Below are 144,179 nucleotides of genomic sequence, written 5' to 3'. Positions count from 1 at the left end.
TGAAATCAACTTATGTTCATATAATTCTCCAAAATGACTTGGTAGAGCATAATTGGGAAATAGAAGCCCATGAATAGTTATAGAGGTCAAATTATTATCTCTTTAAATGTGTGCACGACTTGGTAATTTGAAAGCATGAACCACAATTTGAATAAAATAAATTATTGAATTTAAAAGCAATACATAATTCAATTAAAAAACATATTACATATTTGGATGAAAAAGCAAAGTACATAATTGAATAAAAAAACAATAAACATAGCTAAATATAATCATAATAATCATCATCAACGTGAGAAACGTAAGCACCATCACTAGTAGTCTCATTCACTTGTTTCATGATCTCACCTTTCTTTCTTTTAAACCACTTCTTTGTATTAGGAGTCATTTGGCTAGTATCCATTGTCATGATCTTCGTTTGCTCCCTTAATTCTTCAATAGCAATTCCTTTTACCAATCTTACTTCTTTTCGTTTTTCTAGAGCATCAAGTCTTGCATGTCTTGCTTCCTTTCATTTTTCAAGTTCTAATATCTCCCTCGACATTTGCAGGATTTTCTCGTCTTTTTTGATATTGACCTCCAAAAGTTATTTTTGGTTACATTGCATATTATTGAAAATAGCTATAAACATCTCATCTTTTTTGTCATACCTTATTTTCCTTTCTTTTTGGCTTACTTTGATTCCTTCACACCCATGGGTCTAATTGGACTAGAAGGACCTTATGTTTCTCGATTAGACTCTGGAGTCGTGAAACCTTCTTCATTAATGAAATCATCATTATTCAAATTAATTGGTGATTTCATTTATGTTGGAAAGTTTCGCTGAAATTGCGAAGATATGGTGAGAACATTTATAAATTGAGTATATGTTAAAACTGTTTTATTACATTCTCATTTGTCAAATGTCTTATTCATGTCCTTCAAATATAATCTTTGAGTTTGCGTTATCGAATTTTTTACAAATTATGCATATTAATTTAAATATCAAAATAATACATAATATATTAAAAAAATTATAAGAAAAATCACCCCATCTATCAAATTGGTACCGCCTGTACTATGCATTTTAGCTTGATTCTTTGCACAATGTCATTTCTTTAGCGATCTTTTCAGTGGTGTCCAATGTGAGTCGAGAGCAGATTTGGAACGAGGTTCGTCATGAGAATTTTCGGGAGTGCCACACCAATTTTGGGCATAATCTTCATGAATTCGCCCCACACATTATTTTTGTTTGAGTATCGATCCATAATTGAATCAATAGATTGTCGAGTCCAAGAAACATATAGTTGTAGCTCTTTATATGAAAGCCAATTAGTACCAATTTCTTGAAATATATATAATCACAAAAAATACGAAAAATATGAAAGCAAATATGAGTACAAAAAAATTGTGTTACAAATAAAAATTGATGGCTGCTATTTATAAGCCAAAAAATATGACTGTTATTACCTAAAATTATAGTTGTCGGAGAAAAAATATAGCTTAATAATAAGTAAAGAAAAAAAGTAAAGAAAAGTGTTTGCTTTTTATGGGGTCCATTAATTGATGAACATGGGTAAGTCCATTGAAAATCCATGGACTAATTGATAAATTAAGGGAGGAGGATAATTGATGAATTAAGAGAGGAGGAGGAATTGATGGAGTTTAGGGCAGTAATTCGGGCCGAGCGAGCCGAGTTTCGAGTCGGGCGTAATTCGAGCCGAGATTAATCGAGTCGAGTCAAGCCGACTCGTTTAGTTAAACGAGTCTAAACCTATGCCCGAATTCGACTCGTTTAATTTTACGAGCCGGCTTTAACGAGTTGGGCGAGCCGGGAAAATACATTTCACTATTTTCCTATTATGAAAAATTTGAAAACAGAGAAAATTTTCATTTAGAAAAAATCAACTCTAAAAAGATAAAATCATTCCAACAAAAATTATCACTTTAAAAATTCTTTCATTTTTACATGAAACAAACGGAGTCTTCGTCTTGCTAAAATTTTAGGGAATTATTATTTTCAGAATAATTTTTTTACAGAGCAAAAAATAGTAAAAATATCAAATTACATTAATTTTTTCAGAAGTTATTTATGTAAATTTGGGGGGCAGTTATGTCATTTCACCCGTCCGTCACTTGCTCGGTAAATAAAAAATGATGAACATTTTTAAAGTTGTTTCATCACGGGCTAAAAGATCTGGTGGTTGTATTATCAGAGAGCGCCATTTTTCTCTTTATCCTCATCTCAAAGAGATGATTTACCTTTTCGCGAAGATCCCCTGATAACAATAAAATTAATTATTCCACGTCACAGATTCAAGAATCTTCATCAATAATATCAATTAATATCCCCTGACATATATTGGTGTACATATTTTCCAATGGCAACACTTGGTTTTGGCCAAGAATCTACTGAACTCTTTGATTTTTAAATTTCAAAAAAATAATCTATGTTTTATTTCAGATTAAATAAAATATTGTAAGAAACTTAAATTTCTTCGTCTATGCTCTTGTTTCCTTCTATATAATCACGCTAATTTTACTATATAAGTTGTCAACTTCACCTAGTTGTACAATTACAAGCATTCATCATTTTTCTCTCTTAAAATATTTCTCGCCTTCAGAATCTCTCATCTGCCATGGCTCTCCTCAATGATATTCTTAACCTTGATCTTACAGGAATCACTGACAAGATCACTGCAGAATATATCTGGTACGTAAATATATTTAAGACCCTGTTTCTTGTAGTGACATCAGTCTTCGAGTTTTTTATTCGATCACAATAATTTTTAGCGAGCGGTATAAAATTTTGTTTTGAATGATAGGATTGGTGGATCTGGCATGGACTTGAGAAGCAAAGCTAGGGTATGATACTATATATATTTTTTCAACTTTTGTATCTGATCAGGCTCCAGGATCATTAAGAAACATGCATAAATTGATAAAATGATTGATTTTATTTTGTTCAGACGCTGAATGGACCAGTGACTTCTCCAGAAGAACTACCAAAATGGAATTATGATGGATCCAGCACTGACCAGGCTCCAGGAACAGATAGTGAAGTTATTCTCTAGTATGTTCTCTCTGTAATTAAACACTCTTATTTAATTATTTATGAGTTGGTTTTTCCTTTAAACATGCAAATATTTACATACTAAACACTGAATAGTTCTTGCTGATTCTTATTCATTTCGATTCGAGACCCTTTCCTCTGTTTCTATAAGTTCCACATTTACTAATTAAGATTCTTTTTTGATTATTCTCAGAATCTTTTTAAAAAGAATATGTAAATTACTACTACTACACTATTATGGCAAGATATAGTATTATCGCAAGATATTTTAACATATATTTCCGAATTTGTAACACATGCATAATTATGCGCATAAGAAATTCATATAAGTTCTTACAATTGATTTAAAAAAAATTGAATTGAAATCTTCGAGGAATATATATGCTTATAATTAATTTCCAAATTATCTTTATGGTCTTTTGTGTGTAGAATCTTTTTTGAAAATAATATGTGTGGAATTTTGTATATTTAATTTAGTTTCTTTTTAATTATTGTTCTTTATGATCAGTCCTCAGGCAATATTTAAGGATCCATTCAGGAGGGGAAACAATATCCTGGTAATTGTTTAATTTTGCAGCTGTCAAATTAAAATTGAGAAAGAATATTTTATTTAGCATAATGAGGCAGTCATTTAATCCAAAAGATTCTATTAATATATTTAAGGAGATTCATGTTATCTGAAATAAGGACAGGTTTAATAGCTGTTGACAGCTAGATTAATGATGCTGATTGCCTAATGATTTATATACTACAGGATTATTTTGTTTTGTATATTCTGTTAGTTTTAAAAAAATAGTGATATTATTAGTATTGATCAGGTCAATATTGGCTAAAAACTGTTAATTTCTTGCCTAATTAACTTATAGCTAGACAATTTAAATACCTTATTTGTTTATGATGAAATGTAACAAAATCAATGTACATGTAACAGGTGATGTGTGATGCCTACACACCTGCTGGAGAGCCAATACCAACTAACCATCGTTTCAAAGCTGCTGAAATCTTCAGTCATCCTGCAGTTGTGGCTGAGGTCCCCTGGTATGGCATTGAGCAGGAGTACACACTTCTTCAGAAGTCTGTGAAATGGCCTTATGGCTGGCCTGTTGGCGGTTTCCCAGGACCACAGGTATTTTCTTTTGTACATTTTTGTGATACTGTTAAAAACAATGTCTTACTCGAAAGTAGGGTATAACGGGAGGCTGGAATTCTTGCGGACACATTAATACCCTTAGGCCTTAAGTTAGCAGAAAGTAGAGATGATTCAGTGAAGATTCCGGCTTAAAGAAAAATCTTACCCTACTACCATCTTTTATGTATTCTCGAATTTTCATACAGTTGTTCTGTGAATTGCAAGTTAAAGATGTCATATTGCTTATTTCATCTGTTGGAAACGCTGTTACATTGCCAATGCATCTAATCAATAAGCTTAAAATCTGTTTTAAAGAGAAATGTTAATCTCTGTGTAGGACTTTTCAGCAAATTAGTTTGCATTGACGTGCTTTTCATTTCTGCAGGGGCCATACTATTGTGGAATTGGAGCTGACAAGGCTTATGGTCGCAACATCGTTGATGCACATTACAAAGCATGCTTATATTCTGGAATTAATATAAGTGGTATCAACGGTGAAGTGATGCCTGCTCAGGTATAGTATCTTTGATAAGACCCCTAATAACAAACATTGTTAGGAAATGAGCATTCATCATATATGCAACATTGCAACCTGAGACAAGTATACAATTTCATACATTTGGCACAATCTTGTTACCAGTTTCATGTGCATATTGTACTTGTTATGATTAATTGGCTTTCTGCATAGAGTATTTTCCAGTTCTCTTGCTCACAAAATTTATACACAAAACCAGTGGGAATTTCAAGTTGGACCAGCTGTTGGCATTTCTGCTGCTGACCAAGTGTGGGTTGCCCGCTACATTCTTGAGGTATTTTTCATTTAATTTTCAACTTTCTTGCATACTAGTCCTTAAAAACTGTCGCTGTTGTTGAGAACTTTAGCTAAACCTGATATGATTGATGTAACAGAGGATTACTGAGATTGAGGGCGTAGTAGTTTCTTTTGACCCCAAGCCAATTGCGGTAATTTATCTTTTTAGCATACATTTCTCTAAGTCCTCCTTTTAAATACTTCAGTGTTATATACATACTAAATGGAAATTACAAAGTATCACTTGTCTCTGTCAGGGCGACTGGAATGGAGCCGGTGCTCATACTAATTACAGGTGATCCATAATTTTCAAGTTCATATGTAATAAGCTCCAAGAAACTACGTAAATCTGAGATTAGTTTCTTGTCACAATCTGATCAGATACTTTACTTGACATGAATTGCAATGTATATTTTAGCACCCAATCCATGAGGGAAGATGGGGGATTTGAGGTGATAAAGAAGGCGATTGAGAAATTAGGTCTGCGCCACAAGGAGCACATTTCTGCCTATGGGCAGGGAAATGAGAGAAGATTGACTGGTCGCCATGAAACTGCAGACATTCATACATTTTCTTGGGTAAGTGTGTTCCTAGAGATATTAATACTCAACTGCTTGAATGTATGTCTGTGCACCTTGCTGATCTTAATTTGTTTTAACATTAATGTTTCTATCTCACATATACAGGGTGTTGCAAACAGAGGAGCTTCTGTTCGAGTCGGTCGTGATACTCAGAAAGATGGCAAAGGTGATTAGATCTTCATCAGATATTTGACAGTTAACTTGTTCAGTCTAGCTTTTTAAATCTCAATCGATCGATCTATGTCACAAATGTTAATGTTGTTTCTGAAAATTGGTGCACTTAAAATTATATGGTTTTTATACATTTCATTGTTGCAGGCTATTTTGAGGACAGGAGACCAGCATCTAACATGGATCCTTACATTGTCACTTCAATGATTGCTGAGACAACCATTCTTTGGAAGCCTTGAAGAAGGAATAAAATTTAATTACTAATGCCTCCCAGTGTTTTGGCATAAAGAGTCAAAACATTCTTTAGTTTGAATGTTTTCAATGTCATTTGCTAGTCAGTTGATTGAAATTGAAGGTTTTGGATTAATTATTTACTTTGGGTTTGAACTAAAGAATGCATAATGGTGGTGTTCAAATTACCTTTTTTCAACTTCTTAGCTTTTACTAGTTTTGTACGAGATGATTATAGTTTTTTTTGTATATATTTTTTTTGAATATCTATTATTTATTTAACTATTTTTTAATAAAATAATTTTATTTCCTAGATAAATTTTATGTTCTTCATTAATAATATATTTTTCTAAAAAATTGTATTTTTTGTACTTATATATTTAATTATCATTGTAGCCTTATATGTGACATTGATAACCTAACTATAACATACATGTTATAATTTATTTTATTTATTTTACTATTTGAATTTTTTCATATTATAAATTTGTAAATATAATATTTTAATCATATCATATAATATGTTTACGTAATTATTATTTTATTTATATATATATTTTTCTTAATCTTGTGGAGTTTGACCAAAAATTAGAAAGTTGTTTGGATTTGCCTCTTGCGATGTTTATAATAATATTTATAATTTTTTGGGTATAATAATGATTTTTTAAAAAAAAATACTTTACAACTAATTGTTACAGTACTTTTAAATATATTTTATTAGATTCGTATTTCAATTTTGAATTTTAATAAAAAAATTATTATTATTATATTTCTTCCTAATTTTTATGTTTTATATGATTCATGTGTTCTAAATTTTTTAAAAGACATATCATAATTTCCCTTGAATTTTGTAAGATACATCTGCTCTAAATGTTTTAAAAGACAAACTGTATTTTTCCTTGTTACACAACAAAACAAATCACATGTAATGGTTATACCCAAATATAATTTAAATTTGTTTCTTATTTTATAAAATAAAATAAAAATTATATGTTCATAAATATTTTAAATCAAATTATTTTCTGTATTATATATATAATATAATATTTTTAATATTATTTTATATCACTTAAGAAAATATAATTGTAGATCACATAATATGTTTATGTAGTTATTTTTATTTTATTTATATATTTTCTTTTCTTAATATTGTGGAGTTTGTTCAAAAATTTTGTATCTTACCAATATTTCATCATTTTTCGGTTCTAGTACTCATTTTGAAAAAAAAACTTTACCTTTTTTTGTGATAGTACTTTTGAATTTATTTTATTAGTGTGGTTTTCAATTTTAAATTATAATAATGTTTTATGATTATTATTATTATATTTCTTCCTGGTTCTTATGTGTTATAAATGTGTAATTATAGTTTAATTTCTTAATTAATTATCTATTTATAAAGATTATTAAATATTTTAATGGAATATTACAATAGTTGAAATACATATAGTAATAATATATTTTATTGGATTATTATTATTATTATCATTATCATTATTATTAATATTATTATTATTATTATTATTATTATTATTATTATTATTATTATTATTATTATTATTATATCTACACTTTCACCCGTGCAACCCCACCTTATTTTTTTCTATTTTATTAATGATTTTGAAAAAAAATACTTTACATTTAATTTTCATGATCCTTTAAATGTATTTCATTATATTTGTATTTCAATTTTAAATTGTAATAATGTATCATTATTATTATTATTATATTTCAAACTTACTCATTCCAATTTTTTTTTAAGAAAATGATACTAATTTAACCCGATTATAAATGATTTGTTAATTGTTACTTATATTTATTTTTATTAAAATAATTATTGTTTGTATTATATATAATATAATACAAACAATATTTTTTATATCAATTAAGAATATATTATTATAGTTCAATTTCTTAATTATAAATGTTTATAATATAAATTATTAGATATTATAGTAGAATAATAGAATATCTTTACTACCTATACCTTAACACGTGCAATCCGTAAACCGTACCACCAAAACTCCCTAAGATATAATTTTCATAAAACTACAAACTGCAGTTTTTCCTTTCTAATTTCAACTTTAAAGCCTTAATTGGCAAATTTAAATTCTGATCCTGCTACGTTGATTTGAATTGATCTCACTCGGAAAATAATTTGTTTTTGTCGAGATGACATGATATGGGTGGGTGGTTTTAGAAGAGTAGATTTTTGTATCAAATATCGAATGAAGACACATAATAATTGTATGCAATATGGACCGAAACGAGGTCTCGTAATATTTGTACCTCACACTTAGACTTTGCATGCATACCGAAATTCGAAAAACATAACATAGCTTGGTAGTAAAACCTGGAGTCTGAGCCGGCTTAGGGGTCCTTCTGTAACCATGCATGGCAAGATTCTGTAATTTTCTTCATTGCCACATTGTGTGTTCTCCATGTGCATGTTTACATAATGATCAGTCTCAGAAAGATACTTGTAGTAAACTGCATGACAGTCCTCCAGTGCTGTAGAAAAGGTCAGCTCCTTTTAAATTATGATAAATTACAGACAATTTCAATGCCAATGCATCATTTCCACAGAACGAACCCACTGAATCTGTGAATCATGTACTAGTATAGATACCTCATCAAGGTCAACTATCTTCCGTAGTCACGATAAATTACAAAAATTTAAATACGAAAGCACGCATATCGAATTTGCTACTTTCTCAGAGTATCCACTGGATTAGAGATAGTCAAGGTCAACTTCATAACCCATAAAGTCGTAAATCTACCCGGATGTCACTGTCCATGTAAGTTGCTGTACCTTGGAGCAAAGACCCAAATCATGCATTGGTCCGCGTGAAGCCGTTTAGAAATGGAAAAAAATGACTCTTTATGATCGGAGCAAAGTGGAATAAAGTGGGTAGTCCCACTTCGAGGGTCATATCCCATTTTAATATTTTAATTGTTTTCAACATAAAAATATGATAAATTATGTATATTCCGTAGCCTGGTTTATTTTAAAATATTATTTTAGAAAGAGTGAAATGACTCTTAAATTGAAAGCAATTGGCCATTTGTTTCCCAGTCTAATTTCTCTAGTCTAATTTCTCTGAGGTGGCTGAGATGTGGGGTCAAGAAATTGAGAAAAGAGGGTTAAGTGCTGCTGCGGATGCTCTTATGAATCGAATCTGCATGGATCTTTAGACTTTAGTAACATACCACTAGGCACTACTAGGGGATCAGGGATGTGAATGCCCCTGTCACCCTGTGTGTATGCATGACTTAGAGTACTGGTTTATTTTTTGGAATCAGGTTTGAGTACTGGTTAGTATTTGAAGATCGTACACAACTGTCAAGATCCGCAAAACATTTTAATATTGGAGGAATCAAACCATGTTGGTGCCGCACAGTCATTTTCTACTCCTATATTTCAAAGATTCAAAGTCAACTTTAATATTGTCATTTTTTCTTAAATTTTGCACTCCTACTTGTATAGTTAAAAAAATCAAAACAAAAATCATACTGTATCTTTCATTAGGGAAGAGCAGGAAAAATCGAAACCGAAAAAATAACAGAAAAAATACTATAAATCAAACCGCTAAAAAAACCGAAGAAAACCGAACCGACAAAAATCGAATTAGCGGTGCGGTTTCGGTTCCGGTTTTCAATCAAAACCGAACCGAAATTAACCGCACCTCTATATTATATATATATATATATATATATTATGTATATATACATGTATATATTATCATAACCCGGTTCTAATTTTTTGTTAATTAAATATTTACCTAACATTAGTATGATAAATTGTATAATATAATATCATAAATTAATTAAGATTAGTATGTAAATACTCTTAAATCATAATTTTTTAATATTAATATAATCAATTTTATCATATGTTTTCATATATACTCTTTTTTTTCATTGTTGTGAACATATATTTTTATCATAATTCGTATCTATTATTTAAGATAATATGAATTATACATTCAAAAATAACTTTATGAAATATATCAATTTTATTTAACGAATTCTAAAGTGACAAATCTTTGGTGATTAATGTAATATTATCATTTAACTTGATGTTATTTTTTTATCCAACACATTGCCAACAAAAAATTGTACAAATAAAAAATGTATAAAAAACCGAATAAAAACCGAAATCGATGAATGGTTAACCGAAATCGAAAAATCATTTTAAGCGGTTTGGTGACGGTTAATAGCAATTAACCGAACCGAACCGAATCACTTGTATTGGTTTGGTTACGGTTAATACTAAAAACTGCACCATGCACACCCCTATTTTTATACTAGCATAATAACCCGTGCGAGGCACGGGTCATTTTCTAGAGTTTTTTTATGAATCATGCAATTATAATATTTTTATAGCAATTCCAACAATATCCTTATATAGGCTCTTGAGTCAAATTTTGAAGAAATGGAGATAAAATTTCTCTCCAACAAGTTTCATATCCCCTATATAACATTAGGAGTTTTGAATGCTTCCTCACTTTTAGGAGTGAATATCCCCTCAACTATTATTATATTATATTTTTCGTACCCGTTATTCTATATTTAATGAATGAAAATAGGATAGTAAGTGTACGTTTAAAATGAAACGATTAAACTTAATCAGTAGAATGTCGTTAGTATGTTTACAAATAAAAAGCTAAAAATTAACATAAATGTTGAATATAGAGTTGACCAAAATCTTGAATTTTATTTAAATAAACTATATGTATTGCTCTATATTATTACTGAGTTTACTACTAACTTATAATTAACTTACTCAATTTTAAAAGATAAAAAATGCATAACTGAATTCAGAATGACTTGCAATCATAATATAACATAATGTAAAATTTACATTATTGTTAATATTAAAGTTGATTTTAAGGAAAAATATTAGTTTTTGAAATTCAACGTATGTATGTATGGGAAAATGTTAGTTTTTTATTTACACCGCTGTTAAAAAAGTATGATTAAGTTATATGTATATGTGTGTGTTAACATGTAAATTATTGTATGTTATATCTCTATGTATATGTGTGTGTTAACATGTAAATTATTGTATGTTATATCTCTTAGTAAATTATGATGTTTCAATTATTTATATACTAAATATCTGATTTGTGTACATGTATAATCATTATTAACATCTACTGAGACAATTGATTACTTAAATAACATGCACTTATAATTATTCAAAAATTAAAATTATGTAATAAATAAATTGCTATAATTTATATATGTATTCACATTATCACTGACAAACAATCCATATATTTTTACGCAACCGGGTATCAATCATGATTGTAGCATAAAAATGAAGTACATATTTTTAAGACTTATTATTGATATTCATGATTTTTTTCAAGAATTCGAAAGAAAAATTGTAATTATATAGTTATTTAAACCGTTTTTAAGTTTCTTTAATTACGACTCTAATATTTCTTCATATAATAATTTAATAACATTTTATACTATTCCCCTAAAATTAAAAATTTTCAGCTCGATAAAGTTTTATAAATATCAATTGAATCGGTTAATTCCTTCAAATTATTGAACAATATATGTTTTTCTCTTAAATAATATAAAATGCACTGAATCAAATGCTACAATATAGTATAGATATAACTTTTATTTGAATAATTCAAAATATTAAAATAATTCAAAATATTTGTATAATATTATCTTGATCAATGATTATTGCCGATATAAAAGAATTCTTTTTTAAAAGCTAGTTTTTTTAAAGTAAAAAATGAAAAATAAATTGATTTAATATATCATCGTAGTTTTAACAAATTTCGTGAGATCTCATTTCAAATTTCAAATATTCTTAAAATCGGGACAAATCCCAAAAATAATAGTACGTTAATAGTGAAGTTAGTAATTTTAATATAAATAACCAATTGACTTGATCCTATAAAGATCTCAAACACATAAATTTATATTAACATAAGATATTAAAAAATTTCACATTATTGGTAAGATATTCTCACCGAGCTTGTAATTTAAATTTATGTTTTTCGGCCGGGTCATGTAGTCAAATTTCGATTATTTTTTTAACAATGGGTCAAGTTCTAAAATGCATTGACTCATTATAATTCGAACTTTTTATAATAAAAAATATGTTAAAATATATGAGATATATTTTCAAACTAAAAATGATTAATAAATAAGATAATAATCAATTTATGTAATATGCCCAATTTTATATCTGGAATTCAATTCTTTAAAATTAACTATACAAATATTCAACTAACTATCTTTTTTTTGCGGAATTCAAGTAAGTATCTTTAAAGTTAAATAAAATATTCATTTAGTACACTTACATATTATGTGTATGATAAAAATTACATGTGACAATATGGTGTAGTGGTAAGAGGTTGTATTGTTGAATGAAATAACTCGAGTTCGATTCCACGAAACACTTCTCCTATTATATATAGAAAAGATGTACGGAACACTTATTCTAGTCCGACTCGCAAGTGAAGAGAGCCGGCAATTTATGTCGTTTCTTATATTTTTGAATAGTGTAACTTTATGTTTCTTATACTGAAAAGTAAATTTGTATGCAACTTATTTGAGTGCGTGTACTAAAAGCTAAACACATTTTTTTTTCGTGTTGTTTCGTGTATAAAAATAAATAAATATATAAAAGTATTATATTTTTGATATAATTTTACATATGTATATTAAAAATATGAATACTTACATGATGGTATATTTTTTATATATTTTTATAAATATATATGAATTCTATGTATATATACATATAATATAACAAAAATATGAATATTTATATAACTATATTTATATATATTTAAATATTTATTAATAAATTTATTTATTTTGTATATTTTCCTGTCGTGTTGTGTATTTAAGGGTAAATACGTATCCGTACCCATTTAGATTTCGTGTTTCATCGTATTATGTACTTTTATATTCGTGTACGAAAAATTTAACGCATATCCATTTATATCGTGTTGTTCTCGTATCATATACCAAATTCCCAGCTTTATAAGTAAGTATCGGCTAAACTTTTAATTAACTGTAATTTCTTTTGTTAAGAAAAGTTTCCAAATTGGTTTTAATATGTCACCTATTAAACGCAAATGGACCATCTAGCCAGAGGCAGCGGCAGATTCTTCAAGGAGAGGGTTATATGATCCCCTTAAATTTTAAATTTAATTAAATATATATATTTAAATTATAAAAAAATTAAAAATGACCCCCTTAATTTTTGCAAGAAAAAATTGCCCCAATTAAAGTTTTTTACGTCAAAAGTTTTTTCATTGGGGCAAATTTATAAGTAAAAATTATATTTCTCCGATTTAGAAATTATGAGTTACAAATGAAATAGAAGTTTCGAATAGATGACAAAAAAATATAGGAATAGATATTGAACGAGCATTTCTAGAACATTTCTAGAAAGATAGGATATAGTTAACATGGAGTTGATTTCATGCCTGAATTCACGTAATTCTTATTAGATTTTGATATGGTAAAATTAGTTTGAACTTGTAAAATTTTATCATACAGGATTTATCAAGTCCATCTTCTAATCATTTGAAGTCAACTTTCAAATTATATAGTTGATATGAGAATCATAACTGATTTTCAAAATTGAAGGGTATTCCTGACCTTACTCAAAAGATGTTTGAAAAATATAACGATATTGAATATCCTTGTGTTTATATGTTGGTAAAATTGTCGGTGATTCTAAAGGTTGCAACTGCAACAATTTAGAGATGATTTTTAGTCAAAAATATTCGCAATAATTCAATATATAAAATCATATTTTTTAATTTTTTCGAGCCGAGTTCGAGCCTATTTCGAGCCGAACTCGATTCTATTTCGAGCCGTACATGCCAAATGTTCTGCTCAAACTCGTTTTCTTAACGAACACGAGTTCTTAATGAAGCGAGTCGAACCGAACCGAGTTCAAATTCGTTCACGAAAAGCTCTGTAGGCTATTGATCTCGTTAATAATACACGATTCTAATCTATACTATATTATAATAGATGAAACATTAAAAGTTTGGTAGTCGGTCGGTCGGTACTTGTTGAAATTATTTAATTACCCTTAATTAATTGTTCTAATTTTATTTATTGGGTTGATCAATTCTAATTCTAATTCATATTGAAGTCAACTTCCTCTGTTATTTTACCAATTTCAATTCTATTTTATATTGATCTCTATATCACTATAATTTATATTAAATTCAACTTCTTTTACCAATTTAAATTTAATTCATATCGAGTTCTATATCATTCTAATTTGTTACTTCAGGCTAAATTAAATTTAAACAAACTATTTATAATTCTTAAGATTTGGTTGATATATAATGTGACTCGAGCTAAGATAAAATAATAATACTATCAATCCTCCTAAAAAAATTATACAAATGAACTTGGATAAACAAAATAATATATTTTATTTATCCAGGATAAATAAAATACATTATACAATTGATTCAGACTAACAAAAAACTAAAATAAAAATATAATTCGACCAACAAAAATAAAATAATACTCTCTCAGTCCCTTCTATTTTTTTAGATTTCCAAGGAAGTGTCCGGCACGCATTTTAAGGTGCATAAAAAACATAGTTATGTAACTTATTTTTATAATTTTCTTTTTCTGAATAAAAGTTGAATGTTTTAATTTTTATTCAGAAAAAACAAAATTGTAAAAAAAATTACAAAACTATACTTTATATGCACCTTAAAATGCGTGTCGGACACTCTCTAAAAAATGTAAACAATTGAAAGTGACGGAAGGAGTATATACTAATTATTCAGTCTAAAACAAAATTATCTTATTGATCCACACTTAAAAAAATTAATTAAACTAAAAATAATTAGTTTGATTTGGCCGGTGTATTGGACATCGGGCCAAAATAAAATAATATAAATCACTGATACGAGATAAATCAAATTAATATTAGACTAAGTATAATTTGTATCAATATTGATGTGAACTAAAAATCAAATTTTAATTAAAACATAAATATTATTTTAAAAAAAATACACATAAAATTATCAATAAAACTATATCGTTCAATCAGTAATATTGTATTTTTCAAATATCTTTTATAGAATTACTGTTAATCGATTATGTAATCAACATGCTAAAATAATATTTTTTAAGGTCTCAACATAATGAAAACATTATATTTTTACCCTCAATAAAATAATAATTTCGTTATAATAACATTTTCCTCCTTACCAATGCTATCACTTTATATAAGCTTAAATATTTTAAAAGTTATGAACATATATGTCTACTAATATAATTATTATGAAGTCATATCATTTAAAGTTTTAAATGAACAAAATTCAATTTTTTAATAAAATTATATAATATTAAAAAAAATCTGTGCGATCCGTGTATCGCACGGGTTTTAAGTTAGTATATGATTATTTGTTATTTTACTTATATGTGTTGATTTAGTAAAAAAAATCGACATTCTTATATTTAAAGCTGAATTTGCACTGCACCTAGCATTAACACTAACGATATCGATCAAATTAATTTATACTTGTACTAATTATCTTGGAACAATTTTTTGCCCATTTTCACTCATATAACCCACTCTTTTGATGATTGATTAATGACTCGATTATGCATTGTAAATTAATCAAAATGCGTCCATATTAAGCTAATCAACAAAGACACAAGTCCAACAGTTTCTTAATAGATTTTTTATAAATATTATAAAATACTAACTCTTAGTAATTTAAGACGTGATTTTGAATTTGGACTCCAACAATGATCCTTATCTTCATGGGAACAGATCTATAGCAACTGTTTGTTGTTAAAAGGTTGTTAACAAACAATTTATCAGCCGTTGGATGGGGGATTAACGGGTGAGATGGCATCCGGATCGCGGAAAGTTTCCGCGGTTGGTCTGAACGGACCGTGAAAAATTTCCGCGGTTGGGTACTGTCCCCTTATCCCCAACATCCCAACAGCTACCCATTTCATCACAAAAACACCAAAATTTCCAAGAAAAATTATACTCTCTCCAAGTGACCAAATTAGGCGATTTTGGGGCATTTTCATCAAGAAAATCAAGTAGTTTTGTCAATTCAAGGTATATTTCTTCTCTTAGATTTCACATTTTCATGGCGGATAAATTATTTGCTCGTATGTTTCGTCATAAACGTCAAAATGAAAAAAAGAGGCTATTGATTATAGTTTACATCTTGATGATTTAAATACTAGTGAAGAACCTAAAACCCCTGTATATGTTGAAGATGATAATTTTGTAGATAGAAATGAAGAATTTATTAATTTAGATAACGATTTGGTTGATGTTGAAGATGAAAATGAGGTTGAAAATGATAGTGATAATGTTGAGGGTGAGGATGAAGATGATAATGTAGAGGATGCAAATTTGTATGAAAATGTTGATGGGGGGAGTTCCATATTCGAATCAAATTTTTTAAAGTGTAGACGAGGCCGGTCATTTTTTTAGGGCTTATGCTTTACGAAATGGGTTTGCTATTAAAATTCAAGCTAGCCATCGTAATAAAAACAACGAGATATATGGTCGTTTATATGTTTGTAGGCTTTATGGAAAAAGTGTCGTCGCCGAGAGTAGTCAAAATAAACGGCATAGAGAGGTTCTTCCTAAAAGCGAGTGCAAGGTGAGGATGTATGTCAATTATCAAAAGAAAAAACGTCACTGGGAGGTAACTAGCCTTGAATTGGTACACAACCACGGTCTTGTTTCCCCTAGTAAGATGAATTTGGTACAACGAGAAAGACATGTCAACACCGTGACCCGTAGTTTGATTAAAACGCTTTATGCTTCGGGGGTTCGTAATTGTCAGGTGATGAATGTGATTGGTAACATTCATGGAGGTAATGACAAAGTTGGTTTCAATGTTCAACATGTTAGGAATGTGTTAAGAGACGAGAGGAAGAAAAGGTTTGAGATTAGTGACACCCAAGAGGGGTTGGACTTGTTGCATAGGTTGAATGAAGAAAGTGGTTCTAAATATTTTATTAGGACCGAAGTCGATGAAGAGAATCGCTTGAAGTGTCTAGTATGGATTGATCTGAGATGTATAATGGCTTACCAAAATTTTGGCGATGTTATGGCTTTTGATACCACTTATCGGACAAATAGGTATGCAATGCCATTTGTCCCATTTACCGGAGTCAATCATCATTATTAATCGGTAATTTTCGGGTTTGCATTGATGCGGAATGAACACGCGTCGACTTTTGAGTGGATTCTTCGTACTTGGCTTGAAGGTGTGGGGAATAATCCTCCATTGACTATAATCACGGATCAAGATCAAGCCATGACAAGCGCTATTGCGGTTGTACTCCCGAATACTACCCATTTATTGTGTTCTTGGCACATTAGTCAAAAATTCCCCGAGAAATTAGCTCATTATTATTCGGCTTTTCCGGAATTCAAGACGGACTTCAACAATTACATTTATAAATCTCTCACCGAATGTGTTTTTGAAGCTAGATGGGCGTCGTTTGTGGAATAGTATCACTTGCAAGATCATAAATGGTTAAATGGGTTATATGAGTTGAAGCACAAATGGATTTCTGCATATAGTAGAAACAAATATTCGGAGTTTCAAATTAGTACATCGAGGAGTGAGAGGATGAATTCTTTCTTTGATAAGTATGTGAGTTCGGCAACGGGTTTGAAGGAATTCATTGAAAATGCCCAAAAAGCATTAACAAGACAATTCATGAGGGAGAAGGAAGAAGATTATGTCACCATTATTCTTAAACGTCCCATGAAATTGCATACCACATTGGAGTATCATGCTTCTTGTATCTACACTAAGGAAATGTTTAGAAGATTTCAAGATGAATTGGTTGAGTCTTCAAAATACTTTGTTGAAAAAGACTGACGAGCTAGTGAAGAAGGGGAAGGGGAGGGAATGGGGGATGTTTATACGTACTATAGTTGTTCTAGGCCCATGTCCGAGCCTACGAGAAGAAATGTTTATTTTGTGGCATTCGAGAAAGCAAGCTCTTTGGGAATGTGTACGTGTAGAATGCTTGAACATTCGGGGCTACCTTGTAGACACATATTGGCGTTCTTCACTAAGAAACGGGTTTCAGAAATTCCCCCGTATTACATAAACCGGAGGTGGACAATGCATGCCAATAGAGTTGATGGTGTGTTGCCTTACAATTTGGATGTTGGACAAAGTCATGAGATGACCTCAATTGATCGATTTAATAGCATGACAATGTTAACCATGAGTTTTTGTCAAAGTAGCATTGCATCCAAGGAACGGTATGATTATGCCGTTGGAGTGATGAATCGAGAAATACCAATTCTCGAAAGAATGAGCGTTGATGGAATTAAATCTTACGAAAGCAATTCGCATGCTCCAAATGCAAGTGCTCATGAAGAACCAATTCTTGACCCTATTATGTCCCAAACTAAAGGGAGGAAGAAGGACGTTCGTTTCAAAAGTCCCATAGAATCGATTGGTAAAAAGGAGAAGCCGCCAAAAAGGTGCACTTATTGTCAAATGGAAGACCATGATAAAAGAAAGTGTGCTAGTAGACTAGAAGATCTTAAAAATATTCAAGAATCGCAATATAATTAGTAGTGTAGCATTTTGTAACCGAATATTGTAATCTTTTAATGGATTTGAATTTTAAGTGTTTAACATTGCTTTCTTTTTTGTTATGTTTTATTGTCATATAATTGCCAATTATTTTCATATAATTGTGTTTTATTGTGATAGGTAACATGACTAGCGAGTATAGTGGTGATAACAACTCCGATCATAGTTGTGATTCGATTTCCCACGTTAGCAACACATTCTTGGACTCCCTACCAAGCGACTCGTGGTATGAGGACAATGACGAGGAAGATGTGGTCTCACCAACCTTTAGTGAGATGGAAGATGCATGTGCCGAGTTGATGCCCCTTTTGGATAATGACGAGCCGCCCTATGTGGAGGAAGAGGAAACGGACTTGTACCCACCCGATGAGGAGGCTTATAGGGCCAAAAATTGGATCGAGGCATGCAATTGGATGGAGGGTACTGAACCGTGGAGATTGGTGAACTCTCATCCGGATCCGTACTTCCTTCCGATCTTGAATTCGGGCAACAACACGCCCGATGGAAAATGTAAAAAATCCGGATGGAATGGTGGTAAGCTTGTTAAATGTGATCGGATTGCCGATATTGTAAACTTGAGGCCTCGCGAGGGTTGTAATATGGACCAAATACCCATCGAATATGTGAAGGGTTGGGTTTCACACCTAACGGCAGGGACGGAGAGGGAACGCGGGACATGTTTTGCAAGATTTTGTCTCTACGATGGCTCGAATACGATTCCCGTTACCATTTGGAACGACTCCAACCCTTACCCGTGGAAACTTACGGAAGGCCATATCCGTGATGGTTGTGTACTTGTTCTCTACCATATTGCATGCTTCGTGGATACTACGCAAGGAGTTGCTCAACACCAGTTATCCGGTGGTCTTTCTAATATACTAGGTATTTTTGGTTAGGACCAATATATTTCATAAAATTTAGTGGATTGTATTGATCGTGCAATTTTCATTCGAACCTATGTATTTTCATTGAATTTTATATGAATTTATATGAATTTTATATAAATCCAAGTATGAAATTTGAGATTGAAAGTGTACCTATAAATTTGAGATTGAAAATTAAAATTTACAAGTCGAACTATACATTAGAAATTGTTATGAAATGTATTGAAAAGTTTTTTCTAACATTTGGACAAGATGTTGACTTTCGTTAACTTTTTAAGGAATTTTAAATTTTATTTAAAAATTGAATTTTTTTTTTTTTAAAATCACTCATTACCATATTTTAAGACTTTTGAGAGTGGTTTGGATTATTGGAAGTTAGTTTAGGAATAACTTCCAAAAATTAAGCAATTTCAATAGAAGGTTTGCATGCATGGCTCTGTTTCTGCTCTGTTTTTTGGAAAAAAACCAAAGGGACGGACCGCGGAAATTTTCCGCGGTTGGGCTAAAGAGGGACCTTGGAAAATTTCCGCGGTTGGGCGGGGATTTTTTTTAATGCAGACTGTATACAGATAGCCAACCTGCACAAATTCACAAAAATTGCCAACAAAATCCAGCATAATTCACCACCTATAATCCTCCAAATTCACCAAAATTGGCAACAAAAATTCCACACACCTATAATCCTCCAAAATCCAGTATAATTCACCAAAATAATCCTCCAAAATCCAAAATAATCCAAAATCCACAAAATCCACCAAAATAAAATCAAATAAAACCGACAATATAAAATCAAATGAAATCCAAGTACGTAAACCGACAATATAAAATCAAATGAAATCCAAGTACGTAATCCGACAACCTAAAATCAAATAAAATACAACTAAATACGAAATGAAATCCAAGTACGTAAGTACTACGAAGCTTCGTGATGCCTACCCATACGAATCCCGGGAATCCCCCTTGCTTTCCCTAGCTGAAGCTCCCTGGCTATCCGATACCTAAAGGTATCCACCTCCTCCTGCGACCAATTCGGTACCTCGGCTAAGTCATATCCTTGTGTGAAGTAGTCCATGTACTTCATCACATAAACACCGCAATCATTAGAGTTTCGTTACTTTGGCCTGGACGGTAGAGCTAGGACCTCGGCTGAAGTAGGGTCACGCCCCTCGACTGGGTGTATCATATGTAATAACCTCGGCAACAACCATGACTGCAATGAAATTATGATCCGAGAATGAATATAATATACAATTGGTAAGGACTATATAGAAGACAGTAATAGTAGAGGAACATACCACCACTCGTATATCCTCACGATAATCCGGCTCGTCATTCATTGAATCTATGATAAGACCTTCAAATCGTCTAGTACCGAACATGAACAAAACCCAATGCACATCTCCGACACAACATGGGATGAATATGTAGTCCGCCTCGAGAACAGAAGGACCAACAGTAGCACTGGAAAAACCAGTAAAACTACGTAATGCTTTATTCCATGCCCTCTGCAATGTATCTCCACCGACCCTCGATGCTTTTCTGATTTTCTTCACATGTCCTTTCCCAAGAACCATGAAGTAGGGATCCATGAAATAATAGACGGGTTTCCTCTCCCATAGACCTCCAGTGTGAATCTCCTCCTCCCGACTCCTTAGCAATCCCTGAAAATATATATAAATGCAACAAATAAAATAAATGCAACAAGTTAAATGAATGCAACAAGTAAAATGAATGCAATAACTAAAAAGAATGCAACAACTAAAATGAATGCAAAAACTAAAATATATTAGACAACTAAAATATATTAGACAACTAAAATGTATTAGCAACGAGTAACGAACAATATCATATAAGTGTATATGATCCTGTCATCAACCCATGTTCCTGGAGTCAGACTCCGCATAGCTGATGCATGGACGTGATAGTCATGAACACTAAGACCACCGGGATTTCTCGGCGCCATCCCAAAGTCCCATCCCCAATCTGAATATATAGCATTCTTCTTTGTCATGCTGAGACTCTTAGTGATACTCCACTTCTCCTCTTTCATCCTGCGGGAGGCAAGCTTCGCGGGCCTACTAGATGAGGCAATAGCCTGGGGTGACTGAGACACATGCTGGGATGGCTGTGTCATGTCAACGACATCCTGGGCAGGAATGGATGGAATGTCAAAGTCGTCAGCCAAAGGTGCAATGAAATCTGATTTTATGTTCTGAAATGTGGGAGGTCTGTAGGCGGGTACTTTGATCTTCTTTATCAACCGAGAGAATGGTGTGAGGAAGGTACCATAAATTCTCCCAAACTCCTCCACAAACTCAGGAGGAACCCTAGCATCCAGCTGCTTCAACATATTAAGTCCGGCAACCATCTACAAACAAAAACAAGCAAACATTTTTTCATTAATTCCACAAGGATATCATATCATCAAGATGAAATACGCGTGAATGCAGATTTTATAGTGTGTGGGGGTGTAATGTGAAATATACATATTTATAAAACACTTACAACTTCATATCCCTCGAGGCTATCATACAACTCCCTCGTCTTGTACTGCTGCTGAGGCTGTGGATCGGGCTTCCCTATGCGCATACGAGATATATCAGCATACCACGCCATGTAATCAGCCTCCGAAGCTATGTCTACCGAGTCATCAACAAGTCCATCCAAATCTGAACAGAACCTGGCCCATTTGCCAATATCAATAAACCACCGTACCAGCCAATCATCCCCTGCAAACGTGGCATCCTTAGCCCCCCTGTAACCAACCATGTTCACCGGTGCCCGTGGAATCTGGGTACTAGAACCAAACTGTCTCGACACCCTGTCTGGATGCTGCCACTCGACCACATCATAACATACAAGGGGAACTCAACCGCACCCAGCTAACTGTGCCTGTATCATCTCACTGTCCATAACATCCTCGAACCTAGCATACGGCCTCCAGACCACCTCATCACCAGCAACACCATCAAACTCACCCCTATAGAATGGTAAGCTGTGGTGAGGACCTGACATCCTGCGCTTCTTCGAAACCCCGACATGAGTATCACTAGAATAGGCCCATTCCTCAGCAACCGGATAATCCTCCTGACCGGGAGATCGTAAAGGCACGCTAATACGAGGAAATCTCTCGTAAGACCAAACCTGTAACACCCATACACAACAAGCAATGCTCTTGCTGCCCTTCCTTGCAGCAATCTCCAAACCCCGGTATATATGAGCTAACACAGCTGCACCCCAAGCATAATAAGGAATCTCCCGCATATTAATCAATGGGTGCATATACCGAACATGAACAAAAGACCGGTTGATGCTGGGGAAGAGGATACAACCCATAAGGAATAGCAGATACGCCTTAGTATGTACAACCGTGGCCCTCATATTGTTCTTCTCAGGCTTCTGTGCACCATATCTCTCAAACAACCACCCTAACTTGATGTTATTCCGATACAAAGCCTCCTTCACCTCCTCCTCAGTCAAAGGCTCAAACCAGTTATTAGCAAAATACGCAGCCTTGTTCTCTATCACCCCACAAGTCAGTGCATCCCCCTGAACTGGAAACCCTAGAATAAACCCTACATCCTCCAGTGTAACAGTCATCTCCCCCTGCCTCGTGAAGAAAGTGTTGGTCTCAGGTCTCAAACGCTCTACCAAAGCAGATATCAACCGGGTGTCAGTAGCCAAGACAACAGCAGGGTCTGCAAAAATCCCAAACCCAAGCATGTGTAGCAATTCCCGTTGTGGCCTCCTTAACTTCCACAAGTGCAATGACTTGTTCCCCGAATAACTCTGCAACTCATCTCTCCCTGCACCATCCCAAACATCCTCACTAACATGATACTGATTATCCCAAATAATATTACGCGCATTCGGACCTGGCAACATATTCCCGAAATCACCAAAATTATCCATACCTGAAAATATTGTCAACATAATTCATCAATCACCACAATAAAAATACCACAACGTACACAATAAAAACAATCACCGCATATATAAACACCATGTTCACAATACATTCGAAATAACTACCCATAATTTGCAACAAAATCATATGTTAATTACATCCATACTTTTACACTAACATAACTCCAATTTACACTAACATTACAAATTCGAACTTTGATAAAATTATGATGAATTATCCTAAAATTTTAAAACTAAAATTTGAATTATAAATAAATTTCCTAAAAATTCGAATTTACTATTTAGCACTAAAATTATCACGAATAATCATAAAATTAATCCTAAATATTCGAATTATCCTAAAATTGTAAAACTAAAATTCGAATTATAAATAAATTAAGGGTTAATAATTCGAATTATCCTAAAAATTCGAATTTACTATTTAGCACTAAAATTATCATGAATAATCCTAAATTTAATCCTAAATATTCGAATTATCACTAAATCATCACTAAATTTAACACTAAATTTAGCACTAATATTCGAATTTACAGATTTTTCATTACATTCAAATTCTAATTATAATAAAAAAATCTAATTTAATATGCAATTATTAAAAATTCGAATTAAAATTATAAATTCGATTTTATATACACTAAATTATTTCTAAATTAACACTAATTTATCCTAAAAATCGAATTAAATTAAGTCCAAATTATGAACCATAAAAATTCAAAAAAATCGAATTTAATCATACTACAATTCATATGTTAATTCATTAAAAGGATTCATACATTAATTAACCCTAAAAATTTGAATTACATACACAAAATAAGATCTACAACAAGAGAAAAACATAAATTTATATCAATAAAACTGTAAATAATATAAAGGAATCGATTATATACCTTAATAACAAGAAAAGGAGAATGATTTAAGGTTTCGTTGTTGTGTTTTTTGCTTGTGCTCTTCTGCTGCGGCTGCTGTGTTTTTTTCTTCTGCTGTGGCTGCTGTTTTCGTGTATGTATAGAGTTTGTGTGTCTGTTTAGAGTTTCTGTTTGCTAGGTATTGTGCAAACAAACGACACCAATCGCGAAAATTTTTTGCGGTCCGTGGGCTAGGGTATTTTCGTAATTTCCCCGTACCGCTGAAAGTTTCTGCGGTCCGTTGCAATTTGTTTTTAATACCAGCCGTTGGATCAACCATCTAACGGTTCAAAAGCTGTTTGTTGTCTAAGTGTCTCTAGCAACTGCTTGCTAGAGACCGGCCCCCTATCTTCATCCCTTATTATTATTATAATAATAATAAATTTGAAAGAGATATGAAAGGAAGAGAGAGAAAAAAACAAAAAAGAAGAGAGATATATCAATTTTTTATTGATAAAAATGAAATAAGGGATAACTTGTGGTTCCTTAAAGATAAGGTATGAGAGAGGTGTCTTAAAGCAAGTCCAAGAGATGCCTTATATGATGTCCTAAATTGGAATTTAAGGCATATGACATAAAAATTTGATCCAACAATATTCTAGTGATGCCTTATATCACTAAAACAACCTTTTTGAGTCTTATTTTTAAGTCACTTTTCTCCTTGCCATATTTCATATTTTATTATATATTATGGTACACTCTCTCTTTCTCTCTCTAATATATATTGTATTTTAATGATGAAAGTAAACTTTTAATAATAAAATATTAAATATATAATGAGAATAAGACATTTTTTTGGAGTTCAAGTAAGATAAATATTTCCTAAATTACTAGGACATAATATTTTATATTATATTTAATACTTCAACTAAGACATTGTTGGACTTGGATATAAGGAAACCCTAAGATATTTTTGGAGTGCAATTTTTTATCATATTTCTTATATTAGTGTTGGACTTACTATAATAATATGTGTATCAATAATTCTACTCAGGTCTAACATGACAAGTAGTACAAACTTTTCTTGCAAATTACACCAACACAGTTTGATAACTCCGGTGAGCGGGCGGCTCCGTCCGACGCCGTTCCTGGATCTTCTGAGTGTGGATGAGGTGTAGCTGCTGGTTGGGCGCCTGCAAAACAACACCGGAAGGGGGGTTTGGCTCCCACGACGCCTCCGGTGTAAGAATAAGGATAGGGTTTTGGAGAATATGAAGATGTGTATATGTAATGTATAGGCTGCTGTGTGTGTTTATGAATATATGAGAGAGTGTGAGTGTGCGAGAGTGAATATTTTCCAACCCCTAAACCCTTCAGCCTTGGGGGTATATATAGCCCCAAGGTAGGGTTTAGGGGTAGTTACCTCTAAATCTGGGCCGTTAGATCTTGGGAGCGGAGGACGCCTGGCTTGGGTGGATTGCTTACACGTGTCCAGGGGAGGTCCACCTCCAGAGTGTCCTAACGGCCTTCTGACATGCGTCGTGCTTGTCTGGTGTGTGGGTTGTTGTTAGCTGTCATAGTCACGTGCCCACGTGCCCACGTGCCCTTCCTTGACGTGTTGTGGGATGTGCATGCGTTTGCTGGGACCCCCCTCATGGTGGTCTGAGCCCTGATCCGGATCCGGGTATTGATTAGATTCGGGTTCTGGGTTAGATCCAGATCCTGGTAATGGGATGGGCCCGGGCTTGGTCTCTCCATTTGATTGTTCTGGGAGAGGGGGGTCTCGGTCCATCGATCGAGCCTGGTATCCTTTAGATCCAGGTTGAATCCTAGCCGGGTCTCGTATACCCTATCATTTGCCCCCCACTCCCTTATGCAGATTTTCTGGATGAGGGAGTAGAGTAGAATTACATAGTTGCCTTGGGAGAAAAATTTCTGCCCCTGGTTGCCCCCCAATCCGGTTCTGGTGTGGTAGATGCCAGTCCGGATTAAGGTAGAATAGTTGCTTCAGAAAAATTTCTGCCCCTGGTTGCCCCCCCAATCCAGAGCTGGTGTTGTAGGTGCCAATCCGGATTAAGGTAGAATAGTTGCTTCAGAAAAATTTATGCCCCTGGTTGCCCCCCAATCCGGATCTGATGTGGTAGATGCCAATCCAGATTAAGGTAGAATAGTTGCTTCAGAAAGATTTATGCCCCTGGTTGCCCCCCAATCCGGATCTGATGTGGAAGATGCCGATCCGGATTAAGGTAGAATAGTTGCTTCAGTAAAATTTCTGCCCCTGGTTGCCCCCCAATCCGGATCTGATGTGGTAGATGCCAATCCGGATTAAGGTAGAATAGTTGCTTCAGAAAAATTTCTGCCCCTGGCTGCCCCCCAATCCGGATCTGGGGTGTTAGTTGCCAATCCGGATTAAGGTATAGTAGTTGCTTAAGAAAATTTTCTGCCTCTGGTTGCTCCCCAATCCGGATCTGGGGTGTTAGATGCCAATCCGGATTAAGGTATAGTAGATGCTTCAGAAAATTTTCTGCTCCTGGTTTCCCCCCAATCCGGATCTGGTGTAGCTGATGCCAATCTGGATTAAGGTTGATGGTTGCTTTAGAAAATGTATCTGGTTGACAATGATCCGGATCAGGGCTAATGATCCGGGTCTTGGGCTGTGGAATTCGAAAGGTTTGGGAATTCAAACGGTTTTGCTCTTTTTCCCCCCTTCGAATTTGAATTTTGGGCAGTTACTTTGCTTGATAATCGGACCATAATGATGATTTGATTTAAATGTGCTTTATGTATATATATTAATATACATATATATATATATATATATATATATATATTTTGTAACTGCTGGGATAACCAACCCCTGGCTGCCACGTGGAAGGGGTAGTTTCTCTCCCCCTTCTCCTATAAAAGCCGTAACCCCCTTTCTTTTTTCCTTCTTATTTTCATTCTCCCAAAAACTGAATAGTCACTTTTTATCTTTTCTTCTCGAAACTCTTTGGAAGGATGCGTTCTCTGTTGGATTTCTCCGTCGTAGTGCCGCCGCTCTTCTCCGTTTCTCTGTGATTTATGAGTTCTGTTCTTCCCTTCTTCAGTTTCCTTTCTTGATTCCTTGCATTTTTTCTTTAAATTAATGCATGCTTCGTGTTTTATCTTCCATCCGCGAATTGACCATGTAAATCGGTATTTGTGGTTTTATTTTGTGGTTTGTTGCTTGGTTTTGTGGTTTATCTTGCTTGGATCTGTAGCTTTTGGGGCTTTTTGCCATGTTTTTGTGCGAAAATAGTGTTTTTGTGTTTGATTTTTCTGGGTTTTTTGATGGTGTTCTTCGTGTTCTTGGCTAATATATATGTGTGTATAGGTAAAAAGGGTGGATTTTGATGTTTGATTCTTGTGTTAACTGTTTGTGGGTAAGGGTTTTGATTTTGATCCGGGTCGAGGGTATAGGATCCGGATCTGGGGGAGGTTTTTGGGTAGAATTATATGACTTGGGTTTTTTAAGCTGTTTTTGGTTGCTTTTGATCCGGGTACGGGTGTTTGCCGTGAGGATCCGAGTGCATGGGTGATTTTAAGTTTTTGGTTGCTATGGATCCGGATCCGGGTATTTGCCGCCAAGATCCGGGTCCCTGGTTGTTTTTTAATTTATTTGTAGTTAACATGATCCGGATCATTGATGTTTTTCCGGGTTGGACTTGCATTGGTGGTCCGGATCATTAGGTTATGGTAAAACTAACATAACGTACCTGATCCGGACCGCTTAGCAAAACAAATAAAATCTGTAGGGCCCAGAATAACTGACCTTCATTTTAATAGGTATATGGTCCGGACCAAGGAACGAGCTAGGAAAGTCTATAACTGCTACCCCAACTTTTCTGAGGAGGAGAGTGATCCGGATTCATCTGGTAGAGAATAGATTCGGGGCGAGATGGTGAGGAAGGGGTCCAGGTCTGTGGGAACAATCACGAGCTTCCGGTTCAAGAGGCTTCCGGAAAACTCGGTTATCTTTATGCCAGATGGCCGCTGGTCCGATATTAAGTATCATTTCGTGAGGAAGCCACCCGGATTTAAAGATAGCATTTATTATACCCAGGTCAGATACGAGAGGCACGAGGATGGCCACACGGGTGTTTATGACCAAGGGGCTCTGGAAGCAGCTTTTGTTTCGTTTGGGATCAGTCGGGATCATTACCAGCTGAAGGATTTTTACGCTGAGGCTGACCCGGGTGATATGGACAAGGGGATCCGGGCTGCATTTCAATTGACTCCTGATATCGCTTGGAGGTGGCCCGAGGCTCATGAGAGGATTTTCCATCGCCCTGCGGATGGCTTTGTTCCGGTCTGGCTGGAGCACCTAAGATCCGGGTGGAGCCCTCGTTGCCACATTTTTATTAAGCACCCGTGCAAGTATGTCTACAGGATATCCCCAATGCAGATAACTCCAAACGGAATTAAGTCTATGACATGGTTCATAGCTTGCTGTAACAAGGCTGGGCTCCTGCCCACCTCCAAGTTGTTCCATCAGATTTGTTATCTCTCTAGATCGAGCCAGAAACCGTTTTATGAGCTCAGGTTCCGGGCAGCAGAGTGCGGTTTTGGTCTGGGTAGGTCCAAACCGGTTATGCACCAGACCTCGCTGAAATACTGGAACGGGGAGATTTTGATGTTGAAGGGCTTCGACTTGGAGTTCCTCTCCTATTTTACAACTGGGGAAGTTAAGACAAAGTTCAACCCGGAGATCTTGGATGGCGAAGCTGTAGATCAGATTAGGAAATTTTGCGGTAGTCTCGGGTTCCAGCCGACCCGGGATACCTTTATGAACCATAAACTCCTGTTCCAACTTGGCTGTAAGTTCTTCTTTAACCTGTTATGTTCGTGATCCGGGTCCCCATCCCTGCTTGGCGATCCGGATTACGTTCCCTTTTCTTTTAACTTGTAATTATTGTTGTGAAACTCTGTTTGGTCTTTGATCTGGGTCTCTCTGCTTTTCCTGATGGTCCGGATCAACGTCTATTTTGCTTTTTTATTTGTAGCTAATTTGCATAAAACATCTTCCCATGATCCGGATTATGGTATATTTAGCTTTGTTTTTCTGATCCGGGCTCACTGTAGTATTTTGTTTCCGGATTTGGTAGTCTTTGTATGTATATTAATCATGTGCTGATAGTTTTCTTTTCCAATCTTTCAGGTTTGCCGCATTACGACCCTGCATCCTGAGCGATAATGTCTTCTTCGGCTTATGCAGCAGCTTTCAACTCCTTGGGATTGGCATAAAAGACAACCAAAGGGGCCCCTGGTACTGGATCCGGATCTGCGGATGCCGAGGGTGGTGCTGAGTCTTCTGCCCCCCGGAACGTGCCCAGTCCGGGTGACGCTGCTTTGAACGAGGACCCGGATGTCCAGGAGATCTCTGAGGACCCTCCTTCGAAGAAAAGGAAGTCCGCCCCGGGAAAGCCTCCCCGCGGAAAAGCTGTCGTTGCTGACCGGGTCGTTTGTGATTCGGAAGGGAAGGGCCCGGACGGGGGTCTCATCAGGATAGGGACAAATAGCCTGGTTGACCTAGCCGGGTTCATGTCTAGTATTCCTTCCCAAGATGACTATGAGGAGGTGGAGGGATACAGCATGGCCGCCGCTCTGAAAAGGGTCACCGGGCAATGGGGACAGGTATCCAAAATTTCCATGCCTTTGGTTCCGGATTGCGTCCCCCATTCTTTTTTTTGTACTTAGTCGATTTGTCTCTTTTTTCAGCTCGGGAGTGCCATATCCATCTGTTCTGATGTTGCTTAAACGGAGGTCCGGGAGGCCAACAACCGGACCAATACCGAGAAGATAAGGGCTGATACCCTGCAGGGGGGGCTGGAGGAAGCCCAGGAGGGATTCTGCGTGGTGGAGTCCGGGTTAACCCAGAAGTTGAAGGAATCTGAGGACCGGGCTGAGGGGCTTGCAAAAGAAGTGGAGAAGCTCAAGGCCGAACTTGCTGCTAATGAACACTTGAACAAGGAGGCTATAATTGCCGAATTCAAGGCCAGCGATGTTTATGACTTTGAGGTTGCTCACGGCGGGGTTCTTGAAGTCTGCAGATCCTGGGTCGTTGTTGAGCGCCACATCAAGACCGACCCCTTGGCGTCCTGGGAGAGCTTCATCCAGGAGTTCCTTGCTGCAAAGGCCGCAGTTGAGCAAGGTCAGGGGGAACCGGAGCCCTATGATGGTCCGAGCCCCAGCTTCCTCTAGATCCGGACCAGTTTTGCTAAGCTTCTCGGGCCCAACCCTTGTAATTTCTTTTTCTAGGATTTCCAATTCTCGTACTTTGATTTAAACTATTTGTAATATTTAGATTTGTTCCGGATTGAAGGCAATCCGGATCCTGCTTTAAACTCTACTTTCGTTGCCTTGTACTTTCCTTCAATTGTGGAAAATATTTGCTTGTCTTCAATCTGTACTTTTTATTTTTATGAGCAATCCGGATCCTGGCTTTATTGCGCAAATGATCCTGATCCGGGCTGTGGCTATGGCCCCTAACCCGGATTGGGTTTATATCAGGGCTGTTCCAGGTATGGAGCATTATCCGGGTTGATATTTGCTTTTATTCTTAATGTACTTGGAAAATATAAGTACATAATGGTTGTTTTAACCCGGATTCGAATGCTTATCCGGGTTGCTTTTTGATATTGAATTTGATTTCAATCCGGGTATGATACCCACCCGGGTTGATTTATTGTTTTTTGCTTTATGTACTTGTAAAATATTGGTACATAATGTTTGCTTGCAACCCGAATCTGAATGCTTATCCGGGTTGTTGTTTGCTCTTTTGCTGTATATAATTTTTGTGTTCAACCCGGATTCGGATGGTTATCCGGGTTGGTGTTTGCTTTTTTGCTTTATGTACTTAGAGAGTTACCCAAGTACATAATGGTTGTTTGCAACCTGGATTTGAATGCTTATCCGGGTTAATTTTTGCTTTTAAATTTGTTTTCAATCCGGATTGCAAATAGTGGCTGCCTTTGTTTTTTGCTTCCAATCCGGGTATGAGAATGTACTCGGGTTGTTTTTTGCTTCCATAACTGGTAATTTAAAAGTAATAACTTTCTAAGAAAGGAAAATTCTTTTCATTGATTTGAAAATTTCTTCATACAGAATATAGGATCATAGATTGGTTGCTTGTCATAGGCTACAAGTTCTGGTTGTTTTTGGTTGCTTTTTCTACTGGTAAAACTTTCTGAGTCTGAGTCAATGCCAGGTATTTGGGATTTCAGATTCGTTCATGTTCATGAGCTTGTAAGTTCCTGGCCTTAGAACCTCCTTTACTTTATATGGGCCTTCCCACCTTGGCATTAGCTTCCCAGTGTTGGTGGGATCTGAAGCTTCTGTGTTTCGAAGGACCAGGTCTCCAACTTGAAAGTGTTTGACCCGGGACTTCTTGCTGAAGTGCTCTTTGGTTTTTTCTTTATACTTTTCCATTCTTGTCACCGCCTGATCTCGGACTTCATCAATTAGCTCAACATTTGTCCTGAGCCCCTCCTCATTTGCTATCTCATCAAAGTTGATTGCTCGATGGAAGGGGGATCCTACTTCGATTGGTAGCATAGCTTTGGTTCCATAAGCCAGTTTGAAGGGTGTTTCTCCTGTGCTTGTACGGGGGCTTGTTCTGTATGCCCAGAATACATTAGGCAATTCTTCTGGCCATTTGGTTTTGCTTTCCCTGAGCCTTTTCTCGATCCCCCGGAGAAGTATTCGATTGGTTACTTCAACTTGGCCATTCCCTTGAGGGTAGGCTACATATGACTTCTTGTGCCGGATACCCCGTTCTTGGAGGTAGGATTCGAATTCTGAACCAACGAATTGCGGACCATTATCTGAGACCAGTACTCTCGGGATCCCGAACCTCATTAGAATGTTGTCCATGAATTTGATGCAATCTTGTTGGTTTATTGTTCTCATAGCCTTTGCCTCTACCCATTTTGTCATATAATCAATTGAGACTAGTAAGTACATGAGGTCTCCTCTGATCTTGGGAATGGTCCCATTATATCAATACCCCACACAGTAAATGGGATTGGTGACAAGACTTTTCCACATTAAAATATATTATATTAAAATATATTAAAATATCCGGATTAAGGTAGAATAGTTAGTGTTCTTTTATAAATGATAAACAGCCAAAATATATTATATCGGAAGAATCTGCAGGTAATTTTTTAAAACACTATATTTAATTAATTACTGATATGACATGATATCAGAAAAATACCCGCAACAAAAAGACACTTCCGGTATGATTATGCTGCACTTAGTTATATCTGACAAGTCCTCTCACCTTTACTGGATCATTTCGAAGGAACTAATCGAAGGAAATAGAACGTAAGAACCGAGAATTCAAAATAATAGTACTGGTAGTGGTTAGTTTGGTTCAGTGTTTATCAAGTGTTTTGTTCATTTTAAATTCATGTTTGATTTTAAAATTTCTTCCTCCAAATTAATACCTCAAATTTAATCGGGAATTGATTTTTGATATCAAGAAAGGTGAGTATGATATAAAATATAAGTATGAGGAATTGAACATATTTTAATTTTTATACAATTACATGTAAATATTTAATATAAAATCAATTTAATAATTTTAAAAAATAAAAGAAATATTAATTAATTCAACATTTTAGATTAATTTAAATTAATATTTTAAATTAATCATATGTATTTCAGCAATCAACACGTGATATCAATAATCATACCACAATCCCATACAAAATTTATCCGATTTTCGATTACAACATAATCACTCCGCAAACCAAATAACAAATCTAAAGTTTTAAAAAATTTTACAATCCAATCGATTATCAAAATTTTGTTGTTTGGTTCAAGATGTGGTATCGGGTTGGAATCAGATATCGGGTTAGAGTGGTATGGGTATCATATATCATATCTGATATCATGTGTTTGGTTGTGTGTACTGAAATGAATATTTTTAGTTTTAATTATGTTAAGTCAATAATTTTATATTAATTAAATATATTAATTTTGTTATTATTTTAATATATTTTAGGTTCATAGATTTCTTTTAGTATTAAACATATATATTTAATTGTTTAAATAGAAATTAAAATAGTAAAATTAAAATTGATACTCATACTCCTCCCTTATGCCCACCTCCCCCTACTTGAGTATGAAAAATTTATATCTTTGGGGTTTGATGAATTTGTATGAAATTTTACTTTTTTTTAATCAAACACAGGGTACGGGATTGAAATGACTGAAAATCATATCTGATTACAGAAGTTGGCGAATCAAATGACTCCTTAATATTTTTAAGTTGAATAATAGAGAATGTACAACATCCTACCTACTAAACGTACAAGAGAAATTAAAATAGAATACGAGTGTACGAAAATATAAAATTTCATGAATGAAAAATCCTCTTACAATAAGCATTAATTCGTTCATATTATACATATGCACAAGTAGTTCAAGATTCAGGAAGCCCGTGTGTAAACACCGCACGGCAAATAGTTGCTCTCGAATTATTAAATTTTGTATAAATGTTGACTCACTCTTCCAACTGATTTTGACCCCTCCCAGATTCATATTCCTGTAGGATCTACTCAGCCATAAGTTAGTACACCTACGAAGCGTATGGATTCAACATGGGAAAATGAGAATCGGAAATGAAAATGGAGGATATATGAATGAGAATGAAATGCAAATCTAAGAGATATGGTAGGTTTGATTTACCTATCAAGAGGAAATGAAGTTCTTATTATCCACCACTAAATTGGTAATCCAAGCATTATCACTCGAGTTTAAGGTTCCGATTCCCGTTAACCGGGTACATTAACCATCAACCAAACACCCCTTGATGAATACTATACACAAGTAAGCAACTCGAATTCGAACATTATTTTATAATTAAATTTATACGTTTTATAAATGAACAACTACTTTAATAAATTTCGGGATACGAGTTCGGATTAGATTTAACAAAATAGATAAATTCATATGCACTGCTTTTAATTTATTTGTTAAAAAAATAATGAAAGAGAAAAGACGGGAAAAAAGAGAAGAAAAAAAAATTCTTTAGCAGAATTTTTTTTACAAGGTAACATATGAAGAAAAATATTTTAAATACGTACGTAAGAGTTGATGTCTCAATCATTCCATATTTAGAAAGAAATTTTTGAAGGAAAGTTTCTAATTTTTATTTTAAAATTTTATTTTATCTTCTCAAAAAATTCACGAGCATAATTATAAAAAAAAACAATTTTTTCAATTTTTTTCTCTTTACTCCAATTTTAACTTGAGAAGAAGGTGTTAATACTTTGATATTTCACACTTCTAAACTCTGTTATAGAAATCGGCCGATTTTTCAAAATCGCCGATAAATCGCTAAAAAATCAGTCAAAAATATTTGTCTAATTTGACCGATTTCTGATAAAATACCGAAAAATCATCCGATAAATCGTAAACCGGCACCTTAACTAAAAAGTTCCGATTTCCGAAATCTGTAATAATACTTCTAAATATCTCATGTCGTATAAGTGGAGGTGCTGGTCAAATAAACAATAATATGTAACACGGCACGTTATGAGTTTACACTCATCCAAAACACAAGTGGGTTCAAATAAAAAATTGAAAAACAAAACTATAATATTTAATTTTTTTTAATCATTTGATGATCCAGACTACTGTGCGAATCAAAATTGTCAAAATAGCTGTTGTACATGTATAAAACTATGAATATAATATGTGTTCGAATGTGAATTTTAGCTGGCCAAGAAACAATTATTTTTGGCTCTCTTCGAAGCTTCATCCAGCTCCAACTCAGCTATTTAAATCGTTTAATCTTGTCTTCAGTATCTGCCTATATATTCTCGTATCAGACTAGTGGTAATTAAATACATAATTATTTACTAATCTTATTTCACCCGCTATACCCCAAAAGGCCAAAACACTAGAATTTCACTTTTTTGTTCATTTTACATCTAAGATTCTGACTGTTAGTGAACTGGCCTCTACAATGTGTATAATCCAAATATATTGGATTTAGGCTCATAGTTTTGTCCAAAATTCGGGAACCCGCCCAGCGATGAAAAACATAGACTTCGGCTGAACTGAAAATTTTAGTAGATTTTTTTTATTATTCCGTTTTTTAGTCAAAGTTTTTTCATTAAATCAAATAATATTTTATTTTAAGTATTAAAATTCTGATTCCGTCATTATTGACATGCATGCTTGCTATATATAGGTATGTGTGTACATTTGTGTACACATGCTGGCAAGAAACAAGCGATGCAGCCTATGTTTCTCAACGTTAAAACCATTAAAACCCTTTGTTTTATGGAGTTATCAGTTTTAAGTATAGTAATCATTAGCTTAAGTGTAGTGTAAGTACAAACACATACAAACAACTATAGAGTATTCTTTCATTAAAGTCACTAGTACTATATAAGTAGATAGATTTAGAAGTAAACTTCTTCAAGTTGTGTCTTTAGTTTCACCACCATTTCAGGATCACGAATGGAGACTACACGAGACGATAACACGACAGAGAATGACAACATAGAGAATGGCCACAAGGATGGAGCTGTCGCGGGCCATGAGGCAGAGGAGCAGACATTGCACCGGAGGAAAGTGAAGGGAGATTCAAAAGATCATGAAGTTGAAGAAGAAGTTAAGGAAGTGCAGTCTATTGAGATGATTTTTAAGGATACTAAAGTGCCTTCATGGCAAAGCCAGTTGACTGTGAGAGCTTTTGTTGTGAGCTTTGTGTTGGGAATTTTGTTCACTTTTATAGTGATGAAGTTGAATCTCACTAGTGGAATCATTCCTTCTCTTAATGTCTCAGCTGGTTTGTTGGGGTTTTTCTTTGTCAAGACATGGACTAAGTTCTTGGATAAATCAGGGCTTTTGAAGCAGCCTTTTACTAGGCAAGAAAATACTGTCATTCAGACATGTGTTGTGGCCACTTCTGGTATTGCCTTCAGTGGTAAGTACTATTTATCTCATCTTGTTTTATTGATATTTCTTCATATATACCGCGACTTTTTCTAGTTCATGAAGTAGGGGTAAGGTTTGCGTACATATCACTATCTCTGATCCTACGTAAGAGTGGGATATTGTTTGTTTTCGGTTTGATTAACTAAGCTGAACGAATTTTTGTAGGGGGGTTTGGGAGCTATCTATTTGGAATGAGTAAAGTTATCGCAGATCAGTCGACAACAGCCAATGATTCTCAGGATATCAAGGACCCAAGTTTGTCATGGATTATTGGTTTTCTTTTCATTGTCAGTTTCCTTGGCCTTTTCTCAGTGCTGCCTCTGCGAAAGGTAAATTAAATTCTAGCAGAGATAGAAACAGAGATTTACACAGTGTTTGGAAACTCGACTCGATTCTATATTTCAAATGTAGGACTAAGGACATTCACAGTATAACTGGAAAAAAATTGAGATGCCAAAGAAGATAATACTAGTGTTTTACATTACTTGTATAGATTTTGAAGTATGACTTGGTGACTGCAGATCATGGTTATAGACTACAAACTTATATACCCAAGTGGGACTGCAACTGCTCATCTTATCAACAGTTTCCACACTCCTCAAGGTGCCAAACTAGCCAAGTAATACTCAACTTCCCCTCATTTTCATTGATCATTCATTACTATCTCGAGATCTCCTAAAGAATGTACTAACAAATATGAAAACACTCTAGGAAACAAGTCAAGGCACTGGGAAAATTCTTCTCCTTTAGCTTCTTGTGGGGTTTCTTCCAATGGTTTTTTACTTCCGGGGATGGTTGTGGATTTGCAAGCTTCCCCACATTTGGCCTCAAAGCATACGAAAACAGGTTAGTGTAGTTCTTGTCTGCAAATCTATAGTTAAGGATATCATTCACCACGGGCATCAGTGTTCTCAATTGTTTTATTTTTACAGGTTTTATTTTGACTTTTCGGCTACATATGTTGGGGTAGGAATGATATGTCCATACATTATAAACATATCTCTACTAGTTGGATCAATTCTTTCATGGGGTATAATGTGGCCTCTCATAGAAAACAGAAAAGGTGACTGGTATGATAAAGATCTCAGCCCTAGCAGTCTCCATGGAATTCAAGGTTATCGGGTAATCTACACACGAAAAGAAACTATGCATTTCAGAAACATTTTATCATCCTATTACTAACTGACATACTTACATTGCATTGCAGGTCTTCATTTCAATCTCGTTGATTCTTGGAGATGGAATATGTTATAGCCAAAATTTGGTATTGGATCATCTCGGGTCAAATACGGGTCAATTGGAATTGAATTGGGGCAAGAAGATGAATAATTAGGTTTTGGTCTACATTGTATGAAGCGAAGACGCGCCCTGTATATGTAGGATGCGTCCATGATTGTGTAGGCTGTATTTTGGGTTGTCATGTAAAGAGATGAGGAGGAAGATATTGAAAGGAGGAGGACGCGCCCAAGGCGCAGGACGCGCCCTGATAAGTATAAATAACGGGATGAGCTGTACAGGTAATAAGGTTGTCATGCAAGGAGAATATGTGTATTTTACAAGGGGAGGACGCGTCCTGCCTCCTGGAGATGCACACTTTGGGATGGTTGAGCTTGTTCTCATTCAAGATAAAGCAAATAGAGATACTTGGAAGATATAACAATATGTGGAGTTCGTAGCGTCAGGACGCGCCCAATCGTTCAGGACGCGTCCTATGTGTGAAGAATGCATGATCAAGAGTAAGTTTAAAGCAAGACAAGCGTGGAAGGAGCAATGGAGGATTATTTTCACTAACATATTTGTTGCAGGTACTCTTTGAAGAATTCCCTCCTTGAGACGGTCAAGGAGGGGGATGTCCGTGAAAAGCTTGAAGGCCTCCAGGGGTATGCCTGATGATTGAAGGCCTCCTCCTGTATTCAACGGGTGTCCTCGTTGGGGATGCGGGGTTAACTTTGGTGTGTGCTTTGGGAACTCTGTTCTTGTATTCAACGGGTGTCCTCGTTGGAGAACTTTGGAGTCATCCTGCACTTTGCACCCAAGAGCTTGGGATCACCTGTCCTGCTATCTGGTGGGTTATCCTCATTCGGGGGACAGGGACGCGTCTGGCATTTGGGGTGAACCGTGGCTATACCTGCGTTCGTAATTCAAGGGAGATAGCTGTAGCGGAATGTTATCCTTGCGCAGGGAGATGCATTATCCGTGAAGTCCTGCGATTACAAACGAGCCTTGGGCCTTCGCGGTTGGGCCTCATAGTTGGACATTCCTAAAGCTAGCGGAAGATGGATTCTGGACCGGGCCTGAGAATAAGAAGTCTAAGCCCATTAGATTTCTTGTTCCCCAAGAACTACGTGGGCTTGATTCCCTATAAATAGGGATACGTAGGCAAATTGTAAGGGGTCGGAAGCGAGAGCCATAAGGAGCCACCACCAACCCTAAGCAATCTCAGCCCCCAATTTATCACAACCACCACACTCTGCTCACTTTTCAGGCGAAGAACCACCATCGTAGATCTTGATTCCGGCGACGAACCTCAAACTTTGTTGATACCAAATTCCTCCGTCAACAAATTGGCGCTAGAAGGAGGGGTGCTGATCAAGATCATAATCTCAGGAGGAAGAGATGTCTCGTCACGATGAAGGTTCTTTGACGCAAGAATTGAAGGATAGCCACGGAGGAGTTGCATACAACGACCACGAAGGAGATCCGTAAAAATAAATATTTTTGGTCGGGGGGTCAAAGGAGATTTGAATGTAGTATCCACGGCCACGAGGGAGATCCATGGATGATGATTTCCAGCCATGAGGGTTGAAGTTTACAACCATGTCCACAAAGGAGCAAAGTTGGATGAAAAATTCGGATTTGGTGGGTTATGCGATTTTCTTACACTGTTTGGGCCGTATCTCGAGTTCCGTAAGTCAGATTTGAATGATCTTACAGCCTACGCGAAGCTTATTGAATTCTCTTTAATTCAGAGATGATATGGATAGGACAATCCAAGTTGAGCAGCCCGGAAACAGAGGAAAACAGCAGCTACGAATTTTTACCAAAAAATCCTATTTGGCTTAGAAGATTGCAAGAAACCCATTCCATTAAGAAGATTGGGAGAAACCTATTTGGTATAGAAGATTGAAGAATCCTATTCTAATTAGAAGATTGAAGAATTCTATTCTATCTAGAAGATGGGAGAATCATGTTCTAATTAGAAGATTGGAGAATCCTATTCCATTTAGAAGATTGGAGAATCCTATTCCAACGAGAAGACTGAACAATTCTATTTGATTTAGAAGATTTGAGAACACTATTCAATTCAGAAGACTTAATCAGGCGCAAATCTGAGGACGATCGGGAGGAGAACACTCCAAGAAGAAGGCATTACTATCATGAGCTAGTCATCGCCTTTAACAAGATCCCTCAAGGTAACACTCAACTAGTTTCGTTGTATTTTCCATTACTTGTTTTTGGGACTTGTGCAGGAAGAGGACTGGGAAAGAGATTTGGCATGGAGAAAATCCCCACAAACTCTTAGGACGCGCCTTGATTTTTGGGGCCCAGATGACTTTCAGCAAATTCCAGGAAAATTCACCGACTGGACACGTCCGTCCCTCTAGGACGCGTCCTCCAGGTAACATTCCAAGCTCCATATTAATTGTGTTTATTGTAGGTAGGAAATCTTATCAGGGAAAAATCTCATGAGTTACCAAGTGTCGCGTCACAATATATTAAGGCGCACCCTCTGCATGTGAAACATTCAGTGGAGAATTGCCCTCCCAGGGCGCGCCCTCAGAAGAAAAAGTCTATGGAAGTTTTCAATGAAGATGTCATGATAATCAGATGAGTTATAGTCACTACTTGAAGAATGACTCGACTGGAACTAATTCCTCATCTTTCAAGACGCGCCCTTACTTTAAGGCGCGCCCTCGAAAAAAAAAAAAATATTGATGGTGAGGTGAACTTTATTGACCACAAGGAGAATCTTAATATTGGAACTTCAAGAGAAAAGAATCTATCAGATTAGAGGTACCATGAATCCTAGGACGCGCCCCTTGATTGTCAAGGTGAGGCCCCAGGACATGAATGAGCTCCTCCATCTAAGGATATAATGTTATATCCTCCACAGTTATAAGTAAACTCTCCAAGGCTATCTCTCTCAAGGCGCGCCTTCATTGAAATACCCATGTGATCTTCCTCGACATTACATACATAATTTATAAAGAAGCGAATGAAGTACAATGATCTTCCTAGTATGTCGAGAGTTTAGTTTCAGCGAACGCGCCCTCACATCCTCAATAATCTGAGTGAGTTTTCAGGACGCGCCCTGAGCATATCTGGCTCATATGTTAAGGCTTCTTCTTTCGATATGATTACCAAGGTCATCTAGTTGTCTTTAGCAAAAAGGGAATGTGGGAGTTGTATTAGTTTAGATGAGGAAGATGAGGCTACAAAGTACTTTTGACAAGGTGCACGCTCGGGGGGTAGGTTACCTCTCATTAGTTCTGTGGTGTTACATATTGCCACATGAGTAAGGTACATGGTTTTTCCTAAAAATAAGAGAGATGCGTAAGGTCGAAAAAATACTCATGTTTAAGGAAACGCTCAACTTCAAGAAAATGTCTCTGAGAGTGAGATGCCCTTTATCAGATGCCACTTCGTGAGATGCCTCATTGGGAGATGTTTCAACAAGAGATAGTTTTTGCATCGCTTGAGCTTTGTTGAAGACAAAAGCCTTCTAAAAATATTGATCTTTGATTTAGTTTTGTTACATGAAGATTTTGTAGAAGACCCTTGTCGAGGTAGATGCTCCTCTTATAGAGGACGCGCCCTCCAAGGATGTTAGCTTGTCGAGGTAGACGCGTCACTTACAGAGGTAGCTCCCTCAAAGAATGATTTCCCTTGACGAGGTGGATGCGTCTCTGACAGAGGACGCGCCCTACAAGGATGAATACCCTTGTCGAGATAAGACGCTCCTCTTAGAGAGGACGCGCCCTCCAAGGATGAAGACCTTGTCGAGATAAGACGTTCCTCTAAGAGAGGACGCGCCCTCCAAGGATGAAGACCTTGTCGAGATAAGCCGCTCCTCTTAGAGAGGACGCGCCCTCCAAGGATGTTAGCTTGTCGAGGTAGACGCGCCTCTTACAGAGGTAGCTCCCTTAAAGAACGATTTCCCTTGTCGAGGTGGATGCGTCTCTGACAGAGGACGCGCCCTCCAAGGATGATTTCCCTTGTCGAGGTGGATGCGTCTCTGACAGAGGACGCGCCCTCCAAGGATGAATACCCTTGTCGAGGAGGATGCGTCTCTGACATAGGACGCGCCCTCCAAGGATGAAGACCTTGTCGAGATAAGCCGCTCCTCTTAGAGAGGACGCGCCCTCCAAAGATGAAGACCTTGTCGAGATAAGCCGCTCCTCTTAGAGAGGACGCGCCCTCCAAGGATGTTAGCTTGTCGAAGTAGACGCTCCTCTTAGAGAAGACGCGCCTTCCAAGGGTGATTCCCCTTGTGGAGGTGGACGCTCCTCTCATAGAGGACGCGCCCTCCAAGAATGATACCCTTGTCGACGTGGATGCTCCTCTCATCGAGCAAGACGCTCCTCGTAAAGAGGACGCGCCCTCTAATGATGTTAATTATTTGAGGAAGACGTCGCCTCTTTAAAGGGCGCACCTTCTATAAATAGATGATTGAAGAAGATTGTAAAAGTTTTGACTTTGATTTGAATAAATGAATCACGCTATTTGTGGAAAAGATGAGATCAACGGTTTGGAGTCATGATTTGGAAAGAAGCAGGAAATCAAATATAGAATGGTATTGTGTCATCGGTGGAAGGATCACTATCACCAACAAGGCACGTCCTCCTTGCGTCGAAGATTATTTATTACTTGAAGATCAGAGAGCTAGTGTTTTATTCTGGTCGCGCTTTCCTTAGAGTGCGCCCTCATATGATGACCCTTTCAGTTTAAGGCGCGCTCATAGGAGACCAATATTGGGATGAAAAAGTTAGAGAATCCTCAAATCTTTGTTAATGGATTGTGCTTTTCCAAGGTATGTGAGGTGCACACTTTTGTACAAATTCTCTTGTTTCTTACGCAGAGTTAGCTCATGTAAGTTTAGATATATAGTACATAAGTGGTAAACCTGTCTAGACAAACCAAGGTTAAGGTTATCAAGAAGAGAAGGGGTATTCATAGGTGAAGGCAGGAAGAAATGTGAATGACAATTGTGAACGCGACAAAGAGTGAGAGCGCGCCGTCATGGTCAATAAGGAGGATAAGATTCCGAAGACGCGGCCTTAATTGAGAATGCGCCTTCATAGAGGAAGATGCAGAAGACGCATACTCATACGAGTGGAGGATGACACAAATTTTTGCTTGGATGTAGATATTAGAATTCCAATTTTGTTTCCAACTTCATATGGAATTCGGGGGGTAGTTGTTATAGCCAAAATTTGGTATTGGATCATCTCGGGTCAAATACGGGTCAATTGGAATTGAATTGGGGCAAGAAGATGAATAATTAGGTTTTGGTCTACATTGTATGAAGCGAAGACGCGCCCTGTATATGTAGGATGCGTCCATGATTGTGTAGGCTGTATTTTGGGTTGTCATGTAAAGAGATGAGGAGGAAGATATTGAAAGGAGGAGGACGCGCCCAAGGCGCAGGACGCGCCCTGATAAGTATAAATAACGGGATGAGCTGTACAGGTAATAAGGTTGTCATGCAAGGAGAATATGTGTATTTTACAAGGGGAGGACGCGTCCTGCCTCCTGGAGATGCACACTTTGGGATGGTTGAGCTTGTTCTCATTCAAGATAAAGCAAATAGAGATACTTGGAAGATATAACAATATGTGGAGTTCGTAGCGTCAGGACGCGCCCAATCGTTCAGGACGCGTCCTATGTGTGAAGAATGCATGATCAAGAGTAAGTTTAAAGCAAGACAAGCGTGGAAGGAGCAATGGAGGATTATTTTCACTAACATATTTGTTGCAGGTACTCTTTGAAGAATTCCCTCCTTGAGACGGTCAAGGAGGGGGATGTCCGTGAAAAGCTTGAAGGCCTCCAGGGGTATGCCTGATGATTGAAGGCCTCCTCCTGTATTCAACGGGTGTCCTCGTTGGGGATGCGGGGTTAACTTTGGTGTGTGCTTTGGGAACTCTGTTCTTGTATTCAACGGGTGTCCTCGTTGGAGAACTTTGGAGTCATCCTGCACTTTGCACCCAAGAGCTTGGGATCACCTGTCCTGCTATCTGGTGGGTTATCCTCATTCGGGGGACAGGGACGCGTCTGGCATTTGGGGTGAACCGTGGCTATACCTGCGTTCGTAATTCAAGGGAGATAGCTGTAGCGGAATGTTATCCTTGCGCAGGGAGATGCATTATCCGTGAAGTCCTGCGATTACAAACGAGCCTTGGGCCTTCGCGGTTGGGCCTCATAGTTGGACATTCCTAAAGCTAGCGGAAGATGGATTCTGGACCGGGCCTGAGAATAAGAAGTCTAAGCCCATTAGATTTCTTGTTCCCCAAGAACTACGTGGGCTTGATTCCCTATAAATAGGGATACGTAGGCAAATTGTAAGGGGTCGGAAGCGAGAGCCATAAGGAGCCACCACCAACCCTAAGCAATCTCAGCCCCCAATTTATCACAACCACCACACTCTGCTCACTTTTCAGGCGAAGAACCACCATCGTAGATCTTGATTCCGGCGACGAACCTCAAACTTTGTTGATACCAAATTCCTCCGTCAACAGAATATACAACTTCTTTAAAGTTTTAAGTAAAACGGTAGTTGGCTTGACAAATCAGCTTCGAAACAAAGACCCTAACATGATTCTTCCACTTGCTGATAAGACTTCTGCAGAAGCAAAGGCAGCTTCTTTTGATGATCAATGCAGAACTGAAATGTTTCTCAAGGATCAAATACCATCGTGGCTAGCAGTAAGCGGTTATGTCATAATTGCTGCTATCTCCACAGCTGTTCTGCCTCAAATCTTCAAGCAACTGGAATGGTATTATGTTATAGTCATCTACATCTTTGCTCCAGCATTAGCTTTCTGCAATGCATATGGCTGTGGGTTGACTGACTGGTCACTTGCCTCGACTTATGGAAAGCTTGCCATTTTCACGATTGGAGCTTGGGCAGGAAAAGACAATGGTGGAGTTCTTGCAGGCCTTGCTGCTTGTGGGGTGATGATGAACATTGTGGCAACAGCTTCTGACTTAATGCAGGTAATAACTTCATCCCTCTCTTTCCCACTCTGCATTATTTTGAGGCTAGTGTCCAGTCCTTATAAAAATAACTGCGTTGGCGATCCATTTCTGACATGAACCTCATTCTAATACAGGATTTCAAGACAGGGTACATGACCCTAGCTTCACCGAGGTCTATGTTTGTGAGCCAAATCATTGGGACCGCAATGGGTTGTGTGATTTCTCCTTGTGTCTTCTGGCTCTTCTACAAGGCTTTCGATGATCTTGGGCTTCCAGGCTCAGAATATCCAGCTCCCTTCGCCCTTGTTTACAGAAACATGGCGATTTTGGGAGTAGAAGGATTTTCGTCATTGCCAAAGAACTGTCTAACGCTTTGCTACGTCTTCTTTGCTGGAGCAATAATTATAAACATGATCAAAGATATTACACCAAATAAGTATGCAAAGTACATTCCTCTTCCCATGGCAATGGCGATACCATTCTACCTCGGATCATACTTTGCAATTGATATGTGTGTCGGAAGCTTAATACTCTTCGTGTGGGAGAAGATAAACAAAGCGAAGGCAGATGCATTTGGCCCTGCAGTAGCTTCAGGATTAATTTGCGGAGACGGAATCTGGACATTGCCCAGTTCAATTCTAGCTTTGGCTGGGGTGAAGCCTCCTATATGCATGAAGTTTCTATCAAAAAGTACAAATAACAAGGTTGATGTGTTCTTGGCTTCTTAAATCTAGCATTGCTGCCCTAATTTACATGTAAAATATTATTCTGAAGTAAAATTCTGTATAAGAGATGAATAACTTTCATTTAATACTACTAGTCTACTAGATCATGCAGATTACATTCCAAGCAGTTAAAATATCCGTACGTTTTCACCTCAACAGGACAGAACGTGCAAAGATGTAAAAAGAAAACCTAATTTTTCATTACACTATGACAGAGTTTTGTTTACAATAGGTGATGACAGTTAAATACGAACATCATACAGGCAAATAAAAATCCAGATGCTCTCGATTGTTGAATTTAGTATACTTTGTAAAGGATATATCGTCCTTGTCATGACAAAACCATGTTTCTGTACACAGCTGCTACCTAACTAGTACCTCATGAATTCCGAATCCTCGCTGTTCATCAAATTTCTAAGCCTTTTGTCGCCGATTGATTTACACAAAACCATATTCCACTATTTAAGTTGGGAGCCCAAAAATTCTTCTAGCTACCCCGTTTTTTTCCATTTTCGATACATACACAAGGATTTGTCATCTCTTCAACTCTCTATCGATGCGAGTATTTTACTTGCCTCGTTAAGGTGGTGATACCAAAGATCATACAAATTTTGGCCAGCTTGGAGTTCTTGATGCTTACACCAAAGATCATACAAAAAGGTGGTGAACTCCTCATAACTTGTAAACAGAGATTTTGAATGCATAGAAGCTAGCAATATTTTTCCAGCAATCAGCAAAAAGATAGGATCCACATGCACTGCTCATGTCATTGATGAACATGCAGAAATAAAGTATCCAGCTCCCTAGTCGTCCGTCCTAATTTGCTGCACCTAAAAGAGCAGTTCCTGATGCATTGCCATTTTCAATCAAGTTCCGAAACACAGGCTGCAGAAAATTGACAGAAGTCACAAAAGTGAAATACGATATTCAACAAGCAAGTAGATCGACTAAACAGCTATGAATACAAGATCAGCTTTAAATGAAATTTTCTTAATTAGTTTAAGTATAGGTCAGTGGAGCAGCAAAACAATGATGAGTTTAACGCAAATTGAAACTGGCTAATCTATCGAAATCTCTTGTTAATAGGTGGAATATGAGTAGTCTCTTAGAAAATTTTGCAATAGATAGTTAACTCAAGAATAACTTTAATTTTTCTACCCATAGTTTAAAGTCAGCCATGTTAGCTAATAATACATGGTTAACATATAAAAAGGAGTAAATCAAAGAGAAATTAGACCGAAGAAGTTTTAAAATCAACAAATAGAAATATTTAAACTTGTGAAAAATAACATAGCAATTTTCTTTGGGTGAACTAATTCGTCTACAATGTGAAGGCTTGTCAATGGATCAGAAATCCAACCCGATCTAATCCAAAGCTGAATGAATGGATATAGTTTGCCTAAAAAAACATCAAACAACAAAAATAGTAATCGGGTGAGATATGGATGAGACATGATCTAATCCGTTTGCAACCCGATCCAAACATTTGTATGTAAAATCTATACAATATAGATTAGAATTAAACTGAAATGAACTTTCAGAAATTTTCTGGGAGGGGATAAATTCATTTCTATAATCAAATATGTGTTTAATTGACAGTAAAACAAAACAGATACATACTGGTACATATAAATAATAGGTGGCACCAGGGTGATATCAGTGTGCAAGTAAAAAGTATATAGATGTATAAAGGACATGTGACGTCAGCATGAGACATATTTTCTGTTCCTGTCTTGTCATAGATGTGCCTCAAAAAAGAAGAGTGGACAATGATACAAGAGGGCCACTGTATTGCAATTAACGACATATCATACACAGAAATACGTGCGAGTCCTCAACTTTTTTTTTGTATTAGATCTTATTATCAGAAATTATTTCACATGTTATGGGTAATTTTGGATTGCAGCCAATCTAAATTTTGCTATCTTACAAGAGACAAATATATAGTCACTTCATTAAGTTATTCCTAGGGCCTAGGTGATGCAATAGATTAATCACCAGTGCAAAGGTCAAAAAATCATCATGAACTACAAAAAATGATACTATAATTCATCTTTAAATTAAAATAATAAGTTTCCGCGTAGAACTGTAGAAGTCATAAAAGGCCAATACTACACATTCAACAGATAAAGCTTTACGGAATTCAGGCTACAGCTCATATAGCATTCTATTGTACAGAAAAACATCTAATTTATCAATCTTCAGAATATTAAGAAGACTTACCTCTTCCACATGAACATCTGAAAGATAAAATGGTTCCTTTTCCCGTATGCCACCATTATCGGAGACTATTCTTTCTAAATCCTGCTAAGAGGAAGACAAAGAAAAATTTACTGTTATGAATTGAAAATATAGAACTACACTGGCCTTCAGAAAACTAGTTAAAATTTGCAACTGGCAGAAGCAAAACAGACCATATCAGGTAGCAATGTAGGACATATTGATGACATAAAATGATCAGTACACTATAGGCTATAGCCAAGTCATGATCAAATTAATGTTAACAGCAATCTAATGTTTAAGTATGTAAGGATAAACTAGTAGATAAACGGACCTAGTAACCATAAGAAACCTACAACTGATAAAGTAATGAATGAACATAATAGCACAGTTACATACTGATAGGAAACTGAAAAAAAACGCAAGTATCAGCTCAGATCTCAACCTAACATTGACCATCAACCTATAATTTAATTACATAATCATTTTTGGTCAAGTTTTACACACATGGTATGATCCGACCCATGGAGGAATGAATACGACATTCTTAAAACTTAAAAAAGGAACAATTAATAGTTTTAAACAATATAATTATATGAATATTTAAAGACAGGAAAAACTGACTCTTCTTGGCGACAATGCAAAATATCTTCCTACATCAGATGCAATTAACTTATTCACACAAGAGACCAATAAACACACTACTAGGCAAGTCCCAGCCCAATAATCTCTCCTTTGATTATTGCAAAAATTAATTTTGGTGCTTTAATTAAACTAGGCAAATTGACAATTTGGTCTCAGGTGTTTCCAATATTCTTTAACTTTTAAAGACTATTTAATCATCTTGTATCCTATCATTTTTTCACATTACTCAGTAGAAGGTGGCTTAATGATGATAGGATAGTTCAAGTTCAACAAGTTCAAACTATGGTTTACCGGTTTTAATAGTATTTGGTTGAATATATGGATTATATATTTTGCCAGTGTACACACCAAGATTCACAAGCTATAAATTACAAAAACGAGTAAGAGTTCTTCACCTTTCTGGTTAGGATCTCATGTTCAAGTAATTCCTCCACAATTTTATCAAGCACCTGATAATTATTCTGAAGAATTCTTTTGGCTTTATCATATGCTAAGTAATACATCTGCAAATAACAAAAACAACAGTACACGTCAACCATATCACATTTGCACCGGTAAGCGAGAAAGAATGAAAACAGTTCAGTATGAACAACCAATTCTTTGACACATCTGCAAATAACAAAAACAACACTACACGTCAACCATATCACATTTGCACCGGTAAGCGAGGAAGAATGAAAACAGTTCAGTATGAACAACCAATTCTTTGACATTGGAACACTTGCAATACATGCTTTGACCTTCATAATTACTACTATATTATTTAGTTGTCGCAGAAAAAATTTCTTCTTGCATAAATTAGATTGTTGAACAATTTCTTTGGCTTCAATCAGAACCTGAATTGGACCACCACAAGCACATCTAAATATGTAAACGAGTGAGACAACACATTTGTTGAATATTCTGTAATTATTAACTTATTTGTTATATAAGAAAGGGGTATGTAGCGCCTAACTATGAGTTCAGAGTTTATCATTGTTTAAAAGACAGCTATATACATTAAGATGATAATTCTTGAACTTCCACAGTCTACATGTGTCCAGTCATCAGTGTCACTATTATATGATAAAATGAGATTGCTCCAACACATGCAAGGATACATCAAATGTATAGTAGTTCACCGAAGCATGATACACACATTGTTCTATATTTCTCAGAACAAGCTTATCATTATACAGGGAACAGCAGTTGCAGGTCCAATACGTTTAAACTTGTTTCTGAGAGGATCATAAAATTGTGAAAAGAAATCATAAATTCTACATACACGTATATGTTCAAGTTTCCCCCATATGATACTACAAAACCTGTTTAGGAGCATCACATATCTGTACCTTTTCAACTTTAGCTGCCATCTCATACTCATGGTTGTTCCCCATGCTCAAAGCAGTGTCCTGTGTAAATTAAGAAGAAATATGATAATTCTCACAATACATATTGCAGATTAGCAAGTAACTGTACCATTTTACGATGAATCACTTTATGTGTTACACAACTAGTGAATGATTTAGTTCGAAGGTCATAATGCGTTTAAAGTAAAAGTATCGCAAATCTTTTTTATAGTATTAATCATCTTCAAGTGATGAATGAAAGGTTGGAGATGTGTACAACATCCTCGTATATCATATATTACTGGTTTGGATGTTGTGACAAAGTACTGTCCTTCATAAGTTTTACAAGTTTCAAGTTATAAATCAAGTAAATATTCTTGTTTTCAAAACTAACAAACTGGACTTCTGAGTTAAAGTTATTGATTTTAGTTCACTAATGGAGTTATACATACATATATACTACCAAAGGTGCACATTCCCTTCATGTAAAATTAATTGATACAATCTTAAAAAAAATGCCGGTACCGCATTGTTATAATGATAAATTGTTGGGCTGTCATCAGGCCCCCAACCGTACTGAATCACCATCCTGGTAGCTATCTGTTGCAAGTCGCCAAATATGTTAACTTCTTTCTGAGAAACAATAGAATGAAATATTATGCAGTGAAGACATATGGGTAATAATTAGACCTCTTGTGCCTGCTTCAATTCTGAAGAAGAAAGGATATTTTCTTCCCCAAAAGGTAGAAGCAATTGCGCTGCAACATAAGAACCAAAACAAAACACGAGTTTTTTCTCAAGGTAAGATCTTGATTCGACATTCCCATTCGTAGAACCTTCATTTTTAGCCTTAGTAATCTTTGTGCATCCTATTCCCTGCAACAGGAAATATTTAAAGATACAGTGCCCTCCATGCCTTCAGGTGCTAAATAATAATTCTGAATTCTCTAATGTGTGATGTTAAGATATCATGAGTACTTCCACACAATATACATCAGAGGATAGATATCTTCTTACAGCAATGCACAAGTATATGACTGAAAAGCAGAGCAACGAATATTTGTTACCTCCCAAGAAAAAGGTTCAAGCCACAAATTATCAACGACATCAAAGTTTGGAAGGAGAAGAGCAATGAGACCTCGCCCTGAAGCCCATACAGCATGTGGAAACTTTGTCTCTCTAGTCCACTATCAAATGTAAAAGCGAATGTTAGATTCTATACAATGACAAGCACATAAGTGATCACGATTTTCCAAATAATAGTAGAGGAGATAATTAACTGCAAGCATTATCTGAATCTCATAACTGGAATCAGGCTGATATAAAAAAGATACGCAAAGTTAACATATTGATTGTGTTAATATGGATTATAGATTAGACAAAAAAGTACACTATTTTTCAGTTCATTTCACTTGGATGTAGACATGTAGTATCAGAAAATATTTAATGTTTTAAAAAGAAAAACAGCTGACTACATCCAAGTGATACGAGCTAAATTTATTGGGGGCGGGGGTATTTGGTTTAGCTTATTTTCAAAAGGGAGCACTTATTACTCGGAGAAAGTATCAAAAGAGGTACTTTTTCTCAGAAATAGTACTTGCTTTCAAAAATATTAAATTTTAAGCAATATTCTTCCTACAAGTTGTCGAAGAACAGTTCTCCCGCCCTCCCTTTTGCTTTACCCTGGAGCTTACTTATTACTCTAGTGAATCTATAGGTAACTAAGTGTTTGAATACGGAGGGCTGCACTTACTAAAGTGTTTGCAAGACAGAAAGAAACAGTGAATTTTTTACAGAAATAGCATTTGAAAGAATACTCACATCAAGAGGAGGACTTAGAAGTTCAATGCCATTACTTATTTGTCCATATGGCTCCATAAGCTCAACCACATTTTGCAAATCCTCTTTTGTCAGTGTCAATCCAAGATGATTAACAAGCATTTTACTAATGCTCTTCATTATCTTAGTTTTTCTCACCCATTCAGGAACTGAACTGCTGAAGGTCTGCAAAAAATATCTCAGGTTAATATCAAGTTAAGTACAGACGCACATGTAGATCAGATTGCAACCTGTTACATAAAAACTATGACAGGATCTCACTATACTATAGGCAGATTAAGACAGGTTGACGCTCACAAATAGTCCAAGTAAGTGGAAATATAGATTTTGCAGCCTTATATCATCTGATTCTCATGAAGACTCGTGTAATACTTAACTATCAATAAAGCTTTAACTCTCAACAAATTTGTTTGTGTTTATAAATTAAACCTATTGCCCCATTTCACCTGGAAAAGAGAAAAGCAGGCTAAATTTTAACGAGAGAACTATAAAGTTTTATACAATTCTCAAGCTTCCCCTTTTACCAAACCTCGGACCTGAAGATCATCGTCAATATGTACATTTTTAAGTAACCTAAAAATCGAACACAAAGCATCTTCATTTAAACAGCTTGCATACATATGACTATAAAACTGTAGCTACAATTTATTCTTACCGCAAACCAACTAGTGTAGGTCATTAATTCATCTGTGTCCAGAAATTTACTTCTATATGCACTACCCTCCAATGCCACGGGAACGAGCTTGAGTTCTGCAGGACGTAAAATAGAGGTTTTCTCTGCAACCTGAAAGCATGGACTATGGGGTTTTATTTAACCTAGATTGTAAGCCTGTAACAGTTGGAAACTGTCAAAAGAATATTTAAAATAAAAGGCAGGTTAGCCATAATCACCTTACTCCAATCAACATAATCAATGATTCCATCATCCATAGTTTCTTTAGCTGCTGTCAGAAGTATCTTCTCTCTCTCAGCCTGAGTTGGCTGCTGAAGATGGAATATTCTGTCCATCCGACCAGGACGCTGTAATGCCTCATCAATCTGTTTAAGATTTCGTGTCGTAGCCATTAAAACCACCCCCTCCTGTCTCTCAAATCTGCAGAGAATTTCATGGTATAACAGGATGACTAATGACAATATAGATATGAGGTATTGATTCAAATAGAACACAACCCTAAATTGCTCAACCCTAAATCTAATTTTTAAAGCATAAATGGATTTAAAGTAAATTGCATGCCACCAGTAATGAGTTTAGGAATGTTGCAGACTTCTTATTATAAGAGTATGCTTACACAAAAAAGAATACAGATCTTCTACAAAGGAAAAACAGGACTATACCCAGACTGACAACGATATAACATCGTAAAAGTGCACACATGTCTAGCCTCACAGCATCAAAATTATAAGATTTCTTCAGATTGCTGGGTTTAAGATTACATTTATTCCGCATGTGCATTCAACAATACCAGTAACTGATGGGTGAAAAGTAAGAACAAAACCTCTTTGCACGTTACAGTAATTTTGCACTCGAGTAAATGAGTTAATAATATAATATTTGAATGTCATTACAAATTAATATAGCAACTTGTAAGGAACCACCTGAGAGAATTCCAATTCTATTATGTAGATTGGTTTTCTTAAGAAATATATTTCAAGCCACATAAGATTTCATAAGATTTTGGTACTAATTACAGAATGAGTTTAACAAAAACAATGAAGGTTTATAATTACCCATCAAGTTCCACAAGAAGTTGATTAATGAAAGCTTCGTGATCCTGCTTCTTTGTGTGAAGAAACTTTCCACGGACACCAGCAAAGAGATCAAAGTCCTCAACAAATATAATGACAGGAGCCTAGACGTTACATCCAATGAGTTAGCTATATTTAAGAAGGTAAAAGGTAACTGGTAAAGAAAGAAAAGAGAGAGAAACATTATGGTAGACTCCATAAGGAGTGCACCACCTAACAACTGGAGCAAAAACAAGAGTACTGTAAGAGAGTATGTCCAATCATGCATTACTCAAACTAGGGAGTGCCTTCAAAGGCTCCATAAAAAATATCCATGGCAAAATAAGAGAATCACCCACCCTTGAAAGATCAGATCATGGATAAATCTCCCAAGGAGTCTTAAATTTTAATCCAAGACACTAGTAGCAACATCAAAGTCTATTTAGAGCATACTCTCCATGACAAATCAGGTTATGCAATTATGAAAACAAGCAAGTATTCTATAAAGAGTACAAAGTTACAAACCAGATCACGTGCCGTTTGGAAGAGCTCTCGGACATTTGAGGCACTCTGTCCAACCCATAAACCAGCTTCCAGTTGTTGGGCTTTAACTTCAACAAGAGGAACTTTAGCTTCGGCAGCAATAGCCAGTGCTAAAGATGTCTTACCAGTTCCTCTTTCTCCTACAATAAGAACACCCTGCATTGAACAAGCAGAAAATTTTGTCATGTCTATAAGTTGGAAACCAGATCCAAGTGCAGTGCGACTAAGTGGAGACAATATGCGACTAGTGGCAGCTGCACAATTGTAAAGCATGTAGAAGCACTAAACAATGTAACTAAGTATACCAGAAGTCAGTACAAGCTCACCAGAGGGAGTTATATGCAAACTAGAAAACCAAATATAATACTTGGTGTACTTAATTAATATTGGTAATAAAAGTAAATTTTAAGAGAGAGAGAGACAGACAGAGAGAGAGAGAGAGAGGGAGACAGAGAGAGAGAGAGAGAGAGAATCATTTTGGCAAGTAACACATTACTGATGGATGATTAGCCTTGTTTCACAAATCGAAATATAAATATAAGAGCTTGTGAAAGTAAATAAAACAAAAAACAGCACTAATCTGCTGGATACTTTGCAATCAAAGTTCACCCTCTACCAAATATAGCACTGCAATTTATTTAAACAATTAAAAAAATAAAATACTATACCCTAGGTGCACGAGCTCCCATTTCTTGAAAGGCACGGGGATTTTTTAAAAAAGCAACAACTTCGTTGATTTCTTCTCTCATGGAATCAATGCTCGAGAAGTTCTTCAACTCTATAGGCGGATTCTTCACTCTCTGTCCAAAGAAATGGGTAAGATAATCTATGTAATGAATGTGAAAAATATCCAAAATTATATGGTAGTTCAACCAAAGTATAAACCTTCATTCGATCAAAAGCAGTACTTATTGGATCAACACCAGCCTTTCTCTTCCTCTTCATACTCCTTTTCCTGTATCTAAAATAAGCTTTCTGCAATATATTACAAAAATTACACTGTAACGCAATCCATCAAGTACACCAAATGTCCGATGGGTAAGATGATTCAGTAAAGTGCATCAAAACCTACATTGCAACCCCAGGGTGGATCTGCTAGTTGGCCATGGGGAACAATAAACGTGTAGAAATATTAAAAGACAGCATACAGTAATCCTAGATCAAAAATCAGATTTTAGCGGAGAGAAACATTTAAAAGTCACACTTAATCAAGCTTTCTTAGTCACTCATCTCCAATTCAATTCTGGTAGATACATTTTATTTACATTGACAATCCAGTGTTGACTTCAAATCCGAGACACATCTTTTTGACATAATCAACTAGACAACTATGATATATTATGAAAAAAGCCCCAGGACAGGGTAAGTTCATTTATATTTTCCATTGATACCTTTTGATTTAAGTACTCAAATTAGGATGCCAGTTTAGAAAAACATCGAGGTCTTGGTCTGTGAGAACACTTAACGAAAGATTATCCAGCAACGACAAAGGGATGTCAAAGCTATAATATAAAGTTGTAACCAAAGGGATCACCTTCAGTAAAGGTAGAGTGGGTGCATCAAACATTGACAAATTGACAAGGGATGCATTCTATCCTGTAGGTGATACAATACTATTCCAAAAACAATTAAAAAAGCTTTAACATAAGCAACTAAATTGCAGTTGTGATGAAAGAATATTACCAATCTCCGCAACTTTCTCATATTTGGGTCTCTGCGTAAAGGCCCAAAACCTAGAAGTCTTGGGATTCTCCGCTTCAAATATCGGAATATATGAAGTAGCACATAGCCATATATGACGGTTCTAACAGCAAATCCAAGATACCAAATAAAATCAAGTGAATTACGGGATCTAAAATTCATATCAGCAACAGTCAGCCAATCCATATACCACGCTAAGCCCGCTGACTGGTATGTGTAAGCCCAACAAGAAAAAAGGAAATGAGGTCAAAAGAGAAATTTATTTAAAAAATAATTAAAAAAAGGAGTAAGACATTGGCTGAGGCGAAGAGGGTCAAAGTAGTTACCGATGATGGGATTACAAACTCCACTACAGGGAAGACAATCACCAGCAAAATGTCCTCATTTAAGTTCCTAAACCTTTCAAAGATCTTCTGCCGTACAAAAGTTACATTTCCAGAATTCCAAACACCCATCCAGGATTGGTAGGCAAACCTCATCATCAAGAGAAAATGTTGACCAATACTTAATTCCGAAAAAGGAATCCACATCAGCTGTATAGATGTGGGAACATCAGAAGCAAGCATCTTCATATATAACCCATCAAACCCTCCTAAACCTTCAAACAGCATATCATATTCCTGAATTAAGAATGACAAGATATAATCACGAACTTAGCTCATAAAATTCAAAAAGAAACCACAAATATATAGAACTATAACCTTAATGTCGACATAATATTCCTTGTCATCCCCTTTTACTGTAACATACATGGCACCCCAATCATGCCTGATTCGTGCACTCTCTACAAGTTTTCTGGACACAGCGTAAGGAACGGCTACTGGATCCATTTCGTAGCTGTTTCTTTCTTCATTATACCAAGTCCTGGAAGCCACTCTATCCCGGTCCAGAAGAATACGCTCCTAAAAGTTATATATATTCAGCATACAATTCCGAGTAAAAACCATTTATTAGTTACGGCCAGCAAATCAATCAAAGATTACTGCTTACAGGAAGTTGAATTTCTTGCAATAGCTAGTGCTCTCACTTAACATCATAATATAAACTCAATCCAATAGCTAGTGCTCTCACTTAACATCATAATATAAACTCAATGCATAAGTTAATGGGTATATACAATTGTGTTCTAATGGTCAATCAGGGGTTCTTTCTCTTGTTCCCTTATAAGCATATTAAATATACAAGAAAAAAATGCACAGCTGACAGCACTCATCTCAAAATCACAATCATAAAGGCTATAAGTGAAACAGGCTTCAGCTAGACATAATGAAATGTGACAAAGAAATTTAAACACTTTATAAGTCAGCCCTTATCTTCCTGTCATGTGAAAAATTGGAAAGCAAAAATTTGGAAACTACGAAGCTAAGCTATTGGACTAATTCTCAAGAATTATAAAATTGAACATGTAAAATTATCAATAGTAACAACAAGAACCTCAACTGCCCAAATTAGAATCACAAAATATATAAAAAAAAATTGCTAAAAGAGAAGAGCCATCTTGCAAGTTGCAACCAAGTACGATGACATGAAGAGGCATCCTTAGCAATGATATCTTTATATTAATGTGCACTCTTATGAACCAAGATCATTTCATATCTAAAGCATAACAAACCTGTCTTTGAGCTACATATTTTTTACCAAATTCAACATCTTCTAACAAATCCTTTTTAAGATCTGCCTTTACATCCTCTCTCCACTTTTTCCAACTATGATATAAATGGTTGCTAGCAGCTCTTGGGGTAACAACTTCCTTATCTCCAAACATCCATTTTGAGTCAATCTCTGGGTAACCCTTGACAATGTCAGCTACTGGGCTATTGACAACAAAACGCTTTTCATCACCAAACCTCTTCATATTTTTCCTAATTCCAGAATTTAGATTCCTTTGCATCTCTTTTGAATCTTCAAGAACTTTCTTTATACGCTCGACAAACTCCAAAGAATCTTCATCAGAAGGAAGTTCATAATCCTCATTTTCCATGACACTTGGCAAAATCATATGTTCCCAGAGTTGCCTTTGAGTGGATTTTAGCTCATTCTGAATATCAAGTCTAGAAAGCTTAGTAAGAGGACTTTTGGATCCACTGCAATCATGAACAGAGAAACCAGAATAGAAACACAAAGAGTAAGAATCTTAAAATGGTAAAATAGTGACAACAAACAATCTAGACAATTAAAATTTACTTCCAGTGTTCAAATCTTCAGAAAATTGATATATCACTCTACGGAGGCCTGTTAATTAAATCATTACACCTAGATCTAAGCGACTTCTTGCGGCATCAAAATTAAAATGCATAAAACTTTTCAGCAAAATTTATTTCACTCAGAACAGTTAAGTGAAACAAGTACGTAATGCTAGCGGATGTGAGTGTGGAAAATAGTCAAGTAGCACATACATCATAATCACACTAAAAATCAGTTACTAGAAAAAGAAAAAATGATAATTGATAGAGTTCTTCACATTTTCTATGTAATTAGATTCTGAGCTCTTTCTAACTTCATTGGAGGAAAAAATAACATTGATGTAAAATAAAGTTGTGAGGTAAGCTAAAGGACACAACAGCATGGACGGCATAGGTTGACTGTGTTACTAACCTTACCCCGGTACAAAAATCTTAACCTACAAGTAATTAACTGAAGATTACTAATATCACCCTCTAAGGTGAAAAGATATATAAAACAATATAAATTCGAATCCGAATCAACAAACCATGCTTACATAGATTCATATATCAGATAATCCAATACTAAACACCAATCACAAACTAATCTTATCCGTCAAACAAACATAATGGTAATAGTTAAAAAAGGAAATAATACTACCTGTCCATGTTTTTCAGCCTCAAATTCCTACTAAAATTCTCCACAAGAAGCTTACATTCTCTCTCAATATACGAAATCTCCCTAACAGCAACATTAAATACGAGGGCCTCCTTCATGGACAAATTATCTTCTATCTCATCTATTTTGGCCGTAATCTCATTATATTCCTTCTCACCAATACTCATTTCCTCTTCCAACTTCATTATCCGTTCTTTAGCATTCTCATCCTCTAAACTCTCCCTCTCTTTCTTCGCACTCATCACTCTATCAAGAACTTTGTCCGACTTTCGAGTCAACACGTCCACCTCTTCTTTCCAAATATCCAATTCCTCGTCAAATTTCCTCAAAAGCTCATCTTGCAACTCTTGTTTCTTCACCTTAACTTTCTTCAACCAAACCTTAACATCCTCCACATCCCTTTTACTAGCTTCAACCTCCTTCACACTCCTAAGCAAACCTGACACAATCTCCAACAATCTCTTCGTATAATCCGAATAATAGTCCCCCTTAACAGGCTTCAACACCTTCTCACTCTCCTTAACTTCACTCAACTCCTTCTCTTTCCCTTTGGACCTTTTCGACTTTTTCACCACCTCACTAGCCACAGGAGCAGCTAAAACCACTCTAGGCTTCAAGATTCCACCAAACGAACATAACCCAACAACAAAACAAAACACTGCCACCAAAACTCTCTTAGTAAATTCATCAAACACCTTATCTGCATTTCTAAAACCCGGGTCTTTTTCATCTTTTCCAACCTTTCCACTCGTGGGTTTCAAAATTTCTAAAAAGGGTAAAAATTTAACAGCATTTATGAGCTGGGTTTGGTGTTTATGCGAAGAATTTACTGAAAATTGAGTTTTAAACTTAATGCGGCGACGATGAAAAGTATGAAATGAAGCGGTTTTAAAAAAAGGGTTTTGAGTAGAACTGAGAGTTGAATACATTGAAATGATAAAGAAGATTTATAGAATCAACGGGAAATAGATACATACATTATATATATATCGGAGGTTCAAGGAAGAAAAATGGAGGGGATAAGAGGTTAACTCCGCCGGGCACAGTTTTGGAAACTAACGTACGTTTGTTTTTTCATTTTAGATTTTTTAAAATAATTAATTTTAAATTTTTAGAAAAAATATATCATACATTAAAGGTCCTAACCTTTTTCAAGTTTTTTCACACATACAAAAATCAAAGTTGTAGATATTATTTTTTTTAATTTTTTTATTTTGTATTAGAGTTTGAATATCCTATTCTTTTACAAAACAAAAAAAATGAAAAAAAAGATCTACAAATATATTTATTATAAGAGTCGTGAAAAAAACTTGCAAAAAATTAAGACATTTATTATAGAACGGAGGAGTATATATTCGACACAAATAATATTTGCAAGTTAAAAACATAATAATGTTTTCGTTAATATAATTTAGCAAAATTAAAATTTGTTTAAAGTTGTTTATTTTTTTGAAGATTTGTTTGAAGTTGATTAAAAGTAATTGTCATAACTTTTCTCAAGATCACTTTGTTGAAATTGTGCAATGTTGTTCATTTGTTTTTTCTGAATATAGTAAGATAATATATAAAATTTAAGTAAAATATAAAAAAGAGGTGTTTCAATGGGAGAAAATAAAAAAAAGTAATTGATTTATATATATATATATATATATATTAAGTAAGATAGTTAAGTAAAATATTAAAATCATTATATAAAAATAATTAAGTAAATTAAAGAAGTATCGTACCACCAAAATTTTAATATTTCGTCTATTATATATAATATAGTATATATATATATATATTAAGAAAAAATATTGTCAAAAATAATTGCAAAAGTTTCCATTTAACATACATCGAATATAATGTGGTCCTACCAGGTTGGGCTTTTTGAAACCGAAATCGAAAAAAATCGAAGAAAACCGATTGAATAAAATTGTTTTGAAATCGAAATCAAAAAAAAAATAATAAACGATCCACTTTAAATGGTTGGGTTCCGATTTTACGTCCCAACCAAACCGATAAAAATTGACCGAACCGAACTGATATTAAATAATAATTAAATAATATTATTTTATATATATAATATTTGTTTTCTTGGAAATTACTTTAATTTCAGTGATAAAGTATTTGCATAAGAAACAAATAATTATTTGCCTTCCAATATCTAAACCACTTTTAGTTGGGATTCTTCTCGGGTCCCGATCCCGGCCAGCTGATCAAAGATTAGGGTAATTTTTATGGACTACATATATAAAGTGTTTTTCTTTTCTTTGATAAAAACATGGTCTTAGTACGGGAGTTTATTAGATCATCTTTGACGGTGCCCTCATATTTATTGATGTAATTTATTTATGATGAAAATTTTAATTAGTTAGATTATAGTATGCCTCACTACTGTTACTGTATTATGTACAGAATATTTTTATGATTCACATCAATTTGTTAGAGAGTTCACTTTCATTTTTTGTTAATTCTCGGAAGGAGATGAACCGCTAGGTTTTTAATTTTGTTGCTTGTTACCTTTATTTTGTTGCAAATCTTGTTATTTTGCGAAACACTCTTGTTATCTGTGTTGCAACTCATAAATTAATTACTTTTATCTCTAGATTACACACATCAATTTGTCTCGTTTCAATATTATTTTTTATTTTTATATTTGTCGATTTTGTAATCAAATCGAACCGATTAACCGAATCAGGATTTTTTAAATCGGAATCGATCGAAATCGAATTTGAATCCGAACTGGCGGTTGCGGTTCTTAATTTTAAAAACCGAATATATATAGTCGTTGTTCCGTTTTTATCCAAAAACTGAGTCGAATCAGCCCATGTTCTCCCCTACTATCGGGGATGATAGAGTATTATCTGTATTCGCTTATATCAGGGGCTTACCCAAATACACGATTTTGGCGTGCGATGTATCCACTTGGACCTAATCTAGAAAGAGGTGCAACATACGACAAAAAGAAAAAAATAAAAAGCATTTTATATGTACACTCCTTAAGAGACGACGCTTACCAATAAATAGTCTAGTCCTTTTTGGACCTTTGTACATCTCGACTGCGTCTATGTAGTATGAGTAAAGATGAGTATTCATTCGGCCGCTCTATCGCGATAAGATTCTTGCACCAAACAAGGATTTGAGAACGAGAATAATTTAAAAATAAACCGGGGGTTATCGGGGTTCATTTTTAATGTCTCCCCGACCAGATTCTCTTATTCAACCCGATTTTTTAAAATATACACGGGGTTGACGCTGCGAGATTTGTCCGTGTGGTGATAATTAAAAATTCACTTGTCATATTACTGACTAATAATAAAAAAATTGACCAAAATTACTATTTTTTGTGTCAGCTTTCCCAAATTACCAACGAATAAGTTTTAGTGTCCTAAATGCCCTCTAAGTCAGGGGATGCTAAAGGCGTATCTAAAATTACCATTAATTAGCATACTAAATATAAGATGTCATACTTTTGGAGTACATGTAATTATAAAACAACCAAGAAGACAAAACACATCACGGGTCACAAATCTGAACCCACCATCAGTTATACTCGCCGTCATCACCTATTCAATCTTCAGAATCCCCAATTTCAAACTAAAACTAAATACCACAGCTGAGTAATACAGTAACATTTTAATAGTAGAATTATATACAAATAAAAATATACATCATAGTCATTGTACTTCTTACCCATTTAAATCACAAACCAAATAGAACACCAAATTCTGAAATTGAACAACAACCGGGCAACAAGCCACTTGTTTTATAGAGAAACTAATGGATAGTTTGTTTCAACAATTGCATGCGTTTTTAGAGTTTAGATAGTGAATTATGAACATTGAGATGATGAATGATAAAGAAAATGTTTGGGTAGCCAACTGATACTCCTTACATAGTCTCGTGATGAGCGGATACACGATTGGTGGCGGCGTACAAGTCACAATGATCAGGCGCTTTATGGACATATCATGTTGATGCGCCTTGCACTGTAGCATATATGCCGGATGCTGATTTTGGTTGGGCCCGTTTGATGGCATCCATTTGTATGTTACGTATTTGATGGGTGGTGTGCAAGACATGCATGTATCTTAACAAGACTAAGATAATTTGTCAATCCTAAGTAAGTTGTATTGTTATATAAGTTTGTATTTGTACTTGTAACATTTTAAAGTCTGTAAAAATGCAAAGGAGTAGACTGGAGTCTTTTCCCTGAAACAGTATCAAGCCTAAGGATTCTATCTGGAAGAAGATCAAGATGATCATGCCTCAGAAGAATTTTGAAGAAGATTGGAGTTGAATAAATCCGTTTGGATAAAAATACTCTAAGTCAAGATCTCTACAAGTCACAGATTTAGTGTTATAGAGAAGTCATTCGGGAACTCCAAATGACTTATCGAGAAGTCAAAATAGCTACTAGAGTACTCAGAGAGATATCGACAAGTCAAGAAGACATGAAGAATGGAGATATCGACAAGTCATTTCTTCACTAGAGAACTCAGAGTTATCGACAAGTCTACATTCATTAGAGAACTCTGAGTTATCGATAAGTCAAAGTCCACTAGAGAACTCAGAGATATCGATAAGTCAAAATTCACTAGAGAACTCTAAGTTGTCGACAAGTCAAGTGAAGACATGATGATGAGAGATCTCGACAAGCCAAAGTTTCATTCGAGAACTCAGATACCTCCATTAGTCAAATTCCTAGAGTATTATAGATCTTGATAAGTCATTATACTTATCGAGATGTCAAGACCTCTATATGCCTAACTGGAGATCTCGAGTGAAATCCTCAAAGTACAAAATCACAGACCAATTCAAAATCCAAGATAAACAATCAACAAACAATCCAACCAGCTGGATTGACAAGTCTACAAAAAGCAGTTTGAAGAATGTGCAAGATCAATGGTGAAGATTAACTGACAAAAGAAGATCAAGATAGTCACAGGATGCCAAAGATATGTTAAGCCAGAAATAGAAGGCGCTAGCTAGCTACTTACACTTAGAAGTTATAGCCAAATAACAATTGACAATTTAGTAAAGGTGAATAGCATATCTTATTGTACACTGTATAAATCAGAAGTTAACTGAGTTATAAAGTTAACACTGGTCTTTCAGTCAGGAGTAACAATCTAGATAGAAAATCTTGTAATTCTCTCAAGAAGAAGCTAAGCTCTTTAAACAAAGAGCCTAGAAATTTTGTAGCAAAATATTCTTGATTTTTAATATAAAAATTAAGTGAGTTTTGAAAAGATTGTGTTCTTGTTTATTGCATGTTTATTTACTGCATTAACACATCTTCTCTACAAGATTAAATTTACTTTGTTCAACCAAAAACATTCAAGAAAAGCCTAAAAATATTAAAACACATTCACCCCCCTCTATGTATTATTCATTTCCTAACAAGTGGTATCAAAGCAAAATCTGAAAGTAAACAAATTCAAGATCCTGGAAGAATGAATACACAGAAAATCAGTAGCATCAAAATTCATACTTTTGACAAAGCTAACTTACACTCTATGTAAGAAGGAAATGATGTTGTTCATTAGAATGGTCAATCCACTATATGTTCAGATTTTCAAAAATGGGTCTTTCATTCCTATGGTTACAGTTGATAAATCTACAGATTGAGATATGGTTATTCCAGCTCATTATGCTCCCAAGGACCCTGCAGAATACACTGAGCCTGAGAAAGAGAAAGTCTCCCGGATAGTGACTTGCAGTTAATCTTGATTGAGTCACTTGACAATGTAATGTATAACAACATTGTCAACTGTGACACTGCAAAACAGAGCTGGGAAAAGATAGAGATATTATGTGAGGGAACTGAAGAAGTTAGGTCAAACCAAAGAAGAATACTGATTTCACAGTATGAGGGTTTTATGGCAAAGCCAAAGGAAAGCATTACTAATGTGTTTGAAAGATTCAATAAGATTATAAATGACTTGCAACTTCATGAATACTATGAAGCTGAAGAAGTGAACCTAAAGTTCTTGCTTACCTTCCCTGATCATTTAGAACAGAAAATCTCAGCAATCAGGGAAGGGAGAGTCTTGAGCAGAATAACACTGGAAGTTCTATATGAAATTCTCAAAACATATGAACTAGAAATGATTCAAAAGAAATCATTGAGATCTGGTCAATGACATGTTGTAGATGGCTCAAGTGCTTTAATTGTAAATGAAAGCCAAACATCTAATGATGAACCAAGATCTCAAACTCCAGTTGCCTCAACAAGTGAGCAAAGAACAAATGATTCACAAGAACAAGTCATTCTGGAATTGGAAAAAGAGGAGTTCTACACTCTTGAAGAAATGGATGAGCTAGATCAGTCAATGGCCTATTTGGCTAGAAAATTCTCTAATATTAGAGTAAAGAAGCCAAGATGCTTCAAGAGTAAAAGACAGTTTTTCAACAAAGACAACAGCTGGAAAGAAAAAGGGAAGTACAATTCTGATAGCAAAAATGACTACAAAACTGGATCTGTTGATAGATCTAAGATAAGGTGCTTCAATTGTGATGAACTAGGCCACTTTGCTTCAGAATGCAGGAAACCCAAGAAGGCAAAGAAAGCTTATCTTGAACTGGAAGCAAAGTATGAAGCTCTTCTGAAAAAGCTGCAAAGTAAAGCTTACATTGCAGAGGGAAAGAGTTGAGATGATTCTGATAATGATGAAGATGAGGAAGTTGGAAACTATGTTCTAATGGTTTTGGAGCAAGGTGAATCATCCTCATCAAAAGCAAAGGTACCAACTCTTACTACCATTAATTTAAATGTGAATCTAAGGAAACTGTTGAAAATATGAGCACAGAGATGTTTCACATTCATACAAGCATGGTGGCTGCAAATGAAGAAGTGAGCAGATTGACAAAAATGAATGAGAAGCTTGAGAATGAAAAATAAGGAAATGAATTGTTGATAGTGGAGCTTGAAGCTGTGAAACAAGAAAATATTTATTTAAAGAACAAGCTCAAGTGTGTAAATGAGATTGAAGGCTAAGGGAAAAATTGGAGAAAAATAAAGTGAAGTTGAAGTCCTTCAGGAATGCATCTGAATTGGTTGGTCAATACCATGAGAAAAACAAACCATGTGCAAACATTACTATTGGTCTAGATTATGATGCCTTGAACAACAAGAAGAAAAACATGAGTGACAAGGAAAAGCAATAGAGAATGAAAATGTTCCAGCAATGCTGAAAAAGGTTGGATCACATGTGTTCAATGCTTGTGAAGTAAACTTCAGTGAAGAAGAGTTGATTATCAAGCAAGAAATTGCAGATGAGGATAATGAAAGGAAAAGTGCAAACTCAACTCAATCTTCTAAGACTAAAGAAAATCTCATGGACAATCAAAGCACCAAGACTCTTGTCAAAGAAATAAAGATTGAAAATGTAAGAAAGTAGAAGAAAAATAGAAATGGGAAAATAGGGATAAACAAAAGCAATAATTTTGCTTTTGTTGCAGATGCTCTAAGAAAGAAGTGTGAAAAATGTGGCTCTGTAAATCATCTAACTCACCTTTGTAAAAAGGTTGTTAGCAAGCCAACTGAAGGAGCATGCAAATACAATGATGCATATGCAAATGATCCCTACTCATTTTGTGACAAGTTTGATTGCATCCCTTGCAACTTAAAAGTGATGAAGAGTTATCACAAACTGAGAGTAAACCTTAAGAAACAAAAATTGGGTCTACATCAGACAGGGAAAATGCACAACAGTCATGGAACTTTATTTTATCTGAAACAACTCACTCTACTTCTGCTAGATCAGTTAAAAAGAAGAAAGTACCCAACATTTCTTGGGTTGCTAAACACACTTAAATCTCATTTTGTGCAGGGCAAAGTGAAGAAACTCATATGGATCATTGACAATGGATGTTCCAGGCATATGACAGGTGATAAGGCCCTGTTATCACAATTTGAGGAGAAGTCTGGCCCTTTGGTGACCTTTGGAGACAACAACAAAGATATCACAATGGGATATGGCAAGATTGTTTCTGGAAATGTTGTCATTGATGATGTAGCACCGGTAGATGGTCTTGAAGTGAATCTTCTAAATGTTAGCCAATTTGCAGAAAAAGGTTTTGAAGTCATATTCAATAAAGAAGAATGCACTTTTATCAGCAAGAAAACTGGTGAAATTGCTTTGAAAGGGGCAAGGAAAGGAAGCTTGTTTGTTGCATATTTAGACTCAATAAATAAGGATGGAATTTGTTGCTTCTATACCAAGGCATCAGAAGAGCAAAGTAAGCTATGGCATAAGAAATTGTGTCACCTGAACTTCAAGGCAATTAACACTCTGGTTAAGAAAGAGTTAGTAAGAGACATGCCCAAACTGGAATTTGCTCAAATTGAAGTCTGTGAAGCTTGTGAGAAAGGAAAGATGAAAAAATCAAGTCACAAGTAAAAAATTGTGAATTCTACAAGTGTACCATTGTAACTTATTCACGTGAACTTGTTTGGGCCAGTAAATGTCTTATCAATTTCAAGGAACAAATATGCACTTGTGATGGTGGATGATTTCTCAAGATACACTTGAGTAGAGTTTATGCACTCTAAAGATGAAACTCCACACACCATAATTGAACACATCAAGAAGATAGAAAAACAGGTTGAAGATCATAATTGTGTGAAAAGAATGAGAAGTGATAATGGGACAGAATTCAGTAATGCAACATTGAGTGAATTCTGTAAAAGCAAGGGCATTGTTCAAGAATTCTCAGCTGCTAGAACACCTCAACAAAATGGAGTAGTTGAAAGAAAGAACAGAACATTAGTTGAAGCTGTTAGAACAATGCTGCAAGATGCCAAGCTGCCAACAAGTTTCTGGAAAGAGGATGTTAACACTGCATGTTACACTCAGAACAGATACCTCATTAACAAGGCACATGGCAAATCACCTTACTCAATCATGTCTAAGAGAAAGCCTACTGTAAAGCATCTTCATGTGTTTGGAAGCAAGTGTTACATTTTGAAAGACAACTCTGAATATGTGGGAAAATTTGACTCAAAAGTTTTTGAAGCAATTTTTCTGGGATATTCATTGGAGAGAACTGCCTACAAGGTCTATGTGTTATATCAAAATAAAATTATGGAAATCACATATGTGACTTTTGATGATGACAAGTATCCATGCTTGGAATGTCTTGATGAAAATGAAGCTGAAGCCCTCGCATTTAAAAACCTCAACATTGATAGTGATTCTGATGGTGATGATGAAGTCAATGCACAACCAATGATTAATGAAAAATCTACAGGATAAGAGAATCAAGGAAATACAAACTCATCTCAAACACCTGATTTTGATAGCACAAACTCAGGGGGAGAAAGAGAAGAAGAATCTACAAATCATACCAACAATGAAGAAAATGATGAATGCACCAGTCAACAAACTCACACCAGAAAATGGGACAGAAGTCACAATCCTAATGCAATTATTAGTGATCCTAATGTTGGTGTAAGGACTAGGAGTGCAACTACTAATGAGTGCCTACATGCATGCTTTCTATCTCAAGTTGAGCCCAAGAAAACTGAAGAAGCTCTAATGGACCCTGATTGGATATCTACTATGCAAGAGGAGCTCAATCAGTTTGAAAGAAACAAAGTTTGGGAGTTAATTAGTTCCTGCACCAAAGAATAGAAGTGTAATTGGAACAAAGTGGGTGTACATGAACAAGATGGATGAAAATGGTGTGGTTACCAGAAATAAAGCAAGGTTGGTTGCAAAAGGCTACTCACAGGAAGAAGAAATTGATTATGATGAAATTTTTGCTCCAGTTGCAAGACTTGAAGCAATAAGGATTTTTCTAGTATTTGCTGCACACTCAAATTTCAAAGTATATCAAATGGATGTGAAAAGTGTCTTCCTAAATAGTGAGCTAGAAGAAGAAGTGTATGTGCAACAACCACCTGGCTTTGAAGATCCTGAATTTCCAAACTTTGTGTATAAACTACTCAAGGCTCTATATGGATTAAAGCAGGCACCTAGAGCTTGGTATGATACATTGTCAGAATTTTTGCTTAAACATGGTTTTACTAGAGGAACAATAGGCAAAACCCTCTTCTACAAAAACCATGGTAATGACATGATTCTAGTCCAGATATATGTAGATGACATTATTTTTGGATCTACAAATGAGAAGCTGTGCCAAAGATTCTCTAAGATTATGTAGAGTGAATATAAAATGAGCATGATGAGAGAATTAAGTTATTTTCTTGGACTTCAAGTTAGTCAAAGAAATAATGGAATCTTCATCAGCCAAACCAAGTATGTCAAGGACTTATTGAAGAAGTTTGGTATGATTGATTGTTCACCTGCTTCTACGCCAATGTCTACTGCAATAAAGTTAGATAAAGACATGAAAGGCAAGAGTGTAGACATTTCAGGATATAGAGGGATGATTGGATCACTGCTTTACTTAACTGCAAGTAGACCAAACATAATATTTGCAACATGTCTGTGTGCAAGATTTTAAGCCAATCGAAAAGAATCACATTTGATGGCTGTTAAAAGATTTTTCAGATACTTAAAGGGGACTCCTAACTTGAGATTATGGTAAATGAAGGGAACTGGTTTTGAAGCTGTTGGTTACACAGATGCAGATTTTGCTGGATGCAGGGTGGACAGAAAGAGCACTAGTGGAAGTTGTTAGTTTCTTGGACAAAGACTTGTATTCTGGCATAGCAAGAAACAACAATATGTGTCAACTTCCACAGTTGAAGCTGAATACATAGCTGCTGGAAGTTGTTGTGCTCAAGTGCTTTGGATTAAAAATCAGCCAATGGACTATGGCCTAGTGTTACACAAAATTCCCATTATGTATGACAATACTAGTGCTGTATCTATAGTTGCTAATCCATTTAATCATTCTAGAACAAAGCACATTGATGTAAGGTACCATTTTATTAGAGAACATGCTGCAAATGGTACCATTGAGCTCATTTTTGTTCCAACAGAAAAACAATTCACGGAGTTCTCCACAAGTACAATTTTTGTCTTACCAATAACTCAGAACTGGAATAATTTAATTTAATAAATTATTTTAGTAAAATATTTTTGGAAAATTGATTCTAATTTTATTTTGAATTTATTCAAATAAAATTTGAAATTAATTCAGTCCATTTTTGGAGAAACTGAGTATTTATTTGACATCTCGATAAGTCAATTTTTAGTTCTCTATAAGAGTAATTTAAAATGACTTCTCGACATGTATTTCATTTCTTAAAATGACTTTTCGATAGACAAACTTCAAATGTCTATTTTTGAGTTCTCGACAAATCATTTGCTTTTACTATAAATATCCAGACTTCTCGATACATATACATACTTACAACTTTCGAGATCTCAGTGACCTAGCTTTCAATCCAAAAACCGATTTCTCTCTCGAATCTCCTCCTTTCTCAAAAATTTCTTTTACCCGGTAAAATTCATACTTATCTCAATGGCAGCAAATACTATTGTACCTTTCATCCCAAAGGAGACCAATTTCCTTGCATTTATGGATGCAAATCAAGCTCCTGAAGCTTTTAAAGGCTTTGTCAAGTTCTTATCTGAAACTTATTTTGTTGGAGCTCTAACAGCTAACCCGATTCTGTATCTGGATGTATTGGGTGACTTCTGGAACTCAGCTGTGACTAGGACATTTACTCATGAAGATCAATCTTCAAGCTTAGTTGTCAACTGTCAAAACAAAAGACAACAAGTGGAAATAACTAAAGCTGGCATGAACTTGGCCTCGAACATTCTAACTGATAAAGTGGTAGGGATCCCAACTCAGGAAGAGCTCTATGAATTCATAAACTTTTGAAGAAATTAGGGGAGATTGTTGTGCAAGACATGCATGTATCAATTTAAATTTTCATCATTTTAAACTTGGGGTTAGTCTTGTTAACAGGAATGAATTTGTGTTAAGTAATCTTTTCACAAATTAGGGGAGATTGTTGTGCAAGACATGCCTGTACATTAACAAGACTAAGACAATTTGTCAACCCTAAGTAAGTTGTATTGTTATCTTAGTTTGTATTTGTACTTTTAACATTTTAAAGTCTGTAAAAATGTAAAGGACCAGACTGGAGTCTTTTTCCTGAAACAGTATCAAGCTTAAGGATTCTATCTGGAAGAAGATCAAGATGATCATGCCTCGGAAGAATTTTGAAGAAGCTTGGAGTTGAATAAATCTGTTTGGATAAAATACTCTAAGCCAAGATCTCTACAAGTCACATATTTAGTGTTATAGAGAAGTCATTCGAGAATTCCAAATGACTTATCAAGAAGTCAGGAAAGCTACTAGAGAACTCAGAGAGATATCGACAAGTCAAGAAGGCATGAAAGATGGAGATATCGACAAGTCATTTCTTCACTAGAGAACTCAGAGTTATCGACAAGTCTACATTCATTAGAGAACTCTGAGTTAACGATAAGTCAAAGTCCACTAGAGAACTCAAAGATATCGATAAGTCAAAATTCATTAGAGAACTCTAAGTTATCGACAAGTCAAGTGAAGACATTATGCTGAGAGATCTCGACAAGCCAAAGTTTCATTCGAGAACTCAGAGACCTCTATAAGTCAAATTTCTAGAGCATTAGAGATCTCGATAAGTCATTATACTTATCGAGATGTCAAGATCTCTATATGCCTAACTGGAGATCTCGAGTGAAATTCTCGAAGTAGAAAATCACAAACCAGTTCAATATCCAAGATAAACAATCAACATCCAACCAGCTGGATTGACAAGTCTATAAAAAGCAGCTTGAAGGATGTGCAAGATCAATGGTGAAGATTAACTGACAAAAGAAGATCAAGATAGTCACGGGATGACAAAGATATGTTAAGCCAGAAATAGAAGGTTCACTTTTCCTAAAATGGAAATGACAAGTGATAGTTTAGTAAAGGTTAATAACACATCTTATTGTACACTGTGTAAACCAGAAGTTAACTGAGTTATAAAGTTAACACTGGTCTTTTAGTCAGGAGTAACAATCTAGATAGAAAATCTTGTAATTCTCTCAAGAAGAAGCTAAGCTCTTTAAACAAAGAGCCTAGAAATTTTGTAGCAAAATATTCTTGATTTTTAATATAAAAATTAAGTGAGTTTTGAAACTTGTTTATTGCATGTTTATGTACTGCATTAACACATCTTCTCTACAAGATTAAATTTACTTTGTTCAACCAAAAATATTCAGGAAAAGCCTAAAAATATTAAAACACATTCACCCCCCTGTGTATTATTCATTTCCTAACAATGGGTAATCTAGACACTACATCCACTTACTTCAAAGATGTTCTCCGTCAATAGTAATTTTTCAGAGTTTTCACCTGTTATAATCTCACGAATTATTTTAATATTAGACAGTTTTTTTTATTTAGTTTATCTTAAACATTTTAAATTATCAAAAATTGTTTAAGATTTGTAAATGATATGATTTAATAATTATTATACACTAACACGTATATGTTCATGATGTTTTTTAAAAATAAAGACATTTTAGTTATAAAGTATTAAAAAATAACGTGTTTGGGTTAAAAAGGGTAAATAGTTAGTTATTAGTAATTATAAATTACTATTTTGTTAGTATAGATAGAATTATATGTGTTAATTTTCAGGATGTGAGCAACTTTTCTTATTTAATATTGAAAATGTAATGTGTTTTAGTAGAAAAATGTAATTCATTAGTTATTATTAATCATGAATTTTTATTAGTTACAATTTTAAAATATATGAAAATATTATAGCTTGTATAAGTTTATGACCTGATCTAGGTTAAAATATGAAACGGATCAGCCTAACTCAAGAATGAAATTGGATGAGGGGTCAGTCTAAGTCACAATTGATTAACTTGTTAATAATGTCGAAATGAAAGTTTAGGTTAATTCGTAGTACAAACAGGAGTATAGGTTAATTCATATTGCAAATAAATTTATCAACCTGTAATAAGAAGCCCAAAAGTAAGACACGCATGAGCAAAAACCGCGAGACGAGCATTTATGAATCAAAGTTGCTCTGTGAGGACAATGATATTTATATCGTTGATGATAATGTTGTTACTGACAAAAATGATGATGACATTAGATTGGATGAGAATGCGTTTAAATTGTTATAAGTTTTAGAATTATGTGACCTATGTAGTTAATTATGTTGTTGATATGTAGTTTTATAGTTTACTCTTAATTTCAGTGACAACAATGTTGTTTTTAGTGATGATGACAATGATGTTGCTAGGATGAACACGGGGATAAATACAAAGAATTTTAATTACAAAAATTTGTAATTTTCATATTAATATAATATGGTCCTTAATTTTTTTGTCTTGATTTCCTTATAATGATTATCTACTTATCGTTAAATGTATTCATTATTTAGCAAAAAATATTGCACGACATTCAGTACCAGTGTGACAATCAGTGTTACATGTAAGTCATTCTTCTGTACTATATATTTGTTCTTTTAAGGTAATAATTAAGATGATTAATTTTGTAACAAGGTTTTTTAAAATCATAAATATGGTTGTTACCATAATTGGAAACTAGTGACAATAATATTGATTTTTCTATTTTAGTTACATAGTAAGTTGGTTTTGAAAAAAAATAAACAAACATAAAAAAGTTGGTTTAAATTTAAATACAAATTATACTTATACGTACATGAAACGGTAATGTTTTCATTTTCTTAATTTTTTTATACTTTCTTCATTCTCTCGAGATAATTTGTAACATAATTGATTGCAAATCTAAATGATGCACATGTGCCCTAAAAAATTCATCAGTAGTTGACATAATATATATTTCAAGTTGAAAACTAAAACACCCGTGCCACATGAACTCCAAGTCCCTCCTTGAATTTGGATGTACGTCTCATTTAAGTTGTAACGATATTTTTATATTAAGAAATATGAAATTAAATCTAGTGGTGGTGCAGTTCTGTCAACGTTAATCTATTATGCGGGACATGATATGCTAAAATTATAATTTTCAAAATCAATTTCAAAAACTTGACCCTAATCTTTACCTAATTGTTAATCGACATATTAATGTCTACACTCCGATACCTAATCTCAGCATTAAAGATTATGAAATCTGAAGACACGGGTTTAACTGATTGTGAAAGCTCACTTTCGCAAAAGATATGGCAACATGTTAATAGTATAGGAACATGTTGTGATTTATAAATTATAAATACCATTCTTTAAACTTATCTTTAATTTCAGTTCAATCAACAAAAACTTTTATAATTTCTTTATACGTGTCTTCTGGTTCTCACACCAGCATTGAGATCACCAATAATAGTGTTTCTGGTATAGCTCCTATTTCATTTTCTAATGTGTTGATTTTAATTACACAATGAGGCTCCTACTTGCCATAATAATTATTTTATAAACCTTACAAATATATCATATGTATATATCAACAATAATCATATCTATATAATCATCATAACCAAATAATAAAATCTTATAATTTTATACAGACACATTATTATTCAAGAGAAAAGTTCTATGAAGACCAAATTTTATCGGAGAACTCGGAGCCTACCTATGTTTTGAAATCAAAAACTATGAAATATATTATTTTGTGAAATATATTTAATAAATATCACCAATTCACACACACACACATATATATATGTGTGTGTGTGTGTGTGTGTGGAGACCACTTTTTATCGGAGACCTCGGAGACCACCTATGTTTTGCACTCAAAACACTATGAAATATATTATTTTGTAAAGTATATTATATATATATATATGACTACTCCAATAGAAACCAATTTAGAATACAAACTAGAAACCAAATAATTTTTTTTTAAAAAAATAATTCGAAATATAACACATTGGTATGCAAATTGATCGTTGAGAGATGTAGAAAATACAGTAAAATCGGATTTTAAAAATTTACGGTTTGACGGGAAAAATCAAAGAGATACTCAGTAAGCATATTTAGAACAAAATATGCAAATCACAAAATAACAACCATAACATAAAGAACATGAAAATTCAACTTTAAACTAATAATTCAACATTTCTTAAAATATCATGATCACACAACAAACATATACCTACACAAATATTCATACACGCAACTGAGCGATCTTACGATCTTTTACAGTATTTCTTAACCTGGGATATAATCCTAACTTGCCTACTGCGAGCGCAATCATATTTTAGGATAACCTCATATACGAGTTTATCAACTCAGTCACACAACCCATATAGACACAATCCATACCTTGTTACTAATGACAAATTAACAAAACAGTAACGTCAAACACATTTTGTAAACATAAACAAAAATGAATCAAATATACTTACAACACACATTTAAGAATCATAAATAAAATATTCTAAATATACTTAGAGCACACATTTTAGAAACATAAACAAAGAACACACTAAATATACTTGCAACACACATTTTAGAAATATAAACAAAAAAAAACTCTAAATATACTTACAACACACATTTCAGAAACATAAATAAATAAAATCCGCTTACAACAAGAATTTTTGAAGTATAAAAAAATTCTAAATATACCTACAGTATAAAATCTTTAAAGTTCCCAATTTCTCGTTATCTATGACGATACATATTCTTTTTGCACCTACTTATATAAATATTTAAATCAATTATAAACATGCATCCTTATATTTCAACATAAATAAATATTTAATCATAAACTAGTTACGATCATACGATCTAATAATACTCCCTTTCATTTTATTGATTATTAAACACTATGATCATGTCTTACACTTTTATTTTTTCACTCGAGCCCATCCGAATCATCATGATATATAATCAAATAACTATAATTCAACTTCATATATTTTAACTATATTTAGAAATTCTTCTTATCAAAATAATCTGTTTTCAGTATTATTTTTTTATGGTAGGTAACCCGCAGCCGCTATCTTTTGGGTGCGCACTGGGTAAACCCTACGGGATCACGCAATAACTTGCAAACCACGTGAACCAGGGTAAACCGCATTTAAGCGACATGCTCTGACTCAGGAGGCATAATCATAATTCTCCTCCCGTGGAATTCGAACCTGTGATTAAGAGGATAATTATCCCCTCTTTAACCAATTGAGCCAACCCTGACTGGCTTATTTTTCACTATTTATTATTTATTCCAAAATATAAATAAATTTTCATTTATCAACTACTACAAATTTTAACTTGCATGGTGCTTGTTTTTGAACTTATATAGCACTATTAAACGCTATGTAAGCCAATGCTATGCAAGTATATTTCACTTACATAGCACTTTTTTAGTGCTCTCCATGAACATAACTTATATAGCATTGTTAGAAATGCTATATAAGTAAACGTTGTCCAAGTATGTTTGCTACTTAGATAGCACTTACACCAACGCTATTCAAGTATTTGACACTTTTCTAGACAAATGCTATACAAGCTTCCCATTTTTTCAAAAAAAAATAATTTTAATTATTTCTTTTGCCATTTTGTAACTTGTAATTTTTCTTAAATATCAAAATTCAAATTAACAATAGAAACTAGATGTCAACTTCAAACACTTTCATTTAATGAAATAAAGTAAAAATATATACCACTTCCATGAACCTTATATAGCAAGACTTACAAATGAAATTTTTATCATCAATTCTTACGATACATAAAAATTCTACAAAAAATCAACTACAAATTATATATAAACTACTCCATCAAGAATCATAAAATTCTTAAGTAACCGGTTGGCCCACTATTACTCTTGAAGGAACCTGGTTGTATTTAAAGTAGCTCAGATTGTCCCCTCCCTCGACAACTTAATCCTCATCCACTCCATTAGACTTCTTTTTATTTATCTTCTTTACTAAGGACTTTGCAGTTGCTCCTTGACGATCTGCTCTCCACCAGCAACTTGAAATCGACCATGGTAAGGACATAATAATGATCACAAATACAAGAACATTGAATATCAAGGGATTCTAGTCAATTAAAAACACAAAATTATATAAACTTAACATGCTCAATTACAGAGTAAAATCAGCGCATGAAGCACTCTTCCAAAATAAAGAGTATGATTTCAAACGGATCTAGAGAGAAGAAATGAATAAAACTATAACTTCTGATTATATAACCAAAGATTATACTAACCATTAGCAGGATTGTATTCTGCAACTTGAGACAAACCACAACCTATAGTCAAGAAAGAATTTATCAGGCAAACTACTACTAGATAAACATGTATGCAACATAAACTATCCACAACATGGACCCGATAGAGTGATAATAGCGAGATGCCGAAATATCCTTTTAGAACGGAAATGTGAGGACCCTTTGGTTCCAGATACGGTGAGGTATAACATCGGCAATGAGGCTGATATTATGGAATACATATAATCATTCAGTTGTGTAAGTTACATAACAAATTCGTATAAATTTATTAAAATCATGCAGGTCTTGTAAAATCTGCTAAGGAGAGAACTAAAGAAAATAGTCTCTGACCTTTTCAATAATATTTTCATAGCTAGGCATTTCTACATAGAGAAAATACAAAGAGAAACACACATCTACTTCATGATAGCTCAGAGGACTAAATCTGTGATAATCTTCTTGACCTTTTTTATATATAAATTAGGAGAAATATCATTTTAGAGAGAACATGCTAACCCAAAGTCTAACACAAGTAATCCTAGTAAGGCTAAACTAAGGCTACCATCAATGTCAGATAAACTAAGGCTGATGGTTCTCACACTTTAATTTTTTTTAATAACTCATCTACTACTCATACATACTAGTACTATATTTCCCTTGTCTAGAAGTAAAGTAATTACTTGTACTAAATTTGCTTAATTAGTAAATACTATTTGTACTAGCTTTTGCATAACAAAAGTAGTTTTACTAGTATTTCAAGTTTCTAGAAAAGATTTTAACAAAAAATAATCTTTCCCAAAAATATCCAATTTAGATTGCAGCAAAAAATGAGCGGAAGCTTACATAAAGCCCATGAGCCTGTATGTCGTGCACGAGGTTCCTTTACTAGAAAATTCTTTACAAAATCATTACGCCTTAGCTTTTATTTGGCCATGCTTTTGGCAAAAACCAGGCTTGTTTCATAAAACCTGTAGAAGATAATATCAGTAATACCATAACCTTTGTTGAACAATGCAGTCTAGACCTACATTTTCCCTAGCATCAGGGTTTCTTATATGGTCATACGTTAGGTCATGTATCCCAAAATGGTTAGGACTCTAGATGCTTGTATTCTTGTGAGCGCACTCATACAAAAAACAGGACATTAGATTTTAAATTAAAGGACACAGAGCACTGTTTCTTATACAAAGAGAGCCTGGAGGTAGAACAGAACCGCAACAATACAGAACAAATTACATGTCCGTTGTTGGATTAAGAAAAATCTAAATTGAGCAAACAAAAAATTGAAACATATTTGCATTGCTACACCTATGGTCTTGGCGGGGGTTATAATCACGGGGGACATAATAACATGATTATAAAAGGTTATATATAACAGTTAGAAAAGAAAATACGCGAGTTATATTACAAAACGAAATCTCATCATAAACCCCTGCTAATTAGGAAATTCACATCATTTCCGGAATGTATCGGCACTTCGACATATTTCAATTTCATTCATAGAATTACTTGATTCCAGTAGTCCTCGAGACAAAAAAAGAAATTATTGTGAACTGCTCAACATAAGCACAATTAGAAATTAAATAGAATCCAATTTGACTGAAGAACCCAAACAAACATCCTAAAATTGAAATCGAAAAAATTAAGAAAAGCCCAAATAAAAACCCTAAAATTAAAAACTCAAAAATCAAGTACTCACAAATCGACTGAGACAAAGATCTAGATGAAGAAACCTAACCAGAGATGCTTTCCGTGGGATGTTCCACGAATTTGACGAATTGGCTCAACGGAAGCTCCTTGTTGTGCGAATGTGTCGAAGAAATGATAGAAAAATAAATGGTTTTAAAGATAAAATAGAGGTTTAATTAAACTCAAAATAAAAAGAAATATTCTAAGAAAACATTTGTATAGACAGCTTTTCTAAAAGCCCTATAATAGTATCCAAAAATTAATAAAACAAATATTACAAATTACTTAAAATATGTGATCTTCAATGGCGTTTGTCTAAACGCTATCGAAGTTGAAGCCCGGATAGCCCTTCACAGGTAAAGGCTATGCTAGTAATTTTCTTTTACTTTTTATATATTTTCAGTTTCATCTTTAATTCCTTGTATAGCGTTTATTAAAAATATGATGTACATGTGTCTTCCTAGGCTAGCACATAAGAAAAAGTGCTATGTAAGTTGGTGTATCCTAAGCTTAAATTTGTAGTAGTGTCAAACACAAAACCTGATTTGACCATTAAATTCAGAAAATTATCTACTTAAACTTTCATGTTTTACACTTTTCCTAATTCTCTCATTTAGTTCCTTAAATAAAATAAATACTACTTTGACAAATTCAACCAATCACAGACTGCCACGTCATCATCTCTTACAAGACTCACATATGATTTTCTCTCTCCTCGAAATCAACTCTAGTGGTTAAACATTGACCGTACATATCTACTTCATTTTTAATCCATTTACTATGATCCAGGAGTCTATTTCATGTAATGTTTCGCAAGAAATCCAAATATATAATCATTTCCATGATCCGAGTTCGAATGAGTAGTATGCAATTAATTTACAGAAATTTTTTCTTAACTCAAATAAATAAATAAATATATGCATGATACATGAACATGCGGTAAGATAATTACTTATAGTAGATTCTTGAGCAGGAAAAATGAATTGTTTGGGAACCAACTTGTTAGAGACAAGCTTGATTTGTTTTTTTATTCTTCACTTTTATTTCTACGACAACTTATATATATTGTGACATTCTTTTCTTTCACCAAATGTCCACAATTTAACATTAATGTCAATCTTATTTGTTGACAAGTATCCTTACCTTTTGATAAGTGTCATCTTCCGTCAAGTTTAAACCACAAGCTCAATCCCCTAATTCATTTAACTATTTTTTATATTATAAACTTTTTTTAAAACTTCTTTGAAAGCTTTCATTTCCCGATCTATATTTTTTATATCTAAACAAAATCGTGTTAGATAAATTGTTAGGCCCGCCAAATATAAAATAAGACCAATAAATTGTTGAGTCAAATTATTAACAAATATCAACATTTTATCTTTTTTTTATCAATTCACTTTTCCTTAAAACTTCAATATTCTCTTACATAAAATTTAAATACTTTTTCGGGATGTTATATATATATGTATATAGTAAAATTTCTATTGAGTCCACTTTTTTATTGGAGTACTTGGAGTATATCTATATTCCGCAAATAAAATATTTGTAAAATATGTAATCTTACAAAACATGTTTCAAAAATACCATTGTTTCAATAAAATAATGCAAATCTCATATATTTACAAGATTCTGCAACTAAACATGTATGTTCTGCAACATGAACATTTATTATCTACAAACTAAGCATGTTTTATAGAATAATATATTTTGTAATTAACTACTTGTAAAATGTATGCAATCTGCAATATTTTTAATAAAATAATGATGTTTGTAGAATATCATTCAAATAATAATATGTTTTGTAATATTTTATGCTATAATTTACTTGCAGAACATATATAGACTCCAAGGACTCCAATGAAATAGTGTACTCCATATAATAACATATATAACCCTTTTTAGGATGAGATATGAGATTTAATCTTTACCACATAAATTTATATTTACTTTTAATCTGTATCACTCATTTTAATATCATCATCATCCCCGAGCATCACCTCCTCCATCATCTTCTTTATAATTACCCACCTGCCACTACCTCCAATCACCGACAACTACCATTTCCGACCACATCCACCGCCGGTGACCCCCACCCCCTCCGGCGACCACCTGAAAATCACCACCGTCAAACATAAAATCACCATCGTCAAATCAAAAATCACCACCGGAAAATAAAAAATCACCACATACGGCCAGGATTTTTGTCCACCAGATCCGACCACCTACTCGATTTATCAACTCCGGAGAACGTCATCAAAATAAAAATCACCAAATTTGAGTATGAATCACCACAGTAAAATCATAAACACCATAATAAAATCAAGACATCAACATTCAACCATCAATTCTGGCAATCACCCATTTCTGGTCACCAATTTTTTCCAATTAAAGATCACCACCGTCTTAACAAAATCAGTGAATCTGAAAAATAAATTACTATTGTATAAAGAAAATCACCTCTGATCACCACTTCCGGCCATCTATACATCACCGCCATCATACACAACCGTCAAAACAACCAACTCCGATAATAATAACCACAACATCATCTAGATCCATCGTCATTTCTGGAATCGTGTTCTTGTGAAACAAACCTTAACAACAACGTCAAAATCAATACATACAGTAAATGTTCTTCCATTGTTTGACAATGCGACAGAGAAAGAAACAATGATGAAAATGACGGAACGACGTTGGAGTTAAATCGGAACTTTGGAGAAGAAAATTGAATTATATGTATTTAATGTTCATATATTGAAGTGAGTTGAAGTGAGGTGATGATGTGTTTTGATGAGATTGGGTGAGAGGGGTCGGCGAAGCAGCGACGGGATTGGGGCGGCGATTAAAGGGAGTTAGAGTGATGGTGGATGGAGAAAGACATTAGAGGGATAATGAGAGGTACGAGATAAAGAAAGAATGGGGTGAATGAGAGAGAGTAATCTAGGGTGGAGATTAAAAGAAAAATATAAAAATTTATAAAATGGAGGATTAAGATTAGATTTGATAGGTCATTTTAATATGAGTTCTAATTTTAGTAAGTCTCTATACATATCTATACTATATATATATATACTATTATATTAAAGACAATACATTAAAATTTTGGCTGATAGTCGGTCTAGTACCTTCTGTATTTACTTAATTACCCTTACTCAATTTTATTTAACTTAATTTTTTTAATATGTTATATTAGAATTTCCTTTTCCTTCTCCCAACAGAACGTTTGTAATTTTGTAACCATCACATATACAATACCCATGGTCTACATCATTCGTATCATTCCAAACCAGGCACAACTGTCACCAATATTAGAGCAAGCTTCATCAAATCAAAGCAAACCCTCCCCTTTAGAGCAAATCGGACTTTTCCATAAGTGAATTATTTTTGGTCATGGCATGAGACACAAGTTTAATATATAATAAAATAGCAATTAGTTAAAACAGCCATGAATCGCACGGGTTTTAAGCTAATATATATATACACACACAAGCCTAAAATACGTGTGTTATTCCTAGTGGACTAACAATGAGATTTACAGAAGGGGGGTTGAATGTAAATCTCAAAACTTTTTCAAGTTTTGAGCAGTTTATGAAAGTTGTGTGTTCAAGAAGAACAAGTGTGTGAATTGCTTTAAGCTAATACAGACAGATATATATTCAAGCACAAATGTAAAGAACACAACAGACCTTAAAAACTTTTCTGGTGGATTTGTTGTTCCACCAGAGATGGTATTTTAGAAAATCTGTGATTAAACAATGTTGATCACAGCTGCATCCTAGTACAAACTAGATGAATTTTCTCTCAATATTTTTCTAAACAGCTCTGGAAAATCTCTCCTTTTGCCTGGGAGCAACCCAGCCTCTCACTCAAATTGTCACTCCCTTCCCTCAATCCTAAGAGTGATTGCACAGTATTCATGTCTTCTACACTTGGGATTAATTCAGTTATTTGTGTAGAGACTATCAACGGATGTGGAATATCCGTTGAAGGTGAAACTGATGTTATCAACGGATAACTGCTGTTAAGCTTATCCGTTGAAGAACAACCACTTGTCAACGGATGAGTGATATCCGTTGAAGAAGGAAAAGAAGTTGAAATTGAAAGTGATATAACTGTTGAATCTGTGTAGATTGATTTGAGATGAGGTGACACAGATCCTTCAATTATATCTGAAAGAATTTGCGGGTGATCCAACAAATCATCCAAGAGACGATGATCACCTGTATTTGAGTGGGGCTTCTCCCTGAGTTGTAAAGAGGGAGAATCAGGAATTGATGGGAATAACATATCAACATCCAGAGATGGTGATGAAGTGTTTGGTGATTGATGTGTGATTATTGTGAGAGAATGGGGCTGTGACTCCACATTTATTGGAGTCACATCAAACTGAGTTTGAGAAGGCATAGATACAGATGGATGTATCTGTGCAGTGTGTGCACCCTGTGTAGAAGATTGGGTTCTAGCCTTCTTTCTTCTAATAAAGGCTTTTGTTGGTGAGTGTTTGGCTTTAGTGTCCCTCCCTCGTTTGTTCTGTGTTCCTGGTTTGGAACTATTTTCAATAGTAACATCCTTTTGGGAGGATGCTACTAGGGATGTGCTCTGATACCAATTGTTATTCCTAGTGGACTAACAATGAGATTTACAGAAGGGGGGTTGAATGTAAATCTCAAAACTTTTTCAAGTTTTGAGCAGTTTATGAAAGTTGTGTGTTCAAGAAGAACAAGTGTGTGAATTGCTTTAAGCTAATACAGACAGATATATATTCAAGCACAAATGTAAAGAACACAACAGACCTTAAAAACTTTTCTGGTGGATTTGTTGTTCCACCAGAGATGGTATTTTAGAAAATCTGTGATTAAACAATGTTGATCACAGCTGCATCCTAGTACAAACTAGATGAATTTTCTCTCAATATTTTTCTAAACAGCTCTGGAAAATCTCTCTTCTAATTACTAGCTTCTACTTGGTTTATATATTACCAAGTGTACAAGTGAAGAACAATATAAAATACAGTAATAAAATAAGATCTTCACTTGCTTCTTTTCCTGTTCACTCCAGTACTTTGTTGACTATTGCATCTTTGTACTAGAGAAGAACGGCTGCTTTTTCTGTTGTTCCTGAAATTCGGCTACCACATCTCAGTTGTCTCTATCAACCCATGTGCCTCTGTTTGTAGGTACAACTACCCCTTATCAACGGCTAATCATCAGAACATCCGTTGAAGCTTTCATCCGTTGATGCACTCATCCGTTGAAGGATGTTATCCGTTGAAGCTTTCATCCGTTGATGCACTCATCCGTTGAAGGATGTTATCCGTTGATGACTTTATCCGTTGAAGCTTTAGAGACATCCGTTGAAGCTTAGCTTCTCATCCGTTGAAGGTCTTTAAGTCATCCGTTGATACCACTTCACTTATACAAAATTACAAGGCATGAAGTATTTACAATTGGCCTTCCTATCTGCATATCATCTAGTAGTCAACATGACTCATAGTTTCTCTCAACTTCCAAGAATTACATTTTAAATACAGAGACTGAAATATGCTACAACACTAGACTTATTTCTAAGTAAAGCTACACCATCAACGGATAGCCAAAGTGGTCTTATCCGTTGAGGCTACAGACACTAAATTTCTACTTAAGTATTTTGTTAAACATATCATCAAACTAATGCACATACATTCCTAACAACGTGTGATGCACGAATTTTTTTTAATATTATATAATTTTTAAATTTAATTTGAGGTGAAAATTTTAAGCTTTGAAATTTATTTATTACTCCCTCCGTCCCCCACAATTCTTTACATTGGGGGACGGGGGCTCGACACGCACTTTAAAGCTCTTATTAAATGTAGTTGCATATTTTTTTTAATTTTTTTTCTTCTAAATAAAAATATGATGTTCAAATTTTAATACAAAAAAAAGAAAATTTTAAAAATAAATTACAGAAATATATTTTATAGTTGCCTTAAAATGCGTGTCAAGCATGTGAAAAAAACTGTAAAGAAATGAGAAGGACGGAGGTAGTAGAATTTTTTGATAATATGATTTGATAAATTATTTTAAATATGCACGTGTATAATTTAGTGAAATTTTAGTTTTTAAAAAAATATCATTGATTGAAAATTAATTTTGTTGAAATTCATAGGTGTGTTTACAAAATATAATTATGTTTTAATTTAAAGATAAATTTTAGCTCACATAAATAATAAACGAATTATATTTATTTTGGTATACCCAACAAATCTAACTAGATATATTCAAATTTATTTTGATTTAATTTGTTTAAACCCGGATCAATGATAAAAGTTTATGTATCAATAATAAAAAATTAATGTTAACCCGAATAAAAGTACATATTATTTTATTTTAGTTGGTATAGTTATTTTTTTATTTTAATTTTGATTTATCATGAATCAATTGTTTAATTTTTTTAGCCCAAATGAAAAGCATGTGTTGATTTATTTTAATCCGAAGCAATTGTACTAACTACGGAATTATCTCTATTTTTATTTTATTAAAATAATTTTGGATATTATAGAAATTGAAACAAAAACCGTAATTATATAAACCCAAACATTTTACACACAATCAAACTTTTAATATTGCAACTATTAGGGTCAGATTTCAGTGATCCCACAATCCTAAGCCTACATTATACATACCAACGAATTATGTACACTTTAATTTTATTTTAACACGGATCAATAATATCAGAATTACCTTTAGTTTGAATTTTATTTTAGTTTTACCGTAGATTAATAATATACATCTTTTTAAACCTTAGGCCCATTATATCAACCATCTAATTAAATTTAGTTTGTATTTAATTTTATTTTAGTTCCGGTTAAATATTTTTTTATTTTAAGCCGAATAGATAATATATTTTATTTTATTTTGATGACATTATATCGACCAACGCATTATGTTGAAGTCCGGTTTGATAAAATATTTTTTAACTAAATCGGTAGTATTTACTGTCCAGTTTTAACGTGAGATAACAAATCTTGATTTTCGTCCCACACTCATTATGTAAACCAAATACAACTAGTTATATTTAGTTTTTTGTTTAATTCTATTTTAACCCGGAATGAATATTATTATTTTTAAATCGATTGATAGTGTGTATAATTTTATTTTAATCTGATGACATTATATCTACCAAACAAATTTACTTTCAAATTTTTATCAGTCTTTATTATTTTATTTTAATCCGACGATGCAAATCCAACTAATTATATGTAACTTATTTTTATTTTTTTATTTAAGATTGAATCAATAGTATAAGTTTATTTAACATTATATAGTATTTTGTTTATATCAAAATTATTAGACATGTTATAATTTTATTTGTAATTATGAGAGTGTCTTATTTTAAATATTATTATAATTACGGTAACCTGACCGACTAACAACCAAATTATATATATATATATATATATATATATATATATATATATATATACTAGCCTAAAACCCGCGCGATGCACGGATTATTTTTAATAATACATAATTTTTTTAAATTTTATTTGAAGTAAAATTTAAGTTATGAAATTTACTTAATTAAAATTTTAATAATATGATTTGATAAAACTTATTAATATACACATAAGTGTATAAGTCACTGATACTACGGTTTTAAAAAATAATGTTATGAAAGAAATTTATATTTTTATTGATATTTATATATGTGTTTACTAAAGATTATTATATTTAATTAAAAATGGGAAATTTAGCTGATATCAATATTATACGAATTGTCATTATTTTGTTAACCGACCAAATTTAAATAACTATATTGAGATTTATATTATTTTAATATGTTTAAACCCGAATCAATGGTAAAATTTTATGTATCAATGGCAAAAAAATTATGTTAGCTTGAGGCTCGTTATATCAACTAAATCCAGCTAATTATACTTGCTATTTTGTTTAATTTTACTTTAGCCCGGGGTGACTATTATTTTATTTTAGACCGAGTCGACAATATGTATTATTTGTTTTAGTTTGATGACATTATATCGACCCCACGAATTTTCTTTCAAATTTTTATTTTATTATAGTCTAGTTCAATAATATAATATTTTTAGCGGGATCAATAATATTTATTATTTTATTTTAACCTGATTTTTCACATCCAACTAACTATACGTAGTTTTTTATTTTTTTGTTTAAAATTGGATCAATAGTATAATTTTGTTTAGCCCGACTAGCTGAATTTTATATATTATTTTTGTTTTAACGAAATCCATTAGATATATTATAATTCTGTTATGAATATAAATATCGACTGCCAACCAAACTTTCATTATTTCGTCTTTAATATAATAATATATATAAATATATATGATCAGTTTTACAACTAAACCATTTACACCCAAAACAACTACATATTTATACATGAATAGTATAGGTTGCCATGTCACATTTATACTAAGTTTTTCAATGATTACATATTCTCGTGTTAATATTCAAATTTTCGGTAATTGCGTTTTACACTTCTGATATACAATTCCTTATGTATTAGTATTTTTTTAGTTGAATCATTTCAAAAATTTTAACGATACTGTTTATTTTATTTGATCAAAATTTAAATACTAAATAAATAAAATCTTTATTTTATTTGATCAAATTTTGAACATTAAGAATATAGAAATACCGTTTAGAAATTATTAATGACATATAATCAAAATAATTTTCAAGTCAATAAAGTATCGTCAATGAGGTATTTGCTCAAGTGCTAACTATTTCATACTCAACTCACTCACGTTTAAATAAGTGGGAGTGACGGAGTGAATACTTTTTCTTCCAAATTAACTTTTAATCATGATATTGTAAAAATCTAGTCAACATACTTTAAATTAGACTTAATTCAAGTTTTAAATTATTTTGCAGAAAAATAATTCTTTTTAATAAAACTTGTCCTTTAATTATCAAAAAAATTAAAAAGTTTAAAACTTATCCTTTGTATGGTAAAAAAATGTTTGATTATATTCGGTAAGTCGGACTAAGCACGATAAATAAATAAATAAAGAGGTCTTTTTATCGGTGCCTTAGAATAGTGAAATTTATGCATATAATAAATTGTTTCACGAAGTCCGTATCTCTGGAGATTTATTAAAATCTTCCAACCCTGATTTTGTATTCTTGTCAGAGACTTTAAGTGATAAAAAAGATATTTAGGAGTTAGCAAATAAGTTTGGTTTTTTTGATTACTTTGCAGTAAATAAAGTAGAGAGAGGAGGAGGTTTAGCTATTATGTGGAAGCGTTCTGTTGGGTGTAATGTGATTGATTTTTCGAATAATTATATTTTTTTTCATATTATGGAGGGGTTGAATGTAGCTTGGAGGTTAACTTGTTATTATGGGTTCTCTGAGAGAGACAGAAGACATGATGTTTGGCGTTTTTTGAGAGGGCTGGTGAGTTATGATAGTATCCCCTGGTGTATTGTTGGGGACTTCAATGATATGCTGTGTGTTACGGATATAATGGGACCTCATGCCCACCCCAGTCATTTCTAGACGGATTCAAAGCTACAATAGATGATTGTGGACTCTTAGAGGTTGACTTGAAATGAGGTGATTACACGTGGGAGAAAAGTAAGGGCAACCTAAACTGGGTAAGAGAGAGACTAGATGGAGCGTTTTCCGATGCTAATTGGTGGAGGAAATTTCCCCTCTGTAAGTTAACTGTTACCCATACTATAAATCTTATCATGATCCCATATTGCTCGAACTTGTCAATACTGAGTTCTCTAGGAAGCAATTCAGATTTAAATTTGAGAAAACGTGACTTCATGAGTCTAGTTTTAAAGAAGAAGTGGTTCAATACTGGAAAGAGATTCCTAAAATTCATTTGCTCCCGGAGTTATTATTTGTTTCAACTTTTATGGCGAGATGGGGCAGAACTTTCTTCCATAAATTCCAAGACAAAGTGAAAAAACAGAAAGGAATTCTATGTAGTCTGGTAGATAGAAGAGATGAGGAGGGAGTAAAGAGGTATTTTGAGGAAAGACAGAAACTGGAGGATCTATTGATGCATGAAGAACTATACTGGAAGCAAAGAGCTAAAACTTTTTGGTTGACTGAAGGGGACACTAATTCGAAGTATTTTCATGCAGCAGCGTCAAAAAGGAAAAAGTTAAACTGCATCACTCATCTTGTAACTAGAGAAAATGAGGTAGTGAACAGTCACGATGGCATGGGCAGGGTGGTAAAATAAAAACTTGATTTATCCCTGGATGCTTGGAAATTTTAATTGCTTGATTATTTCAGAAGTGTGTTTGATGGAGTAAATAGTGGTAGTGTTCAGCTTGACAATGCAGAAGCTCGTGTTATATCTGATGAGCATAATACCAGGCTCACGGCTGAGATTAACTTTACGGAGTTTACAATAGCTTTGAAGCAAATGCATCCGGATAAAAGTGTTGGGTTTTATGGTCTGAATCCAGCATTTTTTCAGCATTTCTGGGATTTGTTGGGCAATGAAGTGTTTAACTGTTGTAAGGATTGGTTGTCTAAGTGTGCGTTTCCAGCGAATTTGAACGATACAATGGTGGTTCTTATCTCAAAGAAAGAGAACGTAGAACGTATGACAGAGCTTCGTCATATAGCTCTTTATAATGTGTTATACAAGATATTAGCGAAAGTTCTTGCCAATAGGCTCAAGGTTATCCTCCCTGGTGTAATTTCTGAAAACCAATCAGCATTTGTTCCCGGAAGGAATATTTCTGATAATGTGTTAGCTGCCTTCGAGATTCTGCACTTTATGAAGAGAAAAAATAGGGGTGCAGAGGGTGAGGTGGCATTGGAATTGGATATTTTCAAAACTTATGACCGAGTGGACTAGAGTTATTTGAAGAGGAGAATGAAGGTCTTGGGGTTTAATAGCATTTGGATTAGATGGATTATGCTCTGTGTCTCGACAGTAAGTTATTCGATAGCTTTTAATGGTAGTTTGCTTGGGCCAATAGTTCCGAGGCGTGGGTTGAGACAAGGAGATCCACTATCTCCTTACCTTTTTTTGTTTTGTGTGGATGGCCTCTCTCAAGCATTATCAAGAGCTACAAATGATGGTCTAATCAGTGGGTGTAAAATTTGTTTGAATGCTCCTCAAGTAACCCATTTGCTCTTTGCGGATGACAGCTTCTTGTTTTTCAAAGCTACTAGAGAAGAAGCAGGAGTGGTTAAAAATATTTTGAATATGTATTGGAGTGAATCAGGACAGGTGGTGAACTATCAAAAATCAGGTATGTTCTTTAGTGCCAATGTCAGAAGGGATAAGCAACAAGAGGTTAGAGATATTCTGATGGTACAAAATGAGCTCGGGGATAGCAAGTATCTCGGCCTTCCTTCTATAATAGGTCGTTCAAAGAAAGCGGTGTTTGGTTTTGTTAAGGATAGAGTGTGGAGGAAGATTCAAGACTGGAGTAATCAAATGTTATCTAAAGTAGGGAAAATGGTTATGGTGAAAAATGTGGCTCAGACAATTCCTTCCTATAGTATGTCATGTTTTTTAATTCCAAAATCACTGTGTACTGAGATTGAACGACTGATGAATGGATATTGGTGGGGTTCTAGTGGTAACAATAGTCGAGCCATAAAGTGGATGGCTTATAATAGGTTGGCAGTGGCTAAAAACAAAGGTGGGTTAGGTTTTCGGGACTTACACGGGTTCAACTTGGCTCTCTTAGGCAAACATGTATGGAATTTTAGTCGTAATTCTGATACGCTTGTTGCACGCATGTTTAAGGAGCGATATTATCCAGATAGACACATTTTACAGGAAAGAAGAGGTGTGGATACTAGTTTCATCTGGACTGGCATATAGGAGGCCAAAGAGAGATTGAAAGATGAATTTAGGTGGGTGTTAGGAGATGGCAAAGATATTAGCATTTACAAAGATCCGTGGTTGAAAGGCAAGGTGGATTTTCGAGTCGAGGACAATCATCTGAATATTGTAAGGAATGAAAATGTGTGTTCTTACTTCCATCCTAATAGCAGAGTCTGGGATGTGCATAAGGTAGAACACGACTTTCATGCTAATGATAGTAAGTTGATTATTCAGACGAGAATTCCGCAGATTGAAGTTAAAGATAGATTGGCTTGGGTTGGATCGCACAAAGGTGTTTATACTGTGAAATCAGGATATAAGTACTGGGAGACACGATATGCTAGTAGTGACAACATGATTGAATCGCAGGGTGGGAACAAATTGTGGAAGTTGAAGTTGCCTCATAAAACCAAACTTTTTCTTTGGCGTTTATGTAGGAATAACATTCCTGTTAGATGGATATTGAGAAGTAAAGGTGTGGAGACTATATTTCCATGCCCTATGTGTGGTACTGATATCGAACATTTAAGGCATCTATTTTGTGAGTGTTCTTTTGCAATAGATTGCTGGAGTATATCGGGGTTGGATATTGATATGCAGGATATAGAGCTGGCTTAGAAGTGGTTGTTGGATATGATTAGCAAGGAGACAGAAGAGACGATTCAGAAAGTGGCTACTGTGCTTTCAGGTATATGTTTTTCGAGAAATAAAAGAATTTGGGAAGGAAGTTTCAGAACTCCTATAGTCACTATGGAGGTGAGTGCTAAGATGATGCAAGAATGGGGAGAAGCGAATAAGTGCAAAGAAAGATTGAACATCATGCAGCCTGTTACAACAGTGCAGGATCAAATAATGTGGCATCCACCTGACATAGGAGCTTATAAACTGAATGTGGACGCATCATTACATATTGGGGAGTGTATGTTCACTTTGGGCCTGGTAGTTCGTGATGATAGAGGACAGTTTATAAGGGGAAATAATATGAGGTTAGCAGGTGAAGTGTCAGTCATGGAAGCTGAAGCTACAGGTGTCTACGAAGCAATTAAATAAATTAATAGTACTGGGTTACAGCATGTTGTTATCGAGACAGATTCGCAACTGGTGGTGCATGCTTTAGATACTGAGAATGTGTACCAGTTAGAAGTTGGTCATATTATTGATGATTGCAAGGAGAAGCTTAATGAACGAGCCGATCTATCTGTTCTTCATGTTAAAAAGCAAGCAAACAAGGCTGCCCATTTGATGGCAAGAGTCCCATGTTTGTTAAATAACTACAATTATTTCATATCTCCTCCAGATTTATTGTTCGAGATGTTAACTTCTGAATTTCCAACTTAATGAAAGTTTTCCTTTGATTCAAAAAAAAAATTGCTTCACGAAATTACTCCATTTTACTTTTTTAGGGTAAGAGCACGGAACATATTTTATCCCGTGACTATAATAATTGAATGTATATAATTTATTATAAAATAATATATGATCGATTAGATTTGAACCTTCAACTTTATTTGTGTTATAAATAATAACATTGATGATGTGATTCGAAATTGGGATCTTAAAAGTAACGAGTATTCTAAAAAAACAGATAAGTCTATATGTTTTTCATTATTACTTATCTAGTTATCTTTCTTTTAAAAATAAAATATAAATTCAGTGACTTAAGTGCACAAAATTTACAATAGTCTCAAGTGGACAACACTTAAAACAAGTATATTCATTTCAGATTTTAAAGTATTAATTGATAATAATTCATAAATTTTAAAAAAAGAAGTTAAATTTTTTTTTTACAGAATCTTGCTAATTTTGTGAAATTTTCCATAAATCCTCCAAATTCTCATGTATTTTAAAAAAATATCAAAAGATTAAAAATGAACTAGCAAATCAATCAAAATCCACCACTTTTTCAAATAAAAAAAATCCACGAACTTTTAAATATCATCAGATTTTGACGGATTTTTAAAATCCAAATTGAATACCGCCAGATTACAGTAAACTTTTTAAAATCTAAATTGAATACACTCAGATTTTAAAAGACTTTTCTAATCTATATTGAATACCATCATATTTTAAAGGATTTTTAAAAATCCAAATTGAATACATGTTGATTTCAAAATTCCAAAAAAATCTTTTAAAATCTTGATTGAACACTCCTCTAAATATTGCAATGCAAACAACAGCTTATAGAATCCAGTGTGAATGACACTATATACTACATTCAATACATTCAGGAGTGTAGATATATTTACAAATCTAAATCAAACTGAAGAAGAAAGGGGTAAAAGAACGGTATAGTTTGACCGCCTTCTACACATAAAGAACTTGGGGAAGAGAGCAAGACATTTTCGATTCATGCCCTCTTCCAGGTTGAACTAAGTTATAAATTAAAACGACAAGATACAAACAAACAAGAAAACCTGAACCTCAAAATTGTAAAAACTTGCGAAACACAGATAAAAAGAACTATAGCTCACTATAAGTATTGTACATGTATATGTTATGTACTTACTGAAGATAAGATACATAAGGACTTCACAAAACAGTGTTGATATGGAGTGCTTTCAGCAGTGACGTAGCCATCTGCTTTACCAAAACTTGGCCACCAGAACTCTGCCCATCTCGTCGTTCTTCAATCAGATTTTGAAGTTTTTGAGGCAAGTCATTCTCCACTATTAATTGCTTTGGACGCGGATGGTGCTCGTATACAGCCTGATACATATGAATAGTTGGATGTAAGAGATAGCTTTCCAGCTTTACTTTAAACAATATCAAAGAAACATTTATGTAAATTGTAATAACTGATATTTGTTCAAGATTCCAAGTATTGGACCAGTACTGAATAACAACGTAGTACTAAGATAATAGACGAGGGATAAATTGAATTTCTCCAAGTGATTCAGACTATTTAACGAATAAGGAAATTGTATTGTTTAAAGATGGACGAAATCCTAGGTTTACAACAGCCAAAACCCATGCATTGATGAAAAGGTGAGAATGGACATTAATTGTAAATATATTAGATCAACGATGCTCTAATTAATACAAAGAAATTGCTCACATGACTGAGGTGAGAAACACATATTAAGTGAATTTTCGCACCTTTATAAGTTTAAGCAAATTGAGCCGAGCAATAGCATCCTGATGGTCAAGCCTTGAAATAAGTAAAGGCGTTAAGCCATTGACAGCCAAAGTAGTGTTTATTCGGGATGATTTCCTGCAAAAAAGGGAACATGGGAAGCAATGAATCCTCCACGCAAACTGGCTGTGTGAACCACAACCGTGTATACTGCTTTTACGTGTAAATAACTAAATATGTAGCGATGGGCCAAAGATGACTAACGTAATGATTTTTAAGAATGGCTCCAGTATATGATGAAAATGTTGTTCTGGACAGGACTTAAAGAACTCGACCAGTTTCAAAATAGCCTCTTTTTTCAGTAAAGATTGCTCCACTTTCTTATCATCATTGTCATGAGCCAGGCAAACAGCAATGGAATCTAATGCTGTCACAGACCAATACTCGTCATCAAGTAGACTTAGGTAGACATCTAAACCCTCGTGAGCTCTCAACTGCTCCCTAGAATTACGTGATGCATGGGCCATATCACAGAGCAGTGGCAATGCATATTGCTTCAATGGAGACCCTGACATAACAAAATACATAAGATGTGGGATTATCCCATTCTCTGCTGCTTGTTCTTGCCTCCTTTTATTTATCTTGCAGAGATTGAACAAGGCATTGAGTACCTTCAATAAACAAAATTAATCAAAGTACGTTTGTTAGACTGAGAATTGCAGGAACAGGTGAGGTGCATACATAAGGCATCAAGATTTCATCTATATGTACCAAATTTATATATAACATTAACAGCAATATCAGTTGCTCAGACTTGGCCTTCATTTTGAATTCACCATGAACACTAACAAGTACCTATTGCAATCTAATAACCTAGCTAACAGAGATGCTGGAAAAGATTACTAAATAATTATTAATAAACAAAAAACTGCATCAGTCTTATCTCGGCGAGTCTTACTAAATGTGATTTTCTTGTCATTTTTTATTTATTAAATAATATAAAATATATATAAATGTATAATAAACTACCTAACTACGTATTACTATATTCTATTTTACTTGATCTATTTTACCAGTTTATATATAAATACTTAGCACAATAGGATACTTAATCTAGTAGCTTTCACGGCATGAAAATAATTTACATCCAACACACTTACAAATGTCAGAAATCCACAAAGCTCAATAACCAATACAAAATGGCATTTACAAATATGTTGTCGTTGCCTAAATACAACTATTGGAATATATAAACCGTGTAATATTCTAAACACTTAGATTAACTGCACATTTAACTACCAAAAAAGCTTTTTAAAGATGCGATGCATTTTCGGAAGACTGGTCGATTGCCATTATTTATTTGTCACTTGATTCTAAGCTAGCTCTAGTAAAGTTGTTTGTTTATTTTGTTACATAACTTGCCGGGATAATAAGCACATGATTTTCTTTGTGATAATTGACTTATAAACCACATTCATGGAGAAGTATTTAATGAGATGAAATAAATTACAAAACTAATGTTTTCAATGGTAATATCTGTTTGAGCATGTTATGTGAATCGTATTCTTTCATTTGCACCACCTATATTGGTGTCTTTAAAGAAATGTGAAAGATAAATACCTACTAATGAAAATATCAATACAGTACTAGTCATGTTCCAGCTAAAAAAGATGAACATGCAACCATATTACCAAATACAAGGTATGAAATGAGTATTTATATGACAGCCATTAATTGTTCAACGTTTCCACAGCTTAACAATGCAGAACAGCTTATTACTTCCAAATCTGTATATAAATTACCACTATCAATGGGATTATCCAAACAAAAGATACATCAATGTCCAAAGATGCAACTTGCAGACATGCATGACTAGATACAGCAATTGCATACATGCAGCATACATGCAACACATGGTACATGCATGTTTTACGTGACCATTCCATTCATAAGCTATGCATATACTGTATACAAGTTGAAAAATTCACCTCATGATGTATTTGGGACACAAAGGGACCTTCTTTAAGGTCAAGGTTTGGGATCAAATATTTGATTGCATCTGCACGCTGAAGGTTCTCTAAGCAGTGTGGGTCGGTTGAAAGATGATTAATGCACCTCAGTAACTATATAAAAAAATAGAAGGGCGTGAAAATACGAGGAGTTGAGATTAAATAGAGTTCATATACAAACTTGAACATGAATGTATTGTCTACCTTCAGAAGAATAGCAGGATCTATCTTATTGAACATCTGAAAGAGACGACTAAGCAAGCTTTGACTGCACATATAAGATTTCACAGTCGTTTCAGATCCAGCAAACTCAAGTAGAAGGTCTGCTACCTTTTCTAGGTATTCCCGAGCCACATCAGCATTCCAAGGTGGAATCATGTGCGAAAGCAATCCAGACGAAGTTGCACTCCCTTGTCTTGCATTTAGAACCCCAGAACCTGATAATACACCAGAAGCTGTCTGCGAAGCAAGTCCAGATGTAGAAGCAGTAGTTCCCTCGTTAGATGATGGTGGTCCTGCCTTCTTATTTGTAATCTTGAGTGGACTTTTGGCCATAGATTCCATATTTGCATTTTCTCTTCCACGTCCTGTAACCTCTGTGAATTCATGGAAATCACAATTTAATATCATCTATAAAAATGCATTATATTACATGGCATGATTATAAAAAAAAACCATGATTAGGCAGATGACACGCTGCAGCAGAATACAGGACTTCTGTGGATATAATTACTTGAGAACTAAATATGAAATACTTACCTGCAAATTCAGCCATTAAAAATTCAAGACCATTTGTAGTTTTTCTCTCATTGGATGCTTGTAAAAGCGGAAGCATATTTTCATGCTTTTCCATCCCGGTGAGGTGACGCACGTACTCAAGCTGACCAGAAACATGTCGAGAAGGGGGTTCCTTATCCAGCAAGCTAAGAAGAGGCCGGACATTATCTTGCTGAGTGACTGTTGCAGAATGTCCATTTGAAAAACCATCAGTCAATGTTTGTGTTCTGTCTGTTGAAATTCTATGTGCAGCTCTTAAAGGATCACTTCTATCCTTCAACGTAGCATGTGCAAGCTTGTCGAAAGAGCTTGCATCATGTGATTTTGAAGTAACAGGGCCTTCTAAAGAGGCTGCACTTAAACGAGGCCTATCACTATCAAGAGGAAAAAATCTGGAATCGGATGAAAGAGAAACTGAAGCACGTGTAGAGTCATGAGTTCCGGAAGAAATCGGATTATCAACTACTCCATGTTTAGCCTTAAGATAATCAGGATGATCAAATCCGTAAGGCGGTGCCAAACTTTGAACAAAAGCAGGGTGTCCTGGATCCAGTGGACCAGACCTCGGCCTTAAAATCACACCATCAACTGGAAAACCACCTCCACCAGATACTGAAGCTAGTCGAGTCGCCTCATTCAAGCTATAAAGAGTGTTTGTAAGCCTAAGTAGTATCCCATTTTTTGCAGCGATACGACAGAAATCGTTCCTGGGGGTTGATCGCTGAAGTTTAATTACCTGCCACATTCCATCAATTGCCAAATGAACCATTTCCCTGCGAGTCATGGTTCTTAAATTATGTACCAAATCCATTACATGTGCAAAGCTGAGAAACAAAACCTACTGACAAACATGCATCTGGAATGATATACAGAATAAGCACACCATGAACTGCAAATGACCCAATACACGCTTATACAGCATAGCAGATGATGACATAAGCACAATAACATCCATATTAATTAATAAACTCTGGGAACAAGTCATATTTTTACTTAAAAAGGCAGACATCTTCCTGAAATGTGCCAGATATATACATTATATACAAACCATTCTGCCCCAATTTTTCTCTCTAACCTACTGCTATCTCTTGCGAACATAAAATACACATATATACTGAGATGGTACCAGGGTGGGTTCAAAACTTTTAAAGAAATCAGTGAATTACCTCGGTGAAATTCAAGTTTCTCGAGGAAAACTCGAGTCCAGATTCTGTTCTATTCATTTTTGCCCTTAAAACACATCCTAACCAAAATACAAATACATAGAACAATAAAAGTAACAAGCATCAAGAGGCGAGTCAACTGTGAAAAATTTCAGGTAGTAGCCTTTCACTCACGCGGCTCCCAAGCACCGGCCGCCAAGGCCACATGTTGGCGCAAGGGAACTGTTCTGGCCATTTTCGGACTTCTCTCCTGGTATAAATATGACCTCTCCAGGAAAGTCAATCAGTGTTAGCCCGTTTCAAATCCAGAAAGTTCATGATATAGGGCAAGGAATGTTTGTGTCCCTATTAAAATTGAGTTTCTTGAGGAAACCCATGGCAGTTTCTATGTTTGATCATTTTTACCATCAAAGCAGTTGTAAAGGGGTCGGCGACAACCCATCAAAAAGTTGTCCATCTTTTGCGATTCAAAGTTTAAGTGTACCGGGTGGTCAGAAGGACGATTCCCACTATCCCAAGATATTCTACACTTCAATTCCAAGTTAGGTTAATCTCAAGACGGGTTTTCAGTTCCAGGGCCAAGTTGGTTTTTTTGGACCCTAAGGTTATACTAAGGGCTCATGATAATCCACTCTTCAGTCCCGATATGGCCTTTCAAGGGAAGGTGTGTGTTGAGAAGTAACACTAACATAACATCACTACATGACAAGCACCATAATATCAAGGTGACAACATAGTTGTTGTAGCAAGTTACGGAACAAGTCGTGTTACTTAATTCACAGACAAAGAGGTAATCCACTTCTTGTAATATGCAAAAGTACCAGATACATACAACATGTAGACACTGTTCTACCAATTTGGGAAGATTCTGCTCTAGCCAACTCCTTCAAGGAAATATAATCCATGCTGAAAATATAATCTAAATAAAGACCTGGCAAGGAAAATGCCCCTTGTTGAGGTTTTGGAGATTAGTGTTAAGTGCAGAATCTGAGGTGATCCTTGTTTTATTTACTCCCTATCTTTCTCCTAAAAAATGGATATTTCGAATAATTATATTATGCCACGTGTAAGTTGTGATACACATCATCTGAACTTTATATGCACACACACAGAGTCACATACATATATAAATTTCCAAACTTGTATTACATAAAATTTATTTTACCCTGCGTATATTTCTTTCATATCTCTGATTCCACATCTACATGAAATAAACATGGAAGACTAGGCATATCAAGGTAGGACCGTTTCACTCAAACCACAGAGAACAACCAACCTGTATTTTGCATAATCAGCTTCGAGAAAACCCACAAGAATTGGAATTCCACGGCAAGCAATAAACATGTGCAAAGTCAAGGAGCTGCATGGAAAAGTCAACGAATTCAATCTGTATTCGTGAAATTTAAATATATATAAATTACTATCTGAAGCAGCAAAAAGGCTGTGTACCTTGACTGGCAAAGCTGCTGCAAGAAGTAAGCTGCTTCCATACGAATCTCACGAGGACGATCAGGTACAGCAAAGCTCATGATGACTGGGATCTGTGTTGGAAAAATAGCTAATATCTTTACTGCAAACCAACGCTACACTGAAAACATATCATGCAAACAAGAAGCTACCTAGCTGATACTTCTTTTTCAACCCAGCCAAAACAGGATTACTGGAATAACTAATTAGATTATTGTTGATTTTATTCACTGATTGAAAAATCTATCTCTCACACTTTCTAGAAGATTAAGGATATTTGAAATTTCTATGCCAAATATAGATAAGACAAATTTATCAGACAATATAATGAATCACACATGATAATGTAGTCTTATGATACTTAATTGATTTTTGAAGGCTGAGTACACAAAACTAACAGAAAGCTTACAAGGCCAACAAGACAGGCATTTTCCAAAAAATCTGTGTTATCCTTAACTATCTGATTCAGAACTTGAAGCACCGCACATATAACCTGCATTTCAAATAAATAAGTACAAACAATGTGAAATTGCTAAAGCTGTTAAATTTACAAGTTGAAGATTATGGACGCCTTTTAGTAAGACATACACGAGTTCTTGGAACCTCAAGCAACTCCATTAAAGGGAGAAAACCATGCTGCGTAACGAATACAAACTTCTGCTCAGGACGTTGGTGGAAGAAAACTGTCAACTTCTGGCAAGCAGATAAAACCACATCTTCTGATTCATCTGGCCTTAATGACGAAACTAATTTGCTAAATTCCACTGCCTGCAGGAAAGTAAAGTATAAGTCTGCTTGTGTACCAACCAGTGCCACAAGTGTAAAGTTCGGCATTAAAAAAAGCTTAGATTCCCCATTTCTCACAAGACATCTTTAAGCTCAGAAACGTAAACATTCATAGTAACTCTAATAGTTTCATGTCTCAGCTATATTCAGTCACACCCACACAGCTGTTTTAGGATTCCCAATAGAAGGAAACCAATTAAGTTAACTCACTACTCATTCGAGGGTTACATAATATTGTCCCCAACTCATATATATGCCTAACATTTCAAAGTTTAGTAAAATAGGTAGGGTGTAAAGGGGAACGGTCATGAGAAATGTAGTTTGTCAGTTTCCCTTGCACAATGAATATACATGGGAAAGTGAGTACCTGTAGGTGAAAAAGATTCTCTGCTGGAATTTGGTCATCAAAGCCCTGACAATTTAACAAATAAAAAGAGGTCAGACATAATATAACTCCAAGCAATAAAGTCAATAATACTTAATTGCTTTTAATACTTGTGAAGTGAAAATTTTGGCACAGTAATCAAATTCGCTACCAATCTTACCAAACCATCAATGTCAATAGCATCTTCTTTCAACACACCCATCATAATACGAAGCAAGTCACCACCATTTGTCTGCCCTGACTCATTTTCCATTTGCTTCTGAGCAATTGTGGCCCTTAACTTTGTAGCTAGGTCATTCCTCCCTTCATCTGTGGGAAAGGCATTGCCTTGATTCATATGTGAAGAGGATGCAGATGTTGAGGCTTCAGCTGCCTGATCCTCCAGTGTTTTATCCAGTGGACGAAATAAATCTTCCAATGAAGCATCACCAGGACTATCACTAAATTTACTCAGCTCATTATCTCCAGAGATTATTGATGCCATCGGACCCTTCACACACGGGTCATTCAGGATTTAATAAGTATCAAAAACAAATTCAACATCCATATTCTTACAACATTTATTATAAGATGAGTACGATTCTTTAGTTTCTATGCTAAATGAAGCAAAGGGAGATGATCTCTGCTTCATACGTATCCCCAAAAATACATTATACATGTATGTGTGTAGTTATGGAAGTAATAGGTTAAGTGAAACATGAAGTTTTATAAAAAAAAAATATGATAATTAAACAAACAATCAAATTGCACATCATCAAATTAACTTCAAGATTGATACATAACAACAATAGCACCCAAACCACTAGAAACAGTTGTACTATTCGTACTTGTTAGTAATTTTAGCGAGTCAGAAGGGTTTGTCATGCAAGGGTCTCACCTTTGTGGGACTGTAGTCATGGCTCTTTAGTGCAGAAGTTGAAGACCCTTGTTCAACATGAGAACTTCCTTTCACTTCAAATTTTCTTGCAACAATATTTTTCTTCCTGAAATTAGGTGATCCCAAGTCACCATTAGTTAGCACTTTCTCCTGGGCACGCGACTGAGATGACTCATGAAGCTCTATTGATGTAGCTGCCTCATTGTTGGAAGATAATTTAACAGAACCAGAGTTTATGGGCAACATCTCTTGGAGTGTTAATGTAGGAACTTGATCAGATGACATCTCTTCTTCAGGATTAGCATTTACATCCTCAACAAGATCATGTTTGGCATCTTTATCTTCAATAGATTGTTCTAATACAGCATTAGCCTCTCTAGACAATGAATCTGTTTGGTAATCCTGAAAATAGAAGAATGAACAACTGAAAATTTGGAAAACCATGCCACAAAAGCATAATCTGCCTGATGCAGCACACAACTATGAAAGTATAAGAAAATCCCAAACTGGATGACTCTGAGAGCGAGAAGTAGCACCCCTCCCACCTTACTTATTCTAAAACACAGTTAAAGAAACAAAATGTCAGATCAGCATGTGCTACTGCCAGGGCAGTTAACAACTATACAACATGCTGAGGAAATCATTAAACATCTCTGGTGAATTCTAGACGCTCTTAAAAGAAGTCCATGCATTACGTAAAGAAATGTAATAGGTAAACTAAAAATAACATTTATTACACTTCATGGACCTCAAAAGTCCAATTGATTTTTAGATTTGTGCACTTACGCAGCTCCTCATGGATCCTATAGGATAAATTAAGGACAGAGTGGAAAGAAAAAAGTACTATGTATGATGTTAAATGTGGATGAAAAGTTGACATGTAGCAATAGGCAAGAACATATTATAGTATTATATGACTATATAGTTTCAAGTTGGGGGAAAATGTACTTTAGCTTTCAGTTTGTTAGGGTCTTCAACATTTCCGTGATCATCTCCATTCGATGTCTCAGCATCAACAGAACCATCTTCCTCCTTAATTCTGCAAAACATATGAACGATCATGTTAAAAATACCAACTCCACCAATATGGAATGTGGGCTCATCGACTGGGTACACAACAAACAACCATTAAAATTATAGCAAAAAAAACACCAAACAACCTTTAAAAGATGCACAATGCAATTGCTGGAACAACCCATCTCTAAAATATATAAATCTCTTAATTTTTCAATTTATGGAACCCCTCCCCCAATTTCTCCTAGACTCTTCATTCAGAGCCCTTTCTTCCAACAACTCACACATATCAGCTAACTAAACAAATAAATTACCTCCAAGAAATTAACTGCAGAATATCTAAGTAGTACTTTTATATTTTAAAAAAAATTATAATAAATAGACAACCACGTCTATTGTCAGAACTCAGAGACCATATTTAATCCGTCTAATATGCGGAATACTAACTAAAAACATCACAGTTAGCATAAATCCAGATCTAAGTTTTACTCACTTATACATGAACAGATAAAGTTTCAATTAAGCGCGCACACACACACATATAAGGTATAAGTACGATCCAGAACTTGGTCTCACAGCCTCACTACAGAGGTGGTATCCTTTGAACGCCGACACCTATATTTATATGTACATATATATATATACATATGTATATATAGAGAGAGAGAGAGCGACAAATCCCTACAGAAAAAATGTAGATGATAAATGCAGTAGGTGGACTCCTGTACCAATTCTGGCTACTTAGATATATGACTTACCTGATTTAAACTATAGGAAAAAAGGAGGAATTTTAAAATAACAAGTGAAGATACTGATATCATACATATATGTATACAGAGCTCGAAAATGAAAAACCTAAACACAAGGTCATAAAACCAGCTTCAACATATATTATAAGATAATCATATATCATATAACTGGTAGGGGATGGTTAATCACGGTAATTGCAACACATCATTGCATTTTAGTAAATATTAACACCTTCCCTGCTATATTACAGTACTCTTCAATTACGAATACAAAGAAAATTTATATATTATGCAATGCTTACGTGGTGCTGGGAGGAAAATCGGAAAGAGAGGGGTAAAAAAGGAAACGGATAGATATAAGGGAAACTTTTGATGTCTACCTTAATGTTCCACTATGCCGAAGTGAAGACTGTAACACACGCCTTGAGTTTTGTATCCAAGAGTGTGAGAGCAATGTCTTAGCATCAGGCCTCTGCCTAGCATCCTGAAATATACGGCTTAGTGTAAATACTTGCATTAGAAAATTTAGTGATAAGCAACATTTTTTCTTTATTTTTGAAACACAAATAGCCAATTGTTTTCACTTATTATCCATTTCCTTTGAGTGAGTCCAGTTCAGGATTACATAAGAACAGCATGTAATAAATTGAAAGCTCGGAAGTTATAGTTAATAAATGGAGACTCGATATGTAATTGTACGATGACACTGTATCATATAAAAGTGTAACATTAATTGCATATGCAATGTAACATTTCATCTGCCTAACCTTTTTAAAACACTGACGCAGAAAATCAGTCATGGGAGGAGAGAGACTGTCTGGTATTGGAGGTTGTTCATCCTACATTAATAAGAAAAGAGGTTTAGAACTGCTTGCCATCCCCGGGACAAGTATTAGTAGTTTCAATACTCCAAAGTAAAAAAGTCAAACAAGGGCACATTCAGTGCTAATCTATGTAGTAAGTAAATTTAGTCTCAAGCATGTTCATTACAGGTCACTCATTCAGTATAGGAGGATAAAAAGAAACAAATTATTATTACTACACACATACAGACTTCAGCTAAGTCACAACTAAGAAAATACTTGCTTAAGATTTATTAGTACTACATCGCCATGGTAGCATACTATAAGATTTATTTTACAGAACCTGCACAATCCTAAACAGAGCTGGCATGGGCTGAAGATCATAGTATGGAGGTACACATGTAAGAAGCTCAATCACAGTGCACCCAACACTCCATATGTCTGATGCAGCACAAACTCCAGACATTTCAATAACCTGATATATACACAGCACATATAATCAGGAGACTCTTATAAAAAGATTATGACAGTTCCCGGAACCAAATACTGGAGATGAACATACTCCAAAATATAAATACTGAGCATAAAATAAGTGTGCGCTTAATAGTCAAAGCAAGAAAATTCCACCATGACAAGAGAAGTACCTCAGGAGCCATCCAGTAAGGTGTCCCTACAACAGAATGTGTATTAATATCTGCTTCAGTCAACTTTGTCGCAACTCCGAAATCTGCAAGTTTCACGAGACCCTGAAACCATATAATAAGTCAAGCAAGTAATTTAAAGAACCGGGCCTGGGATACAGACAAGTGTGATAATTTACAACAATATGATGGGAGGAAACCCTTCAGTCTTATTAAGGATATTGTAATTCAGAAAGGGGAAGTTTGAATAATGTGTCGCCAAGAAAAGGCAAATAGAAATTTTATGAAATACCACATAAATATCAGTTGATTTTATCAACCCACAGAAGTAAAACTAGCATTCTATCTATGTTCCCTAAATTAATACAGCTCAACTACTAGAGTACTTAATATAAAGTCATCTGAATTGCACTTCTCCATCACCCCTTGTTATAATACTAGGACAAAACAACTAAAAATGGCAAAAAAACACAAGGGAGAGAGAAAGCAAGAACACATGCAGGACTGTTTTCAATTAGCTCAAAATCAAATCACATCCAAATACGTAGATAAGGAAGCAATTAATCAACTACATGTCTCAATGCCTAAACAAGTATAAACTTGAAATATCAATATGCTTTCCAAAAGGTAAATAGTTGGGATGGTAGGTACCTCTTTAGTTAACAATATATTAGCGCCCTTAATATCACGATGAATTACACCTTGTTCATGCAAATAGACTAATCCTTCCAAAACCTGTCCACGCATTCAGGGTAAGTACATTAGCAGAGACACACAAGCACTAAAAAAAGAAAGAAGAAAAGATTAAAGGATGTCTCCAAACCTGAGCTATGTACACAGCCACCAGTGATTCTGGAAATGGACCAAATTTAGTTGGCTTAATTATGTTTGCAAGTGAACCGTTCTCTACATACCTTCACAAAACAATTGGTACAAGCAAGAACCAGAAATAAATACAAGTATTTTTATGTGTAAATAGTCAGTTGCAGGAATTCAATTACTCACACCAGTGCCTCCACTAAAGCTTGAACCCTCAACCTCTTATGACCAAGAGGCAAAGGATATCCCCTAGACTATACTGGACATGTTAAGATACAAAACTTTAATCATTCTAAATCTGACCGGGACTTTATCATGTCAGCAGTTCATATATAATACAGAGTTCTGGCGTACTTACTCAAGAATTATATGGAGATGGCTCTTGGTCTTTGAAGATCCAAGATATTTCACTATGTTTTTGTGGTTCAAATTCTGTAACCAAAGAAAAAAATATGGAAAAGGAATAAGGTTAAGTAGTTACTTTTTACAGTTTTAATAAGTGAAAGCCAAAACCATATAGAAGATTAAAGTAAAAAAATAAATTACCTTAAGCAAATCAATTTCTTGCTGAAACATTCATACATCCCGCCAGTGATGAGACAACCCATAAAAAACAACTTGTCAGTCAAACACACAAAGATTGTTTTCAAATTATTTACTTGAAAAATATGTGTCAATATCCCTTAAAAAGAAATAACAGAGAAGACAGTGAGAAATAAGCTTCATCAAAATTCTCATTTCTTCCTTCTCTGTTTCTACTACTATTCCACACAACAAGAAAAATAATACCATGATAATGTTTAGATCCTCCTGAGCAATATTTTCCAAAGACACTTGTTTAATTGCAACAAAGTCTCCATTTTCCAAATCCAAACCCTTATAAACACGACCATAAGCTCCTTTCCCAATTTCATCACCGAGCATCTAAAAAAGCAACACCACATTTAGAAATCAGGAACTTATCTCTGACAAAATCATTCTAACAAGATCAAGAATTAAAGAAAGTGTCTTCGTCTTGACTGTATACATGTTTATGGAACTTTATAGAAAATCCCACAGAAGTAGATCAAGAAAATTTAGTTAAGGGATGTAAAGAGATAGCAAGACTTATCCCCCTTTTTGAAGCATATAATATTATTAATACATATTTTGATGCTTTATATATTAGTACTGCTCTGCTCTTCTTGGCGTCGGCCTAAACGTATATCAATACCCCATTTACCTTTTATAAAGATGAAAAAGTGCCGGACAATAAATGCAATAACAAAATGATTTTGCATTAGGATATTGTTATTTTGACAGCTATTTGTGAAAGTTCCACGAATTACCTCTCTGGCAGTTTGTAATATGGTTAAAATTTGTAAATGCACAAAACAACTACCCCTCATCAACAAAACGTGCTTGCTTTGCAGTTATCTAAATTTTCTTTAACAGATAGGTGTCATCTCAAACAAAAACCTAAAGGATACCTGAACTTAAGTGCTACGTGTAGACCAACTAGATAACTAGTAACACGGGTAGGAGTTGAGCTGTCAGTCTTTGCTTTATCGACACTCATGTAAGACCCCACGGACTTAAAAGTCCCCCTGACATAATTGCCTATAAAAGTTATTTGTGCTGATCTACAATTAATGTATTTATACGACTCCTTGTCTCCTCCACCGAAGAAATGAACTATCTACCGCAATATATATTTTCCAAAAAATGGAATCCTAATTAGTGATGCCATTCTATTAAAAAACTTTCATGCATCAATTTCTTATCATGACTTTTTGCAGGTTTTTTGCTGTCCAAAATTTAAATAGCAAATAACAACAATGTGATAATTTATAGATAGGAACATTGAATTGCACCGTAAAAGCTTCATTCATAATCAATATTCCAAATAGCAGAAGAAACAAACTTGCTCAAATAAGTGTTGTTCTGCATACTGCCAGCCCCAAAAAAGCGTTATTTCATGTTGCGGCAATAAGCGCTTAGCTGTAGCGGATTGAATTAGCTGTCTTGACTAGCGGATTGAGTTAGTTGATTTGACTAGCAGATTGAAAATAGCTATTTTGAATGAAACTGCTTGGTAAATAGCTGTTTGCATTAGTTGTTTCTATTATAACTAGACACATGTCAATCCTCTAATTGATAATAACAATTTGCAACTGTATAACCGACATTATGATGAGTTACAACAAGATTTAATGTAATGCATCTTCTCTACTACAATGACAATTGGAACATGAACTTCAAGGCATCATAATAATCTTTGTTCACTTTTTTTCTTCACATTCACATTCCGCAGTAACATAATTAAAAAGCTAAATTCTATACAACATATACACACATATATTGTAATTCAAAGTAGATCCCTCCAAACTATTGTACGACTAGCATGATAACAAGTCTAAGTCTAGTATACTTACTAAAAAATTAATAAAAAAAGGATCATATTAAACTCAAACACAATCCACCATCACTTTTCAGTTACTTTCATATGTTCATTTCAACGGCGAAAACATAAAATTCAGGGCTTAATTCTACAGATTTCACATATTCGCACAGTACATTATATATCATATACATTGTAAAGCATATTACTCTACTTAATTTTTGCCTATTTATTTACAACTGGTAGTATTAGTCTAGTCCACCAAGCGAAAAAAGACTAATTATCGAAAACCCGAAAGGACAAATTAAAACCCTAAATCACATTTTCTGCTGAAAGTAGAATTGAAGTAATCACATAATAATCCACAGAAATAAGCAATTGAAAGTTTAATTAGTAGAGAGAGAGAGGGAGAGAGAGAGAGAGAGGGAAGGAGGGAGGGAGAGAGAGAGAGAGAGAGAGGAGAAGGGAGAGAGGAGGGGGGGGGAGAGAGAGAGAGAGAGAGAGAGAGAGAGAGAGAGAGAGAGTTACATATTTGTTGTCAAGAGTCTTGGATTTGTGAACAGCGTTGGAAGTAGATTGTCGGGACATTTTGAGTTGAAACCCTAGCTTTACTTACAAATGATAACAATTATACATACAAAGAAGATGTGTGCGTGTGTGTATAGATTAGTTTAGTTTGAGTTTGAGGAAAGACGAAGTACGAGGAGGAAGTTGTCGGAGAGAGAAGCTCAACTCAACTCAACTCAGGCGAGTTGTTGTTGTTGTTGGAGGCGAGTGGGGCCCGCCAAAATAGCGCTGGGCTGTCGTCTACACCCACTATTTTTATAATATTCCAATTTTTGTATGTCTGATTAATATATACGATATTTAAATCTCGTTACGTATTTATATTTGAATATTGAAAATTATCGAAAATTAAATTTAATTTGAAAATAATATATATTTCTTACTTGAGTTTTTTTGGACAATTTAAGTTAGTGTTTATCGGTTCCGTTTTAAAATAATATATATTTCTTACTTTTATCTACTTTGTAATATTTGATTTTTGTGTTGAAGTTTAAAATTAACGAACGGTCAATTTTATAATTTATTTTAATGGGAATTTAATTTTTAAAAATAGGACTGTGTAAAAATAGATTTAAGTCTATTCTACATGAGTCACTCACTGGTCACTCCCCGGTTGCTTTTACTAGTATTGCAAGGGTGTCAAACCTTTTAAAAGAATAAAAAAAATTTGTGGATAGATATATTGTAGTAGAACCTCGATAAATAAATATTCGATAAATGAATAATCATGTTAAATAATTAATTTTTTCCGGTCTCAGCATAATAGACATAATATATTTTTAATCTCGATAAATTAATAATTTTGTTAAATAAATAAATTTTTTTAATCCCAAACGTATTCATTTATCGAGATTTGAGCGTAGGTGATTGAATAATTTGCATTATTATACTGGCATGTTATGTCATTATTTTTTAAAATGAAGATGCGCTAATTTTTAAGAGATCCGAAGACGAGAATAGTTGGACTTAAGGATTCGACTACGTCTCAATTCATAAATTTCTTAAAATAAATACTCAATTGTAACTATATTAGCTATATTAGTTTAAAAGAAAAAAAGATTGGAAGATCAAATCTTGGAGGCCTAATCCTCACTTGACAAATGTTAAAGAAACAGGGTATTTCGAGTACTACTTCCTCTTTTGTCACCAATTCAAAAATTGAGTTCCCAGATCCTCAGCATGAAGTAGCAATGCTCGGTATAAACAATCGGAGTTCAGAGAGCAGAGTCTAGGATGGTTGCATTTGTAAAAGGGGAAGCTTTTCTGGAGCATGGAGAAAAGGATAGAAACCAGAGATCTTTTAATTAGTGACCTGGGATATTAATGGAGATGCTCTGCTCAACAATTGACATCTGACAGGATACTAGTAGAACCTGTCTACACTACATGCCACTATCATAACTATTACTGCCTGCAAATATGATTGCAAAACCTTGCCAAATGTTGGAAAATCGAAAATATTATGTACCTTAGCAATCTCCGACTTTGTTATATCTATTGCAAGAACTTCTTACGCAAAGTAAGAAGACCAGGATCCTGTTCTTGTGATTCAAGCAAGTCCAGTAATGCGGAAGTGGTAGATGCATCTGCTGAGAAGTCGCGTGCACGCATCTCACCTATTAGTACACTTGCTTCATTGTATTTCTTATTGTAAAAACAACCACGGATAAGTGTGTTGTACGTAACCTCATTTGGAAAGCATCCATTAGCTTCCATTTCCACAAATAGTTCATTCGCTTCATCGAGTAATCCTTCTTGACAAAATCCTTGGATCAGCATTGTGTATGCCTTGACATCAGGTCGCAAACCTCTTGATGGTAGGTTTTCAAAAAGACTTTTTGCTTTTTCAAGATGTCCACTTTTACACAATCCATCAATCAGAATAGTGTAAATATATATATTAGGAATCAACCCACTGCATTCCATAGTATAAAAAATGGATAGTGCTTCAGCAACATAATTGTTCTGGCAAAGACCATGCAACAAGATACCACATGTCACATTATCAAGATTAACACCTTCGTTAATTATCTTCTCCTTGAAAAATTTACGTGCTTCAACATGTCTACCCATATGGAAAAAACCTTGCAATATAGTACTGTAAGTCTCAATAGATGGTATCATACCTTCCAAGGGCATTTGTCGGAAGATATCTATTGCTCTGTCCACTTTCATCTTTTTACAATAACCCTTGATTAATATATTATAGGCATGAGTGTCAGGAATTATTCCCTTTCTCCTCATGGTTTCGAGAATTGTTGATGCTTCATCAACTTCTCCCTGCAAGCAGTATCCATCCATGAGTGCACTATAAGTGACAACATCAGGATATAAGCCTTTTCCGATCATTATTTCCATCAAATCTTCTGCATCTTCTATCATTCCTTCTTTGCCATATGCATCAATCAATATATTAAAAGTATGGACATCTGGAGAGATGTTCCTAACATCCATCTCTCCTAGCAATTGCCTAATATCCTGCCATCGACTAAAGTCACACATGCCTTGAATCAAAGAGCTATAGGTTATAACATTTGGCAGTACCCCTTTCTTAGTCATTTCACGTAGAAGACCCAATGCTTGATCTATCAATCTGTGTTTACATAAAGAATCAATAATCGTACTATAAGTCACCGTACTTGGTTTACAACCTTTCTTCTCCATATACCTAAACAACGTAACAGCCATAGCTGTTTGACCTTTCTTGCAAAGTCCATCAATAAACGTAGTATACGTAAATACATCAGGTCGAATTCCTTTTAACCTAAGAAGCTTCTTAAACAAATACTCAGCCTCCACAGCTCTATCTTGCGAAATCAACCCCCTTAAAAGAATGTTATACGTAACAACATCAGCGCGAAAACCACACTTCATGATACAAGCTAGCAGAGAAAACCCATGATCAACGCTATTTAAACGACAACAACAGTTAATAACAGTGTTAAACATAAATATATCAACAGGAATGCTTAAAACACGCATATCTTTAAACAATGTGACAGCTACGGAGTACTGTTTCATTCTAACGAGAGCGGTTAGTAGTCGAGTGAAGTCGAAAACAGAAGGCAGAGGTTTCATTTGGAGCATTTTATCGAACATATTAAGTGCATTATCGAGTTTATCAAAACCTATGGCGGACTTATGAACGAGTAATTGTTGAAGTTGAGGGTAAGTTGGATTTAATGAATAAGGAGAATGGTGTTTAAGATTAGGGTTAGGGTTAGAATTAATGTTGGTGGAAAAAAGAAAATTAAAATTAAAATGAAGTGATGTAAGAAAACAAGAATGAAATGATGTAAGAAAACAAGAAGAATCTCGTAGGAATCTAAAAGGAGAGTTTAGTGCTAAGGAAGTAACATAAGCCCTCTTCATTGTTTCTGCTTTCACTTCTTCTGTAATCTAGTTTCGACAACTCTGTTCTTGTTGGTTATTACAGAACTTAAAACTTAATTGTCCATTTTATGATTGGATTTATGTATCGAGTTTATTCATTTATCGAAATTGAAAATATGTTAATTGAAAATAATTCTTATAACTAGCTATTGTTTTTTAATAATTAGACTTATATGTACGAATATCCGTTACAACAAATTGAGTTAGAACAACTTGTTTGTACGAGTATCTGTTCCAACAAATAGAGTCAGACCAGATACTCATTTAATCTGATGCTGACAACAGACAACAGAGTTTGCAAAGGTATCCCGAGAAATAATGACAAAAATAACATTTTTTTTGGGACTAAGTGACAAGAATATCTATTTTCAATATTCTGGCCATTTTTACTAATCAAATACCCATTCTCAGATTGGGTATCTCAAAAAAAAATTTAATTATATTTTTGTAAAAAAACATTTAAAAAAAAAACAAAAAAAAAATTAATTGAAATACCCAATCTGAGAATGGGTATTCGGGCATATACCCAATCTGAGAAAGCGTATTTTATATATCCAATCTCAGAAAGCGTATTTCAACTTTAAAAAAAAAATTGGTTGAAATACCTAGTCTGAGAATGGGTAATCGGGCATATACCCAATCTGAGAAAGCGTATTCCAAATACCCAATCTGAGAAAGCGTATTCCGTCGGTATTTTTGGCCGCATTTCTCAAATTTGGTATTTTGGTCACAAATTTCAAAAAAATTGGTATTTTTGGCCATCATCCGTATGCCGACAATAGTGATTTTGCTTGACGCAAAACATAAGGGGATTTGTTTCCATCTTTTGTCTCCATAAATAATTTGAGTCCTTATTCTTTTCGTGAAGTACTCTGATATGGAAATGGAACCAGTTTGTTTTGTGATGAGATTGCTGAAGGAACCTGGGAAATAAGCAATGGTGTTTTGGAACAATTAGATTAGCCATGGACTGATTAGGCCCACATTACAATTATCCGAAACTTTAGAGTACCCCGAGCCCTCGACCAAGGTCCTAAAGTCTGGGAAAAGGAAGCAGAAGACAATCGAGTATTTTCAGGTCAGCAAGTAGCAGCAGGACAGGACAATTCTGATGGTTAACCTATATAAATCTCGTAGTTCACACGAAATAGTATTGACAAAAGCCAGGAACAGAATTGGCACACCAACAGATTTGTAATTTATCTTATCATGTAGTTTTATTACATCCAAGCTTATATATATTTGTTCTATGCAGTCCTCCCAGTACATCAAATTTGTGATAGAAGGTGAAACTCTGTCTAGTTCAATACAACATCTAGGCTCATACTTATTGTTCTGGTTCTTTCGATAGATTTATATTTACACAGCACATCAAGTGTTGATCAAGATGCTGGTTCAGTCTGAAGAGCTCCTTGTGTCATGAAATTCTCGTTTTGAATGTGTCATGAATATGCTTTTCGCAACTCCAGTAACCTTGACCACCTCTTATCTATTGAAGCAGAATTTTGCTTGTTAATATCTGCAAATGTATGGGATAAGTCTGTTAGCTGAATAAGGTATTTTATGGTTTTTTTCAATACGAGTACAATTAATATTCTTACGGATTAATTTTGGTTCAGCTTTCTTGCACAACTCTGAACATGTTTCCTGCAGATGCATTGTAAGTCTGTTAGATACTCTCAACATGCAGAAACCTAGAACCAATTCTCGATTTGTATGTTTTTAGGAAGTTAAAAGCCTTCTTATACTTCTACTGAGGTTGTCAGCCTGATCGTGTCTTGCACTAATGTATCGAGGTCAGCTTCACATCCAGGGTTAACATAGATCACCTGTAGAATACAAAATGTTAGTTCTTTTTTATTTCAGTTGTATCATCTGCAAAGTAGAAGTGAGTGTTATGCATGTGTTTGTTGTATGTGTTAATATAGAGCTCGGAGACTTAATGATGGATCATCTCCTCCAATTTCCGGAATAGTTGAGCTGTTGTCTCTGCTTGATGGCAAAACCCACACATTGAAGTTTGTATCAATCTGAAAGAGCATAAAAAGTCATGAATAGATATTCATTCCTAGTGTTTCTTGTTCATAGGGCAGGGTTTAAGAGGATCAGATGTATGCAGTAACAACACATAGCATATGTGATGAGCTAAAAAACAGGACCAAAAGCATGAAAATTACTAAACTTTAGTCATTTCAGGAACACTGATAATTACTCTCAAGTACACAAATACCTCTCTGCAGTATGGGAGGCAGCAATTGCAGCATTTTCTGGTAAAGTTGGTACTGATCCTTCCATCCACTGAGAGCCCGAAACCGGCATGCTGTGAAAATTAATCATTGTTGATCAATCTCACAATTATGCAGAAAGTATAAATTGAAAAAATAAAATGAAGAGCAAAAATAAATATAAAGAGGGGATGACCTTGTCAACACAGAGAGAAATAGAAACATTTGCTTCTCCATTGCCATCTTCAGCTAAATCTTGCAACTGAAGGTCTCTTAGTGAAAAATTGTATTCAGTGTTCCACTTCCCCTGCCATCTACCTTCTGCTGTTGAGATTTTGATCAGATGTCTTGGCACTCTCTGCTGATTCTTCTTGCTTATCTTCATATTATATAATACAATCAAATAAAATTACATGCAATAAAGAGCTTAAAAGTATTTTCCTTGTGCACTGCTGATATTAATGCATCAAACCCTCGAAACATGCGCTGCTATACTAATAATGTTTGCTTCTTTCTGTGTGTGTGTTGAGTAAAGCCTTACCAATGGAAATTCATCTCTTTTGATAGAGGCCTTGATTCTGGAGGTTTGGCAAAGCAACTGTAGAGTTTTGGCCTCTGTAGGATACAAGCTTTTCGGAATTATGTTCATGCTTTTCGATGAGATGATCCAATGCCTAGCTGCTTCTGCCATTTCTTTCTCTTCCTCCCTGTGGTAGCTAACCTTATCTTCAACTTACAGGACTTGATAAGTGTGGGACAATGAGGTTCACAAATTGCTTCCTTGAAAAGTTGTAATGCTTTTATTATCAGTATATTTTTACTTCTTTTTTTCCCTTCTTTTTCAATTAACCCATATTTCCTCAGCAAAACATAGTCAGATTATACTTAACAAAAATAAAATATAGACATCATCAAGTAAATTTTTGCTTATGTTTGTTTAGATTTTTTTTTAATACAATTGTGGTGATGAATTTTTAGTCAGTGCTAATCATGAACAAGGAGTTAAAAATTCAAAACATGATTTTGAACAGATTATAAAACATTAGACAGTAAATAGAGCATAGATCAAACTAGGCAAAATTGGATACTAAATTCTTTCTATTTCTACATTGTGTTAGAATCTCACTTTATACAACACTGGTAAAGTATACACATGCATTTGATAGCATAGCTACTTTGAAAATTTACACCTTGATTGAAACCAGCATCCTTGTTCCAGTTTCATTTCTTGTGGCTCTTTCTGAGACTCCAAAAACATGGGAGAAATTTTGATGCAGAAGATGGGCAATCAAAGAAACGAAAAAGATTCCGAACATCTTTTTCTCCAACCCTACTACTGATTCCTTCCTCAACCCCTTGTGATATTAGATGATTTAAGTATGTTTTTCCCTCGTATATGTAGTACAATTGTTGAAATAGAAGAACAGCTAATCCAATTCCGACAAAGATACTAGCAATTAATAGGTACAGAAGCACAGCTCCTTCTACGGATAAAAGCATTATAGAGCTGGAGAAAGCAAAAATAATTTCCTTTAATAACGCTATAACCCGATCAATACTAGCCAAGTCATTCAGAAAAGCTGGAGGCATAGGTCTTATTGGCGGCCAGATTTGGGTTGCTGCATAACCAGATATGATGGAGACATAAATAGTACCCGTCAATGCTGAAATGAGGAAGAAAATAAAATTTCGATGATTTGCAGCCCCAACACAGTTGCCAATCTGATACAAGTCAAGTAGCTAGCATTACTACAGAGACCTTAATGTAAAAACTGGTAGAAGTACAACAATATCGGGGAAAAAGAAAAAAAGGATTAACAAATAAACTTCTCCTCGTCTAAAATTATCATGCTAACAGTTTTAACAGTATATTCTTGCGTATTAAAATAGAGCTGTGAATAGAAAAACCCGGATAGGAATCAAATATATAAAAAGCGAGCCAGGTTCACAACTTATGGTAACCACATAACTGCAAATCATCAGGTAGCTGACTACTATGCCTCTCTAGATGCTGATTCATTTCAATGTGTATAGTTAGATGACTAGAAAGTTCTACACTCATAGAATTAACATATTTTTATGTGCTGTTCTTTACACTCATAGAATGATGTTGGACAAGATCATGAATTACTAGTTGAAAACATATAATTCTCCGGGATGCACAGTAAGCAGTAGACACTTACGAAAGGACAGTGATGATCCATGTCCAGGACGCACATTTGGCATGAACGGCAGTGGTGAGTCCTTGGAGACTTTGGCTTTTTACAATAGAGACAGTATGTATAATTTTCAAGACCCCCTCTTCCTACCACCGAGTAGCTACCCCATAATATAAGTGGTGGAGCGCCAGGAGACCGGAATGCTGCTAGGCAATAAGTGGAAATGGTGGTTATAGCCAATACTATCGAGATGCTAACATGGGTAGCCCCACAAATATAGCTGATAGAAAAAGCTACTGGATATATTGCGCAGATAACTCCACCTGTATGATGTAGTTCAGAATTGCATGTTATTCAGAACAGGGGAAGATATGTTCATGGTAGAATGAAGTACAGAAAAAATCCAAATATGTGACTATTCTTAAAAAAGGCAAATTAAAACTTTGAGAAGATTAAAAAAATAAGAGGAAATAAATCAAAGAAATGACAGCTTCGTTATTAAACTGACCCTCAAGTTTTAATCGTGTCACTGAACCAAAAAAAATAATTGCAAGTTAATGACTACATAATGAGCACTCATGATAGCTGCACAAAGAAATCTGTTCAGAACCTTGTAATCCTTTTAACTTTCAACTGTCATCACCAGATTGCCGGAAAGTTAAAAGGGTTAGGTCAACGATCAGACAGAATCAGTAATTGAGCGACAGTCACCTTATACTCAGAAACTGAGAAAAGAGGACAACAAGAGCGGTAAAGGAAGACGAAGAGATCAAAAATTGAAGCAGAAGATGAACATACATTTGACTGAAACAGACAGAAGCATTACTTAAATCATGTATGCATATTTCTCCTCATTTGTACTTCTATTGGTTGAGCTTGTACAACTCATCTTTATAATGCAGTCTGCACCTAATTTTATCTCTGTTGTTGGGTTCTTTCTCTTAAATGTTCACTTCTACTTTCTCTTTAATTTGACAATCTACATGGCCTAAATCAAAAACATATAAAAGATTTAGCTGGGCAGGGTAAGAATTGGAATACATAGATATATTCCAATTGGAATATATGTAATATATTCCAATTATATTACATATAATTGGAAATCAGTAACAGTACAACAGAAAATTAAAATATATAGTAACGCAACACTTTGCGTATGTTCCAATTGGATGTTGAAATTATATAGGCTTACATATCATCAAGAGCATGAACACTGAGAGGATACCAACAAAGCATCGATCACGTACATGTCTCCACCACAAGTAATTTCTTTCAATTTTAGATGCATTTCGATTAGTTATAGCTCCACACCAGCCACATATGAAAGCAGGTTCGTAAGGGGAAACAGTAAGGTGAAGGCCACAGCCCCAGCAGGTTACATCAAAATCCTCACTTACAGATGTTACATGTTCCTCCTACATGAAAACATATCAGTAAGATGGCGTGCAGGGAATATACAGGACCCCTTAAACCTTGCAGTTAGACAATCACTTAAGAATCACAACTGTGGTTGCAACATAATACTTTTTTGCACAAGACTACAAAACCGGCTGTGGTAGAGTTGCATTAATATCTACAGATATTAAAAAACACAGACACCTGTCGCACTAGACCTGTTTTTCCTACAAGTGTATTGCTTTTAAGCAACTAAGTGTTCAGAGGTCTGAGCTACACTTTCAGATCCAATCCCTTTGTTGATGTTCAACAAAGCTGACTTGGAAAGGAGGCAAAGGGAATAATGTTTGCAGTTCAAAAGTAAGAATACGTTTAATCTAGTATTGCAGGTTTTTAAAATAAAACATAACTTAAATCATCCTTGTAGATTTTCTGAATATTAAGTTTCATAATTATCTGTGTTTCAAGCACTTTGGCGGGTTCTTGTATTCCTACTGGTCTCACATTAAAACGACAACTGATTTTGCATTTGACGATAGTAGAAGTCCTAAATTGACTTCCCATGCAGTCAGTACACACAACATAAGACTTCTACATAATCAAACGATGGAGCTACTGCATCAAAATTATCCAAGCTTGGAAAAATTGAGGTAGATGGTAATTCTCTTATCATCCCTTAGCTTATATAGCCTATATTCATGGTAACAAGAAGTTAAGGGTTTGAGTCGCATCAGTGGAGGCCTCGACTTATAGCCTACTTCCTACCTCCACTATTTTTAAAAGTTACGGGCACAAGGCCTGGTGCAGGCTTCGATGACAAGAGGCTGATGATTCAAGTCTAGTGGAGGCATGCCTAGAGATTAAGGGTTCGAGTCTAACATAAGAGCGTAAATGCATGATTACTCAGATTCCTGCCAATGACATTTCTCAGAAGGAAGAAAAAAACTCTCCATACCAAATGCAAAGAATGCACAAACATTAACAAAAAACCTGAAATTTATGGCTTTGAAACAAGAAACATAACTCATAGTTGGTAGCAGAAAAATGTTAAAGAGCAATATTATGAAACTATCAACAAAATGATTGCATGCATGGTTTATATATGTGTATGTTATTAAAAACACCATTTCAAGAAATAATCATACAATCTTTTATAAATAACATATATAGTAAACCTTAGAGGGTTCTTCAGGAGATTCACCGGAGGATTGTGAAGAATCTGCGTTTGGGGAACCTGTGAAATCCATTTGATTATGATTTTTATAGAAGCTCTCTATATATATTTCATCAATAAAACCAAGAAAACGAACAAACAAATGGTCAAAGACAAGCAAGAAGTTTCAGGGCAAATCCTGGTCCTGGCAAGGCTAAGATATTTCCATTTTGTAAAAAAGGGTGAAAAAGATGCACATTTAGTCTGTGTTCTTTCTCATCATTTCTAACGTTGTCATTTGTTCCCAAATTGATTAATAATTTCATAAAATATTGTGTAAATACACAATATTCCTTTTATGTTCACTATAATTATGATTGGTAATTCCCATTTGGATATACAAAATCAATAAAATTTTATAAACAGAAATTCCAAAAGAAAATATTGTTTACTAAACAAGACAAAATCTTTTAAAACTTAGTTATAAAGATTTTAATTTTTTTACATGTATACACATATATTTTTAAAATTGCATATCCAAAATTCCACCCACATTTTTTTTACTAAATCTCAAACTCCTGCCCTTGAATTAATATATTAACAGAACTTAAACTTCAATAGAACCAATGCAAAGAAGTATCAGTGAAGCCATGACAGTCGATCAACTGTAAAATGTGCATTAATCCATCGAGGTTACTCAGTCATTTAATATTTCCGTCTTAGTTCGTAGCAGAGAGGCAGAGCTTCAGTTTTTTTCTATGCTTTACAAGATAGCCAAAGCATCCTTAAAACAGATCTAAAGAAAATTAACAAAACAATTAATTGGCTCGTAATACTTTGCAAAGTTAAAAGTTGATTATCGTCAAAAAACCAGCTAGGAACAGCCCCATAACTAAGCAGCATCCCTACAAGAACAAAAACCGCTTTCCATACAAGTCAATACCCCCAAGAACAAGCACAACTTATCACCAAAGGGTATTTATCATTTAAACCACCAGCTATGAACTTAGATGTCAGCTGCAAGAAAATTTCCAGATAGTGCTACCTGCAAGATATAAACATATTGAATAATCTTGACTGAATTAAAGCATATCAAGTGACTATAAGTTAAAAACAATGGTTCTTAAATTCGTTCTTAAACAATGTTTTGATAATATGAAATCAAAGTGATATTATGACTCACCTTCTCTCCAAGTTTGAATGGAGGTAGACCTTTGTACGGGCATGTACCGCACCGGAAAGCATCACCAAGCCCACACTAAAGTTGTAGATCAGATTTATAGAGATCAACAAGTGACAACTGACAAACAAATAATTGTATAATTGACTAAGATATGAAAATAAAAAATGCATACACTGCCACAAGCTGATTGAGGATTATCCAGCTTGTCCATAGTTGGCCCTAACTTTTGTACTTTTTCTTCTGCCTCGGCCCGTCCACAACTGCAGTTTTTACAAGCTTTCCTTGTGTTGCTGACTTCGCAGTCACCAACTGCAAACACAAAAAAATGTGAGCTCATAAAAATGATACACTCTGCAGGTGTCAGGAGGTGCACTTTAACCTCTTATAAGAGGTAAATAAGTACCTCTCTAGGTATTTGTAAGCCTTTAACATGTCTTAGAAAAGGAAAAAAGAGCACAACCAAACACCTAACACACTAAGGTTTAAACAATCTTGTTCGTCCTACCAGGTGGGATCAGTGGTTTCTTTAAATCATCTTCAGATAAGAGACTATCCTCGTCAATAAGATCCGTATCATCATCAATTTCAAGCTTGGGCAAATTCGTTATCGCCTTCTTTATAGAGAAGGACGACCCAACCTTCCACGAAGGTCTCTTGGCCTTGATCTATTGAAAACAAATTTAGAATTTAAGCATGGTGATCTAATCTAGCGGAAAATATATGACTTAACATTATGTCAGCAAGAATTGGATCTGTCTTTCCACTTCAATGTATAAAGTACTCACTGTAATAGGCTGCAGAACCTCTGATGGTAGTGCTGATGTCATTGTACCAGTCTGCAAGTCAACAAAGCCCGCCACCAAAAGCTTTCCTTGTAGGTTAGAAGTTGCCTGCAAAGAATGGAAATATGATCAACAAAACAAATTCGCCAAGTTAGAGACGAAAAATCAGTACCTTACCACCTGGTCAAAGGTAGATTGTGAAGTCCGGAAGAGGATCTGTCCACCAGGTTTCAGAACTCTTGAGAACTCATCCAATAATTTTTTATCAAGAAAATCCAATGAACGGCAGATACAAACGACAATATCCACAGACGAAGGATCCACAGGCAAGGAGCCTGCAATTCATACACATTGCAATCATTAGCCATACTCCCTACCACACTCAGGATACTAATTTTAAAAAATATTGAAAAGCAACAATAGATTTCTTTAGAGATCTAGTGTGGGAGGCTACGCATCAGTCAGGTGACTTAAAGCCACATTAGTACAAGCATAGAACTGAAGAAGGAAATTGTAAGCCACTAGGCACCTTAGTATCAGAAATTTCAACCAACACCAATTTTGTAAAGGAACTAAGAGTAGATGATTTCATACAATAAAACTTGACTAACTGAAAGATAAATGAGAATTTAATTCAGGTAAGAGAGTGTTGGCACACCTATTAATGCAGCTTGAGTAATCACTAAAGGATCGGTTTGTTCCTTTCCTTCTTTCTTAATCTCCTTGATCACATTGAGTACCGCACTAATAGGCAGAACTGCATGATCTGTAAGCGCCAACACATTATCCCGAATCATTGTGTCCTAGAAAATTGAAAAAAGCAGCAACGTAAGTATATCTAAACTCATTAGCACTTGTATGAATGCATATGATGACAAATTTTCATAATAGTATTCAGGAAAATACAAAGACAAATACATGAATTAATTCAAAGTACTTGGTAGTGACTAGTGATGGCCTTCAGTGTATCTATATAATGCGGTAAAAAAGATCATTCACGACAATTTGTTTTTGGACCTGAATAATTCAAGAATGTGGTATTTTTCTTATATTTTCAAAAAATAAAACTAATGTGGGATTTTTTCCACTAGTGAGGCACTCAAACCTTTCAGTTCTTTGTAAGTTACAAAAAAGATGCAAAGCTACTTGCATGATATATTCTACCTTTGGCTCCACTTGAAAGTTAAAAATCGCTCTAAATTTGGCACCAAAATTTTTCCAAAAACCACAACACAGAATCTACAAACTTAAAAAAAACAATGTAATTTAAGTTTCAAGTTCATTTTTTCGAAAACAATTTTCGACTTGTCATTCACCATATCATTCATTAACCCCATTTATCCACCGTAACAATCTACCGACATAAACATCCCAAAATCCAGCACGTTTCCCCATAACAAGTTTCAGCACATTATTTACATCATCCACTAAACTAAACAGAAACAACAATATTAGAATTGGTACTATATTATATAGATAAATCACCACAATTCGCATTCACTCCTCTATTTTATTCATCCTTAAGCTCAATCCCACCAAATCAAATAATAATCGCTCATTCCTAGTTCTTAACCCATTCCCAAATCTCACGTTATCAAATTTCCGCTCCTCCCTCCACCTCTACTTATACCTATCCCATTCAACCCAACCAAACCAAATTATTATCATAACCTCAATACAATAATATTCAATAAATAAAAAACCTCGTCAAATCAATAGTTTTCTCCCGTCCCCACATAATAAATACCGCACATTATAATCCCAATTATTAAATAACCGCGTCAAACACATAATTTTCATGAAAAATATCAAATTGATCACTCATTTCATCTTTCATCCAAATATATTGAATATGTCATTACTTTCCAGTTTGACTCAATTTGGTTACTAATTTAAAATTTTGAATCAACTTAGTTATTAAAATGTTAAAATTTTGTATCAATTTAGTGATCGACATATGATTAATTTGATACAAAATTTTAAATTGATGATCAAAATTGACTCAAACTGCAAAATAATGACATACTGATATATTTGGACGAAACAAGTGATCAATTTATATTTTTTCCCAAAACCGCAAACTCAAACATCAAAAACCCTAACCAAAAAACTAAACTAACACAACATATACATACTTCTAATTCTCGAGAAACTCGAAAAAAACAAGACCTATCAAAAGATTCAAAACACACAAGCAACGGAGAACAAAACTAAAATTACGCAAAGCTAGGGGTTATAGAGTGCCATCAAGAGTCCATAAATCCAGTAACAAGCAACACTAATCAAACTGATTACAAACACGATATATACACACGCGTATATGAACATGAATATAAATTAACGAACTAATTAGTGATTAGTTACAGTTAAAACTGAAGCATCAAACCCTAACTTAAATTAATTTAATAAAAACAAGGGTTTATAAACTAGTGAGGAAATAAATTAAATTAGAGTATTACCATAATAATAGCCGAGTGAGATCGAAGAATTGAAATCTGGTTTGATTTATTTGTAATTTATTTATATTTATGTTAATTTTGTAGGGCTGTTTTTTTACCATATTACCCTTTTCCTTCTATGTAATTTTATATATTTCAGAGTTATATTAGGGGGTTTTTTAAAAAATAAATTTTTTTGAATATGTGTTGAATTTGTATATCTTCTAAAATGAAATAAGAAAATTCTGAAAATCAGTTTTTTATTATTTTCTAATTAAAAAAAACAGAAAACATCCCCACGCTCTGAACCTAATATAAAAAACCCTAAATCGGGACGTTCGGCTCTGTTTGGGATTGCTGTTAAAAATTGCTGTGCTGTTAGAAAAAGTGTTGCTGGAAAAAATGCTGTTGTAAAAATCAGATGACTGTTTGGTAATTTTTTTGATTCGTATATGTTTTGATGCAAAAAATTAAAAATAATTATGTTTTTGGTAAGGTTTGATGGTGAAATCAGTACCTGCTTCCCGCAACTGAAAATCAGCTTTTTCTAAAAGTATGGGGACATGCTTTCTCTAACAGCAGCTTTTAAGCCAAAAACACTTTTCAGAAAAGCAGCTTTTAAATTTTACCAAACAGTTTTTTAACTGCTTTTCAGCAAAAAGCTGTTGTTGCTGTCTGCAACAGCAATACCAAACACACCCGAAGTCTCTCAGTTCGGTGATTCTAATCTTGTCAGAACTAATAGGTAAGTTGCTTTCTAAGTTGTATATCTATCTATGTATATACAAATTGATGTATGTATCTAGGTACCTTAATTGTATGTGTGAGTGTGTGTGTGTTGAGCAAATCCTCTAATAGTTTTTTTTTTAATATTGTTTTGAATGAATTTGTTTGTCCTTAGGGCATGGCAAATCGAAAGCAAAAACACACCATCAAGCTGATCGGGAGTGCTCAGGTACATACACTATTTACTCTTGCCTTTGCTACTTGTGCGGTTTGGTTTGTAAGGAAAAAATCACACTGCCCGCACCTCTTTCGAGGATCCCCTCATAACTTAATACAGGATCCCCTGATAACTTAATACAGATACCTCATTAATTTTCTTATATCTGCATGGGGTGTCTCATATCTGCTGTTTTGACTTACAGAAATTCACTCTTGGAAGGTGCTCATTTCATATCAGGAAACGTAATGGGCGGATCCAAAATTTTGTTTTTGTATGAATATAGAGTATATTTTGGAAGACACCCTGATATTTTTATAAACATTTGGTCCCTGTCTATATGGATTGTAGCTTGAATGACTGTTCCTTGCTATTATTATGGTTTTGGCTAGCTTCATCAATATCACTCTTGCTATTATTAAGGTTATGCCTATCTTATATCGGGCAATTTTTATTTTTATGAACATGTTCAGCTTTTAGTTGCATATAACAATCAAAAGTTGGTCCCTATCTAATATTTTATTTTATATTATTTTGAATTTGTTCCAAGGGCATGACAAAGCGGAAGACGATGAAATATATATATATATATCATACTTTTGCCCCTGCTTAATCCTATCACTCCACTTAATTACCACAATTTGGTGTATACATTTTCTTATTAATTACCTCTAGAAAACAATCACCAGTATCTTATTTAAGTAATTAGTATCTTACCTTTTTTACCTGGCGGATCCGAAATTTGTTTTTTGATGAACACCGAGTATATTTTGGAAGACGTCCTTATAATTTTTTTAAAATAATTGATCGGGACATTTTTGTAAATTTCAAAAAAAATTATTGGTAAAAATGGTTAAATTTTATTTAGGGGGGCACGTGGCCCATGCCTCAACATCCCAGGCCCCTGGTAAACACAAACATCACTAACTGCAATTGCTTTAGGGCCACTTACGCATGTGTTTTTACTATATGTTTCTCTTTTTCTGCATCAGTTCATTCGCACCAGCCATGTGAAAAGTTCATTTTTTTCCTTATGGTCACATTAATCTCATTTTTGTTCGCTGCTGTTGTGAATTTCATAATATCGGTTAATAATTATCATGCACGCATCTCTCTAAGAATAAGCTGTAATGTTTTGTTTGGATTTAGTAAGCACTATGGCTTTAGTGAAGAGATTCGCCTCATATTTTGTATGATGTTCTGAATTCCAGGAATCCATACTCGGGAGGTGCTCTGCGGAGCAGCAAAGTGGGTCAGCAGACTTAATCGGGTGCAACGACGACCTCATTATTCTAATCTTACGTTGTCTTCCTAGCCGATCACTTACTCGATTCAAATCTGTTTCGAAACAATGGAATTCTCTCATCTCCGATCCTCGATCTGGCCTGGTATGCGTTTCTTCCGTTTTTCTTTTGGCACTTCGTCTTTTCCATTGTAAATTCCTTTCCGCTCATGCTCACTTTCACAAAAATACTTTCTATTATGTATTATTCATAAAAGCAATTTGAAAAGTTCAGGTTCGAAGTAGAAAACCAATGGGGTATTGGGTGAGTGTGAATCATGGTCCTTGGAAGTGGAAGTTCTCAAGGCGCCCGATGCTGGAGCAACTTCCATTGAAACGTGGACGTACTATGGGGATGGGGATGAACAACCGAGCGCGTTTTCCTAGAAAACAAATTTGGTCGAATAAATGTTACACCCCGCAACCCCGTTTCTATGTTACAGTTAAACCTCGATAAATGAATATCCTTGGTATCGTAATATTTTATTCATTAATTTCATTTATCGAGGAGAAAAATACATCATCTCTATTATGTTGGGACTGAGAAAAATTATTTATTTGAGGAGATTATTCGTTTATCAAATATTGAGAAACCAAGGTTCTCCTGTATAAAGAAATTGGTAGTTAAATATTTTTTTTTTTAACAATCCCTAATTAATATCTTGAAAATTTGGAATCCAACTAAGTTTTAAAAAGTTTATCTTTTTCTGCATTAGTTCATTTGCACCAGTCATGTGAAAAGTTCATTGTTTCCTTCCGGTCACATTAATCTCATTTTTGTTCGCTGCTGTTGTGAATTTCATAATATCGGTTAATAATTATCATGCACGCATCTCTCTGAGAATAAGCTGTAATGTTTATTTTTATTTAATAAGCACCGTGAATTATTTTAACTAATAACAATATTTATTTTTTGAGATCCTGTAACGTATGAATGGATCAATATTTATTGTTTGCTGCATACAATTTTGATACACCAATAAAAACAATCGCATTTTTTCTTTCACGTAAACACCTTATATATATTTTATTATTCTAGTCAACTTTATAGTCTATACATACAAAGGGTGAAACCTCTTTTTATTTATGGCACATAAATTTTTCGGGGCTGCTTGTGTTTGTTTGACACTTTTCGTACGTAGGCACGAAATGTTTTAAATAGTGCGTGATCAAATATGATCATATATAGCCTCATTTAAATCTGTCCAGAACTGGAATCAAATGTACAGAACAGCACCAGCAGCTTTAGCTTAAGTCTTGTAAGAACCAAGGGAAAACGATGGATATTCCAAATAGTTTTAATCTGACTAGTTAAGCAACAACCATAGCCAAAAATGTGCAAGAACTACAAACATTGGACGAACATTAAATGATAAAGGCCAGAAACAGATCTCATATGATCTGGCGAGAAAACCTACATAAAATTTAATCTACTGGCATGTCCACTTCTGCATAAGCGGTTTCAAGATGGGCTTGCTCGGCTTCCTGAACCTCTTTCTCAGTCTTCCTACCTTTCTTACACTTGTAGTACACGCTCATGAAGGTTCCGACAGCTCCATACTTCCTCCTGCACTGCTCATAAAGCCCAGCATCAAACATCTTCCAGAAACTCTTCTCATTGAGCTCTGACACGGCATACTGTGGCTGGAACCCATGGTTTTCAATCAACCAGCTCTCCAAGCGGCGCACAGCCTCTGCACCATCGAACTCCTCGCCCCTTAAGACGGGTCCAGGAGCGTAGTAGACTCCAACATCTGTGTACATCTGAGCATAGCTTGTGTCCCCCTGTCTTTGATGTAGCTCAAATCCCGGTTCAGGATATATCATCGTCTTGCAAGGTAACTTGTACAGCTTGTGTGGGCAGAGCCAAAGTGGATAGAGCTGTAATAAAGATAAAACCATTATCCTTTCGTGACTTGAACACCAGAAATACTAAACCCAGAACACTGAACTTGTCATGAAAGAACTTAAAAAATTACTGTACATTTATAATTCTTCCACTTCCAATTTTTAATTTTAATTTTGTTCTTATTAAGATGTTATACACATGGTCACTCTTAGTTGCACTTGCATATTAGGTTCTTTGAGACTCCACATTGTTATTTGTGGATTCCTTTAGTATTTCAAATATTCTCTTTTGGGAACACTTATCATAGATAAGTTTACATAAAGTTTTAACATCCAGTTAGCCATCATAACTGCACCAAGGCCTAAGATTATCATGCTCGGATATTGTAATTCAGTTCTTTCTTTCGGATTTTGTTTATGGCTTTGGTTGTATGCATTATTGGCCATATACAGATATTTCATAATAAATAATTGTATAATAAGGTATCTACACTAGTTAATAGGAAATTTACCTCCATTTCACGGTCAACAAACTCTAGAGCATCGCCAACCTTGTAAAGTGGAACAAGCATATCTTGAATGACATGCATTTCATGGTAATAGTTTCTGATAGCTTCACCTTGAGTAGCCTTCAGCAAAGAGACCTTGGGTGGCATCAACCAACCAAGGGTATACCTAAACCACCATTGATCACCAAATGGAAGGATGAGCTTTCCCTCCCAATACAAACATCTCGTGTGTCTGTGGTAGTATTCCCTGGTTGGAATGTACTCTACAAACTCTCCTTTCTTCAGTGCTGTCTCTGCATGCTGGTAGAACCATGGTTTAAACCACCAACCAACTTCGTTAATCTTATTGCCCTTCTTTTTAGCCTCTTCCTTTGAAGCATATCTTCCTGTCATGCAAACAGCTTCACAAGGATTGTAAATCATAGTCTCTACAAAGTCTGGCACCTTCTCATCATTATCCTGATCTCCATCCCTGGGTGCAAAAGAATCAATGTATCCTTGTGCCAGCTCTTTTAAGTTACCTTTGACTGGTGTATAGGTCAGCTTCATATATTCCTTTACGGGTATCAGCTTAATCTCAGCCGAGACAAGCAGGCCCAATGTCCCTTGTGACCACGGGATAGCGTAAAAAAGGTCAGAATATTCATTGTCCTTTGTGGCTCTTACAACCCGCCCGTCTGCTAGAACAATCTCATAGGCAACAACAGTGTCAGCAAAAAGGCCATACTTATGGGAGCTCCCCTCAATCCCATATCCATTAATGAGACCACCAACAGTCAGATCATCAAGCTCAGCAACAACAGCAAGGGCGAGATTCATCGGAACAGTGACCCTGGTGATCTGTCCCATATTGACAAGAGGTTCACATTTTGCAATCATTCTTTCTTGATCTATTTCAAGAATGTTCCTGAAAGCGGAAAGATCGACCTCAAAATGTCGAGCACGCTTGTAGTCAACATTCCGCATTCCAACAGCAATATAAGGTTTGCGGGCTGTGCAAACAAGACCGTCCTTTGATGGGTTTCTCTGTTTGAGGCGTTTCACAACTTTCTTAACATTCTCGTCATGTTCCTTCTGACGCTTCTCGAAGGACTTCCACTCTGATCTGACATCTCCAAGATAGGTAAGGAAGTACAATGTGAATGAGATAGGAAGGACGACAAAGATAACAATAATCCAACGGAAGTTGACAAAATAATCCACCCATATCTTCTTTCTTTTGGGGCGAAGTGGGGCCTCAAGATCTGACATTATGAAAGGCAGACGTCTCTATCCTGCTGTAACACAAAACAGAAAATTGTTAGGCAATCTATCTGGACACGGCAGATCTTATAATACCAAACATGTAAGTACAGCAGATCATATTTTGCTCAGTTGTTATCTCATATGAGTTACAAATCAGTAATAACATATTTGAAAAAACCTAAGAGTTAAGATCACCGATGTAAAATGTAGAGTGAAGATGACAACTATGTGGTACCGAGGAAGTTCAAGAGAAATCCAAGCGAGTTATATACTTTATAGAGAGGAAACAAGATTATATTTCAAGACAAGTTGCAAATATCCAATTATCAATCTTATGCATTACGGCACAGCGCATAGATTGCTACGAAAAGTAAGTTTGTGCAATTAGAACTGATATAGCACTATAGCGATATTAGCTTTTTGATATCATTAGGTTTACTTGTGATTGTGATTTATACACAAAGTCTTCAATTTAATAAATAAAAGATGAGCAGGTCATTCAAAGTTTATGAAAAACGTCCTGACATTGGTAAAACATACTTTTTCCGAGATCTTGCATCAAATAACAAATTTAAACCCAATTATGTGTACTTCTATATCTTGTCACTAGAAAATATACAGAGTATCATTTTGCTATTATTGAATGACTAAGATCTACTTTACAATGTGTATCAAAATACATCAGACTGGTCAAAAAAGCACTCCCAATTCAAAAACTAAAAATCTACAAAGCAAACAAGCAACAGGAAAACAACTGGCCACCATTGAATTCGAAATCATTAATATAATTTATAATTTATATCTAGTTACAAAATTTTAGACCCTGCTTAATTTTAGAATTTAGACACTACTTAATTAATTAGAATACATTTTTTGTTCATGGCCCCGCTAAATATTTCAATTTTTTTGGAGGTGACCCTCGCATCAGGACAGCTCAATTAGATCTAATTCAGTTCACATTCTAACAGATCTACAAGCAAAACATTAAAAAACACTTCAAAAAAAGCCACATAATATCAACAAAAAAATCATCGAAAAATGTTCAGTTGTACACTGATTCACATTAATAAATTTTACATAACACAAACACGTTATTGAACATTACATACACAACTTCTCCCGGAAACTAGTTCTCATGTGTGCACCGGCCAATATAACATGTATAATTTACGAGAAATCAAGGGTTCATACCAAATCAAAAGCAAGCATTAGTAAAATCTAATCACAATAACTTTAATCACACAAAAGAATTACTATAGATCAAAGATCAATATCACTTTACATTTCTAAATTAATTAATTAACAATAAAATTCACCACGAAACACATTAAAAAAATTTAAAAAACACCTAAAAACACATATACATGGTTCTTAATTCTGATAATATAGCTATCGCATATACAGTCTATATACATATCAGTTGCATAGGGGTTTGAGTAATATCATCATTCATCGGACAAATGTTGATATCAAACCAGGGGTACACGACACATACATGCATATACACACACGCGCAGAGAGAGACAGGGAGAGAGAGAGAGAGAATGCATACAGAGAGAGAGAGAGAGACGAGAGAGAGACAAGAGAGAGAGAGAGAGATGATATACCTTGGGGAGAGAGAAGTGGGGGGTTTAAGCTTGACTCAGTTAGAGCAGTGAACTACTTTGATCATTGATGTAGCATTTACGTATTTATATACAAAAATCAAATGAAAGGTATTGTATAATGTTACAAATTGCTCAAAAAACATATTTTTCTATCCAAAACTGTGAATAATATTATTATTACGGAATATTTTTGTTTCAAAAATTACCAATTTTATTGATTAATTACCGGATTAATCATTATAATATACGATTTTGAATTCAATTAATCATTTTATTCCGGTTAGACACGATTCATTCGATTAATTGATATAAAGTATTTCTACCCTTTGGTATTCCTGTTAAAAATTGTTGTGTTTTGTAAAAATTGTTCGTTAAAATTTTAATATGTACATGTTTATGTAAAATGTTATAAAAAATAATAACATTAATGAGGTTTGATGATAAAATCAACATTTATTACTGTAAAATCTGAAAAGTAATTTTTTTTGAAAAGGATGGGAGGCCTCATGTTTAGGCTGTTTAGGCTGAAAACATATTTTTTTGAATTTTATCAAAACAATTGTTTTATCTATTTTTCAATAAAAAAAGCTGTTGCGATCTACGAATCAATGTCAAAACACACCTTAGTTCTCATTCTCATTATTTATAATCAATGCTTTTCAGAAATTACAAGTTACTCCCTCTGTCCCGGTCAATTCTTTAAGTTTGGTTTGGGCACGAAAATTAAGAAATATGTATAAAATAGTGAAAAAGAGAAGAAAGAGTGGATGAAGTGACGGGACCCATTGATTTTTAATGTATAAAAGGTTAATAGTGGAGTAAAAATAGTGTGAAAATAAAGGAAAAATGAGAAAGTGATGAGACCCATTGACTATTTTAGGTAAGTTTTGAAATGGAAAAAATTGAATAGGATATATGAAAAAGAAAAATGTAAAAAAATGGTTGACGGAGAAGTATCATTTAAGAAAAAATACAAGCCATTAATATTTTTAAAATCATTGTATCGATTAACTGGATCATACGAGATCCAGGGGCCCACGAGAAAAAGATTCGCATTATGATGAAATTGAGCTGGAGGGTCACGTTCATGATCGACAGCCTATAAATCACGTGATGTCCCGACGAATTTCTATATTTTTTATTGTTATTGTTATGCTTATCAGATTTCAATTATTGGCTTTGGATCTGGTTTTTAAATTTACTTATTTTTCATTCGTCCCAAAAAACGTTACCTGTTTTGACTTTTTATAGGATTTATGTTACGCGATTGACTGTTAATTTACGTTTAATCTATATGACCAAATATAGTCATGAGTAATTTTATTGGATTCGTATTTATATGTACTTTAATATAATGAAATTTTTATATTTAATTATAATACAAAATTAAATATATTAAAAATTAAAAATGTACATCGACAAACGTGTACAGCACAAATGGAAAAAATATTTAGGAACGGAGGGAGTACTTTTTAATATATTACCCTATGAAGCTAATTGCACTCCAAATCATCATGTTCTTTTTTGCATAAAACAAGATAGGTCATTCGAGTTACGGTGTCACTGTTTATTTCTGGCTTTCTCAGTTTATTTCTCGTTTATCTCGTAAATATATATGTAATTTTTAAATTAAAAAAAATATCCCTAAATAAAGGGAGTTATATGAGTATGCAATATATATTATTGATAGAATTAGAATTTTTTTTAACTAATTTAAAAAATTACAGATATACATCTCGTGCGTTAACATTAAAAAACCTTTATACTCACCTAATTTAGGTGAATATGTATTTAAGAGCATCAAATTTTGTTAGATTTTCATGTTTTATAAGTTTTTTATTGAAAGTTTTAGTATGCGATCCAGATTTGATTGAGCAAACATCTTTTTCGGATCTGGTATTTCATGTGTCCATTTCTGTAGCTGTCATTGTCAATTTTTATCTTTATTTTTATGAATAAAAACAAATTAAAGTACAGAAAAATAATTCAAATATAAAAGGACATTCGTGATTTGAACGGACATTTTTTTCTAGGCAGTGCTACACTGACCAATTAACCACTGCACTCTACTACGTGTTACCTTTTTTGTGCTACGTTTAAATTCGGAACTAAATGATTTGTGACGTGATTTTATAAATGACGACGCTATATTTGGGATCAATTTTGTATCGATTTGGCACATTATTATTTTTATAAAAGATAATGGGTTATGTTTGTCTAGGAGTTTTGTTGAAATTTGGATCAGTTCAGAAAATTGAACCCATTGTCTTCAACAATTTTGATTCAAAAAATTTAAATTTGAATCGTTAAGTTATCCAAACTTCGATATACTTGACTCACTCCAAATGCAAATTTTGATTCAAATTTTATTTTACAGGTTATAATACATAAATATTATATTAAATCTCTTTATTCTTATATTTAATGTCTAAACATGATTAACTATTTATATTATATCTAATAAATTATAAAGTCAATGACAATTTCTTTTACTACACTTACAAATATTAAAATTATAGACTTAAATAGCTAAAAACATATTCATTTCATTAATGAACATCTAAAATATCATTAATATTCATTAAATAATCACAAATAAATTTTAAATCTAATAAACTAAAATTACAAAAATAATGAACCCATTATTTTTTATTAAAATAAATTTAAATCGGTGAATAATAGTGATCCAAATTCGGATCAATACTATTCAGTGATCTAAATTTGAATCATCATTTAGGTCGAGGAAAATTTAGGGTAATCAACTTCAGTGTAACTGCTAAAACTTTCAGAAGTCTGAAGTAATCACTTTATCAGTATATTTGTGAAGCTTACTTTGTGCTCAAGAAAAATACTCCCTCCGTTCCGCTGAATACCATTCCGCTGAATAGTTTACATATACTGTTTGCACATATTTTGAGATTTCAATAAAATATAGTTTCATAATGATTTTTTTTTAAAAAATAATAATAAAAATTTAAACATGAAACTTTTTTTCAGAATTTTTTTTAAAAAAATATTATGAAAGTATACTTTAACGAGCATTAAAAAACGTGCCGAAAAATAACGTAAACAATCCACTGAGGGCAGAGTATATTATAAAGGCGTGAAATTTAAAGGAATAACAGCTAACTCAATCAAAAATAAGTTGAATTTTAAGCAAAGTCGCGCCCACAAAAATGCCTGCAACCCCAGTTAATTCAGCAGAAATATCCAAGTTCCTCCATGAAAAATAGAAATCTATATGAAAAAGAAGACCTTTAGCCGCAAATAGAAATCACTCCGAGTTGGTAACAGTTTAAACATGCCAACATTTCTGCTAACACTAGCCAAAATATATAACTCCATTTGCGGTCTCTATCTTGATGAATTAAGGTCTCCACAACTTCAGTAACGGTGACGGTCCCTTTCTCGATCACGATCGCGCTCCCTGTCACGCCCATATTCTCTATCATTATCATAACCTCGGCCTCTGTCTCTTCCTCTGTCCCTCTCACGACTTCTGCTTCTGCGTCTATCTCTGTCGTCCAGTTCCCTAAGTTTGTTGGTGTCTCTCTCATCTCTTTCTCTTTCCCTGCCCCTGTCTCTGCTTCTTTCTCTCCTATCTCTGTCACTCATACCTGCCAAAAATAACATTTTATTAAAAAAATTTAAGATAAAACAACCTCCATAATAGCAATGAATAGTGTTAGTCACGCAAAAAACATATACATGATCGCTACATAATCAGAACCAAATCATCTAAAAATGCAATAGGAAAGATATGCAGTAACATTTACTCAAATTTTACAGCTCCACAGAACATACAAATTCCCAAAATGTGAAGGATCTTTACTATGAAAAAGGATCAGGACTGTTAAAGTGTTACCTAGCTCCTCAACCTCCCAGCCTGCACGCCCTGTACCAGGGAGCACCTGACCAGTTTCAGCTTGCTGCAATTTGGCACGGAACTTCTTCTTCAAATTGCCAAACTCATCATACATTTCACCATCATCCTGAAATTAAATCAGATAAAGTGACAATATGAAATAAAGAATACAACTTTGTCTTCTGGTAGCTCAAGTAAATCATACTTCTGCTTCCCGCCTACGGCGTCTAGTTTCCTCTATTTCTTCTTCATCAAGCTCTTTGTAACCTCCAGCACGACCACCCCTATGTCCAAGCAGTAAAGCAATGAATAAACTGAAGAACTTAATGCATCTGAACAGTATAGATAGCTCAACAACCAATTTTAACTTATACCATTGCACGGAAAATAGATGATACAGTCTTTAAGAGCACAAACTGAGCGGTTGGTTCAAACAAAAGCATGTAAGAAAATACTTCAAAAGTATATAGACACAATAGCTCTGTCGCAATACTTCAGATGTGAAATCCAAATATATACATGCTTGGTAGATTTAATTTACAAAGACTATATATACATATATATATATATATATATATATATATAGAGAGAGAGAGAGAGAGAGAGAGAGAGAGAGAGAGACTAATGATTTAAAGAGAATCAACTTAAGCCAAGAAACACACTTAATCATCATTCATCCGAAAATAACCTAATGATTGGAATCTCAACTGACATTTCTCATTTTTTATACTAGAAGGGCAATCTTGGTGGTGCAATATTTTAATAAAGTGGTATTTCACAATTTCAGCATCAATGAACCATTAACATATATTTCAGCATCTTCGCAAATTTTCTTTAATACCTTAATACACACATTCAAATTACAAGAGAAAACAAAACAAGAATCAAGGTTTAACAGCAGAAACATCTTCACATTTACCAAAAGTAAATTGAAACTTGCAAGGTCAACCTGTGGGATGTAAAAAGGAGCAATACTATATCAGTATAATTGTAAATTACCTGACACCACCCTCATTAGTACCAGGTTTATTAGTGTTGCAAACGTTACATTTGTTACGCTTTGCCCAGTTGATGTTGGCGCACCTGGAATGAAAATTTAAAGCACAAGACATTGAAACCAACTCTAAATGTAAATACATGTATGTAAATTGTTAACTGATGCTTCTTTACCATGAAGCACGATAAAAGGATAAAAGTGAAACAAAAAGTCCTGACTACATATGTTATAAAATAAAAACATCTTACATGGGGCAAGGCCAATCATTAGGACCAAAGAGACCTGTGGGAGCAGCTGCTCCCCGACCAGGGCCCCCAGATTCGGAGTTGCGCCCCCTTCCTCGACCACCACCACCTCCTCCTCCACCAAAGGCACCAGAAGGACGAGCACTTCCACAACGATTGCACACCCCACGAAACGCAAAATTCACATTGCCACAACTGGTATCAATAAATACATGACACACCATTCAGATGAGAATTTATCAATTCAAAAAAACATTGCTAATAGAAAGAACAAGAAAAAGCTGCTCACCAATGTCACATCACAGACCTTGTATTCGGACACGTCCAGTCCCCATCTTGTTGCCAAGCCTTTGCTGCAGGAACATCACCCCTTCCCCTACCTCTTCCACCACCCCCATTCCTATCAGTTGCACTCTCCTCGTGACCACCAAATTCACCACCTAAACTTATCTCTTCAGCAGGGACTGCAGCACTATATGAATTATCATCTTTTTTTGACTCAGCCATGAAAACTTTTATAGTTGCCCCATAAAAATCCTTATTGTTAAACCATTCAACAGCTGCTGATGCAGCATAAGGATCTTCATATGTCACTGTAGCATCTCCCTTTGGCTCATTAGTAACCTTATCTCGGTACAACCATATCTTCGGCTTACTAGTTCGCTTATCTCTCTACAACGCATAAAAAATAACACTATCACATCTTCTACAGCACAACAAATGTGTCCAAAACACAAAAAGAACCTAATCAAATAACATACCTTAATCACCCCAATAGTGCTAAAATGTGCATCTAACATTTTCTCATCCGTCCCGGGGGGCAAGTCACAAACATATACCGACCCATTCGACGGGGCTCCTTTACCAGAATAGCTTGCCATTTTGCTTCAATTTCATGAAACTATAACAAGAAAAAAACCCACTTAAACCAATTAGAAAACTTTATTCAGCTAAATAAAAAACAAATCAAATTCATATATTTAAGATCTTAATTGATAAAAAGATAGAAGCTTTAATGAAATTTCATTACTTCTTATCTACACTACACATGGACACTTCTAGTTAGCTAAAATCAAATGTAAATAAAAAACTGATATTTAAAATCCTGGTTAATAGAAAGATAGCAGCTTTAATAAAATTTCATGACTTCTTCTCTGCACTACAAATGGGTAATTCTAGTTAGCTAAAAACATATTTAAATAAAACCCGGATATTTAAAATCCTAGTTGACAAAAAGACAGCAGCTTTAATACACTTTCATAACTTCTTCTCTACACTACATATGGGTTAGTCTAATTAGCTAAATTAAATTTAAATAAAAACCCAATACTTAAGATCCTAGTTAATAAAAGATAGAATCTTTAATACAATTTCCTTACTTGTCTGCACTACAAAAGGGTAATTTTAATTAGCTATAATACGTCAGAAATTAAAAAAATGATCTTAATTGATAAAAAAGATAGTAGCTTCAACACAATTTCATAACTACTTGTCTAAAACTACAAAAGGGTATTCTAATTAGCCAAAATTACATCAAGATTATATATTTAAGATCTCAATTGATAAAAAGATGGCAGCTTTAATACAATTTCATACCTACTTATCCAACACTACAAAAGGGTAATTCTAATTAGCTAAAATTACATCAAAATTACATATTTAAGATCTTAATTGACAAAAAGATTGCAGCTTTAACAAAACACAATGGTATTTTTAATTAGCTAAAATCAAGATTAATCAAAAACATCAATTCAAGATCTTGAATGGTCAAAAAGATAGTAACTATCCTACAATTCCATCAAATCTTGAATACCATGAAAATCATTACAAGAAACACAATCAAAAGAACAGATTACAAAACTGAATTAGAATGAAACACATACAAACATATAGATATACACACATGATAGATACAGTTTTATATGAGATTGTAATGAAAGATGATGAAGAAAAGAGACTAACCAGAAGGTGGGAATTGTAAATCTTGGAGTTCGATTTTTTTTGCTGCAGCTCAATAATACTTTTTTTATTTATCTATATATATTTCGATGGAGCCCTAATCTACTGTATATCTGAAGAATTATTTCACTTTACAAACTTTTTTCTCCCTTTTTTCAGTTTTTTTGCCTCTATTTTTCTAAGTTATCCCTTTTTAAGTGTCTACATGTTAAATCTTAAAATAAATAACTTATAATTTAAAATAAATAAGTAATTTATAAGTAATTTATAAGTGATAAGTAAATAAACACTTATAAGTTATATAGGTGTTTGGATAATTTTACTTACAATTCATAATTTTTTTAACATAAATGAACTAAAATAATTAATTTTTAAATATAATTATCTCAATTCATAAATTTTAAATTCGATTAATATTTAAAACATATATTTTAAAATTAAAGTTAATAAAAAGGCGAAAAATCGAAATAAGTTGAGAAAAAGTACGTGTTTACTAACATTTCACTTATCAGCTTATAAGTTATAAATTCAACTTATAAATTGATTCGACAAACACTCATCGATAAGTTGTTACAAACTTATAAATCAGAAGTAACTTACAAGTAAGCACACAAAACTATGCACCTTTTTGTGACCTTCTCTAAACATTTTTTGTTTTCGATTTTTCAAATGCATAACAGGTACTGAGGTTATTAGGTCGCGGAATCGAGACTCGGCGTTCGAATATCTTTAAATCGAGTAGTTGAAAAAAGTTGATAGGTTGTGTATGTATATATATCAATGTATGTATTTTTAGGGTATTAAAAATACGTAATATAGGTTAATACAAAATTAATTCCATTCTTCAAATCAAATATTATTAAACAAGCTATTCATCTAATCTAATCCTCCTCCTCGAGTCACACTATAGAAAAAATGGCAAAATCAAGCCATAAGTAAAGATTAACATGACTGATATAAACTGATACTTTGTAATGACTGATTGGGTGAAATAATTTTGAACCGAATATATTTTACGCACTTGCGGAGGTTTAAAAAACATATACCTTTTTATTATTCAAAACAAGAAAAAGATTCTATATTTTTGTGGATAAATGTAAAATTTTAAATTTATAAATCAATTTAAAACATAAAAATCAAATAAAAAATCATTTTTTGGGGTAAATAAATAATAAAAAATTTTGTTTTTGAATAACAGAATATATAATAATTTGTGTTGTTGTTTTTAAAAAGAAATGAAATAAATTAAAGAAACAAAAAGAAAAAATGATTTAAGAAAAGGTTTTTATAATATAGAATGAAAAAGTTTGCTTGTATACAAAATATGTATATACGTACATAACAGTCGGCGAGGAGAGATGTAGAAGAAGAGAGAAGAAAGAATAGAGAGAAGAAAGAAATGAAGAAGAATATGAAGAACATATCTTAAATAGCCTTCGTAGCCGCTCAAATTTGTGATGGCCTTAACTCCGGGGTCAGGAGTTGACGTCATCAAACACAACAAAACAGAAATATAAACTACAAGATTATGATTATTATACTAACACGACCTCAAACCAAGATCTGATCCAGGTTCAAGCATTATTACAAACCACTTATTAAAGCCTAACTCACTAAACTTATTCAGCAACTCATCAGACCGTACATGGTCTGATACTAACTACCTCAAAGGAGCCAGGTCCAAAAGGGGCTGAGACACGGTTCCTCCAAGGCCTGAGGGGTCTTCTATCATATATATATATATATATCAAGTTGTAAGGGTGAGCATATAATCGCTCAGCAGTACCAACATATGAATATCAAAATGATAACAGTAAAGTAAACAGTTACAGGAACAGAACTATAAATTAACAGGAAACCGAATTATGTAAATCATTTCGAACAACAGTAAATACTCATCGTTAAAAGAAACTGGATATCACTGACTAGCATGCTCTTCATAAAACAAACGTAGTTGTGTGATGTGTCAATACCAGAGTCCAATTTTAGCATGCTATTCACATTTGTTATTCAACTGTATCAATCACTTATTCCCTCACGGGAATCGCAAAGCCAAATCAGATATGTAATGAATATGTGAAGACAATTGATCAGGCTATCAACACCAGACGGCTCCAACTGCCATCCCATACACCTGTTCCGGAACTCAAAGACTAGCTAGGTCTCTGACCTGCTGGACTAATCAGTTATGTAATGCGCGCAACCGAGTTAACCTCTTACGCAACCTCACCAGGCCACTCTGGACCCTAATTATCCCATATCTGATTGTTTTATCCAGTTTTCAAAACACTTGTACCTATCTCATTTTAAAAACCGTTCATTTAACAGCACACGTAAAACTGGTTCACAAATCGTTTTCATTAGAGATAGGTACCTTTCGAAGTTACTTTTCCCCAAAACCGGTTGAAAACAATTATTTATAACTACTGGGGATATGCAACTTAAAACGTTTATGTTCATGTACGAGAATAAAACAACAGTTTATCCATATGTACTGAACCATAAAATAATGGTCAGGGGTACTTGCCTTGCAACGCTTTATAGAAACCCTAGGTAGCTTTTATGCTGACTTCGGTCCTTGCGAGACTCGACTGGGATCTACAGTAACTAAATACCCTAATTAGTTACACCGACATGCTTGATATCCTCGAATCCTAATTAACCCAATCCGATAACCCGACTCGTATAATGAATAATTATATACACATAATAATGTAATCAATATCCATATAAGGGTAAAACGCTTTATATTGTAAAGTATGCTTCTCGTATTTTAAAATAAATTTTAGAAAATTTTTGACAGAGACTCCTCTGTTTATAAGCCTACCCGTCGAAACATAATCGACGTCCAATTCTCAACAAAACACAATTCACAATTCGCATCTCGATACGACTCGTAACACAAACATTTATTTAGTTTCAAAAATAGTTTATACGAATCGTTTTATTTATTTTATATATTTAGGACTCAGAACGTATCATCACGGTCCACCGTTGACTCACCGAAGTTCATCGTCAACGGCGGTAAAATTTACGGGTACCTGATACATTTCGGGTTTCCAACGTAAATTCCACCGATTACGAATTAAATTTCCCGCACGAAATATTCATATCATGAATATTATTCAAAACAATTCCTGCAGAAATAATAATAAAATAATTAAAATTTCAAACTAAACATGACAACAAAGTCGAAAAAGAGACCACAAACACAGCCACAACGCGTGCAAAGCGCCACAGCAGAACCAAAAATAAGGAAGTCAAGAACACATGCGGCAATACCGCCTCCCACCATCGCACACACACAACACTGCCACACACACACACGAATAACACACACACGTATAACACACACAATCACAATAACAGATACATATATGTATATACTAAATCGAACAAAACCGAAGCAAGAGGAATCACTGGAAAATTACCGAGATAACACCGGAAATGGAAGAGACAGGGAAGCAACAGGGAAGAAAGAAAAAGAATTAGAGAGAGGAGAGTGTTGAGAGAACAGAGAGAGTAGAGGGAATTGATGTTTATTTCCCCAAATTTATAGACTGCAGACACGTATCCTTAATTGTGATACGTGTCGTTCTCTTATTCAACTGCAATTTCACATTCTGTAGGTTTAGTGTCACCCGAGTTTATTATTTACGAATCGAGTTACGGATAAAACAAACTCAAAACTTACCAAAATAGTTTTAAAATTTTATAAATATCTCGAAGGTAATAAAATAAAATATAAATCTCGAAATTTTTAAACATTTTTGAAATGCGCAACATACCCGGAATCCAACATTTTAACGAACAAATGTGCAGGTGGATTAAATCCCAAAAATTTCAGAAATAATTTAATAATTCTCAGAATATTAAAAACTCAATAAAATATGAGTTTCGTAATTTTTGAAGAATTCTAGAATTAAATACTGATTTTACAATTAAATGAAATCAGAAAATCATTTAAAGATAAATAATCAATGAAATATTGATTTTCTCAATTTTATAAAATCCCAAAAATAATTATTGCAATTATAAAATCTTAAAAATAATTTTAGAGACAATCCAAATATTTATGAAAATAAAACTGCAATAAAATCACTTTTAAAAGTGAAACACAACAATACAACTCAATAATTAATTACCCAATTCAACCTTATATACCAATAAATCACACATAAATAATAAGAAACAACACACAAATGTCAAAGCCAATACACATTCTTTATATAATTAATTATTCAACAATTACACTTTTAAATAATATAGAATATATAAGTCATTATAAAATCATTCTTCTTTCTTTTTGGATAATAATCGGGTAAGTTTTGGTTTAAAAAATCCTATTTTAATCATTTGGGTCGGATCGGGTAAAACCCATGGACGCTATAAATACAAAGTCACTCCTCGAATTATTTTCTAACAGCGACTTGGCGACTAGTCGCCGATTAACCGACTCGCTGATTAACCGACGACTAGTCGTCGACTTGATAGGTACAACGATTTTGGTTGAATAAGTGTTTTAAAATTTTACAATTTGGTTTAGCGTGTTGTTTGTTCAACCTCATATATCTGTAAATTAAGGTAATAATTAAAAAATACTTGGAAAAGTCTTATTGGGTATATGAAAAAGTTTATTAATTTCTTTTAAATATTACGTGACATGTTTTAATTTGTTCATGCACATGTGTGCGTATGTATATTTATATGAAATCTTATATTATTTTTAGTAAGTGACCATTATTAATTTGACATTTCTTTATTTAGAAATTTTTTTCGAGACAAATTCATTTATAATCCTAAATAACTTTTTATAAAAAAACTTACATAATACAAATTATCTTCTTTTGTACATTTTAATTTTTAAAGTGAAAAGTTTTACAAATTGAAAAATATAAAGCTACCGGTGTACAAAATGCAAATTAACTAAATTGAATATATTTATTCATAAAAAAGATTGAAATCGATATGGTCGTGGTGATGATGTTATTTGTTTTTGAAAATTTTTGTACCATGAATATTGCAATTCATGTTGAAAATGGCTTGCAAAGAATATTGGGTATTCATGCTAAGGTAATATTCACTTATTCTCGCTGTGGTGATAATGAATTTTATATTCATGCATTTAATTGATTTTTAGCTAAGTAAATGTCAAATTTTGATATAAAAAACTCAAAATTTGGACAAATAACAAGAATTAAATGTAAAATATTTAAAATTACTAATTATAACACCCCGCACTTCCGGACTATTAATTTTAAACCGAAATTAAAATACAATACAATTTACTAATCAAAAATCTATTACAAAGATGATTATTATAAATGCGTAGCTAAAAGTGGAAGTCCAAAAATCAATCTACTCCAATTCTAAATCCTCGAACTTGAATGCTATCTAACTCGAACTCTTAGACAAAACCTGAAAATTGTAAGTATTGGGTTATACAACCCGGCAAGAAACAATCGATCTAACTAATAGGCCAAGTAACACATAAATATATAATAAAATACGACATTCTATACGATACAATATACGAAATAAAAACTTTCGATACATATTATTATTCTTATTCGATACACACAATACACATCCCACATAAATAACAATAATTCAAAATTAATAACCCATGCCAAGACCACTACAACCCGGTAATAACGGTCCTAAATTTTCTGAAAACTGTCACTATAATCCGGTGACGATGATCTAAGTTCTTATTCGGTATTTTCACAAACCATGACACAAATTAGAGATCCAAAATTATCGTTGAGACAACACACGTATACAACGATACATATTCTATAACACATAATACTTTCAAAAATATCATCACTTAGCCCAAATTTTGATAATCAAATATAGACACATGACTTACAATTTCAAAAACACTAGCAATATCGATCGAAAACTTACCTCAAAATCTGACCAGATCTGAAATTAGTCTTTTTGACCCTCTAAATGACATTTTCCTGGAAAATATGAAACACAAAAGTTGTAGAGAATGAAAAGGTCTTTCTAAAAAGTCTAGAATCACTGAATTCTGATTGATGATGAATTTTCTACGAATTTTTACAAGACCGCTGATTTTTATGGCTTCTTACCCTACGAATTTCGATGATAAAAGCGAGAAATACGAATAGGATGTATTTATGACGCTACAAAACCCTTTTTCTTAACCTACATGTTATCCACATCAAAATCTAATCCAAATTTTAGGCCCATTAGTCTAATTCAAATTTTAAATCCTAATCTTTATCCAATTTTAATCTCTTTTTTCTATTATTCTATTATTAATCGAATTCTAAAAATTACGAGATATACATATTACCCTCCTTAAAAAGAATTTGATCCCCAAATTTGCAAAAATTATGTACATCTATGCCCCATAATCGCCTATAGGTCAAAACATAAACTATGGTCCACAAGATCGCATACTAGAGAATGTACTAGTCCAATACCTAATACACTCCGAAAGACAGCCTACTCTTGATACCAACTGTAATATCCCGCACTTCCGGACTATTAATTCTAAACCAAAACTAAAATTTAATACAATTTACAAATAAAAAATATAATACAAAGGTGACTATTACAAACGCGCAGCTAAAAACGGAAGTCCAAAAATCAATCTACTCCAATTCCAAGTTCTCAAACTTGAATGTTATCCAACTCGAACTCTTTGACAAAACCTGAAAATTGTAAGTAATGAGCTAAACAGCCCAGCAAGAAAACAATTGATCCAACTAGTAGGCCAAGTAACACATACACATATAACAAAATACGACATTCTATACGATACGATATACGAAACAAACACTTTCGATACATATTATTATTCTTAATCGATACACACAATACACATACCACATAAACAACAATAATTCAAAATCAATAACTCATGCCACGACCACTATAACCCGGTGATAACGGTCCTAAATTTTCTGAAAACTATCACTACAATCCGGTGACTACTGTCCTAAGTTCTTATTCGATATTTTCACAAATCATGACACAAATCAGATATCCAAAATTATCATTAAGAGAATACACGTAAACATCGATACATATTCTATAACACATAATATTTTCAAATATATCATCTGTGACGCCCCCTCGATCTGGGGTCTAGATCGGAGGGTCACTACTCAATAATATAATACATATATCCTGAAAATAATAATAAAATACGATAACAACCGTATACACAAATCCGGATATTATACAGGTAATGGTGTGAAACAAATATTTATCTACAAATCAAACAAAGCAATTTATGGCTACCGGCTGTCTACCAAAGATTCTCTACCTGTGAAGGCACTGCGAGCCTAATTATCTGCAGACGTCCATTGCTAACGTTCTTTTTAGCGCTCTCTTAAATATTTCCATCTTTATGCTTTACTGTCAGGGTTAGAAAAATAACAAAGTGAGCTACAAAAGCTCAGCAAGTAACCATCCAACAAAATAAAATATAAAGTTTATAATTATAAACAAGAGTTACAAATTCTTAAGAGAGGTTCAAAATTTCGGTTCTTTCCAGAGAAGTCTTTATTTTTATAATACACTATTTTCATGAAAATCCCTCATTTCTCAAAACTTTTATAGAATCTTTCTTTATCAAAACATTATCTTCTAAAACAGTTCTTTCATCATAACTTTAATTTCGTTCAAAAAATGTATTTCAATTTCAAAACAATCCAATTATCTGGACATCTCTTTATATAAAACATCAAATTATTCTTTCATTTGAACTTACCTTCATTTGCAATGACCATCTCAATTTCAAAACAGTCCAGTCATCTTGACATTTTTTTACATAAAAATATTTTATTCGATCGGAG

General features: G+C 34.3%; 13 protein-coding genes and 1 long non-coding RNA gene across 18 annotated transcripts; 6 read left to right on the top strand and 8 right to left on the bottom strand.

The window, feature by feature from the left end:
- Positions 1–2,472: 2,472 nt before the first annotated feature.
- LOC141724505 (glutamine synthetase cytosolic isozyme 2-like) lies at positions 2,473–6,146 on the top strand. The gene is made up of 12 exons (XM_074526676.1): positions 2,473–2,692; positions 2,805–2,844; positions 2,949–3,052; positions 3,561–3,609; positions 3,984–4,178; positions 4,567–4,695; positions 4,916–4,990; positions 5,091–5,144; positions 5,250–5,287; positions 5,411–5,570; positions 5,679–5,739; positions 5,892–6,146. Exons 1-12 carry the CDS (start codon positions 2,619–2,621, stop codon positions 5,981–5,983), a joined length of 1,071 nt encoding a protein of 356 aa, XP_074382777.1. The 5' UTR covers positions 2,473–2,618; the 3' UTR covers positions 5,984–6,146.
- Positions 6,147–15,849: 9,703 nt separating this feature from the next.
- Positions 15,850–17,161, top strand: LOC141718105 (protein FAR1-RELATED SEQUENCE 5-like). Its single transcript, XM_074520473.1, has 2 exons — positions 15,850–15,896; positions 16,456–17,161. Exons 1-2 carry the CDS (start codon positions 15,850–15,852, stop codon positions 17,159–17,161), a joined length of 753 nt encoding a protein of 250 aa, XP_074376574.1.
- A 24-nt stretch (positions 17,162–17,185) lies between these two features.
- LOC141718097 (protein FAR1-RELATED SEQUENCE 5-like) lies at positions 17,186–17,863 on the top strand. The gene is made up of 2 exons (XM_074520464.1): positions 17,186–17,308; positions 17,489–17,863. The coding sequence occupies exons 1-2, from the start codon at positions 17,186–17,188 to the stop codon at positions 17,861–17,863; spliced, it is 498 nt and encodes a 165-aa protein (XP_074376565.1).
- Positions 17,864–17,893: 30 nt separating this feature from the next.
- Positions 17,894–18,574, top strand: LOC141718087 (protein FAR1-RELATED SEQUENCE 5-like). Its single transcript, XM_074520454.1, has one exon. It carries the CDS (start codon positions 17,894–17,896, stop codon positions 18,572–18,574), a length of 681 nt encoding a protein of 226 aa, XP_074376555.1.
- A 16,922-nt stretch (positions 18,575–35,496) lies between these two features.
- On the top strand, positions 35,497–45,237 carry LOC141679350 (putative metal-nicotianamine transporter YSL7). Of its 2 annotated transcripts, XM_074485854.1 has the most exons (8): positions 35,497–36,219; positions 36,396–36,559; positions 36,752–36,849; positions 36,942–37,076; positions 37,163–37,352; positions 37,438–37,471; positions 43,966–44,444; positions 44,561–45,237. In XM_074485854.1, the coding sequence occupies exons 1-8, from the start codon at positions 35,751–35,753 to the stop codon at positions 45,152–45,154; spliced, it is 2,163 nt and encodes a 720-aa protein (XP_074341955.1). In that variant the 5' UTR covers positions 35,497–35,750; the 3' UTR covers positions 45,155–45,237. The 2 variants fall into 2 exon arrangements, with proteins under 2 accessions (XP_074341955.1, XP_074341960.1); XM_074485859.1 differs by lacking the exon at positions 37,438–37,471 and having other exon boundaries at positions 37,163–37,399; positions 44,069–44,444.
- Positions 45,238–45,329: 92 nt separating this feature from the next.
- LOC141679344 (putative inactive ATP-dependent zinc metalloprotease FTSHI 5, chloroplastic) lies at positions 45,330–59,060 on the bottom strand. The gene is made up of 19 exons (XM_074485846.1): positions 57,976–59,060; positions 56,765–57,236; positions 55,854–56,054; positions 55,479–55,772; positions 55,135–55,359; positions 54,337–54,426; positions 54,120–54,251; positions 53,434–53,607; positions 52,912–53,033; positions 52,075–52,276; positions 51,839–51,967; positions 51,166–51,348; positions 50,412–50,531; positions 50,035–50,220; positions 49,870–49,944; positions 49,348–49,407; positions 48,412–48,519; positions 47,375–47,455; positions 45,330–46,036 (listed from the first exon to the last, which is right to left on the bottom strand). Exons 1-19 carry the CDS (start codon positions 58,920–58,922, stop codon positions 45,968–45,970), a joined length of 3,870 nt encoding a protein of 1,289 aa, XP_074341947.1. The 5' UTR covers positions 58,923–59,060; the 3' UTR covers positions 45,330–45,967.
- A 32,724-nt stretch (positions 59,061–91,784) lies between these two features.
- On the bottom strand, positions 91,785–107,382 carry LOC141679335 (MAP3K epsilon protein kinase 1-like). The gene is made up of 24 exons (XM_074485839.1): positions 107,078–107,382; positions 104,959–105,093; positions 104,716–104,736; positions 104,528–104,601; positions 104,174–104,264; positions 104,002–104,085; positions 103,354–103,455; positions 103,053–103,184; positions 102,674–102,745; positions 102,287–102,390; positions 101,092–101,182; positions 100,144–100,545; positions 99,427–99,756; positions 99,249–99,293; positions 98,684–98,863; positions 98,505–98,588; positions 98,078–98,169; positions 97,905–97,988; positions 95,448–96,238; positions 94,893–95,284; positions 94,668–94,802; positions 92,944–93,350; positions 92,703–92,817; positions 91,785–92,312 (listed from the first exon to the last, which is right to left on the bottom strand). Exons 1-24 carry the CDS (start codon positions 107,135–107,137, stop codon positions 92,136–92,138), a joined length of 4,200 nt encoding a protein of 1,399 aa, XP_074341940.1. The 5' UTR covers positions 107,138–107,382; the 3' UTR covers positions 91,785–92,135.
- A 738-nt stretch (positions 107,383–108,120) lies between these two features.
- On the bottom strand, positions 108,121–110,584 carry LOC141679324 (uncharacterized). The gene has a single exon (XM_074485829.1). It carries the CDS (start codon positions 110,486–110,488, stop codon positions 108,611–108,613), a length of 1,878 nt encoding a protein of 625 aa, XP_074341930.1. The 5' UTR covers positions 110,489–110,584; the 3' UTR covers positions 108,121–108,610.
- A 1,093-nt stretch (positions 110,585–111,677) lies between these two features.
- On the bottom strand, positions 111,678–113,519 carry LOC141679317 (large ribosomal RNA subunit accumulation protein YCED homolog 2, chloroplastic). Its single transcript, XM_074485821.1, has 7 exons — positions 113,276–113,519; positions 112,931–113,113; positions 112,740–112,829; positions 112,453–112,539; positions 112,258–112,338; positions 112,111–112,156; positions 111,678–112,028 (listed from the first exon to the last, which is right to left on the bottom strand). Exons 1-7 carry the CDS (start codon positions 113,423–113,425, stop codon positions 111,952–111,954), a joined length of 714 nt encoding a protein of 237 aa, XP_074341922.1. The 5' UTR covers positions 113,426–113,519; the 3' UTR covers positions 111,678–111,951.
- Positions 113,520–113,805: 286 nt separating this feature from the next.
- On the bottom strand, positions 113,806–117,717 carry LOC141724492 (protein S-acyltransferase 11-like). 2 transcript variants are annotated; one of them, XM_074526656.1, is made up of 4 exons: positions 117,464–117,717; positions 116,086–116,308; positions 114,918–115,216; positions 113,806–114,456 (listed from the first exon to the last, which is right to left on the bottom strand). In XM_074526656.1, exons 1-4 carry the CDS (start codon positions 117,533–117,535, stop codon positions 113,956–113,958), a joined length of 1,095 nt encoding a protein of 364 aa, XP_074382757.1. In that variant the 5' UTR covers positions 117,536–117,717; the 3' UTR covers positions 113,806–113,955. The 2 variants fall into 2 exon arrangements, with proteins under 2 accessions (XP_074382757.1, XP_074382765.1); XM_074526664.1 differs by having other exon boundaries at positions 114,918–115,096.
- A 367-nt stretch (positions 117,718–118,084) lies between these two features.
- Positions 118,085–121,910, bottom strand: LOC141679306 (anamorsin homolog). 2 transcript variants are annotated; one of them, XM_074485810.1, is made up of 8 exons: positions 121,866–121,910; positions 120,065–120,209; positions 119,584–119,741; positions 119,410–119,514; positions 119,130–119,289; positions 118,797–118,933; positions 118,625–118,699; positions 118,085–118,486 (listed from the first exon to the last, which is right to left on the bottom strand). In XM_074485810.1, the coding sequence occupies exons 1-8, from the start codon at positions 121,866–121,868 to the stop codon at positions 118,448–118,450; spliced, it is 822 nt and encodes a 273-aa protein (XP_074341911.1). In that variant the 5' UTR covers positions 121,869–121,910; the 3' UTR covers positions 118,085–118,447. The 2 variants fall into 2 exon arrangements, with proteins under 2 accessions (XP_074341911.1, XP_074341916.1); XM_074485815.1 differs by having other exon boundaries at positions 119,587–119,741.
- A 1,860-nt stretch (positions 121,911–123,770) lies between these two features.
- LOC141724486 (uncharacterized) lies at positions 123,771–124,737 on the top strand. Its single transcript, XR_012576716.1, has 3 exons — positions 123,771–123,914; positions 123,999–124,175; positions 124,305–124,737. It is a non-coding gene; the product is annotated as an uncharacterized LOC141724486 (long non-coding RNA).
- A 616-nt stretch (positions 124,738–125,353) lies between these two features.
- LOC141679294 (delta(24)-sterol reductase) lies at positions 125,354–129,349 on the bottom strand. 2 transcript variants are annotated; one of them, XM_074485803.1, is made up of 3 exons: positions 129,279–129,349; positions 126,430–127,700; positions 125,354–125,950 (listed from the first exon to the last, which is right to left on the bottom strand). In XM_074485803.1, the coding sequence occupies exons 2-3, from the start codon at positions 127,675–127,677 to the stop codon at positions 125,495–125,497; spliced, it is 1,704 nt and encodes a 567-aa protein (XP_074341904.1). In that variant the 5' UTR covers positions 127,678–127,700; positions 129,279–129,349; the 3' UTR covers positions 125,354–125,494. The 2 variants fall into 2 exon arrangements, with proteins under 2 accessions (XP_074341904.1, XP_074341898.1); XM_074485797.1 differs by having other exon boundaries at positions 126,430–127,703; positions 129,279–129,345.
- Positions 129,350–132,408: 3,059 nt separating this feature from the next.
- On the bottom strand, positions 132,409–136,483 carry LOC141679286 (transcription initiation factor TFIID subunit 15-like). The gene is made up of 8 exons (XM_074485791.1): positions 136,348–136,483; positions 135,147–135,286; positions 134,693–135,057; positions 134,389–134,580; positions 134,143–134,226; positions 133,349–133,427; positions 133,144–133,270; positions 132,409–132,895 (listed from the first exon to the last, which is right to left on the bottom strand). The coding sequence occupies exons 2-8, from the start codon at positions 135,264–135,266 to the stop codon at positions 132,663–132,665; spliced, it is 1,200 nt and encodes a 399-aa protein (XP_074341892.1). The 5' UTR covers positions 135,267–135,286; positions 136,348–136,483; the 3' UTR covers positions 132,409–132,662.
- Between the last annotated feature and the right edge of the window lie 7,696 nt (positions 136,484–144,179).

Source organism: Apium graveolens, chromosome 1 (genome assembly GCF_009905375.1).
Source record: "Apium graveolens cultivar Ventura chromosome 1, ASM990537v1, whole genome shotgun sequence".
In the NCBI taxonomy this organism is placed as follows: domain Eukaryota; kingdom Viridiplantae; phylum Streptophyta; class Magnoliopsida; order Apiales; family Apiaceae; genus Apium; species Apium graveolens.
This window is presented reverse-complemented; position numbering and strand designations above follow the sequence as displayed.

What these genes read in the sequence shown, in the direction of transcription:
- LOC141724505 (XM_074526676.1), top strand. Translation starts at nt 2,619, where the DNA reads ATGGCTCTCCTCAATGATATTCTTAACCTTGATCTTACAGGAATCACT. An exon ending in GCGGTTTCCCAGGACCACAG is followed by an intron (nt 4,179 to 4,566) that starts GTATTTTCTTTT and finishes TCATTTCTGCAG; the next exon opens with GGGCCATACTATTGTGGAAT. An exon ending in TACTCAGAAAGATGGCAAAG is followed by an intron (nt 5,740 to 5,891) that starts GTGATTAGATCT and finishes TCATTGTTGCAG; the next exon opens with GCTATTTTGAGGACAGGAGA.
- LOC141718105 (XM_074520473.1), top strand. Translation starts at nt 15,850, where the DNA reads ATGGCATCCGGATCGCGGAAAGTTTCCGCGGTTGGTCTGAACGGACC. An exon ending in GCGGTTGGTCTGAACGGACC is followed by an intron (nt 15,897 to 16,455) that starts GTGAAAAATTTC and finishes TCATTTTTTTAG; the next exon opens with GGCTTATGCTTTACGAAATG.
- LOC141718097 (XM_074520464.1), top strand. Translation starts at nt 17,186, where the DNA reads ATGCGGAATGAACACGCGTCGACTTTTGAGTGGATTCTTCGTACTTGG. An exon ending in CCATGACAAGCGCTATTGCG is followed by an intron (nt 17,309 to 17,488) that starts GTTGTACTCCCG and finishes TTTGTGGAATAG; the next exon opens with TATCACTTGCAAGATCATAA.
- LOC141718087 (XM_074520454.1), top strand. Translation starts at nt 17,894, where the DNA reads ATGGGGGATGTTTATACGTACTATAGTTGTTCTAGGCCCATGTCCGAG.
- LOC141679350 (XM_074485854.1), top strand. Translation starts at nt 35,751, where the DNA reads ATGGAGACTACACGAGACGATAACACGACAGAGAATGACAACATAGAG. An exon ending in TTCTGGTATTGCCTTCAGTG is followed by an intron (nt 36,220 to 36,395) that starts GTAAGTACTATT and finishes GAATTTTTGTAG; the next exon opens with GGGGGTTTGGGAGCTATCTA. An exon ending in CAAGGTGCCAAACTAGCCAA is followed by an intron (nt 36,850 to 36,941) that starts GTAATACTCAAC and finishes AAAACACTCTAG; the next exon opens with GAAACAAGTCAAGGCACTGG.
- LOC141679344 (XM_074485846.1), bottom strand. Translation starts at nt 58,922, where the DNA reads ATGTATTCAACTCTCAGTTCTACTCAAAACCCTTTTTTTAAAACCGCT. An exon ending in TGAGAAAGTTGCGGAGATTG is followed by an intron (nt 54,427 to 55,134) that starts GTAATATTCTTT and finishes AATATATTGCAG; the next exon opens with AAAGCTTATTTTAGATACAG. An exon ending in CTTCTTGTGGAACTTGATGG is followed by an intron (nt 52,277 to 52,911) that starts GTAATTATAAAC and finishes AATTCTCTGCAG; the next exon opens with ATTTGAGAGACAGGAGGGGG.
- LOC141679335 (XM_074485839.1), bottom strand. Translation starts at nt 107,137, where the DNA reads ATGTCCCGACAATCTACTTCCAACGCTGTTCACAAATCCAAGACTCTT. An exon ending in CTTACTGGATGGCTCCTGAG is followed by an intron (nt 103,185 to 103,353) that starts GTACTTCTCTTG and finishes TGTATATATCAG; the next exon opens with GTTATTGAAATGTCTGGAGT. An exon ending in CCATTCTTAAAAATCATTAC is followed by an intron (nt 92,818 to 92,943) that starts GTTAGTCATCTT and finishes CCTTTTTTGCAG; the next exon opens with GAAATCATCCCGAATAAACA.
- LOC141679324 (XM_074485829.1), bottom strand. Translation starts at nt 110,488, where the DNA reads ATGAAGAGGGCTTATGTTACTTCCTTAGCACTAAACTCTCCTTTTAGA.
- LOC141679317 (XM_074485821.1), bottom strand. Translation starts at nt 113,425, where the DNA reads ATGGCAGAAGCAGCTAGGCATTGGATCATCTCATCGAAAAGCATGAAC. An exon ending in GGCTGACAACCTCAGTAGAA is followed by an intron (nt 112,157 to 112,257) that starts GTATAAGAAGGC and finishes ATGCATCTGCAG; the next exon opens with GAAACATGTTCAGAGTTGTG. An exon ending in AGCTGAACCAAAATTAATCC is followed by an intron (nt 112,029 to 112,110) that starts GTAAGAATATTA and finishes ATACATTTGCAG; the next exon opens with ATATTAACAAGCAAAATTCT.
- LOC141724492 (XM_074526656.1), bottom strand. Translation starts at nt 117,535, where the DNA reads ATGGATTTCACAGGTTCCCCAAACGCAGATTCTTCACAATCCTCCGGT. An exon ending in CTCCTGAAGAACCCTCTAAG is followed by an intron (nt 116,309 to 117,463) that starts GTTTACTATATA and finishes GTTTTCATGTAG; the next exon opens with GAGGAACATGTAACATCTGT. An exon ending in GTTCATGCTCTTGATGATAT is followed by an intron (nt 115,217 to 116,085) that starts GTAAGCCTATAT and finishes TACATCATACAG; the next exon opens with GTGGAGTTATCTGCGCAATA.
- LOC141679306 (XM_074485810.1), bottom strand. An exon ending in AATCTACCTTTGACCAGGTG is followed by an intron (nt 119,515 to 119,583) that starts GTAAGGTACTGA and finishes CATTCTTTGCAG; the next exon opens with GCAACTTCTAACCTACAAGG. An exon ending in CATTCAAACTTGGAGAGAAG is followed by an intron (nt 118,487 to 118,624) that starts GTGAGTCATAAT and finishes TATATCTTGCAG; the next exon opens with GTAGCACTATCTGGAAATTT.
- LOC141679294 (XM_074485803.1), bottom strand. Translation starts at nt 127,677, where the DNA reads ATGTCAGATCTTGAGGCCCCACTTCGCCCCAAAAGAAAGAAGATATGG. An exon ending in TTGTTGACCGTGAAATGGAG is followed by an intron (nt 125,951 to 126,429) that starts GTAAATTTCCTA and finishes TCTTTATTACAG; the next exon opens with CTCTATCCACTTTGGCTCTG.
- LOC141679286 (XM_074485791.1), bottom strand. Translation starts at nt 135,266, where the DNA reads ATGGCAAGCTATTCTGGTAAAGGAGCCCCGTCGAATGGGTCGGTATAT. An exon ending in GCCGTAGGCGGGAAGCAGAA is followed by an intron (nt 133,271 to 133,348) that starts GTATGATTTACT and finishes ATTTAATTTCAG; the next exon opens with GATGATGGTGAAATGTATGA. An exon ending in CTGGGAGGTTGAGGAGCTAG is followed by an intron (nt 132,896 to 133,143) that starts GTAACACTTTAA and finishes TATTTTTGGCAG; the next exon opens with GTATGAGTGACAGAGATAGG.